Source organism: Cricetulus griseus, chromosome 2 (genome assembly GCF_003668045.3).
Source record: "Cricetulus griseus strain 17A/GY chromosome 2, alternate assembly CriGri-PICRH-1.0, whole genome shotgun sequence".
Classification (NCBI taxonomy): Eukaryota; Metazoa; Chordata; class Mammalia; order Rodentia; family Cricetidae; genus Cricetulus; species Cricetulus griseus.
In genome coordinates this window covers 414,013,482-414,153,643 of record NC_048595.1, presented here as the reverse complement: position 1 = coordinate 414,153,643, position 140,162 = coordinate 414,013,482, and the positions used below count along the sequence as shown (strand labels likewise).

At 39.6% G+C, this 140,162-nt stretch overlaps 1 protein-coding gene and 1 long non-coding RNA gene across 2 annotated transcripts; one reads left to right on the top strand and one right to left on the bottom strand.

Moving 5' to 3' along the window:
- Nucleotides 1-31,965: 31,965 nt before the first annotated feature.
- Nucleotides 31,966-133,674, bottom strand: Bmpr2 (bone morphogenetic protein receptor type 2). The gene is made up of 13 exons (XM_027396998.2): nt 133,234-133,674; nt 88,774-88,944; nt 87,318-87,488; nt 63,272-63,382; nt 61,577-61,668; nt 59,308-59,538; nt 58,834-58,948; nt 54,833-54,993; nt 53,443-53,590; nt 46,053-46,189; nt 39,526-39,698; nt 34,248-35,527; nt 31,966-32,609 (listed from the first exon to the last, which is right to left on the bottom strand). The coding sequence occupies exons 1-13, from the start codon at nt 133,307-133,309 to the stop codon at nt 32,359-32,361; spliced, it is 3,117 nt and encodes a 1,038-aa protein (XP_027252799.1). The 5' UTR covers nt 133,310-133,674; the 3' UTR covers nt 31,966-32,358.
- On the top strand, nt 35,409-37,434 carry LOC118238413. Its single transcript, XR_004768677.1, has 3 exons — nt 35,409-35,548; nt 36,478-36,744; nt 36,860-37,434. It is a non-coding gene; the product is annotated as an uncharacterized LOC118238413 (long non-coding RNA).
- Nucleotides 133,675-140,162: the final 6,488 nt, after the last annotated feature.

Here is a 140,162-nt window from a genome sequence, read left to right as displayed (position 1 = left end):
GAAAAGAAAATCTTGAGTCTGGTGACAGCGGCACAGGCCTTTAATACCAGAACTCAGGAGGCAGAGGCAGGTGGATCTCTGAGTTTGAGACCAGCCTGGTCTACAGAGTGAGTTCCAAGACAGCCAGGACTACACAGAGAAACCCCCGTCTCAAAAAACCAAAAGAAGGATTGGAGAAATGCTCTTCTAGAAGACCCAGGTTCAATTCCCAGCTCCCACATGGCAGCTCACAACTATCTGGAACTTCAGTTCCAGGGTAACGGACACCCATGGCAAAACACCAATAAACATAAAAATAAAAATAAATTAATTTTTATAAAAAAAGGAAGAGAAGGAGGGCGCAGCAGCAGCAGCAGCAGCAGCAGCAGCCAATGAAGAAAGCCAGTGTCTGGAAGATGAGGGTACTCAGAGGCAAGACTGGGAGAAGTTTGTAGTAAGAATTCAGACTTTATTCCTTTGATCTCTTTGTCTTGTCTTTTGAGTCTTGCTATATAGCCTAGGTAAGCCTCATACTCAGTATGTAACCCAAGCCAGCTTTAACCTTTTAGACTTTTTAAAATGTATATGTTGTGAGTTCAAAGCCAGCTTGGCCTACAGAGTGAGTGCCAGGATAGGCACTCTAACCCTATCTCAGAACAACAACAAAAAAAAGGAATCGGGTGGTGGTGGCGGTGTCAGAGGTGGCGCACACCTTTAATCCCAGCACTCAGGAGGCAGAGACCCTCAGATCTCTGTGAGTTCGAGACCAGCCTGGTCTATAGGGTGAGTTCCAGGACAGCCTCCAAAGCTACAGAGAAACCCTGTCTTGAAAATCCAAAGGGAAAAAAGATGTGTATGTCTCTGTGGTGTATAGACACATGTACTTGCAGATGTGTGGGCATGTCCACGTGAGAGTGCATGTCCACATGTGCCTAGGTGTGAGAAGCAAGAGGTTGGTGTTGGGAGCCTGTCCAAATACTCTCTGCCTTATTCACTGAGGCAGAGTCTCTCAGTGGGACCCACAGCTCATTGATAAGGCTAGTTTACCTCCCAGTTTTCCCTGAGGATCCCTCTTCTCCACCTTCTGAGTTCTGGAATTACAGGCAGGTAAAAACACACCCACCTAGTATTTAAGTGGGTTCTGAGGATCCAAATTCTAGCCCTCACATTTGCATGGGAAGTGCTGTAACTAATGAGCCAACAAGCCCAAGCCTAGTGCCCTCCGACTATTGACAACCACCCCACCCCCCAGCCCTGAGAGTCCTGGGATTAACCAGAAAGTCAAATTGTATTCTGAGTACCTTGGTTCATTTTGTATCATTGTTTGGGCAAAAATGTCTACATCAAAAGCAACGACACCAAAAATAGAAACAAAAAGCAACTTATTTACTTAAATGTGTGAGCACAAAGGGGGGTTTCTCTGTGATTTTGGAGGCTGTCCTGGAACTAGCTCTTGTAGACCAGGCTGGACTCAAACTCACAGAGATCCACCTGCCTCTGCCTCCCAAGTGCTGGGATTAAAGGCGTGCGCCACCAACGCCCGGCTACAAAGGGGTATTTCTTTGCATGAATCTCAATGCACATCTCAAAGTTATGCTTATCACAACCTAGACGCTAATCGTTTGTTGTTGGATCTTCTTTTACTCTAGCCCCACAATGGAACACCAAAATATTGTTGTTTGTTTTTGTTTTTTGTTTGCCTCCCCGCCCCCCAGACAGGGTTTCTCTGTGACTTTGGAGCCTGTCCTGGAATTAGCTCTTGTAGACCAGGCTGGTCTCAAACTCACATAGATCAGCCTGCCTCTGCTTACCAAGTGCTGGGATTAAAGGTGTGCGCCACCACCCCCAGCTGTTGTTTTTCACTCTTTTGGTTCTTTACTTTTTGGTTCTTTTCTCTTTAGACTCTTTTGGAGGCCCACAACCCAGCTCCCAAATAAATCACTCACAGAGGATTATTCTTAGTTATGAATGCCCAGCCTTAGTTTGGCTGGCCCCTGCCGGCCTTGTTCTCTCATTGCTCCTCCTCTCCCAGAAGTCTCCTTCCATTTATACTCACTGCCTGCTACCCCACCTCTTCTTTCTCCTACCTCACTATTGGCTGTTCAGCTGTCTAAAACCATTAGGTGTTTTAGACAGTCACAGTAACACAGCTTCACAGAGTTAAACAAATGCAACATAAACAAAAGTAACACATCTTAAAATAATATTCCCCAATAATCATTTGTTTGTTTGTTTGCTTTTCCAGACAGGGTTTCTCTGTGTAACAGCCCTGCCTGTCATGGAAGTCACTCTGTAGACCAGGCTGGCCTCAAACTCACTGAGATTCTCCAGCCTCTGCCTCCTGAGTGCTGGGATTAAAGGCATGCTTTATTATGCCCAGCTAATCTCTCCTCTTCTTTAACTTTAACCCCTGTGCCACACACATGTGGACCTGGCTTCTCTCTCATCGTCCATTTTGTTCTCTGGATAACTCCATGCCTTTGCTAAACACATCCTATCTGCCTCACCATTCATCATCTCATCTTTGCCAGCTAACCCTGACCAGTGCAACAGAAATCCCAGAGGTAAAATCCTTCCAGGAAAGTGTGGCACTGAAAGTATTAGCAGGCTTTTCTGTTTGGTTGGTCTGTTTTGTATTTATCATCAATGCCTTTGCTGTTGCTTTCATACTGGGAATCCACTTGACTTGTAGAGGAGCAAGAAGTCATCAAAAAGACAGCTGGAGAAAACACATTCAGCGAGCTCAGGCCAAGGGTATGAATCCCCTTTAAGCACTTGTGTTCTTCCCCCCTCCCCCCCCACCCCTCACCTCATAGCACAGCATTGTAAGGAAACAAAGGCAAAGGGTCCAGTACTGTCTTAAAAGAACTAGAAAGGACTTTGTTGTGTTTGTGCTGAATCTTTTAGAGAAGTAAAAGTAAGAAGCTATTTTAACGGGTGAGTAAGTGCTCACCCGTTCCCAACCTAATCTGTTTGCTGTGTCTTCCATCCTGCTTGTTCTGATGTTTTGTTTGTTTGTTTCTTGAGACAGGGTTGAACAGCCCTAACTTTCCTGGAACTCACTCTGTAGACCAAGCTTCAGGGTATCAGACACCCTTCTTCTGGCTTCTGCAAATACCAACACATCTTATACACATAAGTAAAATTAAATTAGGCCAGGCAGTGGGGGCACACACTTTTAATCTCAGCACTTGGGAGGCAGAGGCAGGCAGATCTCTGTGGGTTTGAAGCCAACCTGGTCTGCAGAGTGAGTTCCAGGACAGCCGGGGCTGTTACACAAAGAAACCCTGTCTCAAAAAAACAAAAAAAAATTTTTTTAATTAAATTAAAGAAACAGCTGCTTTTACACAGCTTCAGACAACTAAATACTAGAGGTTGGAAAGCCAGCTGAACCATTATGAACATTTACTGCCCTTCAAGAGGACCAGATCATTTCTAGCACCTACTTTGGGTGGCTCACAGCCATCTGTAACTCTAGATGCTCTTCTGACCTCCACAGATACCTTCACTCATATGCATGCATGCAACACACACACACACACACACAGAGAGAGAGAGAGAGAGAGAGAGAGAGAGAGAGAGAGAGATGTCATAAAAAAAAGAGAACCAAATACTACTAGAAGGCTGATTTGAGCCTGGGATTATGGAAAAAATGGCAGAACACTTGCCTGGCATCCAAGCAACCCTGGGTTATGTCCTCTATCACAAGGGAAAAGGGAAAGGGGGAAAATAGCTCATTTTTAAAAATAGACATTTGCTTTGTTTTTATTGCCCTCAAAATCCCTCAAAGAATTGTTGAACCTTCTGAAAATGATTAGTGGTTTGTTTTTTCCTCAAGGCATCCTCCCGGAGCCTCCCCACCCATGTTCTAGCACATCTGCACAGCTGTCAGCCTGCATTTCCCTTCTCTTCTTGGCTGAGCATGTATCCTGTTCTTTCTCAGGCCAGGACCTTCCTTTTTTGTCTATTTGTTTGCATCTTGGTTCTGTAATTGATTCCTAAGAAAGGGTTTGCAGGTTAAAGTTTGCAGAAGTCTTTGTTCTGCCTGTATTTGATTGATTTGGTTTGGAAATAATGTTTCCTCAGACAGTTGAAGGAATGACTCCATTGCTACATAGAATTCTTTTTGTTTGTTTGTTTTTCAAGACAGGGTTTCTCTGTGTAGACCTAGCTGTCCTGAAACTAGCTCTTGTAGACCAGGCTGGTCTCGAACTCACAGAGATCCACCTGCCTGTCTCCCAAGTGCTGGGATTAAAAGCATGCACCACCACTGCCTGGCCATGCCACACCGAATTCTTAGCTGCTATTGATTAACCTGATGACATTCCCATTTCTGATCAATGCATAATCTTTTCTTTCCTCTCTTTAGTATCTTTTCTTTGTTAACTTTTTTAGACATTAAGTTATGCCTTATATATGGCTTTTTGTTGTTGTTAATTTCCTGAGATGAATACCAGATGTTTTCCTGGTGGGAAAAATGTTATTGTATTATTCTTTGATAATTTATTTCCTGTCACATACTGTCCTTCCCTTCCCTACAGATGACCCTGTGGACTACAGATTGTCACATCCCCTGCCTTACCCGATGCTTTCTGGCTAGTCCATTCTTCCTGCTGTGTCCCTCTTGTCAGTCACATCTATGGGCACTAGCTTCATCTCAAAGCAATAGTCTTGGGTGGTCTATACTGTCAACTTGAGAGGATCTGGAATCACCTTGGAAACAAGCCTTTGAGGGTGCCTGTGAGGGATTACATCAGTCAGGTTAGCCTCTGGGCACACGTGGGTGAGATTGTCAAGGTCTGGTTCACTGAGGTGGGAAGGATGTGTGGGGCACCATCCCACAGACTGGGGCCTGGACCGAATGCAAAGGAGAAAGCTAAGTGAGCAATAAATTCATCACTTTTTGCTTCCTGACAGGGTGCAATGCAGCTAGCCACCTCCTGCTCCTGCTATCATCCTCTGTGATTGAGCATGTCCCCTTGAACTATGAGCCAAAATTAACCCTTCCTTCCTTGAAGGAAGTTCCCTCAGGCCCCTTCAGTGCTTGAGATGCAATGACTTCTCCTTATTGCTGGTCACCAGACACCACACCACCCCCAGGTGTTCCCTTATTCCCTCCTGCTCTGTAAGGAGTCCCTTCACCAAAATCTCTATCTGCTGGAACTCCGATATAATTATCTGTTTCTCCCTTATCTTCTCCGGCTGCCTCGCTCCTCCATCTCTAGTTTTCCAAGAAATAAGGGGCTTCCTAGATTAGTTTTATAACAGTGTCTTTCTGTCCTCTACTTTCCACAAATATGTTACATATTCAGTCCCCTTCTGAGGAATTTCCTTGTCTTCATTTTCCAAACCCTCCATGAATTTCTTATTTCAGCAACCATATTTTTCATTTCCAAAAGCACCTTTATTCAGAGATTTTTTTCTCCAGATTTTTCTTTATTGTGGCAATACTTGATATATTATACAATATATTATACAATATATATTATATACTTGTAAAATAAAATGTATTGCCTTAGGGCAAAGGAGATAGCTCAGGGACCAGCTCCCCATTTAGGCAGCCATAACAGCTGAACACATGCTTGCCTGACCTTGCTTTGGTCAGATGCCTGCCCCTTTCGGCAGTCATGACAGTAACACGTGCTCACCATGACCTTGGTCACTAGGAGGTCAGATGCCTGCCTCGTGGGCAAGGAACCAATCAGAAGTTAGCTGGTGGTGCTATGCTTTATGGCTCTGGGTGTGCTTTACAGACAAGTGCACAGCAATGACACACAGAGCATAGCAACCACCCTGGGAGAGCCTATGGGCCATAACAACCAGTTGACCAATCAACACAGGGCAAACCCTCCAAGCCTGGAGGCACAGCAATCCTGAGCCTGTGCATACCCCTAGACACTCCCCTTATGCTGCCCTATAAGATCTCTATGCAGTGGCTTCGTAGCGTCTTTTCTAGCCATCCACCATGGTGGATGGATGAAAGGCCCAAACTAACATGGGGTTAGCTCGTTAAACAACTGCAATAAAGCCTCTTGCATGTTGCATCAACTGGACTGGACAATGAGTTCTTGGGGGACCGGCCGGATTGGGGAGACTCCTCACCTCGAGGGTCTTTCAAGAATACTTGCCTAGTATGTGTGGTGCTGTGGTTTTAATGCCAAGGACACTTCAAAAATATTACCTTGCCTATAGTTCAGTGCTATTTTCGTGACTATCTATATAGCCCTTTCCAGAACGATCCTTCTTGAAACACTGAAACACCCCATCCCCCTTCCTCCAGCTCCTGAAAACCTCCATTTACTTTGTTTTTGTAATTTTGACAGGGTGGAGCCGTATAGAATTTGCCTACCAGTTATTCTTATTACATTTGTCTATTTACTTATTTTGTGTTTATGTGTGTGCATGTCAGTTCTCTCCACCACAAGGGACCAGAGAAATGAACTCAGGCCATCAGGCTTGGCGGCAAACACCTTAACCCATTGAGCCATTCCCCTGGTCCCTATTCTCTCTTCTAGCATTCCATTGCTGTGCATTCTCATGCCATGGAGATAACAGATCTTTCTGCATTGTTGCTGCTTTCTCAAATTTTCTTTGTTTTGGTATCTGCTTTTATGATAGACACATTCCTCAAATGTCAAGTGACTCCTACATAATAGCTGATTGTTAACCCTGAATACTCAAGTGATCTTTGTCTCCTGGGGGGTTGACTGTGGGATCACCAAGTAGGGTCCTTCCACTTCAAAAAGGGACCTACAAATGACTTTTTTTTTTTTTCTGGCATTGGATTTGCCCAAGAGAAACCCTTCCACCTTCCTGCCTAGTGTTCTTGGGACTGAGTGCAGGAGTTAGGCTGAGGCCCTCAAGCCCAAGGTGGACTAAACTTGATGGGAATATTTTTCTGGAAGAACTCCCTTGAGATGGAGTTTTGGCACTCTTGGGCATGCCTTTTCAGACCTAATAGGTTCCAGTGCAATTTTGGAAGCATCCAAAGAAAAAGTTCAATGTGGTTAAAAAGAATCAAGAGAACACTGTTTATAAGCTTTAAATGTCAATATAATTTAATGAAGTGCTATCGTATGGAATTAGTTTTCCAAGAGACAAAATCGACTGAAATAAATTGTGCTTTTTTCATGTATCCTGTTTGGCTTTGAAATTAGTGTTAACACCAGTTGTCTGAAAGGCTAAATTCTTTATCTTCCTAGAAAACAACATTAGATTATCATCAGAAGAAGGCATTTCATTGGTAGAGGCAAAAAAATAAAAAATAAAAAAACCTACAAAGAAGTGCTTTGTTTTATTTATCTTTAAGAACCTAAGGGATTAGCAACTAAAAAAGAAGTTCCTTAAACCACACGACCTTCGTAACTGATATCTGAGTTTATGGCTGAACTGTGTACAGGGATCGGCCGGTGGCCATCAGGGTGGTGATTGCCCTGGAGGTCATGAAGGGGGAGTAGGTACAGGCATGAGGATAAATAGATTACACAGGCCACAGCCGACCTGGCCAATCTCATTCAACTAGTGAGCGGGCCCTTTCCTTTCTAAAATTGCTCTTCATCTCACCCTCAAAAGGTCACTCCACATTTGTCTTAAATTCCACCCTACACAGCAATGAGAAACTCTTTATAGACTCCAGAGAGGCCAAGCCTCAGCCAGAAATAGACATTTCGATCCCACAATGATTAGAAGGAAGTCTTTAAGTTTTCTGTCTCTATGGTGACAGCTGGATGGAGACAGTTGAGGACTGGCTAGTCTAGGAAATAAATACGCCTTGCCCTTTCAAATTTTGTAATAGCCACTCCAGGAGAGCTCCCAGACACTAATCATTTCTGTGCTGTAGCGATCACTTCACTGTTGCCAAATGGGAGCTGGGACTACTTAATGGTGGGAAGTGAGAAAACACATCCAAGCCACGAGGCACCTAATTCTTTCCTTTTCCCTGATCCTTTTGTCTTGTAGATACAGATGAGTTTTGTAAGAACCTAAATGTTGTATGTTGGCAAATGTGTAATTCAACATTTGAGCTTTTATAATGTACTGTGTTCTTCATGTTCTCAATAAGTACTTGTGAGTGAAGGGTATTCAGAGCACTAATATAATTAATTACATCACTAATGATTAGAATTCTTTTTTTTTTTTTAAGACAGACTTTCACTATGTAGCCCTGGCTGGCTTGGAACCAGTTATATGAACCAGGTTGGCCTTGATCTTACAGCAAGCAGTCTTCCTGCCTTGGCTATGATGACAGGGTCTGCCACCATGCCTAGGCCATGTATTGTCTTTTCTTGGTATCACTTAATCAGAACACAGAATGAATTCAAAGGATCAAATCCCTGCTTCCTGTTACATGTGGTAGGGTATACCCTAACTCCCATTTATGCAGCTCATTGTCAGTTGGGGGAATTATCTAAGCCATAGAACCCAGTGGAGTGACTTGGGCAACTAATATGTGAATAAAGGAAACTGCTTGCACTGTTATGAATAAAAAAAAGCATAGTTGAAGCCAATAGTGGTGGTAGACACCTATGATTGCAGCACTCGGGAGACTGAGGTAGGAGGAATGCTATGAGTTTGAGGTCAGCCTGGAAAACATACGAAGTCTAAAGCTAAGTTTGGCCACATAGTGAGACCCTATCTTGGGGGAGGGGAAGACATGAACAAACTATAATTGATTCCTCCCTTTTACCGAAAGCAAAGGCCTGCCCAGATTGTGTATTGAGAAAACTAAAGTAAGGCTTTGTTTGACTCAGCCCTTAAGTAGTTATTACACATGGGCATAATGGCCTCATCTTGAAGCTCTCTAGGGAGAGAAGTGTCAGTGGAGTAGCAGTCTTGCAGTCCTCTGACCTATAAATGATGACAATCACCCATCGTATTGGATACATACATACATACACACATATATTATGTCTGGGGTGTGCTTGTTTTGTGGATAGTCTGATACAGCATAGGCTGCTCTCAGACTCAGTGTGTAATTGAGAATGACCCTAAACTTCTGGCCCTCTTGTGCCTCCTAAGTGCTGCCCTTAGCACCACACCTGGCTCTCTTCTTACTCTGGCAATTATAAAACTATGCTGCCAGGACTCCGGCCTCTAAAGCATAGGATGACGCTAACAGTTCTGCTGGGAGTTAACATTCATTGAACACTCTTTCGTGCCAGTTACTGGGCTGAGCACCACCCTCACCATTCCACATCTCCATGTCACAGCAATCCTATGCAGTTACTGTTTTTACCATTTTTATGGGTGAGGAGAAGGAGAGGTCCATTTTTAACTGGATTGTCCAGGGGTGTATAGAAAACACAAGAAACTGTCAGGAAGCCTGAGAGGTCACAGTCTCAACCTTTGCACTGTGTGGTTCTCCACCCGTGCTCTTTGACTTCAGAGGGGCTGTCTGGCATAGTGATTAAGTGGCTTTGGAGCCACAGTGCCTGGGTTCAATGCCATTGCCTTCTTACCACATAATCTGGAGCCAGTTACTCAGCTTCTCACAGGGCTCCATTGACTTTGCACCCATTAATTCATGTGACAAGCTTAAGCCTGTCACAGAGTAAGCAGTGTGTGGATGTTGGCTTCTCTGGTTCCAGGCCTCATGGAGCCTTGCTTACCGGTCCATCTCTGTTTCACCCCCACAGCTGCAGTTCTAACCTAGGCTGGATTACTGCTCTTCCCTTGGTAGTTTCCACACAGTAGGTAGGTGGCACTTCCTCAAATGAATTCATGCCATCCAAGTCAGGAGCCCCCAGTAACTCTACCACAACTTTTGTCAAGTCCACGTGCCTTAGCATAGTGGTCAGGTATGCATCACAGACTCCATGGGTTAGCCTTGTCATGTCTTCCTACTCATGACTCTTTTCCTATTAGGTCAGGTTCTGCTATTTGTCTTTCTAGACTATGGCACAACAGGGTTTTCTTAAATCATTGTGCCTTTTAAAAATGCCTTGAGCTAGGCAGTGGTGGCTCACACTTTTAATCCCAGAACTCAGAAGGCAAAGGCAGGTAGATCTCTGAGTTCAAATCCAGCCAGGTCTAACGAGCAAGTATACAGAGAAACCTTGTCTCAAAATAATAATAATAGTAATAATAATAATAATAAATAAAAATTTTAAAATATCCTTGTTTCCCTAAGTTCATATATTCAATTAAATCTGTAGGAGCTATTCTTGCAACACATCCTCACTAACTCCAACCCAAGGTTTGATCATGCCACTTAATGCCTGTACAAGCCTGGAAACGTTCCAAATTTTGTTAATCTGTATGTGTTTGTATAGCACCCAAATGTTGTATGTTGGCAAGTGTGTAATTCAACATTTGAGCTTTTATAATGTACTGTGTTCTTGATATCTCCCCGAATTCTCTATTCTCCTAGGAGCAGTTTTTTAGTCTTCAAGGTCAGAGATCCAGGATTCTCCTCCTCTTCCACCTTCCCTTCATGCTTAAGGCAAGTGCTTTCAAATGCTGTTGAGTGACCAGGGTGTTAACAACCATGGGAAGAGAGAAAGGCCTATTAGGGGCAAAGTAACCCAATGCCAGGACCTCATTCCTTTAAGTCCAGGTAATAGGTAATCCTGCAGTCTGCAGCTTTGCACATTACAGTAATTTTCAGAGCCAGGCAGGCCTCTGCCTCTGACAAACAGAGCACCCTTTCAGTGGGAGCCAGAAAGCTGATCCCCTGACTCTCCATTCCTGGGCGTGTGGCATACAGAGTGGAAAGTGGCAAAGGACAAGCTGCCAAGACATGTCCAAGTGACCTCTGCAGTGCAAATTAGTAACCCCACAGTGGGGAGATGAGTGAGGAGGTCTCAACTAACCATGGCACCTGCCTCAGTAGAGTTAGCCCCTAGCAACTTTCCCAGCCCCCTCCACCTCCCCATCCTCAGTATCCTGTGACCCTTCTCCCAATTCTATAAGAAGAAAGGAAGATCAGATCTGGATGGATGTAAGAGGGAGGAAGCCTGGTATCTTCAGAAGACCTGAAGAGGGCCCTGAAGGAGCTGCATCACGCTGCACTAACTTCTGAGGTAGCATGGCAAATGGAAAACAATAATTAACCATTGTGCCAATTACTTCTTGGGTCCACGGCAAATGGAAAACAACCAATAAAATGACTGAAACAAAAGCCAAACCATTCCACTTATGTCGAACAACAGGAAAGGCCCAGCATCGTTCAAACACCAAAGGATGAGCTAATTTCATTGGGTAGTACATTCGACTTTGACTTTAAAGGAGTAAAATTTCAAACCCTTCCCAATCCTCAAGGTGCAATCTTGGGATTTCAGAGGCAGCGATACTTCAGAACTCACATAGTTCAAGTTCAGTATTTTACAAGAAGGATGACTATGGCCAGTGAGCTAACCTTGTGGGAGGAATGCTTGCCAGCAAGCCTGAGGACCTGTGTTTGATCCCTGGGATCCACACAATGGAAAAAAAGACCCTCAAGTTGTCCTTTGCTTCCCATATGAACACTGTGTAACACACACACACACACAAAGCAGCTAACTGAAGGTGATAAAGGAAAGTTAACTTCAGAAAGCCACATGTGCGATAAGAGCCAGGATGAGTACTCAGGTTCCCTGAATTTTCTGCATGCCCACTGAGCAGAAAGATGCCTGTAACCTAGGCTCAGAATGAAGCTCACTGGCCGAGCCTAGCATGCAAAGTGCCCTGGTTCAATGCCCAGTCCCAAGAAATAAAGTAAAACAAATGTTAGAGGATGCCCATGCCCAAGCAAGGGGCTCAGATTCAGCTAGGCCCCAGAGAATACAGATACAATATACAAGTAAAATATACAAAATACAACCTTCTCAGATAGCAACCTTCTGGTGTGTCCTCCCCATTGGGTGGGGCCACAAAGCAACAGCCTGGGTTTTCTCGGAAGTTCTAGGTTTCAGAATTTGCATGTAGATCTCATGAGAAAGTGGGGGGGGGGGGAGCCATGGGAATGAAAGACAAAAACTAAGTTGTGTAACATAAAGCGCAAACTGCCTTCTTACTGGCTTGGGGCATTTAATAGCAGTCGAGACAATGACAGGTCATGGATTCTCCCAGCTATCTACCATTGATTAGATCTGAAAAGTCACTTAACACTTGTGAGCCTCAGTTTACCCATTGGCAAAATGTATATTTTATATATCCAGTAATTGCTAATGTTTCGTTCATTCGTAATCATTGAGAAAAATATATAAGTCTCACAACATGAACAGAATTAAATCATATCCCTAATTAGTAACAGGTATGAGGCTGCTGAACAAGGAGGGGCTGATTGCAAATTCATTCAAACAAATACTTATTAGATGCCTGTACTATGCTAAGCCCAGGGTTCTGAAGACAAAAGGCATGGCTAACACTGCAGCCACTGTCAGCCAAGAGGAGAGACCTCTTTGAGGCTCTCTGTATCCAAAGATGATGTCTTACCTAAGCGTGGCGCAGGCCTGACCAAAGATCAAATTAAATCCATCTGATCAAAAGGGTTTTGTTAGAGGACCCTAAGTAGCAACAACCTGGGCTCATCGCCCTTACTCCCAACTGTGAGTAATGAGAGCTGATTGGCTACTCTGGAAGCCTACCTCAAGAGCATTCGACCTCACACTTTCTGGTAAAAGGACTTACTGGATCAGATAAGGCAAGGCGGATCAATGTGAGTTCCAGGCTAGCCTGGTTTCCATAGCAAGTTCCAGGCTAGTCATGGCAATGCAATGAGACCTTGTCTCTAAATGAATAAATTGTATAAAAGGCTAAAAAATAACCCGTTATAGATTTCAAATATGTTAGATATAACAAAATGGCAGATGTTCAAGAAATAGTTGTTCAATGTATGAATTAGTCCATTTGATTAAAAAGATTTTAACTGACTAACAAGGAAGAGTTTAATCTCTAAACAACTGGGCTGGGTGGGTGTGGTAGTGCATAACTTTTCAACCAGGGGAGGCTGAGATGGGAGGGTCGAGTTCTGGGCCCCACCTGGGGTTCATGAGGCTGTGTCTGTCTCACAAAAAATAAGAAGCCAAACCAAAACAATGTAATCAGCCTAGAGGATGGTAGGTAGCAAAGCCTATGTCCAAAGACCATTCTACAGATAATCTATCTTAGACAATGAATACACACTATAGCACTGGAGAGATGGTCCAGTCAGTAAAGTGACTGCCATGAAGGACAAGGCTCTGAGGTCAGCACCCACACAAAAAGCTGATGCAAGACAGGCAGTATGGTGCACACCTTTAATCCCAGCACTGGGGAGGCAGAGGCAGGCAGAGGCAGGCAGATCTCTTGAGTTTGAGGACAGCTAGGGCTACACAGAAAAACCGGGTCTTGGAAAACAAACAAAAGGAGACTAAAGAAAGGTGATGTGGTCACTCTAGGGATGGACAGGTGAGGCAGGGAAATCTCTGAGATTTGTTGGCTAGCTAGTCTAGTCAAATGGGCAATCTCCATGCTCAGTAAGAAACCTAAAAAAAAAAAAAAAAAAAAAAGGTGGGAGTGACTGAGGGAAACACCCAATGTTGATTTCTGGGCTGCTCGTGTACCCCCAAGTCACACACACACACACACACACACACACACACACACACACACACACACACACACACAAATACGCAATACATATATTAATAAATGAACAACAGCAGCTATTGTTGGCTGGTAAAAACTATTTATACAAGATGCAAGGCCAGACAAATACATTTTCTTTTCTTTTTTTTTTTTCTTTTTTTTTTTTTTTCCTCAAGACAGGGTTCCTCTGTAGCTTTGGAAGCTGTCCTGGAACTCACTCTGTCAATCAGGCTGGGCTGGCTTCAAACTCACAGAGATCCGCCTCCCTCTGCTTCCTGAGTGTTGGGGCTAAAGGCATGCACCACCACCATCCAACTTACTTTTTTTTTTTTTTTTTAAGGCACCCATACCCTCAGTACCACAACAAAGTCAAGGTTTAACCCTGACTGCAATCACAGACAATGACCCAGGTTAGGATATAGGGTTAAATGTAGTATATGTAGGAGCCTTGGGTTGAGGTGGGTATGGAAACCTGATAAACTGTGAAATAAGCCACTCATCTCAGAAATGCAGACTCCTGAGCTTGCCAGACATGGGCACAGAACTGCTGCACACTAGGGAGTGGGCCCTTGGGCCTTGTCCCTTGGGAAAAGAGTCTGGCAGTGTTTGCTTCCACGGAGTGGACAGCCTGTCCAACCCTAGCCCTTCCTTTACCCTTGTGACAGTAGCCTCCTACTTGTCCTGGACAGTAAGTTCCCATGTTTTACCTCTAACTTCTGGGGAAGTGTTCTTGAGATGGCGCTTTGGCTGCTCTAGGAATCAAAGGGGATCAGGGCTTTGAATTTCAGGTACTGTTCTCTCTTGATTTCCAATTTTAATTTCTCTCTCCGATTCATTGTCTCTCATCTTTACACACACACACACACACACACACACCTACCTCTCTCCTTCTCTTAGGGATGTCAAAGCCTGAAGTATTTAAAAAATTCTGAAACATAAAGGAAAATTATATTAAAAATGTGCCATTTTTCCTTAAGTGGCAGAGTTAATTTCCTTTCTGCTTTCCCACTGTTTGGAGAGATGTTGCACGGGCTATAGAGGATGGCATGAGTCCCCTTGTTTTACTTTTGCATGGAGACTTATTAAGAAAGATGCAGGATGGGCCAGCATGATGATTCAGCAAGTAAGAATGGCTTCTGTCAAGTATGCATGGCTTTACACACACACACACACACACACACACACACACACACACACACACACACACACACACACACAGAAAGAGAGAGAGACACACACAGTGCTTTTTAAAAAAAGCCACAGGAAGGCAGAGTGGAATCACCTGGTGTTGGGCACATTGTTGCTTTCTATGAAGTCGGCTACCCTCACTCAGCTGTCTCCTGAGGGTCTCACATTACATGGATACATGCTTATTTGCATGTTAAATGCCCTAGTGAAAAGACTCCTTGTACCAGAGAAGAGCCTATCAAAAGTATCTTTGAACGGTCAGTTTGTGTATGTAAAGGCAGGTTTTTTGGATAGCAGATATATTTACATGGCACACCTGCATGCTCCTATACCACCCACCCTTGGAAGCCCCTTACACTTTGGTCTAGAAAAACCCTGTGTGAGAATGAGGCTAAACAGAAGGACTTCAGAGCTTGGAGAAGAAAAATAGTGTGTGGCAGGTTTTCCTCCTAATTTTAAAAATAACCTATCATCACTGTTTTCTTTGGCAGAGACAACTGTAAGACCAACAGCAAAGAGATACAACCAGAAAGAAATTGTGGGGGAGAAGCCCTACCACGGAGTCTTGGCTGTGGAGGTGAAGGCCATGGGTGGGTCTGGGAGGCCAGCAGCACAGAGATCCACACTGCTGTGCCTCAGTTTACCATAAAGCCAGTGGCTAACCTAGAGCCAGGCTTCTGAAGGAGTCTCAATGAGCCTCTCCAGAAGGCTGACTTTAAACCCTTTCTCTCATTTTCCTCCCTCCAGAGTGACCTTCCCTTTCGGCTTTTCTTGACCATTTCCTCTCAGATGGTTTTTAATGCTTTGGAGAAACTTCTATAAAAATAACCAAGTGGCGTTATGAGATCTGGTGCCCTCTTCTGGTGTGCAGATATACATGGAAGCAGAATGTTGTATACATAATAAATAAATAAAATCTTTAAAAAAAAAATAACCAAGTGGGAGCTGGAGGAATGGCTCAGTGGTTAAGAGTACTGGCTGCTTCTCCAGAGGACCTGGGTTCAATTCCCATCAACCACAGGCAGCTCACACCTGTCTGTAACTCCAGCTCCAGGGGAACCTGACACCTTCACACAGACATAAATACAAGCAAAACACCAATGCACATAAAATAAATTTAAAAATAACCAAGTGGAGTTTGCAAATGGGCGGAGTTTTCGTTTGTTTTGTGACAGGGTCTGTGTAGTCCTTACTTTCCTAGAACTCACTATGCAGACCAGGCTAGCCTTGAACTTAAAGATCACCTGTCTCTGGCTGGAGAGATGGCTCAGAGGTTAAGAGCGCCGAATGTTCTTCCAGAGGTCCTGAGTTCAATTCCCAGCAACCACATGGTGGCTCACAACCATCCATTATGAGATCTGGTGCCCTCTTCTGGTGGGCTGATATACACGGCAGCAGAATGTTGTATAAGTAAATAAACTCTTAAAAAAAAAAAATCACCTGTTTCTGCCTCCCAAATGTTGGAACTTTTAAGGTGTGTGCCTACGCCTGGCTCAAACTGGCTAATTATGACAGTCCCATATGCTTGGTGATGCTCACATAAGGAATGGAGTCTTTTCTGGTGCTTGTTTATGGTGTTATGAATGAACATGCAGCCTGTGCTTCCTAGACAGGCACTTAGCTTTAAAATAATCCAGTTGGGGATAATACAGCCCACCCCTCACTAGTCAGTGAAAGGTTCAGGCATTATGCTGGCCTGCCCCTGTTACCTGGTGGAATCCACTCAGGCAATACCCTGGTCAGCCCAAGGTTCCATGGGAAAGAAGTCTGCACGCAGGTGCAGAGGACCCCTTTAAAAGATAGGCCCCTGCACCTTTACACTCTCTCTGCCCCTTTACTCTCTCTCTGTCTGTCTCTCTCTCTCTCTCCCCCTGTTTCTCTGTTTCCCGCTCTCTCTCTCTATGGCGACCGGCCATGGCGGTCAGCCATTACCCTGTTCCTCTTCTTAGTCTCCCCATTCTGCCGGCCCTTATAATAAACTTATAGTCTTATGTCTGTCTCAGCAATTTCTCTTTTCTTCTTTTTAAACAAAATAATAACAGTCAGTCAATACTCTTGAGTGAGTATTGCATCCTGTTTACTTGTAGCTCAAAGAGACTGCAGAGAACAGAAAAGTCGGTAGCAGTAGTACCTGTGGAAGACAAGAGCTAAAGGGAAAAAGAACAAGTGAGCTGTCCTGCTTCAAAGTGGGTGGCTGGCTCTTCTCTCCCATGTACTTAAAATGCCAAGCATTTCCTCTGGGCTTTGTAATCATGTTGTGTCTGGAATAAAGGTTCTTGGAGCAGGTACAAACTAGAAGCTTACAAAGACTTGGAAATAACATAAATGAATAAATCTTGTAGACTCTTACTCAGTTTGGGGAAAGTCCCGGTCCCACAAAGGAGGTTTGAACATAAAAACACTTTTCAAATATTTTGTAGACCAAACAAAACACAGCTGGCCAGTTTGCCCCTGTGCTCACCACACTGCTCTCTTCCTAGAGAACAGACACTAAAGTATTCACTTTTAAATGTCACATGTGTAAATGACCAGAAAATCAAAAGGGGAGGATCCTAGAACAAACATGATTTGATGAAATTCTATGAATTCTATCCCAGCTGAAACAAAGAGTCCCGGCTCTGGTGTCCTGTCTGAATTCTTCAATTCTGCCTTGGGCTGGGAAATAGAAAAACATTTCCTTGTAAACAGGTCAGAGGTCACCACTTGCTGAGTCAGATACAAATGGAGAGAGCTGACTTTATCATTTAAGGAATCTTGGTTTACTAGGAACCATGTCTTTTTATAAATTAACTGCCCCAAGTATGCTGTTGTTGAAATAGAAAACTGGCTAATACTCTATTTAATGATGTGTGTGTATGTGTGTGTGAACGTTTGCATATTAGGTATATGTGTATGCTTGGGTTCATGCATATGGAGGCTGGAAAGACAACCTTGAGTGCCATCTTTCAGGAACCACCTATTTTTCTATCTGTCTTGTCTATTTTTTTCTTTTACATTTATTCAAATGTGTCTGGGTTATGGGGGATAGGGGTGCAAATATGCTATGGTGAATATGTGGAGGTTAGGACAATTATTTGGAGTCTTTTCTTTTACCATGAGGATTCCAGGGATTCAACCTGGTTGGTCAGATTTGTTGTCAATCACCTATCCTTCTGAGTCATGGCCCATCTGATTTTTAAGGACCATCTCTCATGGGCTGGTATGATGTCATGTAGGCTAGTTAGGTTGGCTGGCCAGCAAGACACAAGGGATGCCCTATCTCTGCTGCCCACCCGGCTTTTTTATGTGGGTTCTGGATACTCTGGTCTTCATTCATTTTTTTGTTTTTGTTTTTTTAAGACAGGGTTTCTTTGTGGCTTTGGAGGCTGTTCTGGAACTAGCTCCTGTAGACCAGGCTAGTCTCGAACTCACAGAGATCCACCTGCCTCTGCCTCCCGAGTGCTGGGACTAAAGGCATGCACCATTACCACCTGGCATGCCTCTGAAAGGTTTTTTTTTTTTTTTTCTGGTCTTCATTCTTGCAAGGCATGAGGTATCTGCCCAGCCCTGTTCTTTTTTCATTTTTGGTTTTTCAAGACAATGTTTCTCTATGTAACAGTCCTGGTTTTCCTGGAACTCATTCTGTAGACAAGGCTGGCCTCAAATTCACAGAGATCCACCTGCCTCTGCCTCCTGAGTGCTGAGACTAAAGGTGTGCACCACCACCTGCCTGGCTCCCAGTCTTGTTCTTAATATTGGTGCCTATGTTATTTCAAGGTAGAAAGAAAAAAAAAAAATGAGCCAGAGTCTGGGTGTAGCCCTGGCTGTTCTGGAACTCATAGAGATTCTTCTGCCTGAGCCTCAGCCTCTGCCTCGGGCAGTATGTACCATCACCATGTGAGGCCCTTAAGGTAGAAGGTTTTTTTTTGTTTTTTTGTTTTTTCGAGACAGGTTTCTCTATGGCTTTGGAGGCTGTCCAGCTCTTGTAGACCAGGCTGGTCTTGTGCGCCACCAACGCCCGGCTTTTTTTTTTTTTTTTTGGTAGAAGCTTTAAGCAGGGGAAAAAAAATACAGTAACCAGAAACTACTTCCTCAAAAAATTAAGTATTGAGAAAGACAATTGGAAAAATAAACAAACATCTAAAAGCCAACTTTTCTTATAAACTATTCTCACAGAACTTGGCTGAACTTTGACAGAATTCTGCCAAATGCCAGGGTTCTATGAAAGACACCTTTTCTGATGTCTTAGAAATTGTAAATTATGGGCTAGAGAGACGGCTCTGCTGGTCAAAGTACTAACTGTGCAAGCCTAATGACCCGAGTTCTGTCCCCTGGAGCCCATGAAAAGCCAGATTCAGTGGTCCATGTCTGTATGTGATTCTAGTACACCAAGGCGAAATGGGAGGCAGAGACAAGAGAATGCCTGAAGCCCGCATGCTAGCTTGTCTGGAGTACACAGTGCAGGTACAAGCAAGAGACACCATGCCTTGCAGTGGAAGGCAAGGGTCGACCACCAAGGTATTCTGTCCTTCACTCATGTGCCAAAGCACACACAGATGTACACACAAACCCATACACAAAAATAAATTGTAATTTACATTTCATTGTGAAACTCAAGTGAAGTCCTGAATCATGTACAAGTCTGGCTTTAGTGTACGCTCTCTGGAGAGGACCAATCTGTAGGCTTTCCACGTACTTCAAGCTTCAGCTGGGGGAAAGCACTGCACCTAAATATACATTGTGCTCACTGGGCCTGCCCTGATAGCTGGACATTGATAATCAAAAAGAAAACACCACAGGACTACTTTGTGCCTTTCTGTGCACAAAGGCACTTGGCTCCAATTCTGAGTTTGAATCCTAGGACCCACATGGTAGGATGAGAGAGCAAACTTATGCATGTTGTCCCTTGACCTTCAAATGCAGGCATGACACTTGTGTACTAGAGTGCACATGCACACTCCACAATAATAAATGTAATTTAAAAAAAAAGGCTGTGATAGCACACACCTTCAATTCCAGCACTCAGGAGGCAGAGTCAGGCAGGTTTCTGTGAGTTCGAGGCCAACCTGTTCTACAGAGCTTGTTCCAGGACAGCCAGGTATATACAAAGAAATTCTGTCTCAATTCACCCCAAAGAAAACCATTCCAGCAATTAGAACATGAACTAGGCGCGCCCCCTAGTGGCACAAGGACGTGGTGCTGTGGTAACTGCCGCTTGAACGAAGACATCTTGTGAAATTTATCTCAGTAATGGTGGTGTCTAGCCCTGTAGATTACAGTTGATGTTTGCCCTGATGATAAAGTTGCAATTGACGTCTGTCATCAGGGTTGACGAAATTTTCTAGTCAAACTGAAGAACCTCCTTTTCCTACATCCATGGAGATTTGTAAAGGTTAATGACTTTGGATGATTTCTCGTTTTACTAAATATGATGAGTAAAAGCAAAAATGATAACAACAGAATGCAAAATAAAAGCATTTAAAGTATCTGAAAATCAAGACTTGCTCTTCTGGAAGCCATGGTGCCGAATGGAGTCTGTGGGTAGCGTAGTCATGTATACATCACAGCCATATTCCCCCTGCCCCCGGGGATGATTCTACCCAACTTAACTGCAAATACACAACCACACATCCTGCAACCTCATTCACAAATGATGTGCAGTCAAGTTGCTTTCAAGAACCCAGAGTAACTCAGAAGAACTAGGATGGGCTGACTTAAATATGCTAGCAAGCATATATGTATATAGTTGGTTGGTACTGGGGACCAAACTTACCAGGCAAACACGTCACTCCTGACCTCCATCTCCAACAAAGAAGGCAGATTTATAGAAGCTAAATACAAATATATCTTACAAATGAAAAAAAAACAACCCAGTATTTTGACATCGGCACAGTAGTTAATAAAACACTGCTATTTTAGAGACGGGAAACTGATGGGACTCTCCCTGCCCACAAACAGCTAGTAGACCCAGTGAGGAGATGAGACAAGCAGCTGTAAACTTCGGAAATGATGAAGGAAGGCTAATCAGAATGTGTGTGGTCACCAGAGGTAGATAAATCCAGGCTGAAGATCTTGAACCTAGTGATCATGTCAGACCACTGACACAGGTCGAATGTTTGGAGGGATGACCAACTATCATAATAAGGTTTTCTTGTCTCTGGTTTTTCAAGACAGAGTTTCTCTGTATAGTCCTGGCTGTACAGGAAGTCACTCTGTAGACTAGGCTGGCCTTGAACTCAGAGATCCACCTGCCTCTGCCTCCTAAGTGCTGGAATTAAAGGCATGCACCACCACAGCCTTTAGCAGGGTTTCCAAACACTACTAAGAAGGGCAGTAGGAGTTAAGTTGACACAAAATCTTTTCACACCACCCCCACCACCCTCCACCCTCAGTACTGGTGGAAGAGGGGCATGGCTGGGGGGGGGGAGGGATGGCAGACCAGAGACTCACATGCTAGGTAAGCAGTCTATCATTACATCTTAGCCCTTTAAAAATGTTGTTTTTGTATATCTTTTATCTTTTCTTTTATTTTTGCCTCTTTGGACATTGTAGATTTTTGCTAAAGTAGCATTTCAAGAAAATAAACGTTTCTACTAGCCACATTCACATAAGCTGTGGAAGAAGGCCACGGAGATGCTCAAAGGCAGACTTTTTTTGACTTGTGTTTTTTTTTTTTTTTTTTTCATAGATGAGGTATGCCTTTCATTACCCTAAAGACATCTCTGTGTTGGTATTATAGCTAATTCATCATTCCTGAAGTGAATCTAGTTCCTTTGAGCTTTAATCTGGTGTTGTAAGAACAAATCTCTTGAGAGTTTTAGACAGGGTCTTACTAAATTTTCAGGTAATCCCAAACTTGCTATATCCCCACCTCAGTCTCCCAAGTGTTAGAATTATAGGCCTGCAAACCACCATAGCCATTCTTTAAAAATTACTTTTCTAGAAGTGAAAAGATACAACTTAAAAAAAGACTTTTTTTTATAGTTTATTTTATGTACATTGGTGTGAAGGTGTCAGATCCCCTGCTGGACTCACAGATAGCTGTGAGCTGCTATGTGGACGCTGGGAACCCCAGTTCCAATGCTCTTAACCACCAAGCCATCTCTTCAGCCACTCCCCAAAGATTTATTTTTATGTGTATGTCTCTTTTGCCTGCATGTATGTGTGTGTGTACCGCATGCAAGCAGTCCCCAGAAGAGTGTGTTAGATCCCCTGGAACTGGAGTCATAGATGGTTGTGAGTTGCCACGTGTGTGTTGGGAATCAAACTTGAGTCCTCCAGGCAGAGTATCAAATATAAACTGCTGCGCCATCTCTCCAGCCCCCTAAAGATATTACCTTAAAGGGTGTTACAGTTTGAATGTAAACTGTTCCCCAGAGGCCCAAGGGTTTCAACACTTGTATGGAGAAAGTGGGTTTCTGGTGAGAGGCCTTATGGGGATGGTTCAGCTCCTTTTTAGCCACACTACCCTGCTGCCTTCCTGTTCCACAAAGGTGTGAGGAAGCCCTGCGACAAACTCTCACTGCCAGGGACAGTAACTGGTCCCATTGCCATGCCTCTTTTACCAGCAACTGGGAGCCAAAAGAAACATGCCCTCCTTCACATCGCTTTTTTTTCAGGTATTTGGTAAAAGGATGAGAAAAGTAACTGACACAGAGGGCATCACCAAGTGTCATAGGTAAGCCAGATTAGTAAACTCACTTATTTAAAAACAAAAACATTTAAAGACTTGGGTGTTTCTGAAGTTCTGCATGATTTCTTTAAATATCACCCCCCCCTTAGGAATTGAAGCATATTAATCATGACATTATACATACAAGATTGATGATTTAAATGCTACTGGTAAAGTTGATAAGGAAAACTTCACCTTTTTTGTTTATCACAATAAAAAATAAACAAACCCAGAACCATACAAAGTCCGTTTGTTCCTTTGAATAATTTTTCCCTTCCCAGTTAAGACAGGATGGGAGGAAGAGTTCAAGGCTAGGAAGGAAAGTTGGTGACAGCACCTCCATTTCATGACAACTTTGTCTTTGCTATTTCTCTTTGTCTTCACACACACAAACCACACATCTGCCACCACCTCTGCCAAGCCTTGATGTTCTTTATAAGGTGCTCCGACCCCTTTAAATTAAAAAAAAACAAAAAAGGAAGTTAAGTCTATGTAGTCGTGGTGGTAGGCATGCCACAGTGAGCATGAAGACATCAGACAGCAACTTCAAGGAGTCAATTCTTTGGGTGATCAAATGTAGGTCACCAGGCTTGTATGATCAGCTCAGAGACAGGATTTCTCTGTGGCTTTGGAGGCTGTCCTGGAACTCACTCTGTAGACCAGGCTGGCCTCGAACTCAGAGATCCACCTGCCTCTGCCTCCCGAGTGCTGGCATTAAAGGCTTACGCCACCAACGCCCAGCCATTGACAATGTTTTACCCTGAAGCCCAGGCTGGCCTTGACTTGTAAAGGTAACCCGTCTGTCATCTGAACATTCTGAGATGTTTCTCGCTCCCATGTGAGACGATCATTTCCAGACACTGGGTCCTTCTGATCTTGTCAACCTTGACTTGGTCTGCTGCTGCCTCCCTTCTACCACTGACTCACCTCAGTGTAGGTTCCCATTATCTCTTGTTGGTGCTTGTCTGTATGACTTTATTCACAGTTCCCTTCCTCTCAGCCCATTCTTTATGCTACCAAGAGGGCTAGCTGCTTTGAAACCTGCTGATTAATTTCTTTTACTGACTCCCAGGTGAGTTCAGACTTGCATGCTTGCCTATCTGGGATAGCTGTGTCATCCTCTCTCTGTCCTTCCATTTAACATCTTCAGTCCTACTTTTTGCTGTGTGGTGTGGGGTGTGGGGTGTGTGGTGTGTGGGGTGTGTGTGTGTGTGTGTGTGTGTGTGTGTGTGTGTGTGTAAGCCATAGGTTAATATCAGGAGTCTTATTAATTTGCTTCTCCACTTAATTTTTGAGACTGGGCCTCCCACTGAACCTGGAACTCTATTGGTTTTGCTCATATGATTGGCCAGCAAGTTTCAAGGGTCCTCCTGTCTCTACCTGTTCTGGAGTTACAGGTGCGTACCACAACCAGCTGGGTGCTAGGTATCTGAACTCAGGTCCCCATGCTTATACGGTAAGCATTTTTATCATCTCCCCAGCTCCATAACTTAATCTTTTGAGATGGGGTTTCATTATGTTACATAGATTGGTATGCTGGCTCAACAATACTGCTGTACCTTCCTGAGTGCTGACATTACAGATGTAAGTCACTATGCCAAATTCTGAATCCAGCCTTAATGTTTTCACTCTCCTTGCAAAGGCTCATGTTCTGGTACCCAGGGCTGTGTGAAAATGGCAGCTTTGCAAAGAGGACCAGTGATCCTCTTAATTAATTACTACTTATATCCTAGGACAGTCATGGAGGAGAATTGTTCAATTCATTCAGACTGAAGCAGGTATCCCTCCCATGACTTCTCCCACATTTATAATATGCACTATAATTTCAAGTCTTATTGTGAGAGTAGGGCTTGTTTTTTGGATTTATTTTATGTGTATAGGTGTCAGTCTGCATGCATGTCTATGCACTGCCCTGGAGACCAGAAGAGGATTCAGATCCACTGGGACTAGAGTTACTGATGGTTGTGAACTGTCATGTGGGTTCTGGTAATTGAACCTGGGTCTTCTGCAAGACAGCCAGTGCTCTTAATTGACCAGCCATCTTTCCAGCCACATAAGGGCTGTTTTTAATCTCCAGTATGTTTATCATACATTAACATCTTTTCCTCTCCCTTAAGAAATATTTTATTTGTACGACTGCTTTAGCTACATGTATGTATGTGTACCATAGGCACAACTGATGCCTACAGAGACTAGAAGAAGGTATCAGACTCCCTAGACTAAGGGTTATGGATAGTTGAGAAACACCATATGAAAGCTATAAAACAAATCCAGGTCCTCTGAGAAAATAGCAAGTGCTTGTAACCTTAAAGTCATCTCTCTAACTCCCCTTTCTTACAATTTCTAAAATTTTTATTTTAAATATTTTGGTTTTTCAAGACAAGGTTTCTCTGTGTAGCCCTGGCTGTCCTGGAAGTCAGCGATCAGCTTGCCTCTGCCTCCCAAGTGCTGGGATTAAAGGCATGTGCCACCACCACCCAGCTCTAAACATTTTGTTATCTCTCAGTGAAGAACCTGCTATGAGCCACTCATACTTACTCCTGTATGTGTAATCCCAATGAACTCATTGGTTTACCAAGCTGCACTTGGCAGTCACTTCTTTGGTCAGCTGGTGTCCTGTCAGTGCAAACAGACATGCCCATGTGACCCCCTAGGAAAATCACATACCGCTGCAAGTCCTCTCCTTCTGGAGGAGAAGTTGTAGCATACTTTTTGGTATCTCTCAGTTCATCTTGTCAATTCTGAAAAATAAATCACACGAATAAAATGAATGTAGAATTTGGCCTTTAAAAAGCATTATAGAACAAAAAGAAGATTAATCACTAGCTGAAGGTAGCTCCTTGCAGAAAAGAGTATAAACTGGGGAGACAGATCAAATAAGTCACCACATTTCCTCTAAGGACATGAAATTATCTTAAATACCCCACAGTAGATTCTATAGAGAACTGTAGTATTGCTCCTGTAATACTGCATACCAGACTAGAGTCAAAAGGAAAAAAAGATACCTCAAATCTATGATTCCTAAAATATCACTTAAGATGACAACAGCACCTATGGGAGCAAGCTGCATTTTTTTCTTCCAGCAGAAATTCTCCTGGCACCTGGCTGGGTAAAAGCACACCTCTTGAACATGCTTTCCCTATAGACTGGTACAGGATTCCACTGCATGACAGATAGCCAACACACTGAATCCATCTGGAAACAGATAAAATGTGTTGTCCTCCCTAAACACATACTGCCTTTTAAGCAAGTGATCTAGCTGTTACGGTAGTAGAAACGAGCAATACCAGCTACTCTGGAGGCAGAAGTAGGGCAACAAAGAAAGACACCAGAGGAGGAAGACGAAAATTCCTCAAACATAAGGATCTGACCAAAAAGATGACTTAACAATTCAAAGGTCACCAAAACAATAGGTGACCAAAAGGAGTTGAGTACCAGTGGCTTTGGGCAGCATCTAACCACTTGAACTTGTTCTTGGCTACTCTAACCATTGAGCAGACTTTATTTACGTTTATGAGTTTTCCTTGCCACAAGCAAACTCAAAAGCTATAGTTCAAAGCAAAGTATAAAATGTATGACTAGGATCCCATCCATCACTTACTGGCTATGTGCTTGAAGAAAGGTATTTAAATGTTCTGAATTTCTACTTCTTCACTTATAAAAGAGAGAGACCATGTATTTGTAAGATAGCTGGGAAAACTGTCAACCGTACAAACAACACGTAACATGGTGTTCAGCATATTGTAAGCAGCTAGAAAGTGGCAGCTATAATTTTAACTGCAACTGATATTCTGTATCACACTGTTATACAAGTCACATTAGAGCATGTGCTGACTCTATGGCAAAGTCTCTATGATATCATATTAGCAATAACAGTTTCTGGAGAACTGTTACACTTACAGGGCTGGAGAGATGGCTCAGCAGTTAAGAGCACTGGCTGCTCTTCCAGAGGACTCCAGTGGGTGCTGGGTTCAATTCCCAGCACCCACATGGTAGCTCACAAACACCTGTAACTCCAGTTCCAGGGAATCTAACACCCTCACACACACAAACATACAGGAAAAACACCAATGTACACAAAATAAATAAATCTTAAAAAAAACACTTAATGTCATTAATATGATCTTTAATAAATGGAATAATGCACCATTTTACAGCAAGCCTTTTTAAACCTAAAGAACTGCCTTAAAACTTCCTTTGCCAATGTCTCTGTCTCAATACAATCTTTGTATTTAGGTTTATATATATCAAAGCATTTACTTACACTTATTCATAGAAAACTCTTTAGTGGCTTAATGTCAGCGTTCATAGTGGCATCCATAGATAATACAAAAGAAAGTGATCTGCTTTATTTCATACTCACACTGCTCCATCAAACACAACTTATACAGCATAGCAAGGTCTCAGATGGCTTATACAAAAGCAAGTAACTGAAAGTAATTACTCATAAATTCACACACGATATTCTATCTGTAATGTAAGAACAGAATACACCAACAAAAGATACCCGTTAACAAGAAAGAGGGTTCTGAGGAAGAGCCAATATTGTCAGCCTTTCTTTTTCTAAAAAGCATCCTCAGAAATGAATACTTGGTAGCTAATGTTTTTCTTGTCCGTTCAGAAAAAACATGGCAGCTACACATCTCCATGTTTCAGCTATAACACCCTAAGAGTTAATGTATTTTACAGTTATCCATGTAAGCTCACTTGAAAAATTAGCAACAGAAAATTCAGGATGATTCCAGCTTACACAAACACTTATACAATACAATTTCTATAGAAATGAAGACATGACATACAACATCCCTTAAATAAATAAATGTTACCATGAAAGAAAAAAAAGCCACATAAGTCAAGCAACTCAATATTAAATTGAAACCTAATTGCTTTGAATTGCATGTTTTAGTCATTAGTTTTCTTACTCTTATACATCTTTACAAATGTTTCCTTTATATACTTAAGACTGATACCAAGATAGGGAGCCTGAGACAAGACTGATTACAAATAATTCCACTGCTAAGATTTAAATATACAGCAGACCAATTAGAGCTTAAGTTTATCTGACTTAAAGAAAAATTGTTTGGCTCTGACAGTGTGAAAAACTGCTTACTATAGATCACCTTCTCAAAGCCATCAAGCCATTACTAAAGCTACAGTCATCAGCTCACTTTTAGAAGTTTTATAATGCTAATTATCTCTTAAGAAAATTCTATCGCAGAATTACTTTTCCTAAGCTCTGTTATTAGAAAAACAAAACAAAATGAAACATTTGTTCCATCCAGTATAACCACAGAACCAAGAACAGAACATGTTTAAGCTGGCATTTTAACTCCAAGGCTTAAATCTGCTGTGACATGTGGCCAATTAGTTGAGTCATTCCTAATATTCAGTAATTACAGAACTGGGCAAGTTTTTATGATTAATGAAATCAAATATCATGTTGATGTGAATTAAGTCAAATAATATGATAACACATTACTATGCAACAAACACTTTAAATATCTGACTAGATCTAATTGCTTGTTTGCTACCAACTGAATGTTTTCAGTGTACAAACAGATGAAAGGCACCCTGAGTTTTTAAGTAATACTATGTCTAAAAGTGATTCTAAACCATGAAGATGTTTCTGAAATTTAAAATACAAATAAAACAGGGGGAACCTTTTAAAAAGAAAAAAACAGTCAAGTTGCAATTTCAAGTACAGTCAATTTTCATTAAAATTCAGTTACACACTGGACATCCTAATGAAGCACTTTAGTTCTAAAGATTCTTTCTGCTCTAGATTTGAATGTGGGCTGCAAACCAAGTTTTACAAATGAATGTGTGTGTTTACAATGTTCAGTAGAAACACCTCAAACATCATAGCAATAATAAAATTGGAATTAAAAAAATTCAATAGATTTATTTGGGGCATAATTTTAACATATAGTATAGCCTCTCAAATGTTTACTTTCAAATCTATTTGCCATGAGATAAATTTTAAAGATCTACTCTCTACACAAACACCCAACTTTAACCACTTAAAACTTAAATGAAAATTGTTCTAGTCCATCCACTCTATGCTGCAAAAACAACGGTAAGCATTTCAAAAGTGGTCTACAGAGATACAAAAATATCCATGGGTAATACCTGATATCTGTAGGGTCTGCTTTTGATAGTTAATTTTGCATTTTGTGTTTAATATAGTATTTGATATGAAGAAAAACGTACAGTATTTGTTGTGGCTCAATCGTAATACTAAAACGCACTGTGACATAGGTGAGAGTTTAATGAAAATGAAACACAATTATGTATGCATGGCTTTTCAGTTCTATCTGTGTGGATATAAAATCATAAAATACATTTTAATAGAAAATGTAGATAATACAAAAATTAAGTGCTGATTTTTGGGTGGTCTGATGATTAAATCCAATGTCAAAAGGTAACATCTTTACTCTGAGTTCTATCAAACTACTGTGCTATAAATTAACTGGAGCAATTAATTTGAATATAACATAGAATTTTATGTGCTCTTAAATATAAATACAGTTATTAAAATAGATTTGAGGAGAAACAGACCTAAAGGAACTGGAAAAATTTATCTGATGAAGTGTTGATTGAGAATCCTGAAGCCAACTGAAGAGCACTGCAGAGAAGGACGAAGGACCAGCTATTCCCTTTTCCCTACTAGGTATGACAGACACTCCCAAAGCAAACAAGAGGGATAGAATAGGTATGAAAAAAAGCCGTAAGTCAGACAGTGGAGGGACAGTCAGCATAAACCATGAGGGGTTTAAAGAGAGGAACAGCAGGTGTTCCACCTCTGTGGGCACACAGGGTGCTCTTGTGCTTCTGAGGACACCTGTAGAAGCCTCTTTTTGCTGGGAATCTGTGTGATAGCTCAGGAAGTAGACAGCTAGACAGACATTATCAATGAGCATAGTTAGGAAGGGATCGTGTAAGGTAATTTTGGGCAAAGTTTGCATAGTTCATAACCTAAAAAAAAAAAAATTTAAAATGCAATTTTGTCTTCTGGAAAACAAAAGCCACCACAACCCACTGCTAGTCAAGGGTGTGAATATTGAAAATTATCATATCCTAAGAGAGACCTGGGGTCTGTGAGGGAGGGTTACACACTTCCTAGATTCCCTTAACTGGCTTGCCGTCTTTCCAGCCCCACAACTGGTATCTTCTTAAGGGACCTGACACTACACTCTGATGTCCTATTAGGATGCTTTTTATAATACCATCCAGGGAAATATTTTTAAACTGAATGACTTTATTCAAAAGGCCCAAAATTAATTTTTTATGTGAAATGTTTTGGTAAATTTCAGTTTCAGCTTCAAGAGTCAGATAAATAAAGCTAAAAAGTAATATATAAGTTATTAAAGGATTTTTGTGTACTGTGTATAATAGATTTCCAAATTTATTAAAATGACTTATACTTCTACCTTTCCTATTTTCCAAATAGTTACCATATATCAGTGAAAGGAATTATTTGTTTTAAACATATTTGCATGAGATGGGAAACTATACTTTCTTTTAATCTCGCATATTAATTTTTAAAGGATTTTATAAATGTACTAACCATTAAAGACTGTTGAAAAAAATTCATAATTGACTGGTCCTAATTCAAATTCTTCAGAACGAAAGACAACTTTGGGACAGGAAAAGATCAGTTGGACCTCAAAGGGCCATTTATTCTCAATGCTTCAAATTGGAGATGGAAGGAATATAATTATTTTTGATTTAAAGTTGCCCCACAACTGAAAACACAAAAAATCCTGAAATGTATCTGAAAGCCATTTGGACAAGAGAAATAAGTGAAAGACACAAGTTGTTACATAGATAAGAATAGTGACTATCTGAAAGAAACTGTATGTTAGAAGACAAAAATATATACTAAGAATCTGAGTACGAAGCCAGCCTGGTCTACAGAGCAAGTTCCAGGACAGTCAGGGCTACACAGAGAAACCCTGTCTCAAAGCACCTCCCAACACACACACACACACACACACACACACACACACACACACACACACACACACACACACACACACACACGCACACACACACACACCGAAAAACAAAACAAAACAAAAAAACCAACCAACCAACCAAAATAACCCCAAACCTGAACCACAAGAAGGCCAGCCAATAAATCACAAAACAGAGAAAGGGACCCTGGGCACAAATACAATAATTGTAATTCTAAGGACTGAGAACTTATCCAGCTGAATAAATGTTTTAAATATTGTCACATCAAAGAAGCACAGCAGATGACAACTCAAAGGCTTACACAAGTGAGTCACAAGCGCTGTGGACAGTGTACTGGGAAAAGTGGGCTGTTCTCATTTAAATGGCAAGGGCAGAGGATTATCAATGAAAAGTGGTGTTCAGGACATGAGAACCAAAATCAGAAATTTGGAGATTTGTACTGAACTTTTTTTAAATCTCCCCTGCAAAAATTTAAAACTTAATCAGATAATGGATATTAAGGATTCTGAGAATCTGAAAACATGAGAACAATTTGTTTTCAAATTGGCAGCAAACAATGTTTAGGGGAAATTCCCATATTTGACAGAAAGTGCTTTATTAAAAGACACAGTGCCTGTTTTAGAGATCATTAGTGACAAAAGAAGCAAAGGGAGTGTGACAGTGACTTCACTGGTATGTTATCACTAGAAGGCATGCTCTCCTACAACATAAATAATAAGTCCTGCTCAAAGGAGATCGTGTGAAACTGGTAAAAGGGGAAATTATGAAAATAGGATTAGCAAGGAAAGTTATCGAAAGACAGAGAGTAAATCTTAGTCTGTTTAATAGTCTTAAATTTGGCAGCAGGCCCTTCTTCCATGGGATTGGGCATGCTGGTTGACTGAGCTTTCCACACAGTGTTTTAGGTCATGGGAAAAGGAATTGTTTTCACATAAAGCTGACAGGCTTTGCTGGGAAACAATAAAAGATACTATAAATTCAAAACTATGAGTTTTTCTGAAGTTATTATAAATAGGAAATGTAATTTAACTTGTGATGATCAGAAAATCAAAGTTCCTACACTACATCACATTGCCCATCTACTTACTTAAAAATTCCATGTAAGTTTAGCTTTATAAATTTTCTGATAAAAAGTATTTCTTAAATAAATGAATACAGAACATGAACATACATAGAAAAATAAAATGGAAAAGGTTAATATTTGCTTTCTTTTGTTTTGTTCTATGCTCTCTTATGAACTTCCAAAATCAGAATCAAATATGCTTATTAAAATGCCTGGAAGGATACACTTAGTATTTGGAAGGTTAAAAGACAATGGCATTTCAAAAAAGGTTTTGGTAAGTCCTTTTTGGAGCCCTTTGGACAGTGTCTATGCATTCTCCCTAAGGAAAAAGCAAGAAAATGTTCATATTACTGAAGAATGGGGGAAGTGTTTCACCAGTGGAAGAATGTGTGCCCCGATAGAAGAGAGCTGACAAGAGAGCTTCTTTGTGGTCTAAAGACTATTGCACATTCAAATAAAATACAGGAAAGAAGAATGTCCAACAGATAATATGTTCAAAAACATATCAACATATAAACTAGCTTGTGCCCAGAAATAAAACATGGATACCAGACACCACTGCAGTTGAACCTGCCTTAATTTGCTTCTGTTTTAATGACCTTTAGAAAATGGTCCAAACTGATTATCAGCAATACATTGTTTTTGCTTTTTTCTTAAAAAAATATTTTGAGACCACTTTTGATATGCACACATATGATGTGGTCATAACAGACAAATATAACTTTAGCAAGACTAAACAAAAGTGCAAAACTTAAAAAACAAAATTAAAAAATATGGAAGCATAAGCTAAAATTTTCTGCATAGCTGAAATCTATTTAAAGCAAGTCCTTGTTGCAGGGGTGGGAAGGGGTGCTGACAGGAGGTTAAAGCAGTTTTTGTTTTTTTTTTAATGTCTTCTGCATGTTTAAACGATGCAAAAAAAATAATTTCACTTCATAGGCTTGGAAACATCTCACAGACAATTCATCCCTATATCTTTAGACACCATGGTTGTGGCAGTGCCTCCTTCTGCAAGGTACACAGCAGTGCTAGACTTAGAATGAACTGCTTTGTCCCTCCCATTGTTGTTGACCTCACAGTCCAGTGGTTCAGTGGAGATGACCCAGGTGGAGGGGCGCCACCGCTTAAGAGAATATGGAGTTTTCACACGTCTCTTGATCTTTTCACCTGATCCGGATTTGCCATCTTGTGTTGATTCACCTACTGAAAATAAAAGTACAAGAAATGAGCTGTATGAAAGGACAATACTTAGAAGTAAAGAGGTGTCTGGATATGTAATGCAGTTGACAGAGTCCTTGCCTGGTGTGCACAAAGCCCTGAGCTCAATTCCAGTACCACATAAACCCTGGTGGTTGTGAGTATCTGCAATCCTAGCAGTTTGGAAGTAGAAGCAGGAGGATCAGAAGTTCAAGACCAACCTAGACTCCACAGTCACTACACAGGCCAGCCTGAGCTATATAAGACAAGCCCCACCCCCACCCCAAGACAGGGTTTCTCTGTGTAGCTTTGTAGACCAGGCTGGCCTTGAACTTACAGAGATCTGCCTGCCTCTGCCTCCCAAGTGCTGGGATTGAAGGTATGCGTTACCACCATCCAGAAACGTAATATTTTTAAGAGGGATGAACATTTCCCCATAATTCTCTGTTCTCATATCTGAAAAGATGCTTTATGCTGGCAGAAGCAAGCAAGGTATGTCAACTAGCTTGTAATATAAACCACTCAAATAAAGGGCTAGGTTTTCTTTCTTTCTTTTTTTTTCCTTTTCTTTTCAAAACAGTCACTCTGTAGACCAGGCTGACCTCATCAAACTCAGAGATCTTCTGCCTCTGCCTCTGCCTCCTGAGTGTTGGGATTAAAGGTGTGTGCCACCACCACCACCACCACCACCACCACCACCACCACCACCACCACCACCACCACCACCACCCCCGGCTTAGATTTTCTTTTCTTTGTGGTGCTGGAGACTTAAACCTGAGCCTTGTGTATAGTAGGCTAGTATTTTACCTCTGACTACATGTACAGCCAAGGGGCTAGATATTTACTGTTTTGAGACCTTGTTTCAGCCCATTCTGTAGTTTAAGAAAGCATAAAACATGACTTGTTTTTCTTTCATAAATACAAACAAAAGGAGAAACCATTTTATTTAATAATGACTGTTCAGAGATTCTGGTGAGCTCTCCTGTCATGGCTGTAATTCCGTTAAGGTAGGACACCAAGTGGCAGCTGACCTATCTAGGTTCCACCCCACAGCACGGCTCTGTTTAATATATGAGACTCAATAAAAAGATGACTTTCTGAAACTTCTCTTGACTTCTATGACTTACTGAGAGCTGGGTATGGTGACACATGCCTTTAATCCCAGCACACCATACTTGCTATACAGATCAGACTATCCTGGTCTATATAGCAAGTTCCAGGGCATCCAGGACTACATATAGAGACCTTGTCTCAAACAAACGAACAAACACAAAATACATATAAAGACTAAATGTAGATTTAACATATTAATATGTTTCAGAAATAAAAGTGGCATAATGTTGCTACTTGGTGCTCTGATACTAATAAGTACTGATTTAATCTCACTTGTCATAAAAGTATATGAACCACATCATAAAAAAGCCATCAAGTAAAACATAGACTAAGTTGGTAATTTTTCTGACTATTGTGATACTAGCTTTTTAATTATCAATGACCAAGGGGGGAAGGAAGAAAGAAAGGAAAAGAAAGGCCCACTTCCCCCACTTTGCAATAACACAATTACTTATGAGGCCCAGTCACTTTGTCTCTGGAAGTGCGAAAGGTAAAGAATCCTAAAGGACACTCCATGATCCCTCCACTTACTCTGTATACTGCTGCCATCCAGGATATTTGTGGCTGAAAGATCCAGAGAATTGGGCCTCTGTGCTCTTCTGGGCTTTGTTGGCCCAGGATCTGCAACTGTGCTTGTAACACCCTGTGTAAGTACATCTTGTTCTGAACATGGATTGCTGTTATTGTTATTGGAATTAGTTCGACCACCTTCTAGAGGCCGTTCCCTCCTGTCTACCAAACGATCCAGAACCCCTTCATCATGGCCAGCTTGTTGCTCTCGTCTCAGTAAAGGTTCATGCTCATCAGGACTGGAATTGATATTCAGTCGGGTATCCTCACCAATAAATTGGTTTTGCAGCATGTCTTGAGCCCTATGTGACACTAGGTTAGCTGCCTGACCAGATGGCACTGCCCCATTGGCATACTGGGTTGTGGCAGCATGGGGATTAACATTGTGGCTTCTACCTGCCACACCGTTCATAGTTACTGTCACTACATGAGGTTCTGCTGCATTGATTGTATTCATCTTGGCAACTCCAGTTTCTACTTGTTTCAAGTTTGATTTGTGCTTGTTGCCAAATTTTAGTCGGGGTTCTTTTGTTGAATTTTTGGTGTTCAAAGGCAAACTAGTAGGTCTCTTAGGAAGGTTCTGCTGCTTAGGGAGAGGATAGATCTGAGCAGGTGGAACATCAGGAATTAAACATGCTTGGCCATTTGCAGCCTGTGTGAAATCCTGCTGCCCAGTCACTTCCACTGCAAGCTTTATGAGTGGATAAAGCAAGCTAGAACTGGTACTGCTCAATGGGTCTGGCCCACTGAACTGCTTAAGAGAGTGTTCCATGAGGTTCTCGTCAGAGCTCTCCTTGAGGTTCTTATCAACTTCTTTTGGGTCTAGCTTATTAGTCTCCAAGTCTTCTTCTGTCAGCTGTAAGCAGACAGGGGTTGGCCCCATTGACTGTGCAACATTTGTGGCATGCAAATTTGTCTCATCTGGGTACGGCACCTCAGATATAGTGGTCATGCCGGTACTTGGAGTGAGGCCAGTGGTGTTTGTGGTGGTTGTGTTTGTGGACAGGCTGGTGACACTTGTTTCAGGGCTGGAGATTCGAGCTTGTGCTTGCTGTCGTTCATAATTAATTGAATTCCGGTTCTTTTCTCCTATAGTCAAAGGTGTGCTGGACATTGAGTGCTCAGAGGATATATTCTTCACAATGCTGTCAGTGTGATGTATGGAGTCTTCAATATATGAGGAAGAAGAATAATCAGGATAAGGCCCAATTTTTGGCACACGCCTATTATGTGATAGGTTGCTTGAAGAAAGAAAAAAAAAGGTATGACAATGAGAACATAAACTTATGACAAATTGTCTATTCTAAGTAAACACCACTGATTTCAAAGTCCATTGTTTCTCCCCTACTCCTAGACAAGGTTTTTCTGTACAGCCCTGACTGTCTTGGAGCTCACTCTGTAGACCAGGCTGACCTCAAACTCAGATACCTACCTGTCTCTGCCACCACCTCCCAGCTTCAATTACTTTTTATTTTATACTTTGCATTCTTCTATTGCACTTATTTACTTAATACGTATGAATGCATATAGAGATCAGAGGTCAACCTGTGGAAGTCAGTTCTCTTCCAACATGTGGGTTTCAGGAATCAAACCAGGTTATCAGGTTTAGCAGCAAGTACTTTACCTGCCAAGCAATCTCACTAGCCCTGGTTTACTCCTAACTCATATTTAAGAGTAAGTGAGGCATAAGATGACTCTCAGATAAAGGAACAAAAGCTGAATGGCCAATAGCTAGGCAGGAGAAAGAACAGGCAGGGCTGGCATGCAGAGGGAATAAGTAGGAGGAGAAATCTAGGGAAGAGAGTGAGGATCAAGAAAAGGAGAAAGAGAGGAGGACACCAGGGGCCAGCCAGCAAGCCAGCCAGCCACAGAGTAAGAAGGAAAGACAGATATGTAGAATAAAGAAAGGTAAAAAGCCCAGAGGCAAAATGTAGTTAAAGAGAAACAAAATAATTTAAGCTAAAAAAGCTTGCTAGAAATAAGCCAAGCTAAGACCAGGCATTTGTAAGTTAGAATACATCTCCATGTATTTATTTGAGAGCTGGGTGGCTGGCTCCCAAAGAGCAAAAAACTCAACTGCAAATCAGGACTTCTCTTCAGTCACTGAGGTGCACAACTGGCACCAACACTCCTGGGAAGTGTCAGCTCTAGACTGTCATGCTGTTATGTAATTATTTAAATCTCATTACAGAAAACGTTAGGGACAGCCTTCACTGAAGTGATCAAGCACTGGAACATTCACAGATGAAAACATTGCAGAAGAGAATCAGCTGAAGGAAAAGAGGGTCCATAAAAGAAGACTGCAAGGGAATGACATAAAGGCAAAGAAAAGGCTGTTACACAAACATGAAAAGGGAAGCTAAAGGGATGAGAGGTTAAAGAACAATAAGAGGAAGCCTACAGTGCAAATGATTATTGAATGAACTGTCATTTAAGAGAAACCTGGGAGAGACTGGAGGTAAGAAGAGCCATTGCAAGTAAAGGTGACTAACATAAGGGGGGAAAACAAAATAGATACATGGGGTTTCTTTTTATCATTCAAAAAAATTGAAAAGTATTTTTTTTTCTTTAAGACAGGTTTCTCTGTAGCTTTGGATCCTGTCCTGGAACTCACTGTGTAGACCAGACAGCCTCAAACTCACAGAGATCTACCTGCCTCTGCCTCCTGAGTGCTAGGATTGAAGCGTGCACTACCGCCGCCCAGCAACTCAAAGGTATTTAAAGTAGGAGCTTGTGGTGTATACCTTTAATCCCAGAACACAGAAGGCAGAGGCAGGCGGATCTCTGTGAGTTCGAGGCCAGCCTGATCTACAAAGCTACACAGAAAAACCAAAAAGGAGCTTCAGGTGACTCATTTTTTTTTTTTTTAAGACTTTTAAATTTCATCTATTTCATGTAGTTGCCTGTAGATGTGTATGTGGCTCATGTTCATGTGTGGTATCTGTATAGGTTAGAAGATGAAGTAGGACTCCCTGGAATGGAGTTACAGATGGTTAGGAACCACCATGTGGATGGGTGCTGGGAACTGAACCAGGGTTTGCTTAAAGAGCAACAAGGGCTCTAACTGAGCCATCTCTCTAGTCCCTTCATCTGACTCTTGACAGACATATAAACTGCATGTTTTACAGATTATGAGGCAGCAGAAATACAGAATGAAGATGGAAGCAGAAGACTTTTCTAATCCTTGTAAAGTGAGAGCACTTCTATTTAGAACAGCTAGTCTCTTTCTACTCTTCTTGATTTGTGATATGCAAGATACACAGCTGAGGCTCTTTCCACCTATTTATAAGTAGTGCAGACAGCACACATTACAAATTGTTGTTAGAAAGAACATAAAATAGAGGGGGAAAAGATTTAAAATTGAAATATACTTTTACTTTCATGTCACCTGATAATATTTTTCCTGGATGTCTTTTCTGAAACTTTATGTTTGTTTGTTGTTTTTGTTTTTTGAGACATGATTTCTCTGTGTAACAGTCCTGGCTGTCCTGGAACTCACTTTGTAGACCAGGCTGGCCTAAAACTCACAGAGATTTACCTGCCTCTGTCTCCCAAGTGCTGAGATTAAAGGCATATACCACAACAGCCCAGCTTTCTGAAACTTTTAAATATGTATTAGATAAAGTACTAAAGTTGTTATTTTTGCTCCCAAACACAGAACCAAGAAATATAGTTTATCTGTTTACAAGTGCCAAAGTACAGGGATGTTTCGGCTTTTCTTTTCTTTTTTTTGGTTTTTCGAGACAGGGTTTCTCTGTGGCTTTGGAGGCTGTCCTGGAACTAGCTCTTGTAGACTAGACTGGTCTCGAACTCACAGAGATCCGCCTGCCTCTGCTTCCCGAGTGCTGGGATTAAAGGCGTGTGCCACCAACGCCCGGTGAGATGTTCCGGCTTTTCAACTTTTGAGACAGAGTTTTAATCTGCAGCCCAGATTGGCCTGGAACTCATCATTTAGTCTAAGATGGCCTTGCACCTTTGGCAATCCTCCTGCCTCCAAGGTCTGAGATGACAGGCATGAACTACCAGTTTAATTTCTTCAAAAAGCCTTTAAAAAAAAAAATGTATACAGTGTTCTGCCTACATGCTAGAAGAGGGCACCAGATCTCATTTAGATGGTTGGTTGTGAGCTACCATGGGGGTGGCTCTTAACTGCTGAGCCATCTCTCCAGCCCCATGAAGTCTTTCTTTTTTTAATGTTTATTTTTATTTTATATGAATGGGCGTTTTTGTCTGCAAACTACATATGTGCCTGCCAGAAGAGGGTGTTAAAGCCCCCTGGAACTGGGATTTGAACTGTTTATGAGCCATCATGTAGGTACTGGGAATTGAACCTGGGCCCTCTGCAAGAGCCGCCAGTTCTCTTAATCCCTGAGCCATCTCTCCAGCCCTAAAAAGCCTTTTTATTTAGGATTTAAATTATAGTTCTAACAAAGGAAATGTCTCATAAGACCATATTCACAGTGTAGTAGAAAGAAGTATTAGTGTGTTCTTTAAGAAAGAGTATTGGAGAGGCAGTCTGAAAGTCCTAGTGTGCAGTGAAACAGTAGTAGATATCCAGGCAAAGTCACAGCTCTGCATGCTTTAAGAAATAAAAGGACACTAATAAAAAACAAGAGATATACCACACAATATATGTAGAAGCAGTTATAAACTTCTTACAACTAGGAAAATATTTTACCTTTACCATTAAAGGCAAGTTACATTAACTCCCCCCTACCCACACACACACATTTTTTTTCCCCCTTTTGGGTTTTTGAGACAGGGTTTTTCTGTGTAGCCCTAGCCATCCTGGAATTTGCTCTGTAGACCTCGAACTCAGAGATCCAAATGCTAAAGGCAAGTGCCATCATGACTGGCTAATAAAGAGTAATTTCTTTTACTGTATCTTTAGATACAAAATTACAGATTCTGCTTTGTACTCATATCAAATAAATATTTTCAGTGCAAGGATGGAAATACAGAGGGGCTAGAGAGAAGGCTCAGTGCTTAAGAGCATGCATTACTCTTGTACAGGACCTGAATTCAGTTCACAGCACCACAGCTCACAACTGCCTAATCCCAGCTCTAGAGGGATCTTATACCTCTGGCCTCCAGACTGGGAATACTGAAAGGAAATGATACCCTTGTACTATATGAGCTACTACACTTATTAGGCTGGCCTAGCAGTGTTTACTTCCTGTCCTGTACTTGGTCTCAGTTGCCAACACCATGTGGTAGCTACAAGCCCACAGGGTCTTACCGTTCATTCTGCATGGCAGTAGACATTGGGTTGACTGTTGGGCTCACAGACTTGTTTCTCTCCCATATCATCATAAGTTCAGCCATTCTCTCCTCAGCACACTGTGCAGTGAGCCGAGCCTCTGCATCCTGGTCCCAACAATCTTCAATCGTTTCCTTGAGTGATCTCACTGCCTATAACACAAAATAGACATCAGACAGCATGCTGTTTTTAACTGTATTCAGGATTTTAATTTAAAACATGCCAAAGAAAATCAGGTTTTTTTTTAATTGTGTGTGTGTGTGTGTGTGTGTGTGTGTGCATGCATGAGTTTTTTTGGGTTTGTCTTTTTTTTTTTTTTTTTTTAAGACAGGGTTTCTCTGTGTAGCCCTGGCTGTACTGGAATTCACTATGTAGACCAGGCTGGCCTTCAACTCAGAGATCCACCTGTCTCTGCCCCTGAGTGTTGGGATCAAAGGCAACCACCATGCCAGGCTCCAAACTAACATTTTCTAACTAACTAACTAAAAAATATTCTGGGGGGTAAGGGTGGTGCATGCCTTTAATCCCAGCACACGGGAGGCAGAGGCAGGTAGATCTCTGTGAGTTCAAGGCCAACCTGATATACAAATTGAGTTCCAGAACAGCCAGAAAACTCGTGTCTCAAAATCAAACCAAAATAAATAGATAAATAAACTAAAAAAATTATATATTTTGAATGTTGCAGTAGCAAAAAAAAATACTCATCTTAAGTATTACATGGTGTATGTATTCTCCCCTCTGTCTGTCTGTCTGTCTATCCGTCCATCCGTCTGTCCCTCGTCTCTCCTGATCTTGTGACTGACTTGTATTAGGGCCCTCCTTTAATCTATTTAAAGTTTAAGGCTGAAATGAAGCATACTTAACTAGATGTAACATACTAAAACATAAGTTGCATCTGTGTAGCCCTGGATGTCCTGAAATTCACTCTGTAGACCACGCTGGCCTCAAACTCAGATATCCACCTGCCTCTGCCTCTGCCTCTGGAGTGATGGGATTAAAGATGTGTGTCTCTGTGCCCAGCTCTTTATTTTATTATTTATTCTGTTTATTTATCTATTTAGGTTTTAGGGACTTATACTTGAAATTTTAGCACTTGGGAAGTAGAGGCAGGAAGATCAGGAGTTCAAGGATATTTTTGATCCTAGAATAAGTTTAAGACCAGACTGGAATGCAGGAGATCCTGCCTAAAAACAAACAGAAAGCAAAAAGAATGCAAAGAAACAAGAATGTATTGTCTATTTATAGGAAAATAAAATCTTAACAGACATTGAGGAAGTACAGACACTAGAGGTATCAAAAATTTCAAGTGAACCACCTTAAATATGCGCAAAGAAAACAATGGGTGAAGAACTAAATGTAAGAAAACATTTTTGTTTTCTGTTTTGGTTTTTCGAGACAGGGTTTCTCTCTGTAGCCCTGGCTGTCCTAGAACTCACTTTGTAGACCAGACAGGCCTTGAACTCAGAGAGATCTGTCTGCCTCTGCCTGCTGACTGCTGGGATAAAAGGCATGTGTCACCATGCCTGGCCTAAGATAGACAGATGAGAACTGAACCCAGAGCTGATGCAGGAGCAGCTAGTACTCTTAACTACTGACCTTTCTCTTCAGCACTCACATCCTAAGAAAGTGATGTTGAAATAAACAGAGTAACAATAAAAGACACTATTTTTTTAAAAGACTTAAAATGATATTTTAAAGCACAATAACAAATATTCGTGTTTATCTGAGTGGTTCAACATCAGATAATAAGCAGAAGGAAGAAAGAACCTGTGAATTTGAAGATGGAAAAACAAAGTTATTCAGTCTGAGTATAGAAGTCAAAAGAATGAGGAAAAAGGAACAGAAACTAGACTACTGAGAAGTAATTCTTAGCACAGGAACAAACATACTAAATACACAAGATAGAAGCTATAGAAGGGGAAGAGAAAAGGGCAGGAGTACATGAACACATGATGTGAAACTCAAGTTTATCCATATACCCAAGAACCTTGATGAACTCTAGGTAGGATGACTCCCATAGCTCCATGATAAGACAACTTTCAGTTGAAGTGCCATAAACCAAAACTGAACAGAGATCCTGACAATGAGAAACTAAAACAAGACTCTGGTAAGATCAACAGCCATTGGAACCCAGAAGGCACAAGTATGGCATATTTAAGCATTGAAATAGAAAACAATTGTTAAGAAGAATTACATATTGGGGCTGAAGAGATGGAAGATCCTGAGTTCAATTCCCAGTTATCAGATGGTGGCTCACAGCCATCTATAATGAGATCTGGTGCACTCTTCTGGTATACAGGCATGAATGGAGGCAGAATATGTAATAAATAAACAAATCCTAAAAAAAGGAATTACATATCAAAAAAATTCTTCAATAATGAAGAAATTAGGAGTCTCAGATATTGAATCTGGGGAAGTCACTATGTAGACATGCCCTGTAAGAAAGTTAAATGGGCCTTTCCACACTGAAATTTAAAAAGTAATTACAGATAACTATAAGAGTCAATAAGCTGTTTTGGTTTGGTTTGGTTTTTTGGTTTATTTTGAGACAGAGTCTCACTATGTAGCTCTGGCTGTCCTGGAACTCACTGTATAGACTACACTGGCCTCCAACTCACAGAGATCTGCCGGCCTCTTTCCCAAGTGTTAGAGAAAGAATGCCACTAAGCCCACCTAAACAGCATTTTTTTTTTTAAAATACCTCTTCCTTTTTTTTTAAAGAATAAATAAACCTTTAGTCATTTTAATAAACTAGAGTTAGAGAGAAAGTATATAGTTTATACTTTAAGTAGACTGCAGAGAATTTTTTTTTTTCCTTTTTGGCTGTACCATATCAAGTTTAAATGGATTTGTTGGAGGTAAACCAAGTATTAAAAATCCCTTACTTAGCAACTTCATGTAAATCAGAAGTAAAAAGTTTTCAGGTAAATCTGCATATCCTGCATATCTCACTATGGTACGGTTGCCAACAAATACTTCAAAAGAATAAATCTTAGTTGTTGCAGTGAAACAAAACAATTTAAGGAAGACGAAAAGATGAAGTTCCAATTTATTATAACAAATTCTCAGAGATTTCATAGACAGTTTTCTATGAGGTCAGCAGCTCTGGGGAATCCTGGTAGAGTACAGTTCATACTCTTACCTACTATCTGGGCCTCTTAGGGAACTACCCAAGATGCACAGCAAAAACTGCAATTTGAAGGCAATGGTGTATGAACTTAACAAGCTCTTCAATAGCACATACTTAAAGATTCTAATCTCATTTGAAACATAAGCTAGCTTTAAGATTAATCTATTAACAAAGATGACCAATAAGATAAAGTCAACCTATCTGAATGGAAATACACAGGGTCTCTCTGGTTTCTGATATGACGCGAAGGAAAACATTCTATTCTATTGAGGTGATCTGTAACTGGGATGGGAAAATATAAAGGAAAATGATTTAAATTACTAACTTTCTGCATATTTCTTACTTAATTATAATATATAAAAATAATTTGTACTAAGTATAATGATGTAATAAATACATTCAGAAGTAGTCATCATAAAAATATCACTGTAGAAATTGAAATAAAAAATTTTAATTTGGGCTGGAGAGATGGCTCAGAGGTTAAGAGCACTGGCTACTCTTCCAGTGGTCTTGAGTTCAATTCCCAGCACCCACATGATGGCTCACAACTATCCGTAATGAGAGCTGATGCCCTCTTCTGGCTTGCAAGGATACATGCAGACAGAATACTGTATACATAATAAATTATTTATTTATTTATTTTTTTCGAGGCAGGGTTTTTCTGTGGCTTTGGAGGCTGTCCTGGAACTAGCTCTTGTAGACCAGGTTGGTCTCGAACTCACAGAGATCCGCCTGCCTCTGCCTCCTGAGTGCTGGGATTAAAGGCATGCGCCACCACCGCCCGGCAATAACTTAATTAAAAAAAAATTTATTTATTTATTTATTGGGCGAGAATGGCAAATGTCATGGTGTACACGTGGTGGTCAGAGGACAACTTTCGTAAGTCAGTTCTTTCCTTTCAATCTTTGGGTTCCAAGGGCTGAAATACATCATCAGGCTTGGTGGCAAGAGCCCTGACCTGAGGAGCCATCCTGCCATCCCAGGAAATTAAAAATATAATAAACAAATAATTGACACAATAGTGCTAGTGAGAAATTAATGGATGGCTCAAAAGGTAAAGCTGAGCAAATGCTGAACAATTAGAACAACAATGAAAACCAGATGGAAGCCAGAGATGCAGCTCAGTTGGTGGAGTGTGAGCATACATGAAATTCAAACCCTGGGTTAGATCGACAGCACCACATAAATCATCATGGTAGTAGCATGTGGACTTCAGAAGTAAAGGCAGGAGTTCAGTTGTCCTCAGCTACAAAATTAAATTAGTATGGACTCATGTAGCCCTGTTTCCCAAACAAAAAATAAGTGGGAAATACAAGGAAGAAATTCAGACTTGGAATGTCAGGTGGTTAAATATTGGTTTAATGTGGGTGTTGGTGGTACACGCCTTTAATCCCCCCACTCAGGAGTGGATCTCTGTGAGTTCGATGCCAGCCTGGTCTACAAGGTTCCAGGAAAGGCTCCAAAGCAACACAGAGAAACCCTGTCTCGAAAAAACAAAACAAAAAACAAAACAAAACAAAAAAATTGGTTTAATGAGTGAACAAAGAAACATAAGAAGTAATTTTAAAATAAATATTAGAGAACTCCTGATTGAGGAAAGTCTTGGATTTTCAAACTGAAAAATCTATTCAATAGATTTCCAGGAAAAAAGTGTGAAAAGATCCATGCTAACATATACCCAAGTGAAATCTCAAAACTTCAATGGCAAAATTGGTTCTTTGGGAAGCATTAGGAGATATGGCCTTGACTGAGGATGTACGTCACTAGGGGTGGGTGGGCTTTGAGGTTTCAAAAGCCCAAAACAGGCTCAGTCTCACTCTTTTTGCCTGCTGCCTATGGATCTGATGTAAGTTTTCAGCCACTGATCCAGTATCATGCCTGCCTGCCAGCCACCATGCTTCCTGCCATGATGACCATGGACCTACCCTCTGAAACTTAAGCAAGCCCCCAATTGATCATTTTATAAGTTGCCTTGATCATTTTGTCTCTACACATCAATAGAACGGTAACTAAGACAGCCAACATGAGAATGGTGGAGGCAGGAGGATAAGGTGTTCAAAGTTATTTTCAGCTATGTAGGGAGTTTGAGGTCAGTCTGGGCTTAATGAGATCCTGTCTCAAAAGAACAACAACAACAAAAAGATAAAACATAAAACAAAAAAGCAATGGAGGGTCTGTGTGAGATAGGTTGGTAGGTAAAAGCATTATTCACGCCAGCCTGACAACCTGAGTTCTGAGTTCAATCCTTGGAACCCATTTAAAAAAGGACTCGTGCTATGTACAGCATGATCCCAGCACTTGTACTGTGAGATTGTGATGAGACAGAACTGCCTAGAAGCTCATGGCTAGGTACTTTGGAAGCAAGCAGTGTGGCAGAAATAAAGAGGGACCCTGTCTCAATAAGGTAGAGAGGAAGAACTGACTGCCAAGGTGTCCTATGACCTCCAAATGTACACCACAGCATATACTCACCTGGCCCAACAATGGAGAAAGACTGGCCTACATCCAAATTCTCATTATGAAGACTGGAGTCTAGAGGACATCTTAACAACTTTGGAAACCATTACTCTGCTGATGTATTACTCATATGTGATATCACTAAGATGGAAAGTTTTTAAACATGCAAAGAATTGTAATGTTTAACACCCAACACACATAATAATATACATTACTTAAATGGAACTTCATCAAAAGAAGAAAAATTATTTATAAGAGAAAGGCATAGATTTTTAAAAAAATGTTTCTCCTGGGTAGAACCTAAAAAGAACAAAAAAGAAAGATGACAAAGAACCAGGGAATCCACCAGATGGTGTTTTTTAAAACAAGCTTTCCCAAACAGCAAGGGCTTAAGGCAATGAATATAGTATGTGTGGTTCCTATGAGTCCAAGCTCTGTATTCTGTTGTAGAAGAATGCTTACATAAACACAATTCTGATGTTTTTGTTTCAATTAACTTTTTATATTAAGTTGGTTATATACCTACCTCTACACCACCACCCCCAATCTGTCTTTGACAATGTTTTAGGTTTTTTTGTTTGTTTTGGTCTGTTTTTTTTTTTTTGTTTTTGAGACAGGGTTTCTCTATGTAGCTTTGGAGCCTGTCCTGGAACTCGATCTATAGACCAGGCTGGCCTCGAACTCACAGAGATCCACCTGCCTCTGCCTCCCGAGTGCCAGGATTAAAGCCTTGTGCCACCAATACCCAGTCTTTGACAATGTTTTACACTGAAGCCCAGACTGGCCTTGAATGTGTGATTCTTTTGCCTCGCCCAGTAGTAGGGTACAGCAATGAATCACCACAGCTAGGTGGCTTCTATTTTTGCTTCAAGAACATTTAGACTTATCTAGTTCTAGTCAGAAGTCCTCTTTTTCTTACCAGGCTATTTTCTTTCCAGGCTTCTGGGAACTTGGGTCTCTGCTTTTCTCTAGACACAAGAACCTGCATATCTTCAAAAGTGGGATGGTTACCAACTTCTGTCTGAAAAGCCATCTGGTATTCTGGTACAGATTCACCTGTGTATTTAGAGAAAGAATGATAGAATTTCTAATTATTATAAAGGACAAAATAGAAGAGGTATTTCTAGTATCAAATGAGCACAGAAATCATATATATTAAACCCTCGTAAGCATATATGCAAATTTAAGAGACTTTATTTTTTTTGGTGTATTGTTAATATTTAGAACAGTCTCAATTTTACTGATAAATAAAATAGTAGTTTCAATGCCATACAGATATTTTACTTAACTTATTATTTGGTGTTGGGGAGCAAACTCTAAGCCTTAAACATGCAAAGTATATGCTTGAATACTGAGCCTCGTTTTTTTGTTTGTTTAGTTTGTTTTTTTGAGACAGGGTTTCTCTGTGTAGCTTTGTAAACCAAGCTGGCCTCGAACTCACAGAGATCTGCCTGCCTCTGCCTCCCATGTGCTGGGATTAAAGGCATGCACCACCACCCCCCAGCAAGCCTTGTTTTTAAATGCAGTGCAGTATTCTAATAATTTGGGCTCTGCTGCATAGATTATAAAAACATACAATTATCTATACCTTGATAGAGGGTAAGAATGTAAGGATTGTTTTGACTATTCAAATAGAAATAAAATCTTGCCATGTTTTATGGAGTTTTTTTCAACTGGGTCATTATAACTTTTTTATTGTTGTGCCAGTGAGATAAGGAAGGCAGACATTACTATTATGCTGACAGGAAGATTGAAACACACAAGAGTTAAGTGACTTTTCCAAGGAAGAGATGAAGCCAAGATAAGAACCAAAATGCCCTAACCTTCATCCCTTCTATCTTGTTATTTTAATACATTAGAGTGGTAGTGAGGAGCCAGGAAGACTGTAGTTCTCTTGTGTCCTTTGCCAAGGTTCCTGGCCTACAGTGGATCTCTACATGTGGGTCTCAACCCACGTGGCAAGCCTCTATTTCAAAAACTATTTATATTATAATTCATAACAGAAAAAATACAGCTACGAGGTAGTAACAAAAATAATTTTATGGCTAAGGAGGGTTACTATAACATGAGGGACTGTATTAAAGGGTTACAACATTAGGATTGTTGGGAACCACTGCTTTAGGCCATTGGATTTTTTTTTTTTTTTTTTCCCGAGACAGGGTTTCTCTGTGTAGCTTTGGAGCCTATCCTGGCATTTGCTCTGGAGACCAGGCTGGCCTCGAACTCACAGAGATCCACCTGCCTCTGCCTCCCTAGTGCTGGGATTAAAGGCATGTGCCACCAACACCTGGCTGGCCATTGGATTTTATGTGTTAGTTTTATGGGATCTTCTGTATGGCTCAGTATGTTTTATTTATTTATTTATTGGTTTATTTCAAGGCTGGTTTTCTCTGTGTAACCTTGGCTGTCCTAGAACTTACTCTGTAGACCAGGCTGGCTTTGAACTCACAGCGATCCACCTGCCTCTGTCTCCCTAGTGCTGGGATTAAAGGTGTACACCACCACTGCCCAGCTTCAGTATGCTTAAAAATACACTTTACCACATTTTGTAAAAGTCAGAAGTATTCATCATAAGCAGCAAATTGTACCTATTGATGGCACACACAGTTATCAAATACTGGTAGAATACATAGTGATGCTGTAAAATTCTAAATTTAAATACTGCTTTTTAAGAGGAAGAATTAAACAATGACATAGTTATTGTTATAATTTTTTACAGGACTAACCATGGGTAGAGCTCAGTTGGTAGAGTGCCACCTAGCATTCAGAAGTCCTGAGGTTAGTCCCAGCCCTGCACAAACCTGGTATGGTGTTGTACACCTGTAACCTTATCCCTTAGGAGGTGACAGCAGGAGGATCTAGTTCAGAGCCATCCTTGGCTAGATAAGGAATGTGAGGCCAGCCTGGAATACATGAAACCCTATTTCCAAAGCAAAACAAAACAGAAAATTTGTGATATTTAATACATTCTGGCTGAATGAGAATAAAGCCAATGACCTCATAAGGCATGATATATTATTAATATCTAGATAGTCTCAAATTTTATTGAAATAGTTTTAATGCTATACAGACATTTCACTTAACTTATTCTTTAGTGTTGGGGATCAAACTTAAGGCCTTAAACATTCTCAGTACACTCTTCAACACTGAGCCCTGCATAGCCTTTTCATCTTTTCTTTCTTTCTTTTTTTTGGGGGGGTGGGGGGGGGTTTGGAGCCTTTCCTGGCACCACCGCCTGGACAGCTTTTTAAAGTTAAGTTTTCTAACATGGGACTATATCTTAGACTAGAGAGGTATTTTAAAATAGTTTTGACTGCTATTAAATTTAGGAGTTAAGTATTATAAGAAACATTTAATACTTAAACTTATACCTGAATTCTGATTTCATGTTAAGAAAATAAAGAAAAGTTGGGCAGTGATGGCACACACCTTTAATCTGAACACTCAGCAGGCAGAGGTAGGTGGATCTCTGTGAGTTCAAGGCCAGCCTGGTCTACTGATCGAGTTCCAGGACAACCTCCAAAGCTACACTGAGAAACCCTGTCTCAAAAAACCAAAACCAAAAAAATAACAACAACAACAACAAAAAAGCCAGGATTTAGCACAACAACTACAACCAAATTTAAATTTAAGAGGAGAGACTGAATTATCACTCAGCAGAGAAAAATCCCACTAAATATTATGGTCCTAAATCTAGTTTTTCAATAAATACTTATCTGGAGCTAACTTTATTAATAGACTGAGGACTAAAGATGTTAATCTCCTGTGATGATGGGAGATATTAGCCTTAACAGATTTTCTTAAGACTTTATAGTTATTGGATTGTTTAAGGGAAGTCCTTTTAACTTATTTTCTTTTGAAAACCTGAAACGTACCTGAAGACTAATTTCTAATGCTGTAGAAGGCAAGCACTTGTATGCATGCCGCTATAGCCAAATATTCATTAAAAATGATAAATTCTTGGGGCTGGAGAGATAGCTCAGTGGTTAAGAACAGCTGATGCTCTTGCAAAGAACCTGGGTTTAGTCCCCAGTACTTTACATGGGGACATCTATAACTCTAGTTCCAGGGTATCTAATGGCTACTTTTGAACTCCACTGGCATCAGGTATTCACATGTGCACATTTATATGTGCAGGTAAAACACCCATACACATAAAAATTTAAAATCACTGAATAACAATGGCCCCCATAGGATCATATATTCGAATATTTAGTCACCAGGGAGCACAACTCTTTGATAGGAATAGAAGGATCAGGACGTGCAGCCTTGTTGGAGTAGATGTGGTCTTGTAAAAAGCAACGTGACTATCACTGGGGTGGCCTTGAGGTTTTAACAGCCCATGCCAGACCCAGTCTCCCCTCACTCCTGGTATGGATCAAGGTGTAGCTCAGCTCCTCTCAGCACCATGCCTACAATGCCTGCTGCCAGGCTCCCACCATTAGGATAAGGGATTAAGCCTCTGAAACTGTAAGCCAGCTGCAACAAAATGCTTTCTTTTATAGTAATTGCCTTAACCATGGTGTCTATTCACAGCAATAGAACAGTAACTAAGATAATCATAAAAGTAAAAAATAAAATAACAACATCCTGGTCTACAAGAGCTAGTTTCAGGACAGTCTCCAAAGCCACAGAGAAACCCTGTCTCAAAAAAACAAAACAACAAAATAAAAAAATAAATAAATTCTTCAGTTATCTATCAATATTCCTTTTCAAACTTCCCTGTAACTAAATCATCCTTCTGACTAAAAACAACATCTAAGTTCCTGGCTGCTACTCTATTTCTCAGACCTCTAGATACTTCTCTAAAGCCAGATTCCTTCTTTGAATTCACTCTCTTGTTTTGTTTTTTGTTTTGTTCTAGACAGGATTTCTCTGCATACTCCTGGCTGTCCTGGAGTTTACTCTGTAGACTAGACTGGCCTTGAACTCAAGAGATCTGCCAGTCTCTGCCTCTGAGTGCTGGGATTAGGATTAAAGGTATGCATCACCATTGCCTGACCGAATTTACTGGTTTTTTTTTTTTTTTTCTTGTTTGTTTTTCTAGACAGAGTTTCACTGTGTAACAGCCTTGGCTGTCCTAGAACTAGCTCTGTAGACCTTCAGAATGACATCAAAATGACAGAGATCCACCTGCCTCAGCCTCCCAAGTGTTGGGATTAAAGTCATACACCACCAATGCCTGTCTTGAATTTACTCTTAATGTGTTCTTCTTATCCACTTCTATGGCAAGATTATAGGTATTGTGATAGTAAATTAATATTGATCATCCACTTGATTGGATTAAGAAGTACCTAGGAGAATCAAACATTCTGGGTGTCTGTGAGGACATTTCTAGACATGCTTAGATCGTAAGAGGTATGACATAATGAACATCCCTTTGATTCATCCTTTGATAACTCACAATATAATAATTGAAACATGGCAAAATTCGAGAGGTGGGATCAGTAAGAGGAAGTAGGTTGTGGGAGGGTACCTCTGGAGTTATATGTATTGCCTAGACTATCCCTATTTCCCATCTCCCATTAAGAAGCTCCTCTGCCACACGCTCCTGATAGCAACTATGAACTGCGATCTCTAAAACTTCAGTCAAAATTTCTTCCTTTGTTTTCTCAGATATTTGTACAGTAATAGTAAGTATCTCAATGTGATTTTTAGTTTGTATTTTTTAATTGTTGTAAAAATAATACTGAGTACAAAAATCTATTATTTTAATCATTTTTGAGTGTACAGTTCTGTGGCATTAGATACAATTCCCATCGTGCAACTATCACCATTATCCATCTCTAGAACTCTCTTCATAATGCTAAGATTCTAATCACTAAACAAAAAAATTTAACTCTGAATTTTAAACTTTTATAATCCTTCCTATTCTATTTATTAGTTTTTAAAGTTAGCATACAAGCAGCGAATGCCCTTAATCTCAGCACTCAGCAAACAGAGGCAGGCAGATCTCTGCAAGTTTGAAGCCAGCCTGGTCTACAGAGCTAGTTCCAGGACAGCCAGGGCTACTCAGAGAAACTCTTTGGGGGGGGGGGGAGTTAGTATATAAAGTGATGGGCTGCTGCTGCTGCTGCTTCCTCCTCGTTTTTTTTCAAAACAGGGTCTCACTATGCAGCTCTGGCTGTACTGAAACTCACTGGCCTCTTAACTCAGATAGATACCTGCCTCTCTGCCTTCCAAGTGCTGGGATTACAGGTATGCATCACTACACCCGACAGTAATAGGTTTCATTATGACATTTCCATACATACTTTGCTCTTTATATTTATATCCCTCTTCCCTCCCCCATCCCCACCCTTTAGTCCCCTCTGTTTACATGTTACATATACTCTATTACTCTCTCCCTCCCGATCTTGAGAGCTCTTCCTCTCCTCTCATGGACTCTAGTTTCAGAACCTAAGCCCACACATGCCCCCATAATTAAAAATTAGTATTTAGAGTATGCATATAAGAGAAAGTATGTGGTATTTGTTTGAGTGGTATTTGTTTGAGGTGGCTTATTTTACATAGCACAGTCATTTCCAGATTCATGCATTTTCTTATTAGTGTCATGATTTCCTTTTTCTTCATGGCTGAACAAAATTCCATCACACACACTTTCTTTTATCCATCACCTGATTCCAGTTCTTAGCTATTATGATTGGTGCACCAATGAACAGAAATGGGTAAATATCTCAGTCAAAAGGACTTAAAAATATACCCAAAAGTGGTATTGCTGTATTGTGGAATGATCTTTTTGTACACTGTGAAGATGTGTCACTCTGATTGGTTTAATTAAAATCTGAAAGGCAGTATTTTCAGACACAGATGACATAGAGAAGGGAGAAGATGCTAGGAATGCAGAGTAAGCAGCTATCAGCCAAGCTTTCATAATTAATCATAAGTCTCTGTGTGGTTATTTGGGAGCTGGCAGGCAGAACAGAAAAAATCCACCTACACTGCTTGATCATATACTATGGTTTTTGTTGTTGTTGTTGTTGTTACTAAATTTTATTTATTTTTTTGTGCATGTGTGTGTGCCCATGACAGACAAGTTTGTAGAGTTTCTACTTCCAGCTTTACATCGGTTCTGAGGAATGAACTCAGGTCATTAGGTCTGTGCAGCAAGAGTCTTCACCAGGTGAAACATCTTGCCAGCCCATATGGTAGTCCCATTTTTACATTTTGAAGAAACCTCCATATTGATTTCTATCGTGTCTGTGCCAATTTACTCCTGCCAGCCATGATAATCTATCCTATATTAAATCATCATATATATGTACATTTATACACACACATAACACATATACAAACAAAGATATTTATATGCTAAAATACTGTTCTGCAAACAAGACTTAACCTGAGGGGTTTTTAATGCCCTTTGTGGGGATTAAACCCAAGACACAAATGGGAGGCAGGTACTCTACCTCTGAGCCACACTCCAACCATTAATATTGCTCTTAATTGTTTATTAGAACAAAAGTAATAGTCACCCTTTAATTGTAGTACTTTTTGTTTTTAAAGATTTGTTTATTTAGTATACAGTGTTCTGTTTGCATGTATTCCTGCAGGCCAGAAGAGGGCACCAGATCTCATTATATATGGTTGTGAGCCACCATGTGGTTGCTGGGAATTGAGCCCAGGACCTCTGGAGGAGCAGCCAGTACTCTTAACCTCTGAACCATCTCTCCAGCTCTAATTGTAGTACTTTTAAAACAAACAAACAGCTTCTGGTGGCTAGGAATACAGCTCAGTTACTAAAGTGCTTGCTATAATGCATGAGATCCAGGGCTCAGATCCCCTGGACCCATGTAAAAAGTCGGGCCTGGTAATGTGTACCTATAATACTAGTGCTGGGGAGGTAGAAACAAATGGATTCCTAGAGTTTGATGGTTAGCAGGTCTAACTGAATCCATAAGCTACAGGTTTCAGTGAGAAACCTTGTTTCAAAAGGCAAACAGCCATTAAGAAGATATCTGATGACAAATGTGAATATATATGGGCATGTACACCACACACACACACACACACACACACACACACACACACACACACACAAACACTTTTCTGCAAGTGGTCTGCATGCCTGTAAATCTGCACTTAGGAGGCAGAGGCACGGGGAGTACAGCAAGTTAGAAACTGGCTTGGGTTACATAGAGAATACTAGTAAGCCAGCACTCCTTTAATCCCAGCACTCTGGAGTTTGAGGTTGGCCTGGTCTAAAGAGCTAGTTCTAGGACAGCCAAGGCCACACAGGGAAACCCTGTCTAGAAAACCAAAATAAATAAAAACAAAACAGCCCAAATAAACCTAACAGCAGCTCTTACCTGGAAAGAGATCTGTACATCTCATAAACACCTCCCAGTAGATGAGTCCAAGAGCATACATGTCTACTTGCTTCAGAGCTGACTCACAGTCCCTCAGGTTCACAGCTCCTTCTAGCACTTCTGGTGCCATATAGCGAATTGTGCCAACCTGGTAAATTAAAAGTGGTATTTGAAAGAAATAAAATGCAACATATCCTGAAGGGCAAACATTAGACCAAAAATCATATGTAAAATTTACTTTTGTTAATGATACTATCAATCCCTAAGTAGATCACTGAGCCCTTTGTACAATGTATTTTAGGAATCTTTCCCTTCTTGATAATTAAATGGTATTATATCTGCTTTAGTAAAAACTACTCATTAATGAAAGAATAAAGTAAATGTTCCTATGCCAACTTTTAAAAATCTGGCTGGATTGTGGTGGTGCACGCCTTTCATCCCAGCACTGGGGAGGCAGAGAAGGGATGATCTCTATGAGTTCAAGGCCAACCTGGTCTACAGGGTGAGTTCCAGGACAGCCAGGGCTACACAGAGAATTACTTGAAAAACCCAAACCAACCAAACAAACAAATAAAATCCATGAAGTTGCAGGCTGTTCTGTAGTTACCTGTCTAAAGCATTGCCGCCATTGCAGTGTAGTTAATAATGCAAAACAAAAACTATTAAACATGGTGATAAAATTGAATATTTTTTTTCCAGTTTTTCGAGACAGGGTTTCTCTGTGTAGCTTTAGAGCCTATCCTGGAACTAACTCTTGTAGACCAAGCTGGCATCGAACTCACAGAGATCCACTTGCCTCTGCCTCCCGAGTGCTGGGATTAAAGGCGTGTGCCATCAATGCTCAGCTATCATTGAATATTTTTAAAAATTGCAAATCTGCACATATATGCACATCTATGTATGTGAAAGCAGAGAAAAGGATCAGAAAGGCTATGTTGACATTGTAACCACAGAGCAGACTTTCCTATATCAAACTTGGTAACCTTACTCTTGCTTCAAAAATCAACTCCTGCTTGAGTCTGGCAGCACCTTGCTGAAATCTCAGCCATCAGAGGAGAATGGTCAACTCAAGGCCAAATTGGGCTATATAAAGAGAATGTCTCAAAAAAAAAATTAAAAAACAAAACAACAAAACAAAACCCAGCAAATCTAGTAAGTTCCCTTTTATAACAAACAACAAAAAATAAATTCTGAGATACCTGTCCCTAATGTCTGCTCAAATAAGCTGGAATTTTCAAAATCAACTGACAACTTTACATGGGTCCTTATACTACGTATTTGGTGTTTCCTAATTTTTAACTCCTAAAAGTCTGCAGCTAACAGTACCTGGGATAACAGTTGTGAATGTTATGATTTCGCAGTATGGCAGTGTGATGGCTTATAGACTCACCTCACTTATAGCTGCATTATCTTCTTCCCCTGGGCGCACCAGTCTATTTCCAGTTAGCCTCATGGACAAACCAAAGTCACTAATAACACATGTGCCATCATTTTTTACCAGGACGTTTCTGCTGTTTAAATCTCGATGGGAAATTGCAGGTTTATAATGATCTGTTTGGATAATTTCAAATACTTGTTAATGCTTAAATAGATCTATTGGAGATTAAATTAACATGCAGACAATGGGAGCTACATATATGTAAATAAAAAATAGTGCTATTTCCCCTCCACTAATGGTCTAAAAACTGAGGGTGGGGAAAAGAAAGCTGGTTGTCAAGGAACACACCTGCAATCCTAGCACTTGGAATCCAGAGGCAGGAAGATCGAGAGTTTGAGACTAACAAGGGTTACACAGCAAAACTTTAACTCAACCCAAACCAGAACACCACAATTTCAACTTATCACTACTTTTCTAGTATCTCCTCTTACATACATAGTTAATCAAGCACTGAACATTCAATGGACTGTAATAGTAAACATAGTTCTAATTGTAGTACAAACTTTTTTTTCTCTCCATTTCTTTCTTTTGTTTTCATTGTTAGTAGGTAGGCTGGTTTTTCTTCAGACAGGGTTTCATGTATGTCAGCTGGTCTCCATGTAGCTATCACTCATCATCTAGGAAGCTTCTTTTTGTAGCAGATGGAGACCATTACAGAAAGCCACAACTGGTCAAACATGGAGAACGCCCCACCATGAAGTGCCTAGCCTCAACTGATACAAGCACAACACAACACCTACACCTAAGACTCAGAACATCACAAGAGCCAGAGGACCAGGACATGTGGTAAGAGACTATCTTCTCTTTAATGTATCCATTATACCTGTCCTGTATACAGGACAGGTAAGCTGAAATCCCAACAATGTGGCAGTCAAAGAAGAACTGAACTACGACAACATCAATGATATGCCAACAAAAATGGGGGAAATCTCACACAGCTTCACTCTAGATAAAGAGTCATAGGTAATTAATGATTGCTGAGAGGGAGAATCATTCTCCCACAGAAATAGTCCCCTAACTGGTTATCTAATACCAGGCCAGCCCTAAAAACCATATACATATGAGCAACACTAAATGGATCCAGCAGATGTATTACTTTTTATTTATTATTGTTTTTTCAACATAGGGTCTCACTATGTAGCTCTGGCTGTCCTGGAACTTACTATGTTGGGTGGCCTTGAATTCACAGAGATTCACCTGCCTCTGCCTCCTAAATGCCAGGATTTAAAAGCAAGAGCCACTGTTTGAGAAAAATAGCTTTAAGTAAAAAATTTCAGGCAGTGTTTGGCTTAAAACCTTGCTGAATCATGCAAACCTTGAAAGGGAAATGAGGGTATTTTAAATTCTGCTTTAAGGCAGCTTCTAAAAGGGGTTATAATATTTAAAAGTAAGGAAACAACGTCCAATCGCTAATGTGCTAAAACACTGAAGCAAGAGCATCAAGTTGCTGACACTGGCAATAACAGGTCAGTCTTGTACCTAGGGAAAGATGTCAAGTAAATGAGCCAATAAATTATTCAGAGGAAATTATTTATATATGAAGCATCAGCTAGAAAAGATGATCCATGCTATTATATAATGGAACAAAGATCTAAGAAATGGATACATCAAAGTCTCCTTACTAAAGAGGTCAAAGAAACTACAGGAACAGTGACAGGTTACAGTTTAACAAAATGTGGTACAGGGAGTAAAAACTGAGAAACCACCGAGACACGATTTTCACAGTCATGCTAATTTAGGGGTGCCTGTTATGTGAGTATATATTGAAACAAAGTGAGAAAGCAAATGTATTTAAAAGTGGTGCTTTGGACAACTAGTAAAAGAACATATGAAAGATGAAGAAGGCAAGTTATAACAGGGAATATAATATAGTTCCAAAATACTGGCCAAGACTGCCTTCCATTCCTATTTAATAACAGAATCCAACATTGTCTGAACAGCAATTTACTCAACAAAAACAGAACAACTATATTTTTGGTCTCAAGTGGGTAAGCATGTAGTAGTTCTTAAAAAAAAAATGTGCATGAGAGGAATTTCTGGAGGTAAAAGGGGACAATTCCTTTCCCCCTCTTTTTTTTCCTTGCTACCTAGACTATAGCACAATGGACAATGAGATAGCTATGAAAATAAAAGCCACATGCAAAGGATGGCAGAGAAAAAATATAGGAGCCTGTGTCTAATATCATGCTACCAAACCAGTACTTGACACTCTCGATTTAGGTTCTGGTTTTGTTTGTTGCTGGGGATTGAACCGAAGGGCCTTATGCACGCTAGTCAAATGCTCTGCACTCCACCACTGGTCTATAATCTCAATCCTCTCTTCAGTTGTTTCCTTCTCTACTTCCTTCTCCTCTTTTTTTTTTTTTTTTTTTTCTTTTGGTTTTTGAAACAGGGTTTCTCTGTGTAACAGCCCTGGCTGCCCTGGAACTAGATTTGTAGACTAGCTAGCCTCGAACTCATAGAGATTCACCTACTTCTGCCTCCTGAGTGCTGGGATTAAAGTCGTGCATACCACCAGTCAGCCCTCCACTGCCTTTTATAAGACAGCTCTCATTATGTGGTCAAATGTGGCTTAGAATCACTAGGCATCCCAGGTTGGCCTTCAACTCACAAGTCTCCTGTTTCAACCTGAGTATGAGGATTATAATTAGTATGTGCCATCTTATTTGGCCTCTCTTTAGATTTTTTTTTTTTTAAACAGGGTCTCATTATATGACCTTGGTTGGCCTGACCTTGTTATGTAGACTTAGGCTAGCCTCAAACTCAGATCCATCAGCCTCTGTCTCATGATTGTTTGGATTAAGGGCCTGAGCCACCATGTCTGGCTCTCTTGAGATTCTTTTTTTTTTTTCCTTAAAGATTTTATTTATTATGTATACAACATTCTGCTTCCATGTACACCTGCACACCAGAAGAAGGCACTAGATCTCATAACAGATGGTTGTGAGCCACCATGTGGTTGCTGAGATTTGTACTCAGGACCTCTGGAAGAGCAGTCGGTGCTCTTAACCTCTGAGCCATCTCTCCAACCCCTCTTGAGATTCTTATATGTATATGAGAAAGAAAAAAATTTCCTTATTAATAAAGCCACTGTTATCTCTTTTCTCCCCCTAGCTCTAGTTAGCAGAATATTAATTTAGAAAACGATACTTGAGTATTACAGCTTATGAAATACAATCCATGTAATATTAAAATGAACAACTATAATTTATTCACACAAACAAAACAAATACAAGGAAAATATAGCCAAGTTAAGAGTATTAACCTAAGGTTCACAAATAGACTACAAGAGGTCTGAAAAACCTCTAGGATTTTTCTTGTCTAGTCTTATGATATTAAGGATCAAATGTAGGGCTTCACACATGCTAAGGAAGCATTCTATCACTGAGATACACTCCATCTCAAATATTTTTTTTTTAAAAAAAATAGCTAAATGTATATTTTTAGAATGAAAGTCTTTAAATTCTTTTTTTTGGGGGGGAGGGAGGGAATCAAGACAGTGTTTCTTTGTGGCTTTGGAGGCTGTCCTGAAACTAGCTCTTTGTAGACCAGGCTGGTCTCGAACTCACAGAGATACATCTGCCTCTCCCTCCCGAGTGCTGGCATTAAAGGAGTCTGCCACCACCGCCCGGCTGAAAGTTTTCAAATTCCTTTTTAATTTTTTTTTTTATTTTTCAAGACAGGGTTTCTCTGTGTAGCTTTGGAGCCTATCCTGGCACTCGCTCTGTAGACCAGGCTGGCCTCGAACTCACAGGGATCCTCCCGCCTGGGATTAAAGGTGTGCACCACCAAAGCCCGGCTAAGTCTTCAAATTCTTAATGAGATCCATGCTTATTTTCTTCCTGTTACATTCAGATAGGTTTCCTTATAAAGGAGCTTTTAAATGATTGGTTAATAGTCAAATTTTAACAATATAAATTACTTTTTTTCTTCTAAAATTTCATTCATCTTACCTCCTCGTGGTAATTCTGTGTGAAGATACGCCAATCCTCTAGTCACAGAATGAGCCAGACGGCAAGAGCTTACCCAATCACTTGTATGGAGACTCAAATATTTGCATAGAGATCCCTATATAAAGGAAAAAGTATACCAAAAAATAAAATTAATGTGCTTCAACAATAGGTAATTTAGGCAACCTTATGAAGGATTTAAATAGATTAGGATTTCATGATGATCCAATGATCCAATGATAATGATTAGTTATTTCTGAAAAGAAAAGGGGAGGGTGTGCTGGCTAGTTTTATGTAAACTTTGACACAAGCTATAGTCCTATGGGAAGAGGAAACCTTAACTGAGAAAATGTGCCCATATAATCAGGCTGCAGGCTAGCCTGTAGAGCATTAATAACACGTTTATAAACAAGCAACACTCCTAAAAATCTGATCAATAGTACAATAAATGATAATACCTTTTTATGAAGAACTTACATTGGGATAATACTCCATGACAAGCAAATACTCCATGCGACCATCTGCTGTGAGTCTCTCATCTCCAACTATAAATCGAGCAATGTTGTCATGTTCCATCAAAGGCACTCTATAAATGTTTTTTTCATTTATAAAATTCTGACGGTTTGCAAAAGAAAATACTTTTACAGCAACTGGACGCTCATCCAAGGAACCTTTATATACTGCTCCATATCGACCCCGTCCAATCAGCTGTAAATTTGTTTTTAAAAAGGCAAGGCATTAATTCATATTAAAACTGAACAATTAAATTTACTAAAAACAAACTATAATACCCCGCCCCACTATATGCAGCAGCTCTTTTCTGCTTTCAGTTTATTCCATTACCAAGAAGCAACTAACGTCTGTATATAGTATGACCGAGGAAGCTCCTACCTACCTGGCTAATGAGAGGTAAACACTCTGGACAGAATTTAAAAAAAACAAGAAAAACCTAAATACACTGAAAAATAAGCAAAAGCTATTAAGAGTCTAAAAAACATCAAGGCAAAGGAGAAAGGAATGTATATGGTGAGCTATCAGTTTCTAGGGGTAAAATCAACTTTGAGCAGTGGAACTAAAAATGGCACAAGAGGGTCTTTTGAACCAGAGGATATAATGTGTGGCAACTAGAGCTTCTACAGAGTGAGGGAAGAAGTCTCAAAAGGAGAAAGCCAGAACAAGGGAATTCAGTGAACACATGGGACCGATTTCAGCTAAATATAATAAATGAGCTGAGATTTGAGCTTCTGCCCAAGGGACATGTTTGTAATATGTGTCCAACCAAGTTAACTGCTAACAAAACAACAAAAATCAACACACAGAGCTGGAGAGAGAGCATGTGCTAAACTTTCAGAGGACCTTAGTTCGGGTCCCAGAGCCTGCCTCAGGTGGCTCACAGCTACTTATAATCCCAGTTCCAGGGGACCCAACACCCCTTTCTACCATCCACAGATGCTGCGCTCACATACACATGCCCACAGCCTACTGTGCAGCTCTGGCTGTCATCAAACACCCTATGTGGACCAGGCTAGCTTCAAACTCAGAGAGATCTGTCTGCCTCTGCCTCCTAAGCATTGGAATTAAAGATGTGTGCCACCATGCCCAGCCTTGTGTCATTATTTCTAGGTAAAATTCAATATACAAAATAAACACAGCCCTCTAAGAAAAGTGAGCAAAATATAGTTAAGCAAATGCCTTTAGTTCCAGTACTCAGAAGGAAGAGGCAGGCAGGCTTCAAACTCTATTGTGAGTTCAAGGCCAGCCTGGTTTATATTGCAAGTTCCAGGACAGCCAGAACTACAGAGAGACCTTGTCTCAAAAATAACATTTTACTTATATATAAGTAAAATAAAATCCTGGCCAAGTTGGTACTTCTCCCAGTGTTATAAACTACGCATCATTTAGACCTTAGACCTTCCCCTCTACTTTTTTTTTTTACCTTCGTTTTTTGCGACAGGGTTTCTTTGTGTGGTCCTAGCTGTCCCCAACTTGCTCTGTAGATCAGGCTGACCCAGCACTCATGGAAGCCAACCTGCCTCTGCCTCCTGAGCTGGGATTAAAGGTGTGCACCACCATGCCCAGCAAACTGTATGATTTCACAAGCAGTTTATATTTCTCTGCCTCCCTCCTACCCGTCTCCCCTCTCTACCCAGGGCTTTGAGCACACTCCAGAACCACAGTATGACTGAGCTACATACATACATCCTGGCCTCATTTTATCCTTTTCTTTTCGCTTTGAGACCAGGTCCTGCTCTCTAACCCAGGTGTGACTCAAACTTGAAATCCTTCCGGCTTATCCTTCCAAGTAGTGGGGTTGTAGTGATGTACCACAATACCCAATTCACATTTATCCCCACCACCCCCAGATAAGGTTTCTCTGGATAGCTTTGGCTGTCCTGAAACTTGCTCATTATACCAGGCTGGCCTTGAAATCACAGAGATCCACTTGTCTCTGCCTCCCAAGTGCTGTACTGGGATTAAAGGCATGTGCCACCACCATGGCCCAGCTCCTCCACTTTATTTTAAAATGGTCTCGATTTGTTGCCCTGGCTTGCTACATAAACCAGGTTGCCCTGGAACCTGAGGAATCCTCTTGCTTCTGCTTCCTGGCTGCAGAATTACAGATGTGCATCACCATGCCTCAAAAGACTTCTAACTAACTACCTCCTGTGATACTGCCAGAAGAAACAGTACAAATCAGGAAAGCAGGGAACAGCTGTGACAGACAACAATCTAAGCACAACCTTACCTCCAGCAGCTTCAGATTATCCAAGTCCAGAGAAGGCTCTGACGCCGCTGCTTCCATCATGTTCATACTGTGAAGGCCTTGTTTTCGGTCTCCTAGAAGAATAAGAAAAATTACTAAAATGTCACCTTTCTAATAATACAGTTAAGAAGAGCTGCAGCAGGGGTTAAAACAACTCACTAAAATGTGGAATAATAATGCATGACAGCAGAATTCTGTGAGATAATTCCATAATGACTACTGAGTCATCATGAGTTAAAAGTATAAAGTCCAGGGGCTGGAAAGATAGCTCAGCAGTTAAGAGCACTGGCTGCTCTTCCAGAGGTCCTGAGTTCAATTCCCAGCAACCACATGGTGGCTCATAACCATCTATAATGAGATCTGGTGCCCTCTTCTGGTGTGCAAGCAGAACACTGCACACATAATACATAAATAAATATTTTCTAAAAAAATAAGTAAGTGTAAAATCCTAATACCAATTTTTCAAGAAAATGTTGGTAGAATTATTCAAATGAATGAATAAGTGCTGATTTCTTTCTTTCTTTCTTTTTTTTTTTTTTTTTGGTTTTTCGAGACAGGGTTTCTCTGTGTAGCTTTTCTGGAGCCTATCCTGCCACTTGCTCTGGAGACCAGGCGATTTCTTTTTTTTAAAAGATTTTATTTATTATGTATACAACATTCTGCTTCCATGTATATCTGCACATCAGAAGAGGGCACCAGATCGCATAACGGATGGTTGTGAGCCACCATGTGGTTACTGGGAATTGAACTCAGGACCTCTGGAAGAGCAGACAGCCCATCTCTCCAGCCCAAGTGCTGATTTCTTAAACAACCCATCACACCTAAAATTTATTAGAACTGACCAGATACCTGGTGAGAAATTACTGGCTTTTTCATTAAAGAAAAATAGCATATGATTACACAGGTTTAAGTCATTATATTACAGAAACAATGCTAAAGTACTTACAGATCTGTGGCATCTGTGTTTTGATGCAAAGAATTCAGTGGTATGAAAGGAGCAGTGAGTGGGGATTTAGAGCTAAACAATATTGCCTGTGAGTAATGACTGTTGTAGTTGGGTGACAGACATTTTGGGTAAGTTTAAAACTTCATCTGAAGAGATGGCTCAACTGTTAAGAGAGCTTGCTGCTCTTTCAAAGGAGCGGAGTTCAGTTCCCAGCACTTACATTAGGTGGCTCACAACCACCTGTAACTCTAGCTCTAAGAGATGCCATGCCATTGCTTGACCTCCTCAGGGAGCACACATGTCATGACATACAGAAACACACACAGACACATGAAAATAAAATTTAAAAAAACTTGTCAAAATCGGGGGCGCGCGCGGGGGTGGTGCTTGTTGAAGCTATGAATGGGAACTACTATAGCAGAGTTTTTGTTTGTATAAACATTTCCACAGAGATTTAAAAAACAAAAACAAAAACAGGGCTGGTAAGATGGTTCAGCTGGTAAAGGTTCTTGCAACCAAGCCTGATGACCTGAGTTTGGTCCCTAGAACCCACATGGTCAAAGGAGAGAACCAACTCCTGCAAGGTGTCCTTTGATCTCCATACACGAATGATGCCCATCAATACACAATAAATAAGGAAACAAATAAATGTAAAAGAAATTTTTAAAGAAAATAAATTCTGATTAAATGGCATGTTTACTAAATGAGACAAAAGAAGTATTTCTTTTTACCTGTCAACATTCTGTATCCAAAACATAAGGCGACTATCAAAACAGCTAATACAGAGACTGATGCCAAAGCAATGATTATTGTCTCATCTCGATTAAATGAATGAGGTGGACCTAAAAGAAAACAGAAAAGTATTTTACTTAAAACTGACAAAATAGCCTTTAGGAAGGCTATTTATATATTTAAATATTATTATTTATTTAATATATAATCAAATCAGTAATATTTTTGCATGAAAAGAAATTACAGAAAAAATAATCAATTTGTGACAGTTATAAATGACATGTTTTAATCACATAGATTATCTTATATAAACTTAAAATACTTGTCATGTATGGTCCTATTATTAAAATACGAACTAGGCACTGAAAGATGGCTCACTGATTAAGAGTAAACACACTTATGCTCTCTCAGCCTCCCAGAACCCACATCACGAAGTTCATAACCATCTATAACTCCAGCTCCGTACAATCTGACACCTTCTCTGGCTTCTGAGTATCTGCATTCATACACACATATCCTGCCCCCAACATTCATACTTAATAGAAAACATAAAATAGCAACTATATCACAGAACACAACAATATATTTAATCATACAGAACTTTGGATTATTATTATTTTAAGGAAGGGTATTTTGCCATGTAGCTGTGATGGTTTGAAAGAAAATGGCCCTCACAGACTCACATATTTGAATACTTGGTCACCAAGCAACTACTTGGGAAGGGTTAGGAGGGATGGCCTTGTTGGAGGATGTGTGTCACTGGGGAAGTTCTCTTAGAGGCTTTCTATCACAATAGAAAAATAATGAAGACCATAGCTGAGGCTGACCTTGAACTCATGGCAATCATGCTTCTGCCTCCTAAATGCTGGGACTAAGGTGTGTACCACTGAGCCCAGTTTCATATTTTGCTTTAAAATGTGGCTTTAAGTCATGTGTTCAGTAGGCTTCATCAGGTTGCTTGACGTTTGTGTGCATCGTTTCCTCATTTGTAAAAAGTTCCCTGTAACTCACATGTCAGTTATGAAGTCTGATGGGAGTCTAAGTGCTTAGTAAATTATAAAGTTCTATGCAACTAATGGTAATTAAGATCATTAGTATTGATATTATTAATATTAATGAAAAGGATATTCTTTGTGGGGAGCTGAATCTAAATTGAACCTGAAGTTCAGTCCCTCCACTTACTAACCTGACCTTGAGAAGAATTCTTTTGACACGAACCCATGTCCATCCATCTGTCTGTCCATCCGTCCATCCGTCCGTCCATCCATCCATCCACCTATCTATCTTTTGAGATTGGGTTTCTCTGTGTAACAGCCCTGGCTGCCCTGGAACTCTCTGTAGATCAGACTGCCCTTGTACTCTCCAATACCATAGAAAAAGAAAAAGCCAACCAACCCCTGCCCATGTCCAAACAACTAAGTGCCACCTCAACATACTACACTAAGGTTATTAGCATAGCTATAATTCTTTTTAAGATTAAACAGGAGGAAGAATATAAAAAGTATTGAGAGGGAATGGGGATGGAAATGGGGACCATGAGGAAAGTTATTTAAATTTTACAAAGTATAGAGAAATGAAAACTTACACTTTGCTGATGGGAATACTAAATGGCATAGATGTAGTAAACAATTTAGTAGGTTCTCTAAAGGTTATCAGAATTTTCATAACATTCAGTAGTTTATTCCTAGGCATATACATAAAAAACTAAAAAATAGGCATGCAAACAAAAACATCTACAGAAACATAAACCACATCACTAGGTAGGTACCATAATTACAAGCAGAAATGCAAATGTTCACACACTCATACTCAATAAACAAAATATGGAACACCTAAAAAATACGTATTAAAGGTCACATATTTTATGATTCCATTCATATGAAATATCCAGAATAGGCAAATCCACAGAGACAAAAAGCAGGTTAGAAGTTGCTAGGCATGGGAAAAGAGAGGGAGTTACTTCATACAAGATAGAGGATTCCCTTGTGGGGTGATGAAAATGTTTTGGAACTACATAGAAATAATGGCTGTACAATACTCTAAAAGTACTGAATAGTAAACGTTTAACCTAATTCTTCCCATTATAAAATTGTATCTATCCCAAAATAACTCACTTAAGAATTTGTTAAACTTGGGGCTAGAGAGATGGTTCAGAGGTTGAGCCAGAGGACCACCCAGAGGACCTGAGTTCAATTGCCAGCAACCACATGGTGACTTACAACCATCTATAATGAGATCTGGTGCAGGAATACACTCAGGTAGAACACTGTATACATAATAAATAAAATAAACCTTAAAAAAAAAAAGAATTTGTTAAACTCGGGCAGTGATGGTGAACACATCTAATTCCAGCACTCGTGAGGCAGAGGCAGGTGTATCTCTGTGAGTTCAAGGTCAGCCTGGTCAACAAAGCAAGTTCCAGGACAGTCATGACTACACAAAGAGAAATCATGTCTCTAAAAACAAAAACAAAAAAAGAATTTGTTAAACTCAAAAGGGAAATCTTATTTCAACCCACATACAATTAAATAAATTAATGTTTTTAACTACAAGATATAGGTAACTATTTTAAGTGCCTACAATTATCTATCTTCTTTTATTAAGACTATCAAACACTAGGATGGTAAGATGTCTCAGTGGGTAAAGGTTATTGCCATCAAACTCGATGACCTGAGTTTGATCCCGGGACCCATATGGTGGAAGGAGAGAACCAATTCCCAAAATATGTCCTCTGATCTCTATACATGTACCAAGGCACAGTCCCCATCCCACAGGTATGAACACTCACTCACACCCTAAAAAACAAAACTAATAAAGTACATTTCCCTGTTCATGGAGATATATTGCAGGAGGTTTGATGGATGCCTTTGATAGCACTGAACCCTAAAGAATTGCTTCTCTTAATTTGTGGGTTCCAGATTTGTATATACAACTAAATATGAACTAAAAATACTTAAAGAAATCCAGAAAATTTCAAAACACAAAACGTCAATTTGTCACACACTACCATGAATCCACATGAAGGAAGTGATGTTTAAGATGATCAACTGCGCTCCTGTCATTCCACAGACCTTCAGTCTCTCTCCATGTCTCATTTGTATAATACAATTAGACCTCTGATGGTTTGTTTGTATTGTATGTGTACAGGCTTTTTTTTTTTGTCTTTATTTTCTAAATAATATAGTAATGAGAACTATTTATATAGCATTTACATTGTATTAGTTATCATTATAAGTAAGCTAAAGATGATTTAAAAAAAAAAAAAAAAAAAAAAACAAGAGACAGAGCTGGGCAGTGATAGCACACACCTTTAATCCCAGCACTGAGGAGACAGAGACAGGCAGATCTTTCTAAGTTCGAGGCCAGCCTGGTCTACTCTACAGAGCTAGTTCCAGGACAGTGAGGGCTACACAGAGAAACCCTGCCTCAAAAACAACAAAAATATGAGATCTGGTGCTCTCTTCTGATGTGCAGATATACATAGGAGCAGAATGTTATATACATAATAAATAAAAATCTTTAAAAAAAGTATCTGGGAAGGTATGCATGGGTTGTATGCAAATATTTTGCCATTTCATAGTTTATAGAGTCATGCTTCAGTGCATCTGCCAGGTGTGCTAAAGGATGTTTTTTTTTTTTTCTTTTATCTCTGATAAAGTTTACTTCATAAATTAGGCATAGCAAGAGGTGAACAATAGGGGCTGGAGAGATGGCTCAGAGGTTTAGAGCACTGGCTGCTCTTTCAGAGGTCCTGAGTTTGATTCCCAGTAACCACATGGTGGCTCAAAACTATGTATAATGAGATCTGGGGCTCTCTTCTGGGATACATGCAGGCAGAACACTGTGTACATAATAAAATTTTCTTTTTAAAAAGAGTTGAACAAAATAACTTACAAAGACAGAAAATAATAAAACTGTCATCATCACTCTGATCCTTTGGGACCATTACTAAATAAAATGATACACTGAACACAGGCACTGGTGACACATAACCACAGTCTGTCAACCAAAGCAGCTATTAAGCAACTAGAGGGCAAGGAATGTGTCTTAGTCGCTGTTCTGAAGAGACACCATGACCAAGGCAACTCTTACAAAAGAAAGCATTTAACTGGGGCTTGTTTACAGTTTTAGGTTAGTCCATGGTCATCATGGTGGGAAGCAGACAGGCACCGTGCTGGAGCAGTAGCTGAGAACTTTATATCCTGACTCACTGGTAGCAGGCAGAGAGAGAGAGAGAGAGAGAGAGAGAGAGAGACAGAGACAGAGAGACAGAGAGAGACAGACACAGACACAGACAGAGAGACAGACAGAGACAGAGAGAGACCACCCCTAGTTACACACCTCCTCCTACAAGGCCATACCCCCTAATCCTTTCTACTCACTAGGTACCAAACATTCAAATACATGAGCTTATGGAAGCCATTCTCATTCAAACCACATGACATATGAATATACTAGAAAAAGAATTATCTCACATCTCAATGGTGCAGAATGGTTAAATTTAATCACATTACTTTGTGTATAATTAAAAACTTATGAATTGTACATTTCTAGATTTTACTACTTTCCATTTTTTGAACTAAGGTTAATCATGAACAACTGACACCTCAAAAAGTGAAACCTTAGGTAAAACAGAACCACTATATTTTGTTTTGTAAAAACAAAATTTTGGCTGGGCAGTGGTAGTGCATACCTTTAATCCCAGCACGGTCTACAGAGCCAGTAGGGCTACACACAGCAAGTCTTCCTTGAAAACCAAAGCCAAAAAAATCTCAGCTGGGCATGATGATGCACACCAGTAATACTACCAGTTGGGAGGTGGAAGCAAAACAAAGAGTTCAAGACCATCCTCCTCAATATAGTAAATGAGAGGTCAGCCTGGGCTACAAAATGAGACATTTTTTTCAGAAAAACAAAACACAAATAAACAAAACCAAATTTTAAGAAAGATAATATCTAGGTTATTATCAAATTAGAAACAAGAGATGTATGATATTTTGTTTTAAATATTATTAAGAAGGGCTGGAAACATGGATGGTTAAAAGTCACTGCCAGCACCCACATGGCTCCCAGCTGGGCATAACTTCATTCTGGGGAATCCAATGCCCTTTTCAGGATTCTGAGGGCATCAAGCATGTATGTGGCACACACACATAAATACAGGCAAAACATTCCTACACAAAGAAAATAAATATCTTCAAATAATGCTCACATTTTATCTTGTTATCGTCAAAATGGGAAAAAAAGGTGGAAGATTAAAGAATTACCAATGTAGCAAGAATAGTGATATTTAAGATCAAGGCAATTAAAGAAGAAAGGAAAGGCAAAGAATCAAAGACCATGGTGAATGCTGGCTTGAAATACTTTCTTCAGATCAGATTCAACATTCTATTAGGTAGGGAGCTAGGTAGGTAGGTAAGTAGGTAGGTAGGTAGGTAGGTAGTAGGCACCAAAGAAACTATGAATTTTTATATATTTCTGAAATTTTAAATTAGGAAAATTTAGTCCACCTTTGTAGTTAATTTTTAATAAATGATGATGATGATGATGATGATGATGATGGTGGTGGTGGTGGTGGTGGTTCTCTATGTATCCCTGGCTATCCTGGAACTCACTCTCTAGACAAGGCTGGCCTTACACTCACAGAGATCTACCTGCCTCTACCTTGGGTGCTGGGATTAAAGGTGTATACCACCACACCTGGCAAATTTTGTATGTGTAGTTTTAAGTTTATAGAAAAATTACCCAGACGTTCCAAGTTTCCATATACCTATTCTTTACCTCCTCTGTAACTTTCTACTTTTAGACCTCCCATGAGTGTGTGCTAGGGACTAAACTGTGTCTCCCTCCCCAGTACTCTGTGATGGGGTTTGAAGATTGGGCCTTACAGAGAGCAAAGCTCTAAGGTAAAACTATCATGATGGGATTAGAGCTTTAGAAGAATTATTATATGGGAGGTAGTGGTGAATATCTTTAACCCCAGGACTTAGGTGGAAACAGGATTACGGGTTCAAAGCCAATCTTCCCTACATAGTGAGTTTGAGGCCAACAGGGCTACATCAGACCCCGCCTCAAAATATTTTTAGAAAAAAAAAAAAGATGTTTCATTTTCTTTTTTACTTCCAGCATTTCACAATGCTAAGTAAACACCATATAATTGAGCTACAACTCCAGGACCCAGCATGACTTTTTTCATGATTCATATAGTTCTAAATTGTAGAGGTTTTTCTCCCTGCCACTTTATAACGTCTGTTTGTTGTTGTTGTTTTGTTTTTCGAGACAGGGTTTCTCTGTGTAGCTTTGGAGCATATCCTGGCACTCGCTCTGGAGACCAGGCTGGCTTCGAACTCACAGAGATCCTCCTGCCTCTGCCTCCCGAGTGTTGGGATTAAAGCGTGTGCCACCAACACCCGGCTTATAATGTCTTTTTAAGTATAAAAAATATAACCTTAAAGTGCAATCTATTTTATTCTTTTGTTGCTCCTTATTTTGGCATCATATCTAAAAAATCTGTGGTCAAATTCAGTCATAATGATTAACTCCACTAATACATCACACATGCAGACATCCTTAAGAATGCACTATGATGGGGCTGGGGAAACAGCTAAGTAGGAGGGTGTGGGGGTGCATATGCATACCCACCAAAACAAAGTATTTTATTCTCAAAAAACAACAACACCTCTAGGAGTTGACAGTAGCTCAGTACGGCACTTGCCTAACATATGAGAGGTACTGCTACTTGGGGGGTGGGGAGGATTTCTTTCCTATTGCTGGTGATTCTAAACACTATGTATTTCTTCCCACGGAGTAAAAGTTATTTAAATATACAGCTGAAAATGGAAAAATAGGAACATTAAATTCATTAACTCAAAATAGAGAGGGTGAAAGTATTAAGGGACTTTTAAACATGTTAAATGCCATACTAATGGTTAAATGTCTCAAATTAGGAACATTCCAGGTTATGTCATATGGTCTAAAAACTTGACATCACTGAAAAACTGCCAGGAAAAATACTTTAATATGTGTATCTGTGTGTGTGGAATAAAAGAAGCTTTTAACTGGAAAACTCCTCATTTTTATTTCTTTAAAAATTCTTTTTAAAAAGATCTTTGTTTATTTTAATTATGTGTGTATATACATGTCTGTGTGTGGCTATGTGCATGAGAGTGCAGGTGTTCCCAGAGGCCAGAGGGGTTGGATCCCTCAGGAGCTTGAGACTAGTTCTGTCACCTGGTGTAGGTGCTGGGAACCAAACTTAGGTTCTCCACAAGAGTGGTATGAGCTTTAAAAAGAAAAAAAAGAAAAAGAAAAAAAAACATTAATTAAAAGATAATCATACCCCCCTGGTGGGCTCCTAAGTCTTCTCTCCAGCCATTAAAATAATTCCTTTTATGTGACATAAGTTATATATTCCATACCTAAAATTTCTCACTCCTCAGCCCTAATATACCCTCTTTTTCCTCTTTTAGTTTCCTTGGTTAAATATTCAGCCAAACATAAACAATACTAAGCATGCCTATGTGCAATGGCTGGCCTTTCACAAGCAAGCACTTCCTGCGTGCAGAACAGACAGGGACTCGCTGTCTGCCTCATTGGAGCCTGGGATGTTTCTGTTTACAAATCCTGGAGCCAGGCGGGGGCTACTGCTGGAGGCGGGCTGTCTGCTTCCTTACTACACTCAGCTTTTGTGTGGGTCTGTGTCAAAGAAAGAACAACATTGTTACATGTGCAGCAACCAGCAGGGAGAAGTTCAAATAAAACACACTAGTGGTTATGTCAGCTGCTTAATCTTTAACCACTCTGTGCAGAGACGCAAGTTAGAGCTGAGATTTTTTTTAAAGGAATGTATTTTTCATAAAAGCAAAGGAATATAGTTTCAAAATTAAAACAAGTAATGTAAGAAGAGTTTAGTGACTTTCTAAGATCATTATTAAGGTTGCTAAAATACTTCAATACTTTATTACATAGCTCAGTATTTTCAACAAATACTTTTATAAGTAATGAATGATGTTGACTTATAATATGCATGGAGTGGTACCTATACAATAACCACAATCAGATTTTCTAAAGAAAATTGAATAGTAGATTTCAAATTTCTTTTTACTTTTCAACCAATTTTTAACACTGAATATTTAAGGCCAGTTTAATTTAACTTGATTGGTTAAACATTCTGACTCGTTCTTATATCACACAAAACAAAAATAACAATAAACAAAAACAGGCTATTGCTTGTTAATTGTCAGGACATTTTATGTCGGATTTACAAAAGAACAGCAGAAAAATGAACACACACAGAGGATAAAGTTAAAACAAAACAAAACAAAAAAACAAAAAAAAAAAAAGAAAAGGTCATGAGAGTAGAAAAACAACAGAAAGACACCTAATATTTGACCTCTACCTTTTAGCTTCATTACTTATAGTTTTTTTTTCCTTAAAAAAAAATGTGTTTTATGTGACAGCATGTATGCCTGACTGTATGTACATGCACCAATCTCTCACAGGAGATCACGGAAGTCAGAAGAGGGTGTCAAATCATCTGGAACTGGAGTTACAAATGGTTTTTAGCCACCACGTGGGGCTCTTAATTGATGAATTATCTCTCCAGTCCAGTGTTTTACTTTTTAAAATTATCTTTTCTTTTCAGGTACTTAGTAATGATTTCCCTCTTTTTTGTAACTTTATTTTAAAATCTGAAATGAAGGTAAAGAAAATAGTCTGTAAAACTAAGAGTAACAGAAACACAAATACCTGATTTCACTTCCATGAATTAGGTTCTAGAGTGGTCAAATTCAGAAGATCACAAAGTACAAGTGCAGTCACCAAGGCATTGAAGGAAATCCAGTAATGGGGAGTGGTTAAATAAGTGTAGTTTCAATTTTGCAAAATGAAAAAGATTTTTAGAGACTGACTATACAACAGTGTAGACATACTTACAAGTGCTAAGTTTAACGCTTAAAAATGGTGGTTTGTGGGGCTGGAGAGATGGCTCAATGGCTAGATCTCACTTTTTTCAGAAAAGAACTTATTTTTTTTAATATCGATTATATATGTGTATATATATATACATATATACATATATATATATACATATATATCCAGTAGTGCAAATTTAAATACGTAAAGTACTGATACTGTTAGCATTTCATAACATTATAATTATTTAGTTAAGTTAGATCCTGAAATGTTTTACACTCAAAGTATTTCTTAAATTCATGTCTCTTAATTTTTGAATGACATGAAAATTTAGAGTTATTCAGTGAGGTATCTTCTTAAGGTTCGTATTCTCAACAGTGCATGACAGTGTGCGTGTGTGCGCACATGCGTGCACGCGCACACACACACACACCTGTGTTCTTTCACGATTTCCTTATGTATGTAGGATACAAAAACAAATAGGAATATATAGCCATATCCTCCTCTTTCCTGAAATACTTAATACTCCCTTGAAGCTTTTCTTGTATTTAGTTTGGATATGTTTAACAGTCATTCTAAAACTTCATCCTATTTCTTTATACTATTGTGGCAAAGTAAGTTAACCTATTGTCTACTGACATACATTTATTTATTTCTGTTTTGCTTTAACAATGCTGCAATGAATAACTTTGTTTCTAACCATTTCAAGTCAACACATTTACACTAATGTGATGGCTAATCTTGGTGTCAGGTTGACTACATCTGAAATTAACTAAAACCCAAACAGCTGGGCACACCTGTAAGGGATTTCCTTGAATGGATTATTTAAGGTGGGAAGGCCCACTGTAAATCTGGGCCCCCTTCTTGTGGCAGTCCACTTAAAAATGACATGGAAGAAGGAAGTTTTTGCTTTTGGCCTGCTTGCCCTCACTGTCCCTGACAAGTTCATCTATCCCATTGCTGAGGCATTCCTTTGCTGGTATTAGAGCTTACTTCTTTGGGATTCCAATGTAGTCTAGCAGTTTTCTAGGAATTCTCTAGAACTCTAGCACCAGGTAGGGATTGACTACTGTATACTTTGCCCTTTTGCCAGGTGACATCCATGGCTGGACTACTCAACCCAGAGCCTGTAAACCACTCTAATAGATCCCCAGAATAATACAACAAAAGACCAATTCTCAAAAATAGAACTACTAAGTTTGGAATTTCTTCTCTGGGTTTTTATTTTCATTGAGCAGATTAAAGAAATGTACTCCAACACCTTCAAAGAGTTATTAATCATGAAACACATTAATGAATTAGAACCATCACAGCATGAATAATACCAACCACACTCCTGAGAGATCTCTGTGATGATCTGAATATTTGTCCCCCAGAATCTGTAATCACATGAACCATGTTCCTATGACATTATTAACAATTTTAATTGTTCTCTGTCACATAGCAATCTTTTCACATTTATTACCATGGAATAACTCTTAAATGGATAACAACTTAAAAATTATTTTAGAAAACATAACTGAATGTCTTGGGTGTTTAAGACTTTCAAATACAGCCCAGCTGTGGTAGCACACACCTTTAGTCCCAGCACTCGGGAGGCAGAGGCAGGCCGATCTCTGTGAGTTCAAGACCAGCCTGGTTTACAAGAGCTATTTTCAGGGCAGCCTCCAAAGCCACAGAGAAACCCTGTCTCGACAAACAAACAAACAAAACAACAACAACAACAACAACAACAACAACAAAAGACTTTCAAATACTCAGGCAGTTGAACCAGGCTACTGTAATATAGGCGAGGTAGAACAGTTAAGAGTATTGATTCATTTCCTTACATGTTACATATTTTTCAGATATTTGAAGCTGTCAAAGAATTTCCTAAAGATCCTGTTCTGTTTCTCCTGGAATCACATGCATGAGGTGGAAAAACTGGATGTTGAGAAAATGGGAAGTCTGTGACAACATCCTAAGGATGTTTGTACATGTGATAGAAAGACTTATCACTAGGGTCCAGGTCTAAAAGCACCAAAATGTTCCTGAAGGAAGACACCAATGGGCAGGCAAGGGACAGAAGGACAGTGACATGTCGGGATGGGGGCTGGGGTGGGAGTGGGTGGGGAATACTGAGACACGAATTCAAACTGTACCCTTCTGACACACTAAGGCCGGAAGGCTTTGGAAGTAACACCCAAGAGCTAGAGCTAAGTGTTGTTTCTCTATCCCAGTGCTCTGCAAAGTGTGTTCCCTGCAATACCATCACCATTATTAGAAGTTATTAGAGACGCAGAGCAGAAAACTCAGAATGGAGCCAGCAGTTTGTCTTTAAGATTCTGATGAGGTAACATTTAAGAATTGCTGTGGCTTGAGTGTGGGTTATCCCCTCCAAAATTCATGTTAAAATTTAATCTCTACAAGGCATGGAGCACATTCCTTTAATCCCAGCACTTGGGAGAAAAAGGACTCTGCCAACAAGAAGGCTATCATAAGATGTGACCCTCTAAACTAATTTCAGCAATGGGAGGCAGAGGTGGGAGAATCTGTGAGTTCAGGGACAGCCTAGTCTACATAATGAGGTCCAGGACAGCCAGAACTACATAGTGAGACCTTGTGTGTATGGGGGGCAGGGGGGATGGGGATGGATGATGGACAGGGACGACATGACTCTTTAGAGGTAGAGCACATAACTTTATAGCAATACTCCAACCTTTATGTTGATTTGTGGTAGTTAGGCAACCTAAAAGATTATCCTTTAAGTTCACCTTGTTATAGTCTTGAAGTAAAATAGTAAAACAATCATTATTTATTACCAAAACAAAACTGAGCCACTGACTCTCCCAAGGGAATCATGATGCTTATGTTCTTACTGGTATTTATTCTGAAGTATGAATCAAAGATCATATAGACCTCTCAGTTTTTGTCTACAAATACATTCCCTAGGAGTTGTCTTTATCTATTAATTTTATAAAATTTTATTTTTAATATTAGAAAATTTTTTGAAAATTATGCTAACAGGGCGACATACAAATAAATGTTAGGTATCTTTGCTTGAATGAAATATTATTTACAGAATATAATTAAAAATAATGTGATCATATGACAAAAATACTCTTTAGGCAAGAATATTTCTTTTTTTCTTTAAAGATTTGTTTTTACTTTTTCTTTTCTTTCTTTCTTTTTTTTTTTGGTTTTTCGAGACAGGGTTTCTCTGTGGCTTTGGAGGCTGTCTTGGAACTAGCTCTTGTAGACCAGGGTGGTATCGAACTCACAGAGATCCGCCTGCTTCTGCCTCCTGAGTGCTGGGATTAAAGGTGTGTGCCACCAACGCCCGGCTGTTATTACTTTCTAGTTATGTATATGTGTATTAGCACCCTATGGGTGTGCTGTTGCCTGAAGAGGCCAGAGGAGGACATCTGAAAAGTTGTTTACAGGGGGCTGTGAACTGCCTGAAGTGGTGCTGGGAATCAAACCCAGGTCCTCTGGAAGTGTAGGAAGTACTCTTAACTACTGAGCCATCCCTTCAGCTCAGGAATAGTTCTTATTAGTGAAGATATGGTGTGGAAACCAATCATGGTAACTGTAATTCATAGAATACACATACTCTCAAAATTTCACAAACCATAACAATATATTATGATGATACTTTGGTATCATCTTTGTTTTTGGTATCATCGTCTTTGTTTTTTATTCTCACTATGGAGCTCAGGCTAGTCTCAAACTTGCAATCCTCTGGCCTCAGCTTCTCAGGTGCAACAGGTGTACACTGCCATGTCTAAAAGTTCTTGATTCCAAACAAAATGATCTAATGTAACTCATTCTTGAGAAAAGTAAAACTGGATTAACTTTGAGCATAAGGTTTTTTATGTAGATTTCATTACTTTGCATTTAAAAATAAACTGAGTAATTCAGAATTTATAATGACAAATGAGACAATTTGAAAAGAGAAATTCTGTGGCTGCCTGTTTCGTGTGTGTGTGTGTGTGTGTGTGTGTGTGTGTGTGTGTGTGTGTGTGTGTGATGCTTAATCTAGGCTGTCAACTTGATAGGATTTTGAATTACAAAAGAATCAAATCTCTGAACTTATCTTTAGAAATTTTTTAGAGTGGGTAAGACGATCCACCACAAATGTAGGTGGTGCAATTATGTAGGCTGCAGTCCATGCCTGAACAAAGGAAGAAGGTGAGTACAACACTGTTTCCTGACTGTGGATACAATGTGTCCAGCCACACTGCTTTCTGTGACTGTAAGTTACCTGTCATGATGAACTGTATCCCCTGCATATGGCACTGCTTTCTGTGACTGTAAATTCCCTGTCATGATGAACTGTATCCCCTATACATGGCACTGCTTTCTGTGACTGTAAATTCCCTGTCATGATGAACCGTATCCTCTGTATATGGAAACCCAAATGAAACTTCCTTTAGTTGTTTTGGTCAAGTACTTTATTGGACAATGAGACAAATAACTAAGACATGTCTGTTCTATTACCATGGAAATGTGTGTGTGGGGGGGTGCATTTATTTTCTTTTTCAAAACAAGCCTATAATAGTCTTGTTCACATAGTCTTGAAACTAGGACAATTAAGGTCTTACTGCAACTTCCATTAGCAGCAGTTCTACTGAGAAATGCTTCAGCCCTTGACTTTGTCCTAGGACTAAGCCCTCACCTAGAAATTAGGAGTTTTGAGACATGGTCATCCTGGTAACAGTGGATCTTAAATTCAGTGACAGATGTCTTTCAAAAAAAAAAAAAAAAATGGAGACTGGGTCTTATTATGTAGTTTGGCTGGCCTGGAACTCGGTATGTAGATCAAGACTGGTCTTGATCTTGACCAAACTGACAAAGATCTACTGCTTCTGCCTCTCCACTGCTGAGATTAAAGGCATGTACCACTAACCATGTCAGATGAAGAGATCGCTTTTGTTTTGTATGTGTGGTTTCTTTGTAACATGTTTGAAGTGCTATGGAATGTATGTAGGGTCCATGCATGTTAGGTAAGTGCTCAACCACTGAGCTATATTACTGGCCCAACAGATGTCTTTGTAAGAAAAAAAATAAAGGGAGATTTGAGACACAGAAATGAAGGCCATGTGATGTGAGAAACAGAAGTTACAAGTATGTAACTACAAACCAAATATCAACAGCTACCAATTAGAAACATTAGAAACTAGGAGAATAACACTGAACATGTTCTCCCTCATAACCCTAGAAGGAATCGACTCAATAAATACCTTGGCTTCAGATCTTGGTCCTCCAGAATTGTTTCTTTTTTCTTTCTTTTTTTTTGGGTGGGGGGGGTGGTTTTTGAGACTGGGTCTCATTATGCAGCCCTGGCTGTCTTGGAACTCACTGTGTAAACAAGGGCGGCCTCAAACTCACAGAGATCCACCTGCCTCTGCCTCCCGAGTGCTGGAACTAAAGGTGTGTACCACCAACACCTGGCTCTTGGCAGGCAATTTAAATGTATATTCTATGAGCCTATTATTAACTTCCTATTACATTATACAAGATATTCTCCAGTAAATGTTCACTGGTGAGTGTGATTCTATTATCAAACATTAGCTCACTAATCACACAATGTACTCAACTCATATTGTTAATTGGGTATGGGCTTTTGCTTTTATTTTTGGTTGTGAGCCTAGCCTTTAATGGCTAAGCCATCTATCCAGCCCAGGCTTTTGCTTTTATTAAAGTGACAATTTTATATAGTATGGTTTATTTCCAATGATATAAAACATGTTAAAATCACAAAACTATGTGCAGATACATTTATATCATCAGCATTTGAAATTTACTCACCTACATTATAATTTGCTGTGTGTTTACCTGCCGGTAAACAAACCGGTAGTTTGAATGTGACCTCCTACATCCATACTGTGAAACTTAATATCCAATGCAAAGGTGAAATCTTTAAAAGGATTTTATCCTTATGAGGTTTAATGAGAATTTTATCCTTATGAATGGATTAATGAAGTTATAGGCATTTGTTCCCTATAAAAAGGATGAGTATGGTCACCTTCCTCTCTCAAAGTCTCTTACTTTGGAGAGACATAACTTCCATATTGTGAGTCAAATAAATTTCTGTTGGCTATTAACTATCCAGTCTCATGAATTTTCATATAGCAACACAAAACTGAGAGTAAAAATATATGTATTTCACTACCTTTCCCTGTGTCTCAATGCCTTCACCATAGAGTAGAATGGGTATGTATGTCTCAGAATCAGAACACTTATATCTTGAGCACTTCAAAAATAGTTTGTATAACTACAAAAATCAATAAGAGCATCAGTGAATTGGTAAATGACAAGAAAACATGTACTATCAGTACTATAGAGAACACAGCTTTACTGCTGAGCCATCTCCCCTTTAAGTAAATTTTTGAGACTATGACTGATTTAAGTGGAACTTAATGGGCCATCCTAGTAGGAGCATGGAAGACAGTAGTGCTGAGGGTGATCTGAACAGTGGGGACCTGGCTCAAGAGGCTTTAGAGGAGAATAATATTGGCATGTGGCCTAGAGACTGATCTTGTAATATTTTGGTGGAGAATGTGGCTGCTTTCTGCTCTTGTCCAAAAAATCTGCCTGAGGCTAACGTGAAGAGTTATGGATTACCAGCTTTGGCAGAGATTTCCAGACAGCCAAGCTTAGTATTGACTCTGTTGCTTGGTTATTAGTGGCCACACTTACGCAGATCTATAATGAAAAGGAGTAAGCAGAGCAAGAAAAAATACAAAAGTATACAATCTGAGGAGAAGGGGGGCACCAGGGAAGTGCAAAGGAGCTGAGTCCTGTGTTCAAGATTAAACAAAAGCCTAACGCTAAATGGAATAAAAGGAGTGGTGACCTCAGGGCTAGATCCCACCCAGGTAAACTTCCAATTTGTGAAAAGGAATTAAAGAAAATTTTAGGGCCTGGTGTGGTGTCATGTGTCTTTAATCCCAGCACTCAGGAAGCAGAGGCAGGGGGACTTCAGAGTGCATAGCCATCATGGTCTACAGAACAAGTTCCAGAAATCCAAGCTTATGCAGTGAAGGAAACCATCAAAACAAAAAGCTGTTGAAAATGTGTTTGAAAGAGGGGGTCATGTACTAGCCCCAGAAAGCAATAGAACTTGGCACCTTTTGGTCACGTGGTTCTGGTTTTAGGAGTCAAGGATACAAGAAAGGGATTATGGAATCTCCCTCCATGACTAAGGAAAGCCTCTGAGGTCAGGCATGTGTCAGGGGTGTCCCTGAATGGAGGCCCAGAGAGGCCATTGTGTGAAGCTGTGAGGTTGAAGCATGGATTGCCTTGGAGACATCAAGATGTTGGAGATGCCAGAGCCATGGGACACCTGGCAAGGGAAGTTGCCTACAGGGAATGGAACCAGCCCAAGAGAAAGAAGTGTGCTGCAGTCAGCAGAGCTGAAACGAGATGGAGACCTGAAGAGCAATTTAACATCAGACATGGAGATGCAGAGTTTGGAGTGTTTGCCCTGCTGTTTTTTGGTCTTGCTTTGGTCCAGTATTTCCTTACTATGTTCCCTTTCCTCACTTTTGGAACAGTAATGCATATCCTGTGTCATTATGTGTTGGAAGTATGTGATGTGACTTTTCACTTTGATTTTACAAGGGACTGCATTAAAAGATTACATGAGTCTCAAAAGAGACTTCGAACCTTGGGCTTTTAAACAGTGCTGATACTGTGATAGACTATGAGAACTTTTAAAGTTGGAATAAATGCATTTTGTATTCTGATATGGCTACAAGTCTATGGGGGCCAGGGAGTAAAAATGTAACTTGTTTTGCCTCTTAAACAAGCATCTTGATCCATCCTTATTCCCATTTTTCTATTTAATGAATTCCCTTACAAAAGCACTAAAAACTAAAGCATTATACAGTTATAGTAGCTCACAACTTGTGGCCCCATGCCAGTATTGGCTTTCCTGGTTGTAGGTTTTCTTTCCTAGCTTGGTGTGAGATGAAGACAATTGTTGCCAGATACCAGAAATTATAATTTCTAATCTTAACAACACAGAATAAATTATAATGTTATTTCCTAAACTTGGGTTTAGATGCAATTCAATCTTTGTGTCTCATCGTTTGGCTCAACCTCAAAGAAATGAATAATGTAAGTAAAAGAAAATAAAAGAATACTACATTTATATTCTGACATTCACACAACAACTGCCAAGATTCAATAGAATGAATTAGATTTATTTAATTAAACATATATGTACAGTTTTTTTGCCTGCTTTTCTACTGATTTAATTACCTTGTTTATATAGTTGGGGAGGTTAATTATAGCAATTCCAGATATCTTCTCATGAAAATGTCCTAGTAAATTTCCAAATATTATAATAATTATATACTTCTTTCTAAATGTAAATTTACAAATACATGAAAATTTCTTAAAAGTATAACAAGATAAATAAATACTGTAGTTATAAATTCATTCACTTAAAAACTGATTTTTTTGCCTAGCAGTAGTGGCGCATGCCTATGATCCCAGCACTCAGGAGGCAGAAGCAGGCGGATCTCTGTGAGTTCGGGACCAGCCTGGTCTACAAGAGCTAGTTCCAGGACAGCCTCCAAATCCACAGAGAAACCCTGTCTCAAAAAAACAAACAAACAAACAAACAAACAAAAAACAAAAACAAAATAACCAAAAGACAAAAACTGATTTTCTTTTAAAAATTATGTGATACACATACATACATACATATATACATACATACATGCAAAATATTCATATACATAAAATTGTAAGTATATATAAAACTTTTAATTATATGATTTAGGAAAATATTAAACAAAATAATGAAGGAAACATGTATAATTCTTAGTGATACACAGTTACAGTGAAAATCATGGCAGGGTTCTTGAATTTTAAGTAACATGATGAAGTATTTTCAAAAAAGGAATCTATCCCCTCACCCAGCCCATTACAGAAAATAAATGGGCCCACTGTTTGTGTACTGATGAAACTGATCCTGGAGTCAGAACACCTAGATTTCAGTCTTGGCTCTACCACTTATTATCTATATAACATCAGGCAAATTATTTTTACATATTTATGCCTTAGTATACACAATATAAAATAAGAGGGCAATAGTAACTATTTCACAATGTTTCTGAAAGAGTTAAATTAAAATTTAATGCATATAGAGTAATCAAAGAACAATCCCTGCCACACATTGAGTGTTTAAAGAGGTTCTGCTGCCTCAGAGTCCCTGTTGAATCACTAAGCACCTTACATGTATATTGAAGAAGCTGCTCAGTCTACTAACCCTATAATCCTCGATAAAGTGAACAGGTTTAATCACTCAGATTGCCCCATATGGAATAACATTCTTTACTATTTTAAAGTTTAATGCCAGTATTTTATGAATAAAACCCCATTAAATAGTTATCTATAATTACTGTCTTAAGAACACTGGGAAACCATGAAAATAACAGGATTATTAATGAGGAAGGAAGGACAGTGCCTAGAAAAAGTTAACAGATTCAGGTGGGGACACTAGGCACAGGAGAAACTGTGTTCTTTCTTCAGAAAAGAAGCTCTCAAAGGGAATAAAAGAACTTAACTTTTCTTAATTTCATAATTTTGTCTGAAGCCAAGTCACTTTAAATTGTATGTTAAATAGGCACAGAACTACTTAGTACATTTTTTAAAATTTAGATTTATTTTTATTTTATGAGTATACGTACTCTACCAGTATGTATGTGCACTACAGAGGCCAGAAGAGGGTGTGGATCCAATTGGAGCCACTATGTGAGTGGTGGATGTTGAACCTGGGTCCTCTGGTTATCTCCCCAACCAGTGAATTATCTCCCTAGCCCCAAGGACTATTTAGTACCTTTTTAAGTTTCCCATATACTGAAAGCAGTCAAATATGTTCTAAAACTCTGAAACAGACTAGCAAGAGGATAGAAATCTTTGAAAAATGAAAACTGAGGTACAAAAAACCTAAAGCAGTAATTATGAACCCTTAAACCTTATCTCTAGCCAGTTTTGTATTAGAAAATCATTTGCTAACATTCTCCTGATTGAACAAACTTTCAGGTTCTGGTTGCAACCTCAGATCTCAACTAGTGACACACACTTACAGAGAATAATAATTAGCTTCGATTTCTAATTATAAAATTCTTAATATTTCTTAATTTTAATAATATCCAAGGAAGATACAATAAGTAACTATGCTTCAACTGCCAAAACTGAAAAAACAATGGCTTTTTTATTTTTTCAACAGAATGAATGGCCGTATGAACTAGAAACAGCTCCTGATCTATAGTAAGAGTAGAAATCTACACTGTGAACAGAATGTAACAGTACTCACACATCTCTTTTCAACATTAATAATTGTCAGTATTTAATTACTTTAGAACACATAGCAAAACTACCAGTAGACTTTTTGTCCTTTTAAATCTTCTGATAACATCCCCATAAAAACAGGTAGGATGGATAATCTATCACAATTTTATTGATATGTGCTTATCATACTGTTTCTAAAAATCTATGCAATACAGTTGTATAAGAATTTACAAAAGCCTGGCGTTGGTGGCACATGCCTTTAATCACAGCCCTCAGGAGGCAGAGGCAGGTGGATCTCTGTGAGTTCAAGGCCAGAGCATGTTCCAGAACAGCTAGAGCTGTAACACAGAGAAACCCTGTCTTGAAAAAAAAACAACAACAACAAAAATTTACAGAAGTCACTGAGCCTAATGGCACAGGCCTTTAATCTCAGCGCTCGGGAAGTAAAGGCAGGTGGATCAATCTGTAAGTTTGAAGTCAGCCTGCATTATGTAGAGAGACCGTCTCAAAAATAAAAACAACAAAAGAATTCACAAAATCTGTAATTTTTTTTTAAGTACAAACTAAAAGTACATAGAATACTCTTTCTCCATTGTCTTAACTCTATATTAAAGTAAACTCTGAATGGCTCAGAGCAATTAGATACCCATTTATGGTCATACCACTGGTCACATCTTAAAACGGTGTTACATGCTTTAGTTAATTACGAATACATATTCTAGAGTGTCTAATGAAGTCAGGAACTACTTTTTTTTTTTCTGAAGAGAGCTTTATTTTCTTATCCCCAGGGAGCCATGGATTCTTTTACTGTTGCTGGGTCAGTTAAGAGCACTTGCTGCTCTTCCAAAAGGCCTGAGTGCAGGTCCTAGGATCCACATCAAGTAGCTCATAACCTCCTGTAACTCCAAGTCCAAGGATCTGAAACCCTCTTCTTGCCTCTGTGAACAACTGCACACATGTGGTAGATACTCACACAGTAACACACATACATATAAATAAAAGTAAAGTATAGCTTTGGGGACTAGAGAAAAGGCTCAGCAGTTAGGAGCATTCATAGCTCTTCTAGAAGACCCACATGGTAGATCACAACCATCTGTAACTCCAGTTCCAGGGCATGTAATTCTCTCTTATGGCCTCTGCAGAGACTAAGCATGGTGTACATACATATGGGAAACCAAAGCACCTATACACATAAAAAATTTTAAGTGTTTTTTAAAGAAATAAGCTCTTCAACTAAACACAATCTTCAAGGAAATAATCAGAATAAACAAAGAATGCTAAGTACTTTCTGCTATTACCTAGAATGTAGCCTTACTATGTAATCATGAAGTGTTTTCTTTACAAATTCAAAAAGGAGCTACAAGTATATTTTTCAAAAAACATTTTTTTTTCCAAGACAGAGATTCTCTGTGGATTGGAGGCTGTCCTGGAACTAGCTCTTGTAGACCAGGTTGGTCCCAAACTCGAAGAGATCTGCCTGTCTCTGCCTCCTGAGTGCTGGGATTAAAGGCATGTACCACCACCACCCGGCTTTCAAAAATATTTTGAAAATACTGTTTGAAAATGTGATCATACAGGGCTGGAGAGATGGCTCAGAAGTTAAGAGCACCGACTATTCTTCCAGAGGTCCTGAGTTCAATTCCCAGCAATCACATGGTGGCTCACAACTATCCATTATGAGATCTGGTGCCCTCTTCTGGTGTGCAGATATATATGAAAGCAGAATGATGTATGCATAATAAATAAAATCTTTAAAAAGGGAAAAAAAAAAGAAAAGAAAATGTGATCATATAATGGCCTCTACTGAGGGAAAGTTTTCTGGGTCCTTCTATTACTTCAAAAAATAAAATCAAGTACCTAAAATATTCTGGGGTGGGGGGGTTCTTGTTTTGTTTTGTTTTGTTTTTGAGACAGGGTTTCTATGTAGTCCTGGCTGCCTGGAACTCTCTCTGTGGACCAGACTGGCCTCAAACTCACAGAGATCTGCCTGCCTCTGCCTCCCGAGTGCTGGGATTAATGGTGTGCACCACCACTGCTCAGCATGATGCTTCATTTTTGAGGTGCAGAGATAAGGAACTAAAAGTAGTGTTTTGTACTTAACAGTGAGTATAAATGAGGGACCAATTTTTTTTTGTTGTTTGTACTTGCTCTTGTCTTTGTATTCTTAGCAGAAAGCAGCTTTAAATTTTATTATTATGTGTATGGGCATTTTGCCTGCAAAAATGTCTGTGAACCATACGTGTACAAAAGAGGGGTATCAACTTGATCTCTTCAAATATTTTTGAATTTCAAGCTTTTAATATTATTTTATAATTTTCACATTCACACAAAACCCTTTATTTATTTATTCAGCATTTACTGAATTTATGCTGTGTGCCCAACACCATAATAACTAGAGACAAAAGGTTATTTTTTAAATTTAATTTTTTTATGTGTATGGTTATTTTGTGTGCGTGTATGTCTGTGCACCATATACAGGACTAATGCCCTCAGGGGTCAGAAGACAGCATCAGATCTTTGGGCTTAGAATTACAGATGGTTGGATCCTAGAACTCAAAACTGGGTCCTCTGGAAGAGCTGTCAGTGCTCTTAGCCATTGAGCCATCTCTCTAGGCCAAAGGGGCACTTTTTGGTTTTGTTTTTTGTTGTTGTTGTTGGTGGTGGTGGTGGTGGGTTTTTTTGTTTTGTTTTGTTTTGTTTTTTCGAGACAGGGTTTCTCTGGGCTTTGGAGGCTGTTCTGGAACTAGCTCTTGTAGACGAGGCTGGTCTCCAACTCACAGAGATTCGCCTGCCTCTGCCTCCCCAGTGCTGGGATCATAGGCGTGCACCACTGCCTGGCCCAAGCCACAATATTGTTATCAGTGAAGTTTAACACTAAGACAATGTTAAAGAATCCATTTATTCACTTGACCTACGCTGGCCGTTAACACACTGTATGTTGAGTGTGTGTGCATACACACATGTAGGTACCTGTGTGCATACAGCTGTGGGTGCACTCATGTATATGGAGGCCACAGGACAGCTTGGTATAATTCTTCCTCATGCACTGTCCAGCTTGTTTTCTGAGACAAGGTCTCTCACTAGGACCTGGAGCTTTCTTATTTAACTAGGTTGGCTGGACCGAAAGCCCCATTCTCTCGGCTTGTCTTCCCAGAGCTAACACTGCAAGCCTATGCCAAAAAGCCCAGATTTTTTTTTTTTTTAATGACTACTGGGGATGGAACATTTTTGCCATTCATTGTAGGACAGTCTACTCATTATAGCAGTTCAACTACTGCTTAATTAAAAAGTCCTTCTAGCACTTAAAAAATGTTTTATGGGGCTAGAAAGATGGCTTGATGGGTTAGAGCATCTAATGCTCTTGCAGAGAATCCTAATTTTAGATCTCAACACCCACAGGGAGCAGCTTTCAGCCACCCGTAACTCGACCAGTTCCTCCTTCTGGCCTCCCTGGCATCTGCACTCACATCTCAGATCCTTGGGGCAAGGGCAAAAAGCTGCCACATTCTTTGCCAAAATATCACAAGATGAACTCTAGGCTAGTTGTTAAGATTGTTCCCCTCTGAAACCTCTTGAGCTTGCCCTCCAGTGCCTACATTACTCTCAGCACCACCCTTCCAAGCTCCTACTAGTACAGCCATTCAACCACTTACAGCATTCAACCTCTCTCTTACTACAAAGTCTCATACATTCCTCCAAAAAAATACCATGGACAGGCCTGCCACTTCCTGGCACCAACTTCTGGCTTCGTTACTTTTCTATTGCTTCGAAAAGAACATGACCAAGGTAACTTAAGAGATAGTTTATTGGGGATCATCATGATGGATAGCATGGGGAAATGCAGGCATGGTGGTATGGCAATAGCTGAGAGCTTACATCTGATCCATGAGGCAAAGAGCTAACTGGGAATGGTGTGGACTTTTAAACCCTCAAAACCCACCCCCAATGACACACTTCGTCCAATAAGGCCACACCTTCTAATCCTTCCCAAACAGTTCTACCAAAGGGAGACCAAGCACTCAAACATGTAAGCCTATGAGGCCATTCTCATTCAATCTACCACAGTATGTATGTTTACATTTTTATGCACATAAGATATGTGCACATATACATTATATATGAGTGTATAAACATGCATGTAATACATGTGATGTATGTATATATATTTTAAAATTCTAGTCTGTATCAATAAGTTGCACTGCAAATTTCAATTACACAGAATTACCTTTTTCCTCTATTCTATAGTTACATGTTTATCCTCTATGAAGGACTTTATTGCTAATGTTCATTTTGTTTGTTTGGTTTTGTTGTTTGTTTTATTTTTGGTTTTGGTTTTTCATTTGAGACAGGGTCTCACTGTATAGCCTTGAGTGACCTAGAACTTGCTATGTAAACCAAATTGGCCTCAAACTCACAGAGATCCACCTAATTCTACCTCCCAAGTGCTGGGATTAAGGGTGTGCACCATCACGCCAGACTTGTAGTTTTCTTGATATCACTAATCCCCTTTCTTAAGAGGGTTTTAGTTTTTTGTTTGTTATTATGTGGTCCAGACTGGCCAAGAATTTACCAGGTAGCTCAGGCTGGCTTTGAACTTGCAATCTCTAGAGTTCTGGGAGCACAAGCACACACCACCATTTCCTGACAAAAGGAAAAATATATCTTGATTCAGTCTTAGAAGGTGATATACTGATGCTTTGCTAGTAAATCTCTTGGGATTTTAGATAAAAATTTACAACATTGGAACTGTCCTTCTCACTTCTACTAACCTTGAATGTTTATCTGCTTTATATTTTCAAAACTTGTAAAGCAAGGAATTATAAAGACGTTATTGTAAATACTTACTGAGTGGTGTTGTATCAGGAGGTGGAAAATTCTCAGTAAAGTTGACATTACATAAATCTGTACTACAGCAGCAAAAACGGTATGTTCCATTCTGAATTGAGGGTGGGGTAGTAGTTACTACACATTCTTCATAGTGACACTCTTGAGGATCGCCAATGTGAGACCAACATCCTACAGATCAATATTAAAGTAAGTGACAAAGTAATTTACTAAGTAAAACAAACAATGAAATAATTGCAGTAATATGAAACTAATATATGTCATAAAACAACCTGAAAAAAATCGTAAAAGATACAATAGAAATTTCATGAGCAAAAACCAACCAACAACATGGCTATGAGTAACTGCACTACTATTATAAGAACATTCCTAAAACAGTAAAGTCAAACTGTTTTAAACTGTCCTAAGTTTTAAAATAACAATATGCAATCATAACAAAAAATGTTACTGACAGTTACTCTCATACAATTCTATAATAAATGTATGTACGATGATAATTTTGGAAAAACCCAGAGCAATTTTAATATAGACTCTTTAAAATAATCATACATTTTATGATCTGCTAATTCTACATCAAAGAGTCTACTTTAAAAAACAATCCGACACAACTTTTATATATGTTTAAAGTTTCCCACTGCAGGACAATGCATTTCAGTGAAAACCTTAAAACATCACAGTATCCAAAGCATGTAAGTAAACTGTGATACATGCACATAGTGAAATATGGTGCTGAAGTACAAGTGCTTTCCAAAATTATTTAAAATAACATGGGGGAAAGAGCATGGAATTATTATATAGCATTAACTTAATTTTCAAAGAAGACTGGTATACATGTAAATATTAAAGTACATAGAAAAGGTATCTAAATGGAACGAATCAGTATAAAAATAATACTTTTAAAGAGAACTGAGTTGTAGACCTTGGTTTTTCTGAGTAGTTTTCTCCAACTCAGAAAAAAAAAAAAACTGAGTAGTTTTTCCAAACTTCATTTACATACATGAACTTATAAAGACAAAGAAATTATTAAAATAAAAGGCCAGGCATGGTGGAACATGCCTTTAGTCCCTGCACTTGGGAGGCAAAGGAAGGCAGACTTTTATGAGTTCCAGGCCAGCCTGATTTATACAATGAGACCCTATCTCAGCCAATCAATCAATCAATCAATCAATCAACCAATCAATCAAACTACACTAAGAAGTAAAAATACTTTTACAAATTTGGAACTTGTGGGTGAATATATAGATATATGTACATGTCTGCATTCTTATTTGCTGTTGTTCTGGACAGGATCTTAGCCTACTGACACGTCTTGTCTAGATAAACTCTTATTTATGAAAACAATGCTGAGGATATAGCCCTGTGGCAGGGAGCTCACTGCCTGTTCATGACATTCAGCACCCAGAAGGGAAAAAAAACCCACAAAGCAATTTTAAGTTAAAAAAAAAGTATTCCTTGCCTTGTTTCACAAGATTGATGTCCCCTTTTGATTTCTCCCATAGACCATAGCATGTGCTACCTTTGGAGCATAATATTGTCCCATTTTCATGAGAGATTCTACTCTCACCTATCCCAAGGTCTTGCTGGTAGGGATCTTTAAATGCACACAGCCGTTCTTGATTCTGGGAAGCTATAAAAAAAAAAAAAGGAGAAAACAGAATGATAAATTGATGTTACTTTGATAATACTATTGATTATGATAACCTTTAAATTTATTAATATATAATATAATTTGAATAAAACTATAAATTTTCATACTAAACTCTTTAAATTTAATTGCTGAATTAATTTTTAATTCTACATTTACCCAATAATTTCCTTTTTCAAGATTTATTTTTTTTATTTTAAGTGTGTGTGTGTCTCTGTGTGTGTGTGTGTGTGTGTGTGTGTGTGTGTGTGTGTGTATGTGTGCAGGTACCCAAAGGGGCCAGAGGACTTGAATACTTATGTAACTGGAGTTACAGGTGATTATGACCTGCCTGACATAATTGCTGGGAATTGAACTTGGGTCCTTTGTAAGAGCAGTACACATGCTTTAACCGCTGTGTTATCTCTATCCACACCTCTAGCAATTTCCTTTTGCACATTAATGTTTACATACAAGCAAGAAGAAATTTTTAAAAATGTTTCCTGAAGACAATCTTCTTTTATTCATGTAACTTTTACTACTATGTCTACTACTAAATATTTTTGCTGCTCAAGAAAAGAAAGGAAAAGAAAAGAAATACCATGTTCAATGGGACATGGTGTTGTACATGTTTAATCCCAGCACTTGGCAGGCAGAGGTAGGCAATCTCTGTGAGTTAGAAGCCAGTCTAGTCTATATAGCTAGTTTCAGGCCAGCCAAGAGAGACACTTCGAAAGAGAATGAAAAGGAAGGGAAGAAAAGAAAGGAAGGGAGAAGATTAGAAGAAACAAACAAACAAACAAAAACTAAAAGTGTAAGGATTCTGACAAATTTGGTCAGGTGCTGAGGTGCAGGCCTTTAGTCCCAGCACTCAGGAGGCAGAGGTAGGCAGATCTCTGTGAGTTTGAAGCCAGCCTGGTCTACAGAGTTCCAAGACAGCCAAGGCCACCCAGAGTAACCCTGTCTCAAAAAACAAAAAATCAAAAAAAAAAAAAAAGTTTACAGTATTCAATTCTATCATTGTACAGTCATTTGTATAAAGTTAAATTATTAGACATGATAGACTGATGTGTGAAAAAAAAATAACAAAAAATGTATATCTGGTTTCTTTTCAGAGTGATTTATGTGTGTGTTCTAATATTATGCTGTGATAATGGCTACATAGCTATCAAATTAGCAGAAAGAAATCATGGAATTCTTTACTTCATGAGTGAATTTCATGATATTCATATCATGTCTGATTAAATATGCATATATATATATATATGTATTTTTTAAGGGACAGTCTTACCTTGTAGCTCTAACTGGCTCAGAACTCGCTATATAGACCAGCTCCAGCCTCAAACTCACAGAAATCTCCCTGCCTCTACCTCGCAAGTACTAGGTTTAAAGATGTGAACCACCATTCTCACCTAAATCTATCTTTAAATCAATGACTACTTCCGAGCAAAACGAAAATAATTTTATCCAGATGAAGTGTTCAAAAGCTCCTATTTAAGGGACAACTAATGTAATTTAACACCAATCCATCTTTCTTCATATATATCATATAATTTAACTGATTTCAATAGAGCATTTTCCACATAACTCATTGATTGACAAACATTAGCCATCATTGTGAAAATACCAAAGAAGTAAAAGGTTAACAAAAAGCAACATCTGATCTTTAGTTTATTAAAATAGACTTTCCTAATGTTTGAGTAGCAAAGATTATCACTAAGAATAACCAATAATTTCTTATGACCGTCTATATCAGTTTTTCATTTGAGGTGTACAGAATTAGAACAGTGTAATTCAGGAACATTTTAGCAAGGCATATTATTTATTAAAATAATGTTTCTGAACATAACAAAGAAATCTAGAAAAGGAATGACAGGGCTTAGCAATTATGTGTCCGGCCAATTCACATAAATAGACTGGCCACATTTACTACTATGCAAAGTACTTTCCAAGTACTTGGCCAGGTAACAGAATGTTTACAAGTAGGTATATAGAGTAGTAGTTATCATATCTTTGGAAATACGGTTTATCTGGACAAACCAAACCAAAGACAGTAATTAGTAGAAAAGAAATGTGGATTGATGCATACATTTTTAAATTTTGTTGCAATCTTCTAGAAGATATTTACCAATATCTAAAGAGCATAATACATATGTAGTGCTACCAACTTAGAAAAATGAGCTAGAAGCCAGTATTACTGGCATGGTGGCACAACTATTTCCTTCAGATAAACATAACATTTTAAGAAGAAAGGACATCAGGAAGTAAGGGTTCTATTTAAACCTATAGTATTTACTCAGAAAATGAGAATGCAGTCTTCAAATAGTCCTTTATATCTTTCATGAAAGACCAGTACAGTAAAGAAGGGAAGTCCGTGTTATTAGAGACTGGCAAAAGCTGAGAAAAGTAAAACAAATTTTCCCATCAAACAGGATTTCTAAGGCATCTGGGAGCCTGAGAAGGAATGCAATGAGAGTTGGAACTGGGATAAATGAGAAATGATTGTTTACATGAACAGTATTCTGTTCTCGGGGGACTGAAGCCCAACGCCAGTCTAGCAGAGGAAAATGACACCTCAACTTGAACAATCTAATCACTTGTTGAACATTGCAAGCAGTTCCACTGAAAGAATAAGTACGATAAAAATAAATAATGAAAAAAATTCCAATCAATAACCTAACCCCCGATGTTCAAGTTCTAATGCAAAAACACAAGAAACATGAAAAGTAAGGTAACATGAATCTTCCAAAAACTAGCAACTCCACAGTAATGGCTTCTAAAACTTCTCAAACTATTCCATAGACAGAAACGGAAGGAACACTACCAAACTCTTTTTATAAAGACATAACAAAGCTGGGTCATGGTGGTACATGCCTTTAACCCCAGCACTCGGGAAGCAGAGACAGGAGGATCTTTGTGAATTCAAGACCAACCTGGTCTACAAAGCTACACAGAGAAACCCTGTCTTGAAAAACAAAAACAAACAAACAAACAAACAAACAAACAAAAAGACATAACAAATAAGGAAAAATTACTGACCAATTCCCCTGCTAAACACAGATGTGAAAGTTCTGAAAAAACATGCCTGCAAACCAAACTGAAGAACAAACCAAAAGATCATTCACCATGAGAGAGATAGGGATGACTCAACATATGTAAATCAATATATGCAACAATCACATCAGTGGCCAAGGAGAGAAATCAGTTTTATCAACCGATGTAGAAAGAGTTTTGATGAAATCCAACATCCCTTTACTTTGCCTTGAAAAGACTAGGAATACAAAAAATATACTCAAAAGATACATATGACATATAGCCAACATTAATCATACTAAATAGTAAAAACTCAAAGCATTTCCACCAAAATCAAGAACAAGACAAGGGCATTCACTTTATTTATTTCATTTTATTTATGTGTGTGTGTGTGTGTGGGTGTGCGTGTGCATGTGTGTATGTCTGGAGGCCAGAAAACATGGTGAGATCATGTGTGTCCTGAGGATCAAACTCAGATCATCAGGCTTGGAGGCAAGTACCTACACCTGTTGAGCCTGAAGGCAGGAGTGTCCACTTTATCCATTTTTTCCCCAAGACAGGATCTCACTATGTAGCTCTGGCCTGCCTGGAACACCACTGGTCTCTGCCTTCCCAGTGCTGGGATTAAAGGTGTGTGCCACCACACCTAGCTCACTTTTTCCACTCTTACTCATTATACTGCTGGATGTTTTAGCTAGAGTAATGAGCCAAGAAGGGACGGGGATACAAGAAGGAAAGGAAAAGGTCAAAATATCCTGCTGTAGATAATATCCTATATTTTAAGCCTCCTAGCCATTAGAGAAATGCAAATGAAAACTACACTGAGATTATATCCCCAAAGTCAGAAGGGGCATAGTTTAGAAAACAAAAGCTGATGAGAAATTAGACAAAAGAGAACCCTTCTTTATACTGCTTCCAGGGATGTAAAGTCATCTAGTAACTATGGAAATCAGTATGATGTTTCTAACAATAGACCTACCTTACGGCCCAACTATACCAATACTGAGTATTTACATCAAGGACCCAAGTCTGCACATGAAAGGGATATTGTATATCAATATTTTTGAAGCACACTCACAAGAGCTAAGTTATAGAACCAACAAAGGTTGCTTCTCTGTGTGTGACAGAGGCAGATTTTTTTTCAACCATAAAGAATAAAGTTATGTCACTTGTAAGAAAATAGATAAAACTAGAGATAATCAAATTAAGTGAACTAAGAGCTTGGTGGTGGTTGCCAGGTAGTGGTGGTGCATGTCTTTATTACCAGTACTTGGGAGGTAGATCTCTGTAAGTTCCAGGCCAGTCTGGTCTACAGAGAAAGTTCCAGTACAGCCAGGGCTACACAGAGAAACCAGGTCTCAAAAAACAAAAACAATAAAAAGAAGATTCTAAATGTTACTCTATCTTTCATGATATATTTATTGTTTTTATCATCATCATCATAATTATTATTTGGGGGAGGGCAGGTTCAAGACAGGGTTTGGCTGTCCTGGAACTAGCTCTGCAGACCAGGCTGGCTTTGAACTCACCGAGATCCACCTGCCTCTGCTTCCTGAGTGCTGGGATTAAAGGTGTGCACCACCTCCTGGCTTTTTTTTTTTTTTATATGTTTACTGAGCAGACGTAAATAGCAATACATGTTTACCATAGTTATGTATTAAAATAGAGGTAAATCTGACACATAACTAAAAGTAGGCAAAGGGAGAAATGAATTGCCTAGCAGCAACTGGCAAAATGCTTAAAGAACAGGCAGGCACCTGTAGCACAAATAATAAAAACTGGGGTTAAAGCTGAAGATCAGAGAAGCAAAGCAGCCATCTGCCAGCCTCAGACCAAAGAGGTGATCCTGTCCTCCAGACTGCACTGCTCCTTGGACTCCACTGCTCTCCACCAAACCTCAGACTGCTTCTATCTCCTCCCACCTTCTATTCCTCTCTAGTGCTAGGATTAAAGGTGTGGGATCCCAAGTACTGAGGTCACCTTTGTGTGAGCTCTGTTTCTCTTGTAGACTGGATCAATTTCGTGTAACTCAGGGTGGCCTTGAACTAACAGACATCTGACTGCCTCTGTCTCCCTAGTGCTGGAATTAAAGGTGTGTACCACCACTGCCTGGCCTCAATGGCTGCTGGGGTTAAAGGTGTGTGCCACCACTGCCTGGCTGCCTGGCCTCTGTGGCTAGCTAGTGTGGCTAGCTTTGCACTCTGATCTTCAAGCAAGCTTTACTTGTTAGATCATAAACAAAATATCACCACAGGCATCCATTCACAACACTATCAATGCAGGAAAGTCAAAGAATGAGTTACTCAATCAATAAGGAAGACTTAAAACAAGGAGAGAAAAGGAGGATTTCAACAGAGACAAATAAAAACACAACCTTGGGTTTATCAACAGGACATCTCATTTAATGTAACATTTTGAGAGGAGCCTATACCTTTTCTGTCTACAAAGTATGGAATCTATAAATCTAAAATTCTAGAAATTATACATAATTATATAGAAACATTTTCAAATTAATTCTACAAAACTTCTTTTAAAAGATTGTATTTATTTATTATATATACAGTGTTCTGTCTGCAACCAGAAGAGGGCACCAGATCTCATTACAGATGGTTGTGACCCACCATGTAGTTGCTGGGAATTGAACTCAGGATCTCTGGAAGAGCAGCCAGTGAGTGCTCTTAACCTCTGAGCTATCTCTCCAGCCCCACAAAACTTTTTCAGAATTCAGAAATAGCCAATTTATATACTGGAAAGATTTAGGAGGCAAAAACATTACAGTGATAATAATAGTTTACTCAAGGGTAGAAAAAAATTGGGGAATAAAATGAACAAGAAATTTGGCTTAGAGAATGCAAATGAAAGTGAAACTGCTTTAATAAGACAAGATGTGGAAATGAAAGGAATGACTACTATTCTGAACATCTGTTAAATTCACTATGAATGAATATACATTTCTCTGAAAGACAATAGTATCCACTGAAACCCACATACTGTGTAGCCCAGGCTGGTCTTGAAATCAGTTCCTGCTCTGAGCCTAAACGAAGGAAGTACCAACATGAACCGCAACATGCAGTTTAGCAAAAAAATTTTCAAGCTTCACTGCCATTCTGTGTCTAAACAACCCAGAAGTCTCACAATACTTACCCACCCCACCCCCAGTAGCTGTGATGTACTTATCAGCACTAGAGAAGTCTAAGCATCTTATCTCTGCCCTGGAACAGAGTTCAGGAACTAATTCTGGGTATGCTTATGTGCTTGGCTTCTGTTTATCTAAGTGTCAAAATGAACTATCTAAAATAAACAGCACAGAAACCTTGCAGGCATGGGACAAATAACTGAATAACTGAAGCAACAGTATCCTTTTCCCAGAACACAAATTCCTAAAGACAAACTGAACTATGATTTCAGAGTAGCACTAGTTCTGTTATAAAACATATGAAGAGTTTATTTTTCCCTGTCTTGTGTGTGCATGTATGTGCATGTACACCAGAAGTTGCTGTTGGATGTATTCTTCAATCACTGTGCATCTTGTTTTATTTTTTGAAAAAGTGTCCCAGAACCTAGATCTCACCAACAAGATGAGTATAGCTAGCCCAAATCCAGAAAGCCAGCTGTCTTTGCCTCCTCAGCAGTAGAATTATTATATTACTATTTGTTCTGTTTGGTTTTTGTTTTTTAATTTGAGTACTAGAGTACTCAGGCTCTCATGCTTACAGGACAAACATTTTATGAACTGAGTCATCTTCTTAACCCCATGAATATCTTCTTTTAAACATTATTTTTATTTTTTATGGATATGAATGTTTTTCTACATGCCTAGTTCCTTTGGAGGCCAAAAGAGGACATCATATCCCCTGGTACTGGAGTTACAGTGGTTGTGAGGCATCATGCAGGGGCTGGGAACTGAACCTGAGGCCTCTTCAAGAGCATTAAGTGCTTTTAACCCTGAGTCATTTCTCCAGCCCCATGGATACATTATTTTAACAGAAATGTCCCCCAGAAATTTACTATAAGCTTAATTTTTAAAATTCAATTACAATAAATCAAGCAAAGAAGACCCTTATTTTCCAATGTTAAAATGAATCATTTTGTAAATTAAATCTTTTTTAAAGAATGGATTAATTACGCCCTTCTCTTCTTTATGCAACACTGAAACCTTGCATATACTAGGTAAGTGCTCTATACAGCTACATCTCAGCCCTTAATTTACATATTTTAAGTCAGTGGCACACGTCTTTAATCCCAGCACTCGGGAGGCAAAGGCAGGCGAATCTCTGAGTTCGAGGCCAGCCTGATCTACAGAGCAAGTTTCTGATCTACAGGGCAACCTCCAAAGCCACAGAGAAACCCTGTCTCAAAAAATAAAATAAAATAAAACAATTTTACATATTTTATAACCAGATTACAACATATTTAATTGCTAGTCTGCTGAACATTGTCATAATTTCAAATTAAGAGCACATTGGGAGATTAAAATCATCAGAAGATACCTTTGCAGCATTTTTTGAGTTTAATGCCGGGTTGAGGACTCCTGAGAGTCACAGAACTCAGCATTCAGCAATGTTCTAGAACATAAGAGCAATATATAAAAATCAACTATTTCTACCCATTAGCAGTTCGCAATCCAAAAGTAACAGCAAGATTCATACCCTGAAATCTAAAAACATTACTGAAAAACATTAAAGCTCTTGTGAACATTTCATTTGCATAGAATGGGGGGAAAATGCTGTGGGTGGCAAAACTCCCCAAACTTACCTGCTTATTGAATGCAATTCCTATCAAACAGCAGTTTCCTTTCCTGCAAAACTACCAAGTGGCTTTTAAAATTTATATTGACATAAAAAGAACCCAGAACAGCTAAAATAATCTGACCAAAAAATAAACAAAGTTGGATGATTTCCAAACCTACTACAAATCATCCGATGAAGGCAGTATGGTATTCTCTTGAAGAAAAACACGTAGAACAGAAATTGGCCATTCAGATATACACCCTTAACTTATGTGGTAGATTAATTAGTAAATTTTCTTGTTTTGAGACAAGTTCTCATTGTATATCCCAGCTGGCTTTGAGTTTGTGATAGTCATGCCTCTGTCTCCTAAGGACTGGGTAACAGGCATGTATTACCATGTCCAGTTTGGTGAACTTACTTTTAAGACAATGCCAAGACAATTCAATGAGGAAAAAAATTAACCTTTCTAACAGTGTTTCAACTGGATAACCATGTGCAAAACAACAAAGTTGAAGCCTCCTAGTTTCAAATCATTAATAAAAACTAACAAATTAACTAAAAATAACACAAAGATTCTAAAATTCTATATAATCTTCAGAAAAAAAGTAGAGGCCCAACATATCATTGTGACCCTGGATTATGAAACAATATTGTAACTATAGCAGTAAAGTCATAGCACAGAAGGCAAAATAGGAAAATTGTACTTTATCAAAATCTACTATTTCTGTGCTTCAGAGTACACCAACCAGAAAGTAAAAACAACTCACAGAAAGGGGGGGCGGTCATAATAGGGGACCAATGCTCATTATATAAAAAGAACTTAACACTTCCCAACATATATGCCAGCAATTCTACTCCTAGGAATATACCCAACAAAACTTGTACATGGCCATTAATAACCATATTACTCATAATGTTGAAAAGTAGAGACAAGCAATGATAATGATAATTCAAAAGTGAAACAAGAATTGAGGATATGGCTCAACATTTAAAGTGCTTGCTGTAGAAGCATAAGGACTTTGGTTCAGATCCCTAGCACCTATGTTTTATTGCATGGTAACAACCACCTGCACTCCCAGGCTGGGAAATGGAGACAGAAGAATCTTGCGGATTTTTTAGCCTGCCAATCTAGTCAATTAGTGACCTTCAGATTCAGTGAAAGACCCTGTCTCAAAAAATAGGGAGGAGAATGATAAGAGTAAAACACCCAATACCAACCTTTGACCTACATACATACATACACACACACACACACACACACACACACACACACACAATTAATGCTACAACATAGATGAATGTTGAAAACATGCCCAGTGAAATGAGCCAAACACAAAAGGACACATATTACTTGATCAAACACCATCCAGGGCTATAGAGAGAGGATCTATGGGGGGGGGGAGAACACCCACTATGGTAATGGAATGAAACCGTATGTTACAGAATAACCTTAAATTACCAATAATGAACCATTACCTCATGTTAGATTTTAAGGATTTCCTACTTACTTGTAAACATAGTTAACCTTTGTGATCTAAAAATAAACAATATTTTCAACTACAAAATAAAAACAATCTTAAGGAACTTTCTGATTGCAAAAACTCTTCAGAAACCATCTCTTTCTTCATTTGTGGGGGTGGGCACTAACAAATGTCATTTAAAATCCAATTTACCATATTACATTATAGTAGTTCTTTTATATAACTCATCATTTTAAATGACAATCCCTATAAGCATACATATATAAGTAAACTTGTAAGTACTGGTACTTACAAATAAATAAAATACTTTAGAAAGTATATAGAAACTAATAAAAACAGTTGCAAAAACTTCACTATATATTCTCATACTATTCGAATTTTAAAATAAATGTATGTTTTACCAGTTCATTTAAAATTCATTTCAATAAACCCAAACTATAAAGTAAGTTATTCTTGTATGAACAACATTCAAAGAGGCTCATCATCTGCCCAATTTTACTAGAAAGTGATAGAAAATTCATATTTATATTATTCTAAAGACTTAGTGTCAGCATCAACCCTGTTTTTTTATGTACTGTATATATGCTCTTATACATAAACATACTTATTTTAAGACAGGATCTTAGCCAGTCAGTGATGGCACACATTTTGTCCCAGCACTTGGGAGGCAGAGGCAGGTAGATCTCTGAGTTGGAGGCCAGAGCAAGTCCCAGGACAGACAGGATCACACAGAGAAATTCTGTCTCAAACCCCATCCGCCCAAAAGTTAATACAACAGATATTTAGTCTGAGCTGAACTACGACAGATAGTTCATGACTCATATTACTGAAAAGGAAATCCTGAGCAAGAGAAATATCATGAATGAAAGTTAGGGAAACTGTGTTAAGTTCCAATAACCATAAATAGTTCAGTGTTGCTGGAATGCACAATAGAGAAAGGATATTAGAAAGCAGTACTGCAAATTAAACCAGGTGACAGGCTGGCCACAAGTAATGAATTATGGATCCTAATTGAACTAGAATAGGGTTTAACATTACACAAACAAAATTAACATCTATTCTTGCATAAATTCCTTAGCCTCTTTGAACATCTCAACCACACAATGGGTTAAGAAAAATCCTTCCAGGAATGTTACAAATGCTTCAGTTGTTTACAGATAATGTTACTTAGAACTGACTGAAGTGTAGTGGTGCCTAGTTGGACATTCTGGTAAGTAAACATGTGGAAAGAGTGAGGGGAATAATCGAGAAGCAAAGATCATTCTAAAAACCTAAGCAACAGTGAGTAATACTGCTAATAACAATCAGAAAAAAAGAAAAAGAATAGCTTGGAAGTGAAAGTGTCAGGATAGAAATAAACACAATGCTGTGGGCATATGAAAACATTTCTAGAAGCACATTTTAAAAAATGGAGTATTTATGATGGAGCTGAAGAAAAAAAAAGATACCCAAAAAATACAAAGGTGTTCAAGAACAGCATCACTAGAACCATAGGAATCAGGGCTGTAACTGAGTCCATGCAAACAAGAAGGGTTAGGGGGGAAGTAAAATTAGCAAGGCTGAATGTATATAGCTCCTCTTTGTGCATATAAAATGTACTACAGTTATACCTGGGTTAAGATCAGGCTGTTCAAAAACACTGACAAAAACATAAGTAATAGGAAAAATGGATGAAACAATAAGAATTATTTCTTAAGAGACAGTTATGGTAGTACACACCTGTAATCCCAGCAACTAGGAGACAAAAGCAGGAGTATCCGGAGTTCAAGTTCATCCATGACTACACAAAGTTCAAAGCTAACCTGGGCTGCTGGAAACTCCATCTCTAAATTAAACAAATAATAAATAAATAATTTCCTATAATGGTACATTAGAAGTATAAAACAATTTTTAACCAGAGAAGTGCTGTGTAGATGAGAGAAATGTGTAAACAAAGAAAAGAAATTACAGTATAAGGACTAAAACGGTTTAAGGCTCAGTAGTGAAGAAATCTTGCTAGTAGCCTACTTTTTTAAAAACTTGATAACGATTTGGAGCCTATAAAAATATTGTGTGTTCACTGCAAAATTTACATAATGTAGCTAATCAATAAATCCAATGAATTTATCAATGTATTTATCTCCAGACTGAATCTATCTATTATCTATCTATCTATCTATCTATCTATCTATCTATCTATCTATCTATCTATCTATCTATCTGTGTATCCAACATACCATCCCAGTCTGGACTGTCTTGTCTGCACAGCTTTTTGACAGCTTCTTTTCTCTCTAATCTAACTTTTATATGCTAACCAGAACATTATTACTATTTAAAATAAGTAATACATGTCCACAGTAAGAAAATTCAGTCATATGGAGACAGGCTTCAATGTCTTCCCTTTATCCCTGTTCTCAAACAATATACTTCAATTTACATTATGTGTAGTAACAATTCCCAGATCCCACTGGCTTTAAACAGAGGTTTATTTCCTGCTCAGGCTTCATGGTCTACAGGTCAGCAAGCACACTCTGTGCTCATGCTGCATATGAGTTCCTTTTGCCCCAAAGAACTCACCTGTCACTCAGGCCCACAGGTAACTAAAAGCAGATCTAAAGCCTGGCATTCTTATCTCCACTTTCTACCTATTTCCTTATGTCTCCTAAGTTAGGTCTCTTACAGCTTTTACAATGTCCTGAACCAGAACCCCAAAAGGCACCTACCCATCCTAAACTGTGATTTCCTTGGATGCTGGGAATAGGACTCACAAAAACATTTATGATAAGGGACTCAAACTACCCTGAAGCAACAGAGCAACTAAGAAATAAAGAACACACAATTTTTTCCTCCTCAATTAGATCTCATACACAGAAAACCAATGACTAAACACTGTCTTAAAAACTCACGAAGACCAGCAAGGTGGCATTCAGCTTTTAATCTTAGTACCTGGGAAGCAGGCAGATCTCTGAGTTCCACATACGCAGGGCTATTTAGAGAGGCCCTGTCTCAAAAACAACAACAAAAAAATCTTCATTTTAGGGTTTACAAAATGCTATTCCCTGGACTCAATACAACTAATGTAATCACAAACTCACATCAACTTAGTTACCTGTACCGGGCCAACACAAGACCAGTCCTATCAGTAATCAGTCAAGGAAGCCAGAAGGATTCATAGTGCCTATCCTTTATTTCTGAATTATTGTCTTTCAATAGATTCTAGGAAAGGGGATCACAGTCTTTAACTGGATTCCCTCTACTGAGACCACAAGACTACAATGGATAACTCCAAACCCACAGTCAAACAGATGGCCCTGGTCATCTTGGTGGGTCACAAAACAGACATGAATGTGAAAGATCTATGGAGGTGGAGGAAGTTTGGGAAGGGAAGGTAGAGGAAATGGGAGGTCAGAGTGGTACTAGTAACCAAACTCAGGTCACCTGTAAGAGTAACTGAGATGGTAATCACTGAGCTATTTCCCCAGCTCCCTCTTTTTATTTTTCATTTTTTTATTTTGCAACACTGGGGAAATCAAACACAGAACTTTCAGCAAGCCAGGCAAGCACTCTACTACTGACATATGCTCCCAAGTCTTTTTATTAGTAATAATTAGTCTATTAAATTTGTCACATTTACCTTAATTCCTCTATCATAATAAGCAAAATAGGAAATTAATTGTTCAATTCCAATTTTAAGAATGGAGGGGATAGCCGGGAGGTGGTGGTACATGCCTTTAATCCCAGCACTAGGGGGGCACAGGCAGGAGGATGTCTGTGAGGTTGAGGTCAACTTGGTCTACAGAGCAAATTCCAGGACAGGCTCCAAAGCTACAGAGAAACCCACCTGCTTCTGCCTCTGCTGGCATTAAAGGTGTGTGCCACCACCAACAGGCCAAATCTTCATTATCTAAGGCAAGTATTTTCTACATAAAGAAAAAAGCCTTGGCCAGTCATTCGAGCAAATGTACTTAATCCCAGCACTTGGGAGGCAGATCTCTGTAAATTTAGGGTCATTCTGGTCTACAAATAGAGTTCTAGGACAGCCAGAGCTGTTATAGAGAAACTCTGTCTGGAAAAACCACAAAAAAAAAAAAAAAAAAAAAAAAAAAAAAAAAAAAAAAAAAAAAAAAGCTGTAATAGCCAAAAACAATGCTTAAGGCTTAAGCCAATAAATATGACCTCTAAGGATGGCCTTTCTCCTTTCCCACCTGTAAACCACAATTTTCTAGGAATCACACCTGTATGTGTTGAATGATTTTAAAAATGAAACTAGGAGGTAATTGGAAGTGGAGCTTGAATATGCTATGGTCCATTTTCACAGATACGTAATATTCTAGCAAGTCCAATACTGGCTGTCTGTAGAGACTATTCATAAAATTTTTGTTTTTGTTTTGAGACAAGGTCTCACATAGCCCTGGCTGGCCTATAGACAGACTAGGCTGACCCTGAAGTCAAAGACATCCACCTGCCTTTGCCTCCTAAGTGCAGGGATTAAAGGGAAGAACCACCACACCTAACTCAGAATACATACTTGTACATCTAAACAGACTACATAAAAATTCCACTTTTCGGGGGCTGGAGAGATGGCTCAGAGGTTAAGAGCACTGACTGCTCTTCCAGAGGTCCTGAGTTCAATTCCCAGCAACCACATGGTGGCTCCCAACCATCCGTTATGAGATCTGGTGCCCTCTTCTGGTGTGCAGATATACGTGGAAGCAGAATGTTGGATACATAATAAATAAATAAATAAATAAATAAATAAAATCTTTTAAAAAAAATTCCACTTTTCAAAACTGTAGCCAAAAGCACTGGATAAAAAAAACAGCAACACAGCCGGGCGTTGGTGGCACATGCCTTTAGTCCTAGCACTCGGAAAGCAGAGGCAGGAGGATCTCTGTGAGTTCGAGACCAGCCTTATCTACAAGAGCTAGTTCCAGGAAAGCCTCCAAAGCCACAGAGAAATCCTGTCTCAAAAAACAAAAACAAAAAAGCCTCAATATAAACATAAACTTGGGAACATTATCATGTCCTTCTCTATTATGAATTTTTGTTCTGTCACCTTAAATATCTTCTGAATTACAAAAGAAAAGATATCTGTCTTTGTCAAGTTTTTATTTTGAAAATACTTGAAACTTACAAAATTAGTGGCTTTTGTAGAACATTCTCCCAATTGTCCTTATGTTAGCATATTACATAATCACAATACAACTGTAGAATTTAAGATATTTAGTTAGTTCATTCATTCATTTGTTCTTTAGTTATTTGAGGGGTCTCATATAGCTGAGAATGACCTTGAGCTCCTGACCTTCCTTCCTCCATCTCCCAGGTACTGGGATTAAATATGTGAACTGCAACACAGGGTTTTATGCAGTACCAGGAATTGAACCAAGAACTTCATCCATGCCAGGCACACACTATGCCAACTGAGCTACAACCCTAGCTCAGGCAAGCCAGGGTATTTATACTCACAGAATTATTACTTTACTCAATTTAACTGATCTCAGCAATTTCCCACAAAGTGCTTTTTCTGACCTAGATTCAACCCAAAATCCTATTTGTTTCTTAAAGTCTTTCACCAGTCCCACTATATGACAGATCTTCTGCTCTCCTTTGTCTTTCAAGACTGAAACTTGTTAAAATACTGGTGAGTAATTTTGTAACATGTCACTCAATTTGGGTTACTCTGTTTCTTTTTGATTAGTTTGAGATCATGCTTTTCTGGTAAGAACACCATAGAGGCAATGCTATGCCCTACATATCCAAGATGTGTTAAGCAAATTTATGCAAGGACACTGTTTTAGATTTATATAGCTCCTTTACTAAGCTTCATCCAACAAGTCTAACCAGAATTCAGTTCATTGTTAGTATGTATGTGCACTACATTTGTACCTGGTGCCCAAAGAAGAGAGCACTGGATCCCCAGGGCCTAGAGTACTTATGGCTATAAGCTGCCTTGTGAGTGTTTGGGAACTAAACCAGTTCCTCTGCAAGAGCAAAAAGCACTGTGACATCTCTCCAGCCCTTCATTTTCTTTTCTTTTTGTTTGTTTATTTGTTGGTTTTTTGAGACAGGGTCTCTCTGTGTACCTCCCAAGTGCTGAGATTAAAGGTGTGTACCACCACTGCCCAGCATTCTCTCTGCATTTAAAAACTTTTTCTTTTAAAATTATGTGTATGTGTATCTATGTGGAGATATGTACATTTTTAAGTGCAGATATTTAAACATGAAAAGCCATCTATCTCTTCTCTCATGACTCTTTATGTTAGTATGGATCTGTCCTAACTCTAGTCTATTGGAAATACCTCTTAAAGCTGGCTCTATACTTCCATATACCCATAATTTTTTGAATACTTCCTAACATTCCAGAATTGTTAAATGATCCAGCTATATCTTGATTTTCTCTTCCCTGGCCTAGAAATCAACCATTTCTGTGGGTTCTTTTGGGGAGGGTTGTTTGTTTCAATTAGAGAATGTTTTGAGAAATCAAGATCTGAGCATTACTATGAGTGCCAAAACTTTCAGATCCTCTCAGTAGAGAAGATTAGGAATCCATTATTGACACATTATTTTATGTATTTGCTAATACAAGTACACATGTCAAGTAAAATGCTAAGAATAATTGAGAATTGATAACGCATGCCTCTGTGAAGAAGAAACTAACCAAGCACATATGTTTGTGTACATGCCATCTTGTCTTTAATCTTAGTTTTCTGAAACAATTCAGGATAGTCTTTTCTTCCCCAAGTTTTTCAGTATAGTTCACTTATAATCAGCTTCATTTGCTACTGCTTATGTAACTTTTGTATTCTTCCCCACATTCTGGTTGACCTGCATAATTTATTTACTCTGGAGTTCATATACCTGCTTTAATGAACATTTAAGAAGAGAACTGTTTCTTCAGCTAATTTCTGAAATAGGAAGAAAACTGAGTATCTTTTTGACAAACATTCACTTAGTTCTTTAGTAATAATGGATCAATTCAAGACATTCCAGACAGGTCCAAACATAAAAGACTCCGTCTTTAGTGTTCTAAAATGATAATGTAATGAAAACAAGATTTTTAAAAAGCAGATAAAAACACAAAAAATACTTATACAACCATTGTTTTATGATTCCCTTGTGTTTCCAAGATAGTTCAAATGGAATTTGAAATAAAAACATGGGTAATCTTCCTGTTTCCTTGTAGATCCCACGCCCTATTTCCTGTTTCTTTAAAATCTCAAGATAGAACATTGATAAGAGTGCCTGGAAAGGCCTCATTCTTACAAGAATCTAAATTTGTATTTTTAAAACACTTGTATACATCTTACATGCAAGGGACAATACTAAAGGCTTCATATATATTTATTTAACTGAGAACATTGGAAAAGACCCATTAACTCTGGTATGACTCATACTGATTTGTCCAATACCAGACCCTATCTTTTTAGACTCCACTATGTCAATGTAGTCAACATCTGGTGATAAGAAAAAGCTAAGAACAATAATTTTTTAAGAGTAGGGATGCACTCAGGAAGCTGAGGCAGGAGGATTGCTATGACTCTGAGACCACTCTGAGTCATATATTACGTCAAAGTCAGCTGTAATATAGAGCAAAAGTGTCTCAGAACAATAGACAAAACCGTCAAGACCAATTCTTTATAGGAAGGGATTTAATCAACTTGTATAATTAAATAGATATTTAACAGTAGAAACTAAGAAGCAGTCATAAATATATGCTTCCTGTGAAGAAATTAAAATATGAAATATTTTGCCACCTAAAAAGCTCAAAGGTAAAAATTACTCCATAGAAGTATTTTACTGATCATCCCAGGCTTGATCAGTCAAGAACTATATTATTATCTTCACACAATAGAGGGATTTGGTTTTTTCTCAATTAATCCTACTTGTGAAATACTGTTAGAAGAATCTTTGCACAATAAAATGTGAACACAATATTACTAAGAAATATAATGAACAATGGGACTCAAGAGCACATGCTGCTCTTTTAGAGGACCTGGATTTGGTTCCAACTACCCACATGACAGCTTATACCCTCCTGTAATTCTAGTTCCAAGGGTTCCAACATCTTCTGACCTCTTCAGGCACCAGGAACGAATATAGTGAACATATGTGCATGCAGGCAACACATTCATACACAAAAAGTAAAAGGAAACTTTAAATAGGTTTTAAAAGTAAAAGTATCTGAACAAGATTGATTGTACCAATAACTTCAATAACCAACAAGGTGGACAGAACAAATTATCAGCACTCAAAATAATGTATGAATGCTGCTACTCAAGCATAAAGACCAGGGCTCACCCACTATTAAATCTATCAAGGTTGGGTATAGTACTGAACACTGTAATTTCAGGTGTCTCCAAATACTCATTACAGATAAGCACCACCATGCCTATTTCGTGCTTCTATTACTCACCTAAATTAGCCAATACTTCTGCTGCATATGATGGCATAGAAGGAAAGCTACAGACAAGGTAACTCATTTTGTCTTCCTCTCAGTCTCTCCTTACTCACTTGAAGTTGAAGACAGAATTCTGAGAGAATGTGTGTAATTTAAGAAGTAAAACAACTGGGGCCAGTTAGTTGGCTCTGATAAAAGTGCTTGCTAAGCAAGCAACAACTTAGTTTGATCCAGAACCCACATGATGGAAAGAAAACTGACTATACCAAGTTGTTCTCTGAGCCGGGCGTTGGTGGTGCACGCCTTAAATCCCAGCACTCGGGAGGCAGAGGCAGGCGGATCTCTGTGAGTTCGAGGCCAGCCTGGTCTACAGAGCAAGTGCCAGGATAGGCTCCAAAGCTACACAGAGAAACCCTGTCTCGAAAAACCAAAAATCAAAAACAAAACAAAAAACAAGTTGTTCTCTGACCTCCACACACCATGGTGTAATGTAGCCCAGGGTGGCCTCAAACTCACTAGCAAATAATGGTTTTAAATTACTAATCCTCCTAGTCAGGCGGTGGTGGTGCATGCCTTTAATCCCAGTGCTCCTGAGGGAGTTCCAGGCCAGTCAGACTCCAAAGCTACAGAGAAACTGTCTCAAAACAGACAAACAAACAAAACGACTAATCCTCCTGCCTCAGATTCCTAAGTGCTGGCATTGCAGTTGTGTACCACCATATCCAATTTATGTGGTCCTGGGAACTGAATTTATCCGTAGGTGTGAGGCAAGCACTCTACCAAATGAGTCACATCCTTAATCAGAGTCAAATGTTTATGTGTCTGGGGTCTGGATGGCACTAACTCCTCTTTCAGAGGACACAGATTCAGTTTCTAGCACCCACATGGACGCTTACTGCCTTCTGTAACTCCAATTCCAGAGATCTGACATCCTCTTCTCATCAACTCTGACCTCTGTGTGCTCACGTATACACTTGGCACACATACACATAAAATAAAAGAAGTATTTTTCTATCTGCACTTTCAATGAACACTTCACAAATACAAAAAAAAATGGCAAAATTCTTAAGAATGATAAGTTTTGAGAAATATGATTTATCAAAAAAGAGACCATAAAAGAAAGAAAAGCTGGGTATTTTAGGGCCTTTGACAGCTCTCATTTCCTGCTCTTTGAATAAGAGGGCCACAGTTTGTTTTCCCTTAGGCCACACAATGATGTAGGCACCCTGCCAACACTCAACCTTTCCTTGTCTGGACTTCTAATGAGTGAATAAAAAGCATGATGGCTTAGAAAATAACCATTCAGCAATAGTCTACTACATCTGATTTTCTTTTCAGGCTTTAGGACCACAAAACTTCATTAGTATCCAAATTACAATATAATAAAAAAACTGAAGACCAATGTTCTAAATGAAGTTCAAAAAGTGTCCAGTAAAAGTTAGCAAGGAGCCGGTTGTGGTGGCCCACGCCGGTAGGATTTGCTGAAGGAGGCAGAGGCAGGAGGATCACGAGTTCGAGGCCAGCCTGGTCTCCAGGGCGAGTGCCAGGATAGGCTCCTAAGCTACATAGAGAAACCCTGTCTCGAAAAACAAAAAACAAACAAACAAACAAACAAACAAAAAACTAGCAAGGAAAAGAAACAGTCTTTAACACAACTTGAATCACAATAGTTTATTTTTTCTACTTTATTAATGTTTTAATTAAAAATATTGACCAGAAGTTCATACAAACAGTTCTGTGAAACATATACAGTATAAAATAAAGTTGCTTTTAAAAATATAAAACAAAAAAATAGGGACCAGAGAGATGGCTCAGTGGTTAAGAGCATTGGTTGTGCTTCCAGAGGTCCTGAGTTCAATTCCCAGCATCCACATGGAAGCTAATAACCACCTGTAGCTCCAATCCCAGGAAATCCAAAGCCCTATTATAGTCTCCCCAGGCACTGCACCAGACAGACATGCAAGCAAAACTCCATTACACAAAACAAAAATAGATAAAATCTTTTAAAAAAAAAAACCTATTTTATGAAAAATTACAAATTTGAAAATAAAATTTATTGCTGGGAGGTGGTGGTGCACACCTTTAGTCTCAGCACCCTGGAGGCAGAGGCAGGCAGATCTCTGTGAGTTTGAGACCAGCCTGGCCTACAAGAGCTAGCTAGTTCCAGGATAGGTTCCAAAGTCACACAGAAACCCTGTCTCAAAAAAATAAAAAATAAAAATAAAGAAAATTTATTAAGAAGAGTGGAGCTTTTTAACATTTTGGCAAATTTAGTGTTTGGCTTAGCATAAGACTTGCTTGTTTTTTTTTTTGTTTTTTTTTTTTGTTTTTTTTTTTTTTTTGAGACAGGGTTTCTCTGTGTAGCCCTGGCTGTCCTGGAACTCACTCTGTAGTCCAGGCTGGCCTTGAATTTAGAGATCTGCCTGCCTTTGCCTCCAAGTACTGTGACAAAATACCCTGACAAAAAGAAACTTGAGAAAGGGTTTTTTCACCTTTATAATTCTAGGTTATAGTCTGCCCCTGCAGGAAAGCCAAGGAGTACCTTACAGCAGCCAGTCACATCTACAGTCAAAATCAGAGAAAAAAATAAACACATGGATGCCTGCTTGTGCTTGGACACCTCCCTTCGCTTTTACTGTTCATAATCCCCTACCTAAGGTATGGTGCCACCCACAGTGGGCCAAGTCTTCCCATATCAATTAACATTGAGTAATCAAGACAATATCCCACAAACAGACAATCTCTCACTGAGCTTCTGTTCTCAGGAGATTCTACATTATCTCAAGTCAACTTAAACTAGCCACCAGGGCTGGAAACATGGCTCAGCAGTTAAGAGCACTGACTGATCTTTCAGAGAATCCAGGTTCAGTTCCCAACACCTACACATCAACTCACAATTCCCATGCCAAGAGATTCTGACACTGTCTTCTGACCTCTGAGGGCATCGGGCATGAAAGTGATACACAAGCATGCTGCCAAAACACCACATACATAAAATAAAAATAAAAATAAGCTCCTAATATTTTATTCTTTAAGTCCATCCTCACAAATACAAAATATTTCTTCCCTTTTTCGGGAGAGGGTGATGGTAGTGGTATTATTATTTTTGAGATAGCCCTGGCTGTCCTGTAACTCTCAGAGATCCACCAGCCTCTGGTTCCTGAGTGCCTGGATTAAAGAACTGCACCACCAGACTGCCTTTTTTATTTTATTTTATTGACATAGGGTCTCACTACATCCCCCTGACTGGTCTAGAACTCACAAAGATCTACCAGCCTCACACTCAGCCCTCTCTCTCTCTCTCTCTCTCTCTCTCTCTCTCTCTCTCTCTCTCTTGAGACAGGGTTTCTCTGTGTAGCTCTGGCTGTCCTGGAACTCTCTCTGTAGACCAGGCTGACCTCGAATTCAGTAAACCACTTGCCTCTGCCTCCAGAGTGCTGGAATTAAAGGCATGTGCCACCACAGCCAGGAAAGTTTCTATTTCTTTTAAATAGAAAAAAAAGGATTAGTCTGTTTAAAATTACACAGGAAAGTGCCAGAAGGTGGTGGTGCATGCCTTTAGTCCCAGCACACTCTTGAGGTGGAGCGGGGAAGAAGCAGGAGGATATCTGAGTTTGAGGCCAGCCTGGTCTACAGAAGGAGTTCCAAGACAGCCAGGGCTAAATAGAAAACCCTGTCTTGAAAAACTAAAAGGAAAAAAAAATAGGAAGGAAAAATAAGCAAGTTTTGTTATCAGTATTGTTTCTTGTTAACAAAAATAACAGAATACTATTATAGAACAAGAGAGCTTAAGAGGCCTAAATTAATTCCAAAAGTCTACTAAACCTACTTGATACAAGAAAAATCTATGTTATGTTACTATGTAAAAAATCCCTATTCCAACATCCTATTCATCATTCCCCATCCTCCACCCACATCATTCTCTTTCTCTCAGCCACTCTTCCTAGGTCTCAAGGAAGTTTGCAACTGAATGTCTGGCTACAATCCAGCATTAGCTTAATGAAGTCCTGGCAACTGGGCTATTGGGCATTATAGACTTTCCCTAAAATAGGCAGGACGCACAAGCAAAACTGTATTAACAACAGAGCTCTTTACAAAAGCTTTCCAATTCTTTTTTGCTACATGTTCATTTTAAGAATTTCCAGCAATTAAGATTTCCAACCTTTTACTGCAACATAATCACAGAGCAATCTCAAAGAAAAATGTGGACAGTCTGGAAATCTTTCAACAAAAAATAAACTATTAATTAAATGATATATATTTGCTAAGAAGTATAATTGATACACCGAGACTCTGCTTAATAAATGATTGCTTTATCTGGAACTTCTCAATAATTTTTTTTTCAAAAATAGTTACAGATTTGTTCAGCCTTTTGCTTTAAAACTAATAAATCTAAAAATACTCACTTATAACATGTAAAGACATTATATAATGAAAACAACATCTTCCTCATTTGTACCAAATAAAAGACTGACTATATACTAAGGATTACCAATCTAAAAGGAAGACAACCTTACTAAACATCTACAAATTAATTAACAAAGAAAACCACTTATACCTATTGTCATTTCTGAATACCTTTCCTCAAAGGGTTTCAACAATGTTCTCAACATCCTATGACCATATCCACTACCAGAAAAATTTTCATTCAATGTATTAAAAAAGAAACTGATAAAAGTCTTCCATTCACTATGCCATGCAACTAAAGTGAGATGAAATGTGAGGTACTACTGGCAATCTTCACCAGGGCTAGTGCTCCTTCACTCACTACTACTGAACTGGGAGGCATGCAAACAAAAGACATTAGCATACTGGATAGCTTGAATGACATCTAACTGAAAGGAAACCGCCACCCTCTCCTTGGTTTAGATAGTAAGAATGTTATTAAAATGTTCATTTCACTATATGCCCTTTTAAACAATTTGAAACCTTTTGTAATAGTTTCATATTATTTGGGACTAACTGCATTTTTAAATGCCTTAAATTAGCATACAAAGTAATCTGTTTCATTATGGCATTTTCATACATACATGCCACTTTTTTTTTTACTTTGTTCTTATCATCTCCCCCTCCGCTGCCCTCCCTTATTCCTCACTCCTCTTTTGCTGGTCCCCATCTCCTCCCAAATAATTACTCCCTTATGCTTTGTGTCACACAAATTCCCTCAGTCTGTTTTTGTCTCTTTCCCATCTCCATTAAGATTGCAGCCTCCCATTCTTTGCATGCCTTTCAATCCTCGACACACACACACACACACACACACACACACACACACACACACACACAGAGTCCACATGAGAGAAAACATGGTGTTCTGAGTCTGAATTATTTCAATTAGCATCCATTTTCTTGGAAATGTCATTTTATTTATCTTTATGACTAAATAAAACACAAATTTTCTTTGTCCACTCATCTACTGATTGATAACCAGATTGGTTCCATTTCTTAGATACTGAGAACAGTGGAGTAATAAACACAGATATACAAGTATATCTAGCACACTGTACTAGACTCCTTTAGATATATACTGAGGAGTGATACAGGGCAGGGCTATACAATAGTTGTATTTCTGGGTTTTGAGCTCCCTCTACCCTGACTACTACAATAGCTATACCAGTTTCCATTCCCACCAGCATTGCAAAAGGGGTCCTTTCTCCCCACACCCTCATCAGCATTTATTTTTTATTTTACTTTATTTTTTTTATTTATTTTGGTTTTTCGAGACAGGGTTTCTCTGTGTAGCTTTGGAGCCTATCCTGGCACTCGCTCTGTAGACCAGGCTGGCCTAGAACTCACAGAGATCCCTCTGGAGTGAAAGGATCAAAAGTGTACACCACCAAGCCTGGCTTTAGAGCAGTTTTAAGTTCCACTGCTAATAGCTAAAAATACTGAGCCCTTTTTCAAATATTTATTGGTCATTTGTATTTCTCCTAACTGTATTTTAAGTTACTAATTTAAAATTGTTTTGTATAAATTAAGCATAACTTATGGAGGTTTAAAATTCAGTATTAGACAGGACTGTAAGGGCTGGGTAAACAGGCCTACAATTCTAGCACATGGGAAGTAGAGGCAGGAAGATAAGGGGCTCAAAGTTTGAGTTCAAGTGTGGGCTACATGAGACTGTGTCTCAAAAATAAATAAATAAATAAATAAATAAATAAATAAATAAATAAATAGAACTAATTAGCTCAGAGCATCAGCCTAGCATTCATGAGGACCTAAGTTTGACTCACAGTACTGCAAAAAAGAATAAATATATATTCACATATATATTCACATATTTAAAGTATATGAGATTTTGCTGCAGAAGAAAATAAACGTTTAATACACTGGGGCATTGCAGACTAGAGAAGATTCTAGAAAGCCAAAACCTATAGGCTGGCCACAATGACACACTCCTTCAATGCCAGCACTGAGTGGCTGAGGCAGGGGGCTCTCTGAGTATGAAGCCAGCCTTGCCTACATATAGAGTTCCAAGGTAGCCTGAGCCACATCGTGAGACTCTGTCTCAAAATAAATTAAATAAATAAACTTAAAATCTAAGAACATATTCAGGTTTTTTAATGATGACAAAAGCAAAAAAAAAAAAATCACTAAAGCTATAGTTCTTGCTAATGTTTAAAGACCCAACATTAAGATAAGAAACGGAGTCAAGAGTAGCTATTGAGATACCAGATTAGGAAACACTGTTAGTCTTGCTGGGTCTTCTGGCAATTAACCACAAAAATTTTCATTTCATTCAGACCTTACCCTAACTCTTTCCTAGTCATTCCATTGCCCCCACCCCACCCCATCCTTTTTTAGGAGTTAGCATTATGTAGCTCTGGATGTCCTGAACCTCACTGGATAGATGCAACTTCTTCTGTAGAGTTCTTACTTATTTATACAGCTTACATAATAAGGACAAGAAAAAATGCTCGGGGAAGTCAAAGAAAATGTTGTTGTTTAAGAAGAGAAAAATAAGTCATTCAAGGAAATGATGATTGGCCTGAATTAAAAATGAGTAACTCAGGAATAGAGAGTTTTGCAAGACCCCAGGTATGGTCTTCAGCTGGGGCTGAGATTGAGACAACCAAACAATTATTTTTAAAGTGAGTAACTCTAGAACCTACCCAGCCCACAAAGAAAGAGACTGTCTCTGATAGTACCTCACAGAAATCCTGCTATGAATTCATTTTGGCTCATGAAATCTCCACTACAAAGATAGTGTTTTTGTGGAGAAGGGCTAATTTCCCAACATAAATTTCATCTGACTGGAAGGACAACTATTTTAGGGAGAGTATGCAGTGATACAAATTAGTTGAAGCTTTGCAAACTCTTAGCGAGAAAGAATCAATGAGACATGAGGAATAGCACCAATCCCGACAGTTTCATCCTCAAAAAGTAGCATGTCTCAGCCCCAGTTCTTTTATTCACTCAAGCCCTGACTTCACCCCTCCCCTCCCAGCACCCCTTAGCTTGGCGCCTCTAAAACAAGGTGAGCTCAAGGCCACCCTGGGCTTAGCTGTGCCCCACTCTACCCCATATGTGACTCTTCCTCAGCCCAATCCCTAGCCACTGCCCCAAGATTTTCTTTTCTTTTTTGGTGGGAGGAAGAGGTGAGACATCAGAGGCTTTGCATTCATAACAACTTGGAGAAATTCTATAAATCTAGTCCAATTATGAAAACTGACACATCAAATAACTCCAAACAGTATTATTTTAAAATAACTAAGAAAAAGAAAATGTTGTACTGACCAGACAAAACTATAAAAGAACATTTCCTTATGATGGGGGGCGGGGTATCAACAAATCCACAATAGGCTCAAAGTGATACACTGACTATGTGCCTATATCAGGAAAAAGAAAAGGTTACATGCCCTTTAAATGAGAATACAAATGACACATGGCCCATGTCTTTGAATGTTGCAATAACAGTCTTTTAAGAACAGGACAAACAGGAAGGTCCTCATTTGCAAAGAGCACAAGAGTAGAAATTAGTCTCTGCATAATAAAGGTAGGCAGGAAGAGAAACTCGACCTCCACTCTTTTAATTTATTCCAAGAAAAGAATTTTCCATGTTTATAGCTTCCCATAAATTAAAAAAAAGTACACATAGAACCAACACACATTTGTAGTGTATACTGAAAACCTGGAGTAACAAAGACCTCTCTAAAGGAACATTTCAGTGAAATAGGGTTTTTTGTAACTAATTCAACTAAAGAGTCTAAATCTAAGAGTTCTTACTATTCAAATAACAGTACACGACGAAAGTAGACAAAAAGGCCATCTTGCTGATCCTCTTATCCACCCTGACTAGTCAATCTTCCAAATCTCCCACAGCTCCTCTCCAAGCCTTCTCTACTTACAGGTAATTTCTGAGATAAGCAAATTAGGTCATAAATTACCCTGCTTTAAAATTTTTCTGAAGGGAACTAACTGGGCAGTGGTGGCGCTTGCCTTTAATTCCAGCAGGTGGATGTGTGTGTGTTATGTGTGTGTGAGAGAGAGAGAGAGAGAGACAGAGACAGAGACAGAGACAAGGAGAGAGGGAGGGAGGGAGGGAGGGAGGGAGGGAGGGAGGGAGGGAGGAAGGGAGGGAGGGAGGGAGGGAGGGAAGAAAAAGAAATAAAGTGTGTGTTTATGAAATTCTCAAAGAATATACATATTTTCAAAGACATAGTCTCAACAGGTAACCCTGGCCTAGTCTATGTAGACCATGTTGCTGCAAAGTCATAGAGATCCCTCTGCTTCTGCCTCCTGAGTACTGGGATGAGTGTGCCACCACATCCAAAAGCAAAAAATATTTTTAAAAGTTAAAAAAAAAAACAAAAAAACACAAAAACAAAAAATCAAAACAAAACAAAACAAAACAAAAAAACCTTTTTTTGGAGGGGCTGGAGAGATGGCTCACCAGTTAAGAGCACTGACTGCTCTTCTAGAGGACCTGGGTTCAATTCCCAGGACCCACATGGCAGCTCACCATTGCCTGTAACTCCAGCTCCAGGAGTTCCAATGCACATAAAATAAAAAAAATAAATAAACACTTTTGAGAGAGCTGCCTTTAATCCCAATGCTTCAGAGACAGAGGAAGGTGGATCTTTGAATCAGCCTGGGCTACATTGTGAGTTCCAGGTCAGCCAGGGCTAGAGACCCTGTCTCAAAAATAAATTGTGTGTGTGTGTGTGTGTGTGTGTGTGTGTGTGTGTGTGTGTGTGTGTGTGTGTGAGAGAGAGAGAGAGAGAGAGAGAGAGAGAGAGAGAGAGAGAGAGAGAGAGAGAGAGAAATAAGCTTAAGGAGCTAAAGAGATGGCCTAATTTACTTGCTGCAATATATGTTGTATTTTATGTTTTTACACTTTAATGGGGTTTGTTGGAGTTTTGGTTTTGTTTTCTTTGGGGGGGGGTTAATCCAGACAGAGTTTCTCTGTGTAGTCTTGGCTGTCTCAGAACTAGCTCTATAGCCCAGGCTGGCTCAAACTCAGATCCACCTGCGCCTGCCTCTGCCTCCCAAGTACTGGGATAAAAGGTGTGTGTCACCACAACCTGGCAAGTTTTTATATTTCATCTCACATTTCAACATATTTGAAGCTGAGATTAATCTTGTTTTTAATTACTCTGCCACCCAAGTGCTAGGATAAAATGCATGTTCCACCATTCCCTGCAGGATTAGTTTTAACAATCACTAAAGTTTCATAATCTAATTGACAGTATTCTTTCTTAGTGGTGCTTTTGGTTTGGTTTGGTTTTAGTTTTTGAGACAGTGTCTCACTATGAAGCTCACTACATAGACCAAGTTGGAACTCAGAGATGCACTTGTCTTGACTACTGATTGCTGGGATTAAAGGCATGCATCACTACGCCCAGGTTTTAGCAGCAACTTTTAAAATCTATAATAAGGGTAAGGCAAGGGTGGTGCATGCATTTAATCCCAGCACTGGAGAAACAGGAGGCTCTCTGAGTTCGAGGCTAGCCTGGCTACACAGTGGGAGTCCCAGGACAGCCAAGGCTACACAGAGAAACCCTGTCTCCAGGAAAAAAAAAAAAAAAAAAAAAAAAAAAAAAAAAACTGCCTAAAGTTCAAGAACAGCCTGTCTACACAGTTCCATTTTACCATGGGCTATGTAAGAGGTCCTGTCTTCCCCCCAGTTCCCCCAAATGGAATAGAGACTTGATATGTGAGCTAGAACTATAACCCAATGAAAGAGTATTTGTCTGACACAGATAAGTCCCTGAATTATATAGCCAGGCAATAGAGAAAAATAAATAAATAAAAACTTTTTGGAGTGTTTTTTTAGGTTTGGTTTGGTTTTCGAGACAGTTTCTCTGTGTTGCCCTGGCTGTTATGGACTTTGCTCTGTAGACCAGGCTGGCCTCGAACTCAGAGATCCACCTGCCTCTGCCTCCCAAGTGCTGGGAGAAAGTTTTAAAAGTCAAAATAATCCTGGGCTGAAATGAAGTTTGCTATATTTCAGGAATTTCTATGCTTAAGTAGCTGTATATGTGAAAAAATACTTGTAGTAAAATTTATAACCACATGAAACAAAGTAAAGCATTTAGCACAATGCCTCTAACTAGAAGGTTTTAAATAACTGTTAATTAGATATTGTTAAAAGTATTTGCCAGTCAGGCATGGTGACCTAAGTTTTATCTCTGGAGTCTACATGGTGAAAGAAGAGAACTCCCAAGTTGTATTCTGACTTCTATACACATGTGTTCACATGCACACAAATGAATAAATGAAAATAGCAATAACAAACTGGGTTGTGGTGGTGTGCACCTTTAGTCCCACCCCCCTGGAGGCAGAGGCAAGTGGATCTCTGAGTTTCAGGCCAGCCTGGACTACAGAGCAAGTTCCAGGACAGCCAGGGCTACACAAAGAAACTCTATGGAAAAAAGAAAGAAAAAGAAAAGAATAAAAACCAGCCTGCACTGTACTTGATACACAGATAAGTTACTATAGATAAATAGCAGCTTATCTCCCTTCACTTGTTACTTTCAGCAGTATCTAATATAGTAATTAATATATAATCTACAAGTATTATGTTATAGGTGTTGGGATATTTTTTGGTAAATCCTTTATAAAACTAGTACCTTTAAACAACAATGAAACATTCATTTGCTGTAGAAATTCACTACTTCTACAACATAATTCTCATGACAATTGCTAAGGACATGACTCAGCTGAATCTCACAGGAATCTCTCTCAGCACCTTAACAAAAAGATGTCATGTTCTAAACAACAAATGCTATAATTAGTGGCCTAAATAAGTCTAATAGGCTGGGAAGATTTCAAGAATCAGCTCACCTAATTTACAAAAAGAAGAATACATACCAAAAGGACATCCTGTTAGCAATTTATTACTAGTACTTGCTAACTTCCTTTTGACATTGCTATTTATTTCATTATTCAGAGTTCTCTTTCAAATACAATGGTTTGCTTTAAGTAATATTCCCAAGGTAGATATGGTGGTGCATATCTACAATCAAGTACCTGAGGAGCTAAAACAAGAGGGTAGAGAATTTCAGGCTACAGTGGACTACACAGCAAGACCTTCTCTTAAAAAATTAAAAAAGTAATAAATTACAGGACTCGCCAATTACCAAAATTACATTTAAAATGTATAAATTCATAAAGCTACAAAAAGGCTAGACAAGCCAGGACTGTTGCGGTAGAGATCAAGAGATGGGGAAAGTCTACTAGATCCTTAAAGCTCAACTTACTAACAAAGATAACTATTTTGACTAATGATGGAGATGGAACCAAGGCTTGGCCCTACTCTTTAGCTAACCTGATATCTTTTATTTTTAATTTTAATTTTATGTATTTGAGTGTTGTGGTAGTTTGAACATAACTGGCCACCATAAACTTACAAGGAGTGGCACTATTAGGAGGTATGGCTTTGTTGGAGTAGGTATGGCCTTGTGAAGGAAGTATGTCACTGTGGGGGCAGACTTTGAGGTCTCATGTATGTTAAGACACTGCCCAGTGAGGCACACCACTTCCTGTTGCCTGCAAGATGTAGGGCTCTCAGCTACCTCTCCAGCATCACATCTGCCTGGACACTACCATGTCCTGCCATGATGGTAATGGACTAAACCTCTGAAACTGTAAGCTGTCACCTCAATTAAATGTTTTCCTTTATAATAGTTGCTGTGGTCATGGGGTCTCTTCACAGAAAAACAAAAAACAAAAAACAAAAACACCTAACTAAGACAAGTGTTTTGCCTCTACTTAAGTTTGTGTGCCATGTGCATGCCTGGTGCCACTGGAGGCCAGGAGAGGGTACTGGATGCCCTGGAACTGAATTTGCAGATGGTTACAAGGTCCATGTGAGTGATGGGAATAGAGCTTTGGTCCTTTGTTAAAGCAGCCTGTACTCTTAACCACTAAAACATCTCTATAGTACCCAATCCAATTATTTTGCTTTTAAAAGAATGACTTAGCATGGCTGGAGAGATGGCTCAGCAGTTAAGAGTACTGGCTGACCAGCATAGGAAGACTTGGTGGACTTTGCAGAGCCCCCGTTGAGGGCCCTACCCTGCCTGGGGTGTGGTGGGTGGATGGGGTAAGGGGTAGGCTGGGGGTCGGGGAGGAGGGTTGGAGGTGAGGGGAAGGAGAGAGAGAAGGGACTTGAAATAAGCTTGTTCCCTAACTAGAACTAATAAAAAGAAAGAAAGAAAGAAAGAAAGAAAGAAAGAAAGAAAGAAAGAAAAGAAAAAAGAGTACTGGCTGTTCTCCCAGAGGTCCTGAGTTCAATTCCCAGCAACCACATGGTGGATCACAACCACCTGTAATGATATCTGGCTCCTTCTTCTGGCCTGCAGGCATACATGCAGACAAAGCATTGTATACATAATAAATAAATAAATCTTAAAAAAAAATGACTTAGCTAGAAGTGGTTGTGTATGCCTTTGCAGGGCAAAAGCAGGCAAATCTCTGTGAATTCAAGGCCTGCCTGCCTGATCTACATAATGAGCTGGCCAGAGCTACATAATAAGGAGAGCCCGTCTTAAAAAAAAAAAAAAAAAAAAAAAAGACTTGAAGAAAATGGAACTTCTCAGAAAACTAAGTAAATGGACAAAACAGTGATTCCTAGAGAGTAGCTGTATAAATGGGAAAAGTTAGTGCTAAAAGATAAATTTATAAATTAACATTCTTTATAACATTTCATCAAGCTAACACATGGGTTTTGGCCAAAGGACAAAAACAACTCAACAGCCATATCCATGTAAAACTGCTTCAAAAAGTTAAGGAATAATTTCATTACACTGGTTTTAATCTTGCTTTCTTATCACTACAATATTGCTTTTGGTGTAGTCACTAAATATAAAGTTACTCTTCATGCTAGACTGGTCCCTAAGGATTCTAATCACTATGAACACATGGAAACATTATAAACACATCCTCAACTAAATTATGTCATCATCACACTCCTACTCAACTGTTGTTTTCCACAAATGAATCTTTGCATCTTCAAGGAAAGGTTTTATTATCCATCAACATTTGAACATGACAAACGAAAACAAAACCTCAAATATCTGTTATAGTTTATAGCAAAATAAAAGATTATAACTGATACACAATTTAGTTGATCAATTATTCCTGAATAAATAAATTAAATGTAAGATTTTTGCATATCTACAATATCTCTGATTGTTGTTTTTTTTGTGTTGGTTGTTTGTTTTAAACACATGGGAGTTTTGGTTTGGTTTTGGTTTTTCAAGACAGGGTTTCTCTGTGTAGCCCTGGCTGTCCTAGAATTCCCTCTGCAGACCAGGCTAGCCTCTGCCTCCCAGTGCTGGGATTAAAGGCATGGACCACAAGTGCCCAGCTTAAATGGGCTGTTCTTATATAGTCCAGATTAGCCCAGAATTTACTGTCCTTACCCATCATGCCCCACTACAGTTTATTCAGTGTTAGGGATTAAGCCCCAGATTTTCCTACATACCAAGGGAGCTACAATGACAGCATACTCAAGTTTTTTGTTTATGTGATTGGGGGTAGAGGGTATTTTCTGAGACACAGTTTCATTACATTTCCCAGAGTGGCCTTGAATTCCCAAGTGCTAAGATTATAGGCCACCACACATGGTTTCCTTTTATGCCTTCAGGTTAACACTGTATGTTATGTGAATGTCTAACTTTGGAGCAATAGAGTTCTTAACTTACTTTCAAGTCTCCCACTTAGTGTACTCATCTACAAAAAGAACAATAATAATAATAATAATAATAATAATAATAATAATAGTGGGTTGAGAGCTCTATGGTAAAACTCTTACCTGCTTTAGATCCTGGATTCAAAGCTAAGCCATACAAACACAGGAAAAGAAAAAAAATATTGTTCAGTCTGTTTAGGGGACAGTAAGATAACAATAAATATAAAAACAACATAAATACACTAAACTCTCAAAAAAAAAAATGCTGGGGCTGGAGAGATAGCTAAGAGAGTACTTGCTGCTTTTGTAAGACCTTAGTTCAGTTCCCAATACCCAGAAGGCAGCTCCAGTTCCATGGGCTCCAAGGGCACCAGGTATATACACGTGGTACACATACATACACGCCAACAAGACGTTCATACATATAAAATAAACATAAATAAATCATTTTTTAAAATGTTTATGAATTCAAGGTCAGCCTGGTCTACAGAGCAAGTTCCAGGATAGCCAAAGCTACACAGAAAAACCCTGTCTTGAAAAAAAAGTAACTGTTTATGTGATTCCCCCCTTACTCCTCAGCATACAGATTTACTCATTAATTGCAGGCACTGTCACATTATACTAGGTATGAGGCAATTTAAATCTAACCTTCTCCAAAACATCTAACTTTCTGAATTTTTAATTCTTTGTAAAGTTAAAAGCAGGATTAAAGTTGAGCAAGAGAGAAACTGGTCATGAAGCCATAAACAATAGGGCTAGACTACACGTTGGGTGTTTTTAAAGAGTATAATGTATTCTAGGCATCCTTGAACTATCTAACCCAGATGACATTGATGTTCTGAGCCTCTTACCTCCACTTTCCAAGTACTGAAATGACTGACTTTACCATCATGCCAAGTTTGTTACACATATTTTTAAAATGAATTGTGAGTATTATTCCAAGGGGCATGGAGAGGTACTGGAGAAATTAAAGAAATGTTATGACTTAAACAGGGCCTGGTGATTCACGTCTATAATCCTAGCTACTAGGGAGGCTGAGGCAGGAGGATCATGTTTTTTTGTTTGTTTGGTTGGTTGGTTGGTTTTTCAAGACAGGCTTTCTCCATAGTCCTAGCTGTCCTGGAACTCACTCTGTAGACCAGGCTGGCCTCTTGAATTCAATGAAAGCCTAGGCAACTTTCTGAGACTCTATCTGAAAAATAAAAAGTAAAGGGGACTGAAGATACCTCAGCGGCACAGCACTAGCCTAGAACTGACAAAGTCCTGAGTTTAATCCCTAGAATCAAAAAAGGGGAAACATGATAAGGGTGACCAAGGCTACTATGGTAAAAGATTACTGTAAGTGCAGATATTAACAGAGGAAAAAAATACTAGTGAAACATTACACATGACAAGATGGTGGTGGTATTCAGATAAAGGCGGCAGCAGTGGAGCTGGTAAGAGCAGTCAGAATCCACACACATCATGACGACAACCTAGGGGGTTGGTTTGACAGCATGAAATGAAAAAGAGAAAAGAGAAGAGACAAAAGACATTGCCTATTTGCAGATTAAACAACTGGAAAAGATAGAAGTGCCAATTTGCTGAATGACATAGTTTACAAGACAAACTGGAAAGCAGCCCTCAGTTCAGTTTTGGACAAGTTCAAGATATCCAGGGCTGGAGCTGTAGTCAGTGGAAGAGGGCTTACCTAGTATATACAAGGACACATGGACTCATTCTCCAGCATAAAATTAAAAAAAAATTTAAAAAGGTGAGCTTTAGGAAAGAAATATATTTGAAGCTTAGCCTCTAGATGCCAAATAAAGTCCTAAAACTGGATGAAATTACCGAGTGTCAGTATAGTGTCAGAACTCAAAGAAAAAGTGACACACACAAAAGCCCTATCATTCAGGAGGCTGAGGGAGGAGTTCAGGGCAGCAAGGGCTACAGAGCAAAACTTTGTCTTAAACAAATTCATTATAATTTAGGTTACAAATTTATTACAAAGACTAGGTTTGAAGGCTACACATGTACATACATCAATATGTCATAGCACAGTATAACTTTAAATGAATGCACAGAAAAGATTTAAATCAAAATTAAGATATGTAAGGAGGTGTTTGGGGTAGTACTCTTGTGCAAGGCCCTGGGTTCAATGCTCGGCTCTGGAATGGGAGCAGAGTATGGTATTCAAAAAGTCTCATATCTAGGTAAGGATTGTGAGGTTTTTTTTTTCCTATTTTTTTTTTCCAGAGACAGGATTGTCCTGGCTGTCCTGGAACTAGCTCTGTAAACCAGCCTGGCCTTGAACTCACAGAAATCTGCCTGTTTCTGCCTCCCAAGTACTGGGATTTAAGGCGTGCAGCATCACGGCCCCGCTATTATTCTTTCTTATCTTTCTGATATTTTCTAATATTTCTGAAATGAGTATGTGAACTTTTTTCACAAATTTTTATTTTAGAGTAGTTTTTGTCTTACAGCAAAGTTTGAAAGCAGTGCAGAGACTGCTAGGAGATGGTGGCTCGTGCCTAGCATGTGTAAGGCCCTAGTTTTGAACCCACGATTGCAAAAAATTAAGAAAAAAATATATACAAGATTAGGGAAATTATTCTTACCCAGCAAGCCTGTAGACCTGAGTTTGGTTTAAGTCATAGAGATGGCACTGTGAGTAAAGGTCATTGTCTCCAAGAATAACCATCTGAGTTCAACCCCAAGCAGAGAACACAGTATCCTGTGCACTCCATGTGCATGCAGCCAGGCATGCACCACCGTCACTTAGCAGAAAACTCATTGTGACTCTCTATGGTGATGCAGGTTCCATGATATGTGAAAATGGAAAGAAGTAACTATACCAAGTAACACTGCAGAAACGATAGTGATTGATCCACAAAGACCTTCCTCATTCCGATAGCTTCCTCAAATGAGGAAGTCGCCTCAGTTCACCCCACAGATGACCAACTCCTTTACGTGCTTCACATTTCACCATTCAGAAGTATAATTACTTATGCTTGTTATGGTGCTAAACAGAACCGGAAGCTAAATTGTACCTTTCAAGAACAGTGCAAAATAATCACATGCTTACCTCTCACCTTTCCAGACATTATTCTGCACTGTTAAAGATTCATAATTCCTTGGCAACACCCTATACTTTAATGCAATTAATTCCTTCTGTGCCCATTAGATGTACTACTCAAAGAATGTTCTATTCATATGTGGGTTTTGTTGTTGTTGTTTTGTTTTGTTTTTTCAACAGAGTTTCTCTGTGTAGCTCTGGCTGTCCTGGAAGTCATTATATATTCATAGATTTACCTGCCCGCTGGGATTAAAGGCATGCACTACTATACCAAATTTACATTGTGAATATGTACATTTGGAAATGATTAAAACCAGCCAGGTGCTGCTGGCACATGCCTTTTATCTCAGCACTCAGGAGGCAGAGGCAGGAGGATCTCTGAGTTTGAGGCTAGCCTGGTCTACAGAGCAAGTTCCAGGGTTACACAGAGAAACCCTGTCTCAAAAAATAAAATAAAATGGCAAATTTTATATAACAAACCCACTAAATAATATATTTTAAATGGCTGAATTATATAAATAAAAAAATCAGTAAAGCCACACTGAAATTTTTTAAGGACTAGAGAATAGCTCAGTGGTAAGTACTTGCCTAGCATGTACAGAATGCAAGTCCTAGGTTCAATCTTTAGCACTGCTCAAACAAAAAGGCAAAAAAATCAAAAACCACATTAACCAAAGATTAAATATCAAGCCATGTATGTTAACTCAGGCCTATATAATACCAGCACTTAGGAGGCTGAGGCAGGAAAACTGCTAAGAGTTCAGGCCAGGTTGGACTATAAAGTGACATCCTACTCCAAAAAACAAACAAAAAGCAGCAGCTAAAAATAATTAACTAGGTATCACTGATTTAAAATATGATACCTGGGTCAAAACTAAGCTGAAACTAACCCTGGTATTAATTACTTTAAATTTAAAAGCTGAGAAGAAAAATGGCAGACAAGATAGCAGACATTTTTTTCTTTTTTTTGAAATGTCTCTCTAAATAGCCCTGGCTCTCTGGCTGGCCTAAAACTCTATATGTTTTTGCCTCCCTGGCACTGAGATTAAAGGTATTCACGTCCAACCCAGATGAACTAATCTTTACTAAACTTCCAGTCATTTAGAGTACATTCTGAAGTTCTTTCCAGTCTTAAATTTTTAGCATACCAACTATTTTCAGAGCACTCCTTACATATTTGGTGTGCATCATTCTTCTCTTTTCATTAAAGCATAGCCCTACAGAGCCCTTTTTACACTTTTGTTGGGCGAATTCAACATATGTACTCAATATAAAATATATTTTTAATTAAATTATGTTTTTCTCAGTAATAGTTTGTTACAATCTTAGAATGCCTCAAAATTTCCCCAGTCTAAGGTAAATTTGAAATACTGGGGCTGGGGTGCAGCTCAGTGAGATAGAGTTTGCCTAGCATGCACAAGGACTTGTATTTAAGCCTCATTAGTGTAAGAGAAAGACAAAAATAGACACATAATAAATATATATAAAGCAAATATTTTATATGCCTACTAATAACTATATGGCCCACTGGCTTTTCTCATTCAATATGCAAAAACAGTGCATAAGTACATTGTCATCCAGGCCACGCTCTCGATTCACAAATAAAGACATGTAAGCCAAAATGGGGAAATCTGCCCAAAGTAAACAACTAGCAGCAACACAAGCAGGAACTGAGGACTTCCAGTTCTAGTTGCACACTTGACTTAGGCATCATTTACTTCAAAGATAATTAAAGGCTGGGAGAGGAACAGCAATGAGGGAAATCAGCGGGGAGAGGAGTAGCAGTAGAAGAGCGTTCAGGAGAAGTAAGTCAAAAAGCTGAAAACTAACTACACTTGGCTACTAGAAAACTACTGCTAGCTGGGTGTGGTGGCTCACTCAGTATTCCCAGCATTAGAAAGACTGAGACAGGAAGACTGCCACAAGTCAGAGGCCAGACTGGGCTACAGAGTGTCAAGCTAGCCAGGTTACATAGCAAGACACTCACTTTAAAAAAAGCTAAAGAAAGTAGTTCTGAAGGCATCTGTACTGGAAGCCAGTAAGTTTTGTTTTTTTCTGCTCTTTTTACAAAGGACTAGATGGGGGAGGGGTGTTTTAAAAGAATTAAGAGCAAAATGACACCCAGACAAATCAAAAAAAGATAGGTAGCAGGAAGAAATCTTAAAATTCTAACAGTCCACCAAGTGCCAACCCTTGCTTCAAATAGCAAAGCTATCTAATCTATATCTCACCATCATGCCATGAGATGGCTGGGCATGGGCAGGTTGTCTTTTCTTTTGTATCACCCTATTATAAGATTTACAAAACAACTGCACACTAGATGTTTGTGGGCTGGATACTTCAGTTCTCCCTTCTAGATAGATCTTAGCTATCCTAATACTCCTCTACCTAACTTTCTGGCCACTCCAGTCATGCATATTTGGACAAAAACTGTTAAAAGTTAAACTATTTTTGTCAAGCACTGTATTAACAATAAAAGTGAGCACATATACATGTTTAGTTAAAGCAATACAGTCTAAAATTTTTCTGCCCAAGTATTAAAAGAAATTCATATTTTCTAAAAGTCATTAGATCCATTCAACTTAAGTGATAAACAAGTAATAATTAAAATGTGAAATAACTGAGATTTTGAAAGTACACTGGTCATATTTTCTTCTCTGATCACTTCCTATTTAAATCAAAAGCCAAATTGTTAGCTAATGAATTCCTTTTCAGAATACATAGCACTCCTTTTTATAAAGATTAAGTTTATACATTCTTTTTAATATATTTCATAATTGTATCAAGAAAATTCAAAATAAAATTATTTTATAATACTAATAAAATACCTGCTTACTTTAAAAATGAGTAAGATCCTTTTTGTCAGGGCTGGAGAGATGGCTTAGCAGTTAAAAGCACCAGTTGCTCTTCCAGAGGACCGGGTTTGATTCCCAACACCCACATGGTGGGTGACTCACAACCTCTGTAATCCCAGTTCCTGAGTACCTGTAACTCCCTCTTCTAGCCCCTGCAGGCATCAGGCATGCACATGATACATAGATACACATGCAAGCAAAAAAACCATACATATAAAACAAGTCTATCTTGTATCTCATCACTTGGGAGGGGTAGTAGAAGGTAAATTCAAGGCCAGCCTCAGCTCTACAATTTCAAAGTTAGCCAAGCTACAGGAGACCTTGTCTCACATAGATAAATAAAGTCTGTTATACTCAGTCATCATCATTGCTTTTGAAAAGGACTAAAGACTAAATCATTCAGAGCCAGGTTTTAGAGCCAAACATCGTATATGTCTAAAATCTCAGAACTTGACTTGAAAGACTGAGGCAAATTTTATGCCAGGCTGCACTATTTCATAAGACATCGTCACAAAAACTAGAAAATTTAACTGTAAAGGGAACACAGTTTAGCAGTATATAGTAAGTCCTTATGTGTATTACAAAAGATATGTGATGAATTTCTAGATATTCAGCTTGTTTTTTCCAACAAGCATCTATCAAATCAGAATCCAGTTCTTATTCTGTGAATAGAAAGGTAATGTATATAATTGGTCCACTTCCATAGAATATTAGTTTATATCTAAAATCAAAACAATGTTATCTAATTTAGTTTGGCACTAATCCTTTTATATTTCATCAACAATCATAGAACTTATAAAAATTAAAACCACTGCTCCCTCTCCCGCCCTGACCTCTGCTGAAAACCCTCATCCAGTGGCTGATGAAAGCAGAGGCAGACACCCACAGCTGGACACTGAACTGAACTCTGGAACCCGGTTGCAGAAAGGGAGAAGTGAAGACCAAAGAGGTGGGGACCAGGCTGGTGAATCCCATGGAGACAGCTGACCTGAGCAAGGGGGAGCGCATGGACCCCAGACTGATATCTGGGAAGCAGCACTGGACTGATCCCAGACCCCTGAATGTGGACATTAATGAGGAGGCCTCGGCACTCTATGGGGCCTTGGTAGTGAATCAGTATTTACCCCGGCATAAGAAAGGACTTTGGAAGCCCATCCCAAATGGAGGAATGCTCTCTCGGCCTGGACACATGGGGGAGGGCCTAGGCCCTGTCCAGGATGGTATGACAGACTTTGGGGAACCCCCATGGAGGGCCTTATCCTCCCTGGGGAGCAGAGGGGGGAATGAGGTGGGGGACTGGTGGGGGGTTGGGAGGAGGGGAGGGAGAGGGTCAGGGGATTGACATGTGAAGCATCCTTGTTTCTAATTTGAACTAATAAAAAAATAATCTCTTGGGGGAAAAAAATGAAAACCACTTAAGGACCATCAAAATGGCTCAGTGAGTAAAAGCACTTACTGTGTAACCCTGGCAACCTAAGTTCCATCCCTAGAAACTACATAAAAAACCAGATGTGGTGGCTCTCATCTGTAATTCCAGCACTCTACTATAATAGGAGACAAAGACAGAACTAGCAGGAAGCTTGCATACATCACAATAACACCACCAGAAATAACATGAGGTTCTCTCTCAAAAACAAGGTAAGAGGAGAGACCCCTGAAAAGATGTCCTCTGATGTCTACTTGTGCACCCATACTCACATGTATACATACACAAAATAAACAAGCAAGTGTTTAAAACAAAAAAGCCACTTACATAAATACATGTCTGACAGTGCCATAATGAAGGCCATTGCTTGTAACGATAAATCTTTCCGCCAGTCACCCAAGCCCCGCCACCACATGAGTGCCCAAAATAACACACAGAGACTTATATTAGGTACAATGCTGCTGGCCAATGACTAGGATTTCTTACTTGCTAGCTCAGTCTTAATTATCAACCATAAGTATTAATCTATATATTTTAATAAAGACTTATCTTATAGGGGACGCTGGCAGCAAGCATCTTCTCTTGCTGGGATCTCATGGTAGCTCTGTCTCACTCCTACATTTCCCAGAACCCTCCTTCTCTCCTAGTCCCACCTAACTTGCTTCCCTATTGCCCAACAGTACTTTATCAACCAATAAGACAAACATATACACAGAAGAACCTCCCCCATCAATTACTTTGTATGCTAACTAAATTAAAAGAAATTTTTAAAACACACACATATTTCTTTCTACTAACAAGTTTTGGTCTGGGGAGAAGTAGAGAGAAAATAAAATGCCCAACATAAAAATACACAAGGCTGACAATGCAGCCCAAGAGTGCTTCCCTGTCACACTCAAGAGCCTGGTTTGATCCCCAGAACCACAGTAAATAAATAAATAAATAAATAACCAATTAAACTAACATAGAAGACTGAGCGAAGAAAGTCTTTGTCACTAAATAATGTATCATTATTAAAACCAAGAAAAAGTCAGCTATTAATAAGGTGGCTTACTGGGGCCTGGCGGTGGTGGCACACACCTTTAATTACAACACTTGGGAGGCAGAGGCAGGCAGATCTTAGTAAGTTAGATACCTTCATGGTCTACAGAGTGAGATTCAACACAGTCAGAGCTGTTACACAAAGAAACCCTGTCTTGAAAAACAAAGGAAAAAAAACGGAGGGGGGGGGACTTGTCAATGAGCCTGACAACTAGAACTCAGTCCCCAAAACCCACATAAAGGTAGAAAGAGAAAAATGACTCCATAAAGTTGTCATTGAACCTCCATATGCAAGCTAAAACAAAGTAAGTTCCAATTCCTTTCCATTTGTTTTAAAGATTGATTTTATGTGTACAAATATTTTGCTTCTATGAACATGAAGTGTACCATGCATATGTAGGCCTGTTACCTGCAAAGACCATAATGAGGTCAGATCTCCTGGAACTGGAGTGATAGATGGTTTTGAGCTACCATTTGGGTGGGTGCTGGAAACAAAACCAAATTCTCAGCAAGAACAGCAAATGCTCACAACCTCTAAGCCATCTCGCCAGTCCTCCAATTCCTTTTTATAATTCATTCATTATTTCTTAAACATCCTCGATATGCATAGCAATATGGCAGATTACAAAGCAATCTCCAAATAAGAGGCTTGGGCATATAGCTCAGTGATAAGCATATCTGCCTGGTACACAGGAAGCCCTGAATCTAATCCTTAACATTATAAAAGTTTTTTATATTTATTTATTTATTTACTTATTTATTTATTTAGATTTTTCAAGACAGGATTTTTCTGTGTAGCCCTGGCTATCCTGTAACTCAGAGATCTGCCTGCCTCAATGCCTCCTGAGTGCCAGGATTAAAAGCGCGAACCCCACTGAGACTGCCTGGCTGAATTCTGTATTGTGTATACAATCATAGAAGACAATACACAAAATTGATATTCAACAGCAAAGTTGCATGAGTAGGTGCCAAAATAAGTGGTGTGGCCAATAATAGAATTAACTCATTTGATCCAACTTCATGTAGTACCTAGAACTTACCCATCAGAAACCAATATTCAAATTCTTCTCTAATGTTTAAAAAAAAAAAAAAGCTGGCCTTCAGCTAAGGTTGCATCTCAGTGGCAGAGGGCTCTTGATCTCCAGAACCAAAAGAAAGGAAAGGAAAAACCTTTTAGGCAGGAAAGGGTTAGCCCTGTAAAGTAGACATCTTACATTGCACAGACAACACCAACACAACATCACAGGATGTAGAAAGCAAAGCTTGTATGATTTTCATGCAAAAGCCCATTCAAAAGGAAAAAGAGCAGGGTGTTGGTGGCGTACACCTTTAATCCCAGCACTCGGGAGGCAGAGGCAGGTGGATCTCTGTTAGTTCGAGACCAGCCTGGTCTACAAGAGCTAGTTCCAAGACAGCCTCCAAAGCCACAGAGAAACCTTGTCTCAAAAAAAAAAAAAAAAAAATTAAGCAAGTACATTTTTGCATACCAATATTCTTACAATTAAGGAGTCCAAGAATTAATCAGAGTAAAAAAGGGGATTCAAAAGAAATTATTTATCTAGTATACCAGACTTGGTGGCTCCAACCTGTAATCCCAACACTTGGGAAGCTGAGGCAGGAGTATTGCCAAGAGCTTGCATTCAACCTAGACTACACAGAGTGGCAGGACACACTCCCTCAAAACAACACCATAAACAAGGATGATTTATCCAAGATCCCAAAGAATGACATAATATCTATTAGTCTTGCAATATTTTTCCTATTGGACTACGTAAATTGCACCTACAAGTTACATAGCTTCATCAATATATACCAAATCTACAAAGATACTTCCTAGTCACTTGGTACTTAATGGAGCTTCACCACTACCCAATCCACTGTCAGGCAAAGTTGGTTTTTGTTTGTTTGGTTGATTTTTGTTTTGTTTTTTCTGTGATAAGGTTTCTCTATGTAGCCCTGGCTAGAGCTCACTAGGTAGACCAGGCTGACCTCCAACTCACAGAGATCCACCTGTTAGACAAAGTTTTGACACATTCGGAACCACAGCAGTGCATGATCAGTACCTGTACCATTACTTTATAAACGTCCAAGCTTCCTTTCAAATCTCATGCTCCAATTCCAGGGAGGGGAAATTGTTGCTGGCCCTGCTGCCACCACTGCTGTTAGCACTGAGGAGGCAGGGAAGGATGCAGGCTATAATCCTGGCTCCTCAATTTACTGTGTGATGAGTTACTTAAAATTCTGTACTTAATTCTCTCTCTCTCTCTCTGAAAAAAGGGAAATAATAATGGAAACCTAGGATACAGAATTGTCAGGAAGATCAGAGGGTAAAAAATATATGCAAAGCTCTTTTAATATTTGCTGATGCACAGCAAGAACTCAGTAAACACCAGCTATTACACCTCTGAAATCCAGCTTCAAAAATGCCATCATCTGGGACTATAATACACACACACACACACACACACACACACACACACACACAGACTAAAATCACTTTTATACAAAGATTCTTTAAATATAACCCTTTTTAAAAGAGGACAAAATTCATTTACCAAATAGAAATTATTTTGAAATCAATGTTATTTTTCTTTGATTTTTTTTAATCAGTTCTGGTCACAAAATGATAAGCACAATACTCTAAAGAAGAACTTGCAGTCTAAAAAGGTAAAAAAAAAATTTAAAAAACAAAATATTCTTGTATTTCTTCTTGCAGAATGCTGCTTACGTGTCAAGGCTATTCTTACTCTTTTCATATTTTACAGGAACCACATGACTTGTGGCTAGAGAAATTAAACAGCTAACAAAGAAATTTAGAGAAAAACCATTCAGTCTTGCTTCAAAAAGAATTGAAATACCAAATAATAAAACATCAAGTTTTAAGATGTAATCAAATCATATCTTCCAATGATTTTTAACTACATAGATTTATTATTAAAATATTAGATAAAATGGACTGGAGAGATGGCTCAGTCGTTAAAGGCTAGGCTCACAACCAAAAATATAAGATACTAAATATTAATCAACAATAGATAATAGTATCAAATTCACAAAAGGAAAATTCAAATTTGCTGTATTTTCCCAGTACACATTTAAAATGCAAATTAAGTAATCTGTGTGTCTAATATAGCAATGAAAACTTTATTGAACGTGAAAAGTACTTTTAAAACATTAGTCTACTCATTTTTAAATGCATACTTCATGCGACTAATTTAAGCATTCATTCCTGAAATTTTCTAAAAGCAAATCACGAAATTGTTGCTTGAAAATAACTGCAATGAGAAAATGAGTTTTTTTTTTTTTTTTCTCAAGGCGACTGAGAATTAAAAAGGAAATGAAATGGCCAAAGGAAAGGGGAGTACCCATTTCCTTTCACACGTTAGTAAATGTCAAAGAACTTTCAGGAGTCAAATCTCCTAGAAGTCTGATGGGAGGTCAAAGTTGTCTCAATGACAGGAAAGCCAACAGACGCCAGATGACTAATAGTAAAGTTATCAAAACATTTGAGTGCCTAGCAGTAATTCCCAAAGCATACAAAGTACAAATGTCCAGGATGAAGAGACAGAGAATAGTTTAAGATTCTTGGGAGCAAAACAATATTAATGATGATAGCAAGCAACAGTATTATACAACGTATCAAGATCTCACACTCCAGCTTCCTCAACGTTTACTCTATTCATCAGCTAACATTTTTAAATAACGAAAAGTAACGTGGATTCCCAAAGGAGTGATCTAAATGTAAAAATAAGGGTCAATCAAGTGTGTGTTTAGTTCTTTTTATTGTAAACCAAATCTGCTTCTTTACATAAAAAAACAAAACAAAACTACCAGCTGTCTCTAAAATCTTCTAATAGATACAGTTCACTAGTGATTAAAATATTATTTTTAATCCTTGCATTACCTCACAGCTAAAAATGTCAAGATACCACACCCAACATGTCTTTCCCCCCCCCCTCCGTGGGGGAGGGGTCAGGGAATACAGTAGTGGGGACGGGAAACTACAGGAAAACACTGAAGGTGATTTCCCTGGCAGGTTCCTCCACCAGGAACCGAGCGCACACATTGCGAAGGGCGAGCACAGGCCTGGGCCTCTGTAGGCTCCCTCCCTGGCCACCCGCTGGGATAGGAGCCCGGACGCGCCACCCAGGGCTACTCACCAGCCGTAGTGCTGACCAGCAGGACGGCCCATAGCAGCCAGGGCACCCGACAGGGTTGCTGCAGCGTGGAAGTCATCCCTGGGCCAGCCAAGAAGCAGGAGAGCAAAGAAAAGAAATCTGGAAAGTAAATTCGGGCGGAGAAATCCGGCCAGGAGGCTGCTCGTCTCTCCGTCTGATTTATCCTGCCCGGATTACAATGCAGTTTCAAAGGACAAATGGCAGATGCGAGGACCTAGCTGTAGAGCTCTCATTCCACTGCAGAATTTCCCTTCATTTCGCTCCCTCGTGGCTGGGGGGCTTCATTCGCCTAGGACAGGGTGCCTCGACTCCCCAGACTGAAGGCATGTCCGTGGGGGGGAAGAAGCAGGGAGCCCAGAAGAAATCCCTGCAATTATTTCCCTCGTAGTTTCACGATATCAAAAAAATACCCAGATCTGGGAGAAAACATAGCCAGAGTGCCGGGGGTGGGGTGGGGGTGGAGGGCGGGGACTCGATGGCAGCAGCACTGAGGATCAGAACAAGTTCCCGACCGCCGGGAAGGGCGAAGCGGGGCAGGCAGCGGCGCCCGGCCGCCCGAGTCCCATCGCTCCCGACTCGGAGGACAGTAGGCTTCCTTTTAAAGTTTCGCTTCGTCGCTCCCTTCACTCGGATTTCGACATCAACAAATCCTCTCTGCCGACTGGGTCGAAAAAGGTGCCTGCCTCCATGGGAGAGCCCACAGCCTCCTCAGAACAATCGCGCGAGGGTCGCGCAGGCCGGGCCTCGGGGCGCGGGGGAGGGGACAGGAGGGGAGGGTCGCGGCGGCCCGGCTGGCTCCGGAGCGCGACACGCGGGGACGTGCCGGGCTGCCCGGGCTGGCCCTTCGAGGGCGCTCCGCCCGCGGCCTCGCTCTCGGCTATCCCCGCCGCTCGCTCTTGCCTGAAGTAAATTCCACCATGGAAGCCTGGTCTTCTGCCGTCGATGGCTCGCGTGAGCGAATCACGGCACCCCCCGAGGAAGCTGCTGCTGCCGCCGCCACCACCGCCGCCTCGTTCTCCGCAGCTCTGGGCTCCGGGCGGAGCTCGGGCGTCGCGGGCCGAGGGCGGGGGGCGGCGGGAAGAAGGACGTAGGTGGCCGAGGAAGGGGTGGGCAGCAGAGCTTGCGAAACACCCTGCGCCCCTCCGGGAAACACCTCCGGCGGCTCGGAGCAGACCAGACACAAAGGGGGGAGTCGCCGCAGCTGCCAGTCTGAGGCGCTCCCGGTCACCGGAGTCGCCCCGCCTCCGCCGCCGCCTCCTCTCAGTCTCCGGCTCTCTACCCGACCCCTGTCTGTCTCGGGCCTGTGGTGCAGCGCGGGCGGCGGCGGCGGCGGCGGCGGCGGCGGCGGCGGCGCCACAGAGCCGCACTGCGCCTGCGCGCCCGCGGCCCCGCCCGGCCCCGCCCCTCGCTCCCAGGCTGGCTGCTGTGGAGAGCGAGGGAGGCCCTGGCGCGGCGCCTCTCGCCCGAGCGGCCCGGGGCAGGGTGGGGCCCGCGTGGGGCGGGCAGCCTGGGCCCCTCTCCTCACACACGCGTCCCTTCCGCACGTGGATGGCGTGGCGATCTGTGCGAACGGGTTAGACAGGGCGGCCACGTCTTTTGTTTAACGTAGGCCGATGCTACCCTGGGATCTGGGTGGAGAGCCTGGAGGACATCCTGCCGCTGTTGTTGGTGGCGGCGGGCGCTTCCTCCTCGGTCTCGCTGAGAATCCCGGGCCGGGTCGGGTCGGGCCGGGCCGAGCCGCCTTTCCCGGGAGCCGAGACTCGAGGCCGCGTCGGTTTCCCCTCCCCTCGCAAACAAAAGCCTCAGTGGTGAAGACCGCAAACCTGACGTGTGCGCGCTAGTCGGGGTCGGCCTTCGCTCGCTCGAGCAGCTGGCTCCACGGCCTTCTTAGGTGACAAGGCTGCTGCTGAGCGATGGCGAGGATGGGAAGCCAGCGAGGAAACTTAAAATCGCACCCGCCGGCCTGCTGTGCGAGCGTGAGCCCGCACAGCCGCCCGCACCTCTCCCAGGGAGGGCTGTATTCACAAAGGCTGGAGGGGCTCTGCAGGGCCTGTGTAAGGAAAACCGCGGCGGGCGGGCGGGCACAGGGTGGTTGCCCTCAGGTATGGAGTGGGATCCTGCCTCCTCACTCACCCAGTGAAGGTTTCGCCCGCACCGCAGTTTCTTTCCTATGACCGCCTTAAACCTTTTTTCCTTTTTTTTTTTTTTTATCTCATTTTGGTTGTACTCAGGCAGCCAGGATAGGGGAGGGGACTATGACTATCCCCTGCGGGGGTCAGCCGACTTGGGTGGGATTTTGCTAGGGGAGAGGGGAGAAGGTGACGTGCTTGGCGCCATGATCGGAAGTCTGGGTTTAATTCTTTAACTGCGAGGTGGAAAAATTGCATGGGAGGGCGATCTTAAGAGATGGAGTCTAGCCCTCCCTTCTCCCGGTAGGCAGAAAGGCTGTTCTGAAGGCTGGTTTTGCCGGTCTTTCATTGTGGCTAAAGGCTGTGCAGGATACATTCATAAATACACTCCTCGAGCCTTACTGTTCGCTTGCTTATTCAAGTCTTTTATCTTTTTATCTGAACGTGATGTTAATAAATCACATTCCTTAAACTGGTTTCTGTTATCATAGTAAATATCTGCTGTAATTATGAGTTGTGGTAATACCTGCCCAGGGCTCTTTTTTTAGCTAAAATATTTTTATACTGTTTATCCTTCAGGCAGAGAGAATTATTTTCCATGTAATAAAATCCCTTTTTGAAAAAATAAGGAGCATATACATTGACTCTTTAGCTTTACTACCATATTTTCTTTTGCCTAAAAGGCCTAACATAAGGAACTGGCATTGTTTTAACATTTAGCTTTCAAAACATGAAATCTACTTCTCAGAGAAATGACAGATGTTAAAGGTGCAGGAAGTTTATTAGCTGGTGAAATACAATTTTTCTTCCTTGAATTGAGGTCAAGTACTTTATTATTCAATTATTATTTGCATAAAATTTTCCTAAGAAACATTAAGTGCCCTTGTACATGTTATAAATGTGTAATAAATTATGTAGGAAACAAGTCTTAGGAAGTTCATGTGGAAAAAGCTCATACGATTAACAGCAGAAATAATCAGTAGACCTCCATATGCAGCCCTTGTTCATTTTCTGTTGCCCTTACCGTCAATATCTGAGTCCAGATGTAACTATTCACAGTGAGAAGGAACATCTAGAAGAGTTAAAACTTAGCAATGACTTAATCTACTACAAAAGACAGGCAACGAAAGTCTAGCTGATAAAAAAAACAGAACCGATAGGGCAGGAAGGTTTGGTATCTAGTGATCAGGATGGGCTAGGTTATAATAACATCCCACAGATCGTGTTAGCTTATTGAGAGAGAAATGTATTTACCCTGTTTTGTATTTGGTAGAAGCATTTAGTGGACTTATCGTGAGTGGGGTTTGTTTGCAACAACATCTCTATGGAACCAAGGAAGGCAGGACTAGCTAGAGAGTGTGGGGCCTACTGAGCTGTAACATAGTTGCAAAACTTCAGTCAATCTGCAGGTGCTCTGGAATTGGAGTGTTAACGTGGCAGGATACAAAGTCTCTGTCAACCATTTTGTTTTATAGAGACTGCACGGATGGATAAAAGGTGCGCTTAGTCAAGATCCCTCAAGAACAGTGCCTGCCAGGTATTGGTGGCACACTCCAGAGGGCAGAGGCAGTCGGATCTCTGTGAGCTCAAGGCCAGCCTGGTCTACACAGCAAGTTCCAGGACAACCTCCAAAGCAATACAGAGAAACCCTCAAGGACACCTGAGAACTTCCATTACCAGGGCTTCCAATGTTTAGAGAAAGGTGTCATGTAGATCTACAGAACTCAGCATACTTTTCAGGAACTCTACTGATTGCAGTCACTGAGGCCCCTGAATTACTGGATGCTTCACTAAGACATAGGCTTTCAAGATTGCCAGAGTAGCGATCATAAAATGTAATTGCTAGATATTCAATGTCTTGCTCTGGCTGTTAAAAATTAAGACATGTCTTCTACCAGAAACAATGTGCATTCACATTTTATTGGCCAGTGAACTCACATGGCCGAATCTAACATCAGAGGAGTTGAAAATAGAGTCCTACTCCATTACTAGAGAGAGAGCCTGAGGACTGTGAAGAGTGTTAGCATCATCATCATCATCACCACCACATCCAAGGGCAAATCCCAAGTACTCCAGTTACCAAAAGTCGAACAAACAAGAAACTATCCTAATATACAAGGATAACAGTGATAAGGAACCCAGGAATGAGGGGAAACAATGCAGAAATCCAGTAGACAGACACACTTCATCTGAAAAAATGATGGATCTTCGTTGTATATACGGTCCTTCATGGAGTCCATCTTTCCTTTACATTAGAGAACTGACAAAAGCAAAGCAAGAAACCAGGAGGGGACATTAGCTTGGGGATTTTAATTGAGATCATCTCAATAGACTGCCCAGGCTGCTTGAACCTGCCACTGCCTCTTCAGTGCTGTGATTACAGATAAAGCCAACTGACCTGGCTTAAACAGATTATTAGAACTAGAACTGGAGAAAAGTCCAAGGCGAGTTCATGTTTTACCAATGAGAACACAAAGGAGTTGGCTGAGCTCAGAAATACGAAATTCTTCTAAGAATAAGCCTTATGATCATATTTTTAAGCTTAACTCTAGCAGAGATACAATGCAAATATCCATTGGTTGGCCTGGAAATATCTACCCAGGTCAGAAAAACAGAAAATAGAGCTGCTTAGGGGCTAGAGAGATGGCTCAGCCAGTCAAATCCATTGCTGCTCACTCGGGAGGACCAGAGTTTGCTCTCAGAATCCATGTCAGGTGTCTCACAAACTTCTGAAGCTACAGCTCCAAAAGATCAAACACCCTCTTCTAACCTCCAAGGGGAGATGCTCACATATGTGCACATATCTTCACACAAATACATTCACACAAATCTTCAAATTAAAAAAAAAAAAGCTGCTTAGAAATTTTAGGATTTAAAGCTGGATGGTGGTGGCACACGGTTTTAGTCCCAGCTCCAGGGAGGCAGAGGCAGGCGGATCTCTAAGTTCGAGGTCAGCCTGGTCTACATAATGAGTTCCAGGACAACTAGAGCTATCTAGTGAGACCCTGACTCAGATTCACATCCAACCCCCAAAACAGAAATTCTTCGAAAACTTAAATTTTCCACAATTTAGACCGGTGGTGGTGGCACACTCCTTTAATTCCAGCACTTGGGAGGCAGAGGCAGGTGGATTTCAGTGAGTTTGAGGCCAGCCTGGTTCCAGGACAGCCAGGACTGTTACACAGAGAAACCCTGACTCGGGGAAAAAAAAAGTTCCCACAACTTTTAAAGTGTATTATTATTACTGGGGTAAGGTAAAGTTTCAGGGTTCTAGCTCAGATTGTACCTTTTCCCACTGAGCCATCTCACTAGCCCCATATTTTCCACAATTTACTTGATTTACCCTGGACTTCTCTACTGACATAAGAGCTCTTCCTTACTAATGTGGAAAAACTCTGCTGTTCAAAGAGTAGATACGTGACCTTTTATTTCTTTTCTTTTCTTTCTGGCTTTTTTGTTGTTGTTGTTTTGAGACAGGGTTTCTCTGTATACCCAGGTTGTCCTGGAACTTGCTATGTAGACCAAGCTGGCCTTGAACTCAAGAGATCTGCCTGCCTTAGTCTCTCCAGCTCTGAGACTAAAAGTGTACGACATCACCACACTATTGTTAAGTCCTTTACTGAGGCTTGTAGTTAAAAGACAAAGCACGGGGCTGGAGAGATGTCTCAGAGGTTAAGAGCACTGACTGCTTTTCCAGAGGTCCTGAGTTCAATTCCCAGCAACCACATGATGGCTTACAACCATCTGTAATGAGATCTGGTGCCCTCTTCTGGCCTGCAGGGACACATGCAGACAGAACACTGTATACCTAATAAATAAATCTAAAAAAAAAAAAAAAAAAAAAGACAAAGCACATAAATAAAACAAGGTGAAGGACAGCTTGAAACAGAAGACTGCTCTCTGAAGTCCTGTAGTCACATGAGCACCTGCTCAGGGGACCTCTGAGAGTATTATTGCTTAGCTTGAGACCACTAGCTGTGTTCCTAGGATCCCGTCCCATCATCTCCATCTATCCATCCACCTCAAACAACAAACACATTTGCTAGATATGTATGTATGTATATATGTTTGCTATTCAATGTCCTAAGTTCCAGAGATACCGTAAGGAACAAGGAGACATACATTTTCACACTTTTCTTCATGTTACATATGTGTGTCCATTTTCCATGGCCAAATCACATATTTAGCAGCTCAAAACAATACATATTGGTCATCTCCCAGTTCTGAGTCAGGAGTCTGGGCTCAGTTTATTTAGATGGGCTCTCTGAGGTGCAGGGTCTCACAAAGCTATAATCAAGATTCCTTACCAGGTAAGCTTCTCTATAAGTATTCTAACAACATGACAGCTCATTTAACCAACGAAGGTAATGTGCCTTGTCCCAGTCTGCCATAGCCAAGTCCTATCACTATTGCCATATTCTATTGGTTAGAGGTAAGCTACAGGTTCTATACACACTCAAAGGGAAGAAACTACACATTACACAGGACAAGAATTTTGGGGTCACCTTAGTGTATGGTCACAATGTTGTCTTTGAGCAAGAAGAAACAACATGGAAGATGGCTGTTCTACCTTAGAAGGACTCAACAAGAGAGGCTTGTTTGAGGAAGTGTTACTTGACCTGAGACTTATATGATGATATGGAACTAATGTCTCGACAGAACTCTAGTGAAAGGATCTTTGTTAAAAAACCAGACAAAAAGAGCCAATACAATAGTTCATCAAGGAGGATAACCAATGTTGTACAGTAAAATCTTATCTCAAAACAAAATAATTCCAAAGGA

Bases quoted from the DNA above. Each gene is read 5' to 3' on its own strand.
- Bmpr2 (XM_027396998.2), bottom strand. From the start codon at position 133,309: ATGACTTCCACGCTGCAGCAACCCTGTCGGGTGCCCTGGCTGCTATGG. The intron at 63,383-87,317 runs GTAAGTATTTAC...GTTTTCTTTTAG, and splicing joins TCCTGATACAACACCACTCA to GTCCACCTCATTCATTTAAT. The intron at 53,591-54,832 runs GTGAGTCTATAA...TTAATTTACCAG, and splicing joins ATAATGCAGCTATAAGTGAG to GTTGGCACAATTCGCTATAT.